Source organism: Ochotona curzoniae, unplaced genomic scaffold (assembly GCF_017591425.1).
Source record: "Ochotona curzoniae isolate NIBS_2020 unplaced genomic scaffold, NIBS_Ocur_1.0 contig_3332, whole genome shotgun sequence".
Taxonomy (NCBI): Eukaryota; Metazoa; Chordata; class Mammalia; order Lagomorpha; family Ochotonidae; genus Ochotona; species Ochotona curzoniae.
In genome coordinates, this window is record NW_024465816.1 from 5,685,443 (window position 1) to 5,829,228 (window position 143,786).

The 143,786-nt window shown below is 46.0% G+C and overlaps 1 protein-coding gene across 1 annotated transcript; it reads left to right on the forward strand.

The window, feature by feature from the left end:
* Nucleotides 1-23,013: 23,013 nt before the first annotated feature.
* On the forward strand, nt 23,014-104,808 carry USP12 (ubiquitin specific peptidase 12). The gene is made up of 9 exons (XM_040979860.1): nt 23,014-23,412; nt 69,000-69,080; nt 75,745-75,958; nt 85,655-85,884; nt 89,017-89,093; nt 89,215-89,298; nt 99,715-99,912; nt 103,491-103,569; nt 104,553-104,808. The coding sequence occupies exons 1-9, from the start codon at nt 23,365-23,367 to the stop codon at nt 104,652-104,654; spliced, it is 1,113 nt and encodes a 370-aa protein (XP_040835794.1). The 5' UTR covers nt 23,014-23,364; the 3' UTR covers nt 104,655-104,808.
* Nucleotides 104,809-143,786: the final 38,978 nt, after the last annotated feature.

Sequence of the window (143,786 nt, forward strand, 5' to 3'; positions counted from 1 at the left end):
TCAGGCCAGCTGCACAGTATGATTTTCTTCTTTCTGGGGAGGCATTGTGAAATTGAGATTGTACTTTTGCCCAAATTATTTTATCAGATTCTTTCATTTGGACTTTTCCTTTGTTTTAGATAGAGATTTTTAAATGTATATTATCAAACTCATCATCATTCCTTATGTGTTTATGTTAATTCTGCAAAGTAGCTACCTGGAAGTACATCTTTTCTTACTGATTTATATTCAAACTCATTATGACATAGAGGAATATGAGGTCTAATAAAATACAGTAATTTATCAACTTCACTTTAGTACCTGCAGATATTACACATGAGCTGTAAGTAAAGTTGAGTAATTAAATGATCTTTCTCACTTTCACTTTGGTAAACTAACAGATGAACTTTGAAAATAAACATCATCTCATTTAGTCTAAAACCCTTTGGAAAATTCAATACTCAATATGCTCAAAAAATGCTATGATGGATAGCTCATGAAAATGGCTCTTAAAGAAAAGGAAAATGATACTGCAACAAGGTGGAGGAATCCACCATGGGGGGAGGGTATAAGGAGGGGGTGGGGGAATCCCAGAGTCTATGAAACTGTGTCACATAATGCAACATAATTAAAAGAAAAAGAAAATGGCTCTTACTTGTACTCCTTGCTCTGTAGTTATTCTCTTTTTTTTTTTTGAAAAAAAAAAAGAAATTTTGATTTTTAACATTAGTTACAAGGTGGAGAGAGGCTGTGGGCCTCTGATTAGGGCTGAGGTAGGGAGGAAGGTGGGTGGGACAAATGAGTTTTTCAGTTTTTTTTTCCTCTTGTATCCAAAGGGAGGGAAGGGTTGGGGGGGGGGTCACTTCTTGCTCTCCAGAGGACAAGGGTCAGTCCTTGAACGACGCCTTAAAGACCCCAATGTGGGGAAGAGTAAAAACAGAAATGTTGAAAGATTTCGTAAAAGAAATACTCAACATACTTGATAGCTAGAAGCTGTGATCTGAAGCACGGGTCTGCAGATATGTTTGGGGAGAGGAAGTCCCTGCTCCAGCTCTTCCTGCACCTCACATCCCTACATCCCACACCCCGACATCTCCACACACCGACACCCACAGACCCAGACACCCCCACAGACCCACAGCCCTACACTCCTACACCCCCACAGCCCGACCCTGTTCTCTAACCCTCCGCCCGGGGGACTGCGCAGCCTCTGTAGTTATTCTTATCCAAGAGAAAATGATTTCCCAATTTCATTTTTTCCTTTTTTTTTTTTTAATTGGAAAGGCAGATTTACTGAGAGAAGAAGAGACAGAGAGAAAGATTTTCCATCCCCTGGTCTACTCCCCAAGTGGCCTTAATGGCTGGAACTGAGCTGATCCAATCCGAAGCCAGGAGCCAGGATTCAGGAGCTTCTTCTAGGTCTCCCACATGGGTGCTGGGTCCCAATGCTTTGGGCCATCTTCTATTGCTTTTCCAGGCTACAAGCAAGGAGCCTGATGGGAAGTGGAGCAGGATATGAACTGGTACCCATATGGGATTCCAAGTGCTTCTAGTGGGGAGGATTAGCCAACTGAACCGTTGCATTGAACTCTTAATTTAATTTCAAACATTGATACTGTAGACTAGGCTAATAAAATATCCTATCACACGGTTTTATGTCCTGTAGGATTCCTAAATACCAATGTACCCACCTTTTTAATCAAATCTTATAGATGAACATATAACTTAGAACCTAGTACAAATTCTATGTATTATAATTGTGAACCCCTATTTTTTTTAAAAGTTTTATTTTTATTATTTTTTTATTGGAAAGGCAGATATACAGAGAGGAGAGACAGAGGGGAAGATCTTCCGTCTGATGATTCACTCCCAAGTGAGCGCAACGGCCGATGCTAAAGGCGAGGACCTTAACCACTGCGCCACCGCGCCGGGCCCTATGAACCCCTATTGCAAATTAGTCTCTGAGTCGATCTTTTCCCTCTATAATAATAACACAAATAACACCAGTTGCAGGATATGACAGAACTAGTTTTCACAAGAAAATGGATTATCCAATATATTAATGATTTCATTAGAAACTGAATATAGAAGCAATACTCTTTTTTGGTATATATTTTGAAGTACTGTAATAAGAAATGGTTATGCATAAAAGCGATTTAAAAAGAGATAGACATTTGGGTGCAATGCCTGGCTCTGGAGCCTGACTCCTGCTCCCAGCTACACAGAACATAGGCGACAACACTACTGGCTTAAGGAATCAGTCTCCTGCATTTGGGAAGTGGACCAGTGAATAGGAGCACGCTCTTCCTTTCTCTGCCATTCAAATAAAAATAAATAATAATAAATAAATAAGACAGCTATTTTGGTCATAAAATGTAAAAATACGCAACTCTCAGGCAAAGGCAGGGCATATGAGGAAAGGAAAGCAAACTGTGTATGTGCAGAAAGAGTTAAGACAAGAGTCCTAGGAACTCATGGCAGTAATAAAAGCCCTAGGACAATGATAGAAACAAAACTAAGATTGCAGGCCTCTAATTCACAAAAGACAGGAAGTGTACATGGTTAGTAAACAGAAGGAAGCTTACTCCCACTACAAAGAAATGTAAAGGAAAGGCTGAGAGGTTTCAAGTGTCTTACATTACCAAGTAATTTAAAACAATGCTGTTGAGTGGAAGAGATGGGAGTGAATACTTCCTCCTTCTGGATCTGGGGGAAGCATTTGATTTGTCATCATGAAGCATGACACTAACTGTACATGTCTTACAGACATGCCTAATCACATTGAAAAACTTGCTATTCCTGTGTTCTCTTTCATTTACCATTTCTACAATAATACACGGTGTTGGCAAATGCAACAAGACAGATCCACTCTATAGCAAGAGTGGAAGTTTATTTCTTTCTCTGGAAATAAATGTAGTAATATGTATCAAATATTTTATAAATATTATTTCAATTTCTATACAACTGACTTAAGAAAGTAAATCAATACATGGTCAAAGATTTATTTACAAAGATGCTCATCAGGGGCTGGCCCAATAGCTTAGCAAACTAATCCTCCATCTGCAAACATTAGTTCTAGTTCCAGCTGCTACACTTCCGTTCCAATGCCCTGCCTGTGGCCTGGGAAAGCAGCAGAGTATGGCTCAAGTTCATGGGCCCCTGCCCCCAGGTGGGAGACCTGGAAGAGGCTTCTAGCTTCTGCCTGTGTCCTCCCCAACCATCGCAGGCACATATTTGAGGAGTGAGCCAGTGGATGAAGGATCCCTCTCTGTCTCTCCTCATCCTGTCTTTGTAACTCTGCTTTCAAATAAATACATCTTTTTAAAAATTAAAGCTATAAATAAACTAGTATAAGATCAGTATTAGGAGAATGGTTAAAACAATCATGGTCAAACCCACAAGAGAAGAGAGGTTTAATGTCATGGGAAAGTGTTTTGAATGAATGAGGAATCAGGTGAAGAAGCGGTGTGGTCCAAGAAAGAGCCTTCAGAACCAAGGCTGTGAGGTGTGTGGATCTGAGATGATGGGGCTCAGGTGTTCTGGGGGGGAAGCTGGAGCCCCTGAGAGGTGAGAAGACTCAGATTATTATCACAGAGCCAGAAAAGGGTGGGTGGGGGCTTAGAATAAAAGAGGAAAAATGAGAGAGAGAGAATCATCAGTGAGGAGAGTGGCCAACACCACACCAACATGACACAGAAAATAAAATGTCCTGTGTACATAGATTCCCCCAGCTGGGACCCACTGGGAGAGCCAGCCTTCTGCAGCCTAACCTTTTCCTACATGCAGAGAACAGAAGTGAGAAAAGACACAGCTGCTTCACCCAGTTGTCCACAGGAATTTTGTCTGTGTGGCAGGTTGTGGATGATTCTGCTTTTCTTCTTTATTTTTCTTTAAGATTGCATTTAATTTGAAAGATAGAGTTATAGAAAGAAGGGTAGAGATGTTCCATCCACCAGTGCTTCCAACCCCATAAATAACTGCAACAGCCAGCTTGGTGCCAGGACAAAGCCAGGACTCAAGTAGTCCATCTTGGTCTCCCATGTGAGTCGCAGGAACCCAAGCACTTGGGCCAGCTTTCTCTGTTTTCCAGGTACATTAGCAGCAAGCTGGACCAGAAGTGGAACAGCTGGGATTCAAACTGGTGCTCCAGCATGGGATGTTGGCATTGCAGTTAGTGGCTTGACTGTGCCACTGTGCCAGCACCTGTTTTCAAATATTTGTATTGTGATTCTGAGGTATCCTAAATTCAATTAAAGGCCACAGAATGGAAGAAAAGGGAAGGGCTCAACCCACAAAGGACCGGAAAGAGATGCTGTTCCACCATCCCCTCTGAAGACAAGCCATCCAGACGGCATTGCCTCCTGCAGCAGAACTAACCCAGAAGCAGTACACGCTGCTCTTGATGCACCGTCCTCCTGCATGCCCACTTCACATTGTCCTTGCTCCTCTGAAGCACACAGCCAGTGCAGGTGCGACAGAAGTACTCATGGTTTCTTCTTCTCACAGGTTTGTTATAAAACGCCCTGTTTTATTTAAATTCAGTAGCTGTTTTTCCCAGAGCTATCTGCCACATGATTGATGGCTAAGGGAATTTGTCCCAGGGCTAGACCTTTATGTTGGTGACTTCTGTAACAGCTCAGTGAGGCCCTTTCACTAAAGAAATCTCACGTTCCCCAAGTTTTTGTTTTAATAAATGAGTCAGAAATCTTTTTTTAAGGATTTCTGACTTGAAAAAAAAATCAGCTTCTCAATTCCTATGGCAAGTTCAGAAGTATAACATAAAGGAGCAAGGTAACCAGCAGAATGGAAAGATTTCAAGCTAGATCATTTCACTCTGCAGGGCACTTCATTGCTCCCTAAGTGCCCTCTGCCTCCAGGGCTCCTCAGGGCATTGCCACCACCTGTACTGACTCCCACATATATATGCTTTTTAAAATAGTTGCTCTTACTACACTCACTCACTCATTCCTGCATCCATTCAAGCACTATTCTCCCTATTCTCCTGAGATACCGAGGGTAGGACAAAGATGAAATAATTTGCTCTGCGTGGCTGGAACACAAATCCCTTTTGTAGTTGGTGTTCCAGGAACAGTGCCAATGAGTAGAAGCAGGCGTCTTGGAAGAGCAGGAGAATATTTCTGCCTTCAGAGACCAGGGATAACTCAACAGAGGAGATGGCATCTGAATTTCTCCCTTAAGTAAAGGGAATCCCAGCATGCGGAGAGGAGAAGAGGCCCTTGTTTTCCGAGGACAGGCACGATGGCTTCTTGCTCACTACTGGTTCCCTCACTACTAGGTAGTTCCCTGTACCTCGTAGATGCTTCTGTAATTGTTTATCTAATGACCATTTAGTGGGTCAGGTGGAGAGAGGAGATAAACAAATCCTCAGAGACTGAGAAAACTAGAATTCTTCCAACAAAAGCTATTTGTCTGCTATAGGAGAAGCCACCTGAAGAGGAATATTGAAAATTCACACTAGGAAGTTATGCTGAGTCAAGGTTGGGCTGAACTAAGGAGCACTCCGCTAGCAGATAATCATGATAATGAAATAGAAATAATAATGGGGAATGGTTTTTCAGAATGAATAGAGTGGATCTAAGGTGAAGCAGCACATTATTCATCTATTAAAGGAAAAGAAGGTGGGAGCTGCTAGGGATGTGAGACCGTGGAGGGAGATTGCTCATTTTCATGCAACGATATTATTTGTTATTATCTCCTAGAGAAGCAAGGAAAGATATACAGAGTGTGATGTTTGGAGGTTGTCAGGAAGAGGAAAGCATGGAACAAAGATGGCCATGTGTTGATGGGTGTAGAATCTGTGGGGTGGCAGGGTACATGTTCCATAGAAGTGGTGTATACAATTGGCACAAAATCCATGCATGGGACTCGTGGTTAACATGCCCACCTCTCAACTCGCAGTGTCCGGACTTGATTCACACTTCTGATTTCAGTTTGCCAGTGCAAGCCTTGGGAGGCGCAGGCAATGTTCAAATCATTTGGATCCCTGACATTCATGCAGGAGACCCAGATTGAGTTCTTGGTTCTGAGCTTTGGGCTGGTGCTACTGGAGCTATTGTTGGTATTTAGGAAGTACACCTACAAATGGGAGTGTCCCCTTGCCATGTCTGCCCCAAGTGACAACAAAAAAATTCCTTATATTTCACTGTTTGTAATTCTTTGTGGGAATGGACATTTGGCCTGGTGGTTAGTATGGTAATGTCTCACATTAAGTGCCTGGGTTTGAGCCCACCTCTGGCTCCTCGCTCCAGACTCCATGCTAAGGCAGACACAGGAAAGCAGTGGTGATAGCCCAAGTAAATGGGTTTCTGCCATACATGTCAAAGAGCTGAACAGAGTTTCTGGGTCCTGATTCCAGGCTCTGCTCTGCCCCACCAACTCTCATCCTGCCCAAATTGACCATTTTAAATGTTTGAGGAGAGAACCAGAGGATGGGAATAGTTTGTCCATTTTTTCCCCTCACATACAGAATAATAATAAAAAAAAAACGTAAAAATGTGTTTGTGAAAAGACTGGATGATGGATAAAGTTCATCTTACTATTATTTGTAAATTTACCATAATACAAAAGGAAGAGAGAGAGAGGACCAAAGAAATGTGCTTGCAGTAGCAGGTGTGTGATGTAAATTGCTATGGTGGCATGGAACAAAAGCAGGCAGATTAAGAGTGACATCTCTCAGGTTAAACCAGGTAACAAGACGTTAGCATTGAGCAGGCTTCTGTCTCATTGGAACATTAAGGCAGCTTCACAGAAAAAATAATGAGCTTCTCTGATACAAGCTTTAATATAAGAGAGCACAAAAGAACTCATTCCAATCCCCTCCCCACCCCCGTCTAGTACCCATTTTCTCCAACCAAGTTCATTGTCAGCACAAGCAAAGTTTTCACTTGGTATTCTCATCCATAAACTTGCTATTCCACCATTTCTTAAAAGAAAAAGAAAGTGGTGAGAAGAAGAGATTTTCTTTGATGTGCTTTTGATGGTAAGGTTGAGGTGTCCTCAGCACTTAATACACCTAGGAGGGGAGAGGTTTAGGTGTTAGGTGTTTGGAAGTATTTGGACATTGGTGTCTTTGTGTGTTTTGCTTCCATGGACTAGATGGGAGTCTGTTCACCTGTCTACCAACTTTAGGGATTGTTTGTTTTGATTGTTAGAAATCTGTCTGGGTATGTTTTCTTACAGATTTGATATATGATGGCAAGATATCATTCATGGTAGAGTAATGCAAAAGGTAGGTCAAGGAAAGTTTCTATGTTAACATAGAGAAATAGGAAGAATAAGCTTCAACGTAATGTGCACATGGGGAAGTGATCTGTCCACAGTTTTACAATAATATTGCATATTTTGTTCTGATGATGTTTTACAAGCCGTCATAGAGATAAGCCTGTGGGATTGAAAGAACCCATTAGAGCAGGCCACTGTGCCTGAAGATGCACTGGTCCCAGCCTGCCTCCATTGGGTAGAGTTTGCCTAACTATCCATTCCTTGCTTCTTCCCTTCTAACAGAAAGCTGGTTTTGACTGGGTGAACCCATATCCCTCACACAGCCTCATATCCTAAGGCAGCTCACCCCTGGCCCCAGCTCCAGGAAGGAAGCAGCTTAGTCAAAAGAATTCCCATACCTGTACTACTCTCACCAGTGATGTGTGCAGGAATTAACTTCTGTCTGCTTGCCCTTGGCAGGTCAGCTCCATGAGAATGTGATTGTTGAACTATCTGGCCCAAAAATCCAGAAAGGTGCCTGTTCTCATTTAATAAATACTGTGCATTCTTTGTTGTCTCTTCTCTTCAGGAATGTCAGTTGAGCGATTGCTACAGGTTGGAGACTCTTCTGGTTACTGGCGATGCAAATGTATGTAAGGTTCAGTAAGTCTAGCAGGGAAGACAGACATGTAAACAGCTACCCAACAGTACATCCTGGTAAACAGTGGTATGAAGTTATGTATAAAAGGCTGAGGGGAGGGCCCGGCGCGGTGGCGCAAGTGGTTAAGTCCTCGCCTTGCACGCCCGGGATCCCATATGGGCGCCGGTTCTAATCCCGGCAGCCCCACTTCCCTTCCAGCTCCCTGCCTGTGGCCCGGGAAAGCAGTCGAGGACGGCCCAAAGCTTTGGGACCCTGCACCCGCGTGGGAGACCCGGAAGAGGCTCCTGGCTTCGGACCGGCATAGTATCGGCCCGTTGCGGCTCACTTGGGGAGTGAATCATCCGACGGAAGATCTTCCTCTCTGTCTCTCCTCTCTGTATATCCGCCTTTCCAATAAAAAATAATAAAAATAAATCTTTAAAAAAAAAAAAGGCTGAGGGGAAATGGGTGCTGGGTGGGAAGGGATAACAGGTTTCCTACAGGATCTGGGGAAGGCTTCCCAGAAGTCTGACACTGGAGCAGATCTCAGAAATGGAGCGGATGTTTATCCCAAGGGCAAATATAACGCTCTTGTGACTTGTTGCCTGAAGTAGTGCATTTCAAAGATTGGAAGGGCGCTGTTAATGAACAATACTGGACAGTAGGTATAAGCAAAGGTTGTTCTGGGCAAATGAATCCATGCTTTCACTCTTGGAAGAAGGAACACTGGGCAAAGGCAGGAGACATGAAGCGCTTGGGAAAGGCAAACCCTTGAGGGCACTGGAGTGAGGAGTGCAGCACGGCCATGGTTGGGGTGGGCTGGAGTGCGAGGAAGCTCTTCTAGCAGGCCAAGAACTTCAACTTGGGAAAGGAAGTCCATGAAGTTTTCTCAGCACGGGAGCAACACTATCATATTTACATTTATGGACTTCTGTTTGTAGGCATGCAGAGAAAGGATTTTAAAGGCCTAGACAAGACACAAGGCCTGGGTCATAGGAAAAGGACAGTTCCCTTGTCCAAACAGTATTTGAGAAAAGGCCCCCTGTCCAAACATTGAATTATTGGAGATGTTTCATAATATTGAAGATAGGTGGTAAGAAGGAAATGCATGCACTGGTTACTTCTGACATGGAATTGACTGGGCTTCAAGAAAGGCTGGATTGGGTTTGCCTACCACTGATGCATACCCATATAGGAGACCTGGATGAAGCTCCTGGCTTTGGTCTGGCCTGAGCCTATGCCAGCTCCTGTTATTTGGTGAGTGAACTTCGGATGAAAACTCCTCTCTGTCTCAAACCCCCTTAGTAACTCCTTCAAGTAAAACAAATAAATCTTAACAAATTGTGCCTGTTACACTACCTCTGCTGTTGCTTGGGGTTTGTTTGAAACAAGAAAAAGAAAGACAAAAGGAAAGATAGTAGAACCTAGGAGGGGAAAGAAATGGATGACGCTGACATGTCCAGCTCGGTTGACTTGGGACTGGCATCTCCATTGGTGGTGATAAGTAAAGAATGATGTCACTGCTTGGCTGACTCTGAGAGTTGACAGCAAGCAGATGCGGGAAGCTGAGTCTTGCAAGAGCCAGGAAGCCAATACAAAAACCAAGTCACCAAATCCAAGAAATCATCACAAATGGAAACTCAGGGATCAAAGTGCCTCGTAGGGATTAGGCAAGCCCATGGATGAGAAATATGGAAGCAGAGAGGCAGGAGAGTCAAGTGTCAAAGCCTGGTTTTGTGCTAACTCACAAGCACATATCCTCTATTTACATCCGCTGCACCTGCTAGCCAAAATTCAGAATGCAGTAGGGGTCCTAGGCTGGTACAGGGCCCCTACATTCATTATGACCTGGCCAATACTGTGGAGAAGTAAATTGTGGGAGCAGGAGAGGTGGGGTTGCAAGTAAGTTAAGATAATGGATGTGATTCCTGGGTACCCAGAGCAGGAAAGAACTCAGTATAAATTACTAAGGGACATTCGGTTTTGTTTATAAGCCCCTTTCTTTGAAATGTTTGTTATCCTCATGATTATAATGTTATTGTGGTAAAATACAGATAACATAATATGTTGGCACTCCAAAAGTTTTCAGAAAAGTAAAATTAAAAATACATTTAATATAAAAAGTTTTAAAATTATTTTTCTTTTGTTAAAAGTGTATTTATTTATTTGAAAGGCAGAGTTGAAGAAAGGCAGGGTTGCACAAAGGCAGGGAGAGAGAGAAGAAACAGATCTTTCACACCCCAGTTACCTGCAAAGGCCAAAGCTGGGCCAGGCCTAAGCCAGGCTAAAATCAGAAACTCCATCCTGGTCTCCCAAATGGGTGGCAAGAGCCCAAGCACTCGGATCATCTTCCACTGCAGGAAACTGGATTGGAAGAGGAGCAGCCAGGACTTGAACTACTGTGCATGTGGGTCGCCAGAGCTACAGGTGGCACATTCGCTCACTATACATTGGCCCCTGTTTTTTTTCCACGGCATGTGTTTTCTTTGAACCTTTTAAAGACTCTTCATAGCCTTTTTATGCTGGTTTAGTTCATTTAGTGTAATGCTCTCCTGTTCAATGTTGTTACATGTTTCACTTCCTTTTAAGATTAGATTACATCCTATTGTATGGACATACAATGTTTTGTTTACTCATCCATCATTTATCAACATTTGTCTCGTTGATGGACACTTTGCTTCCTTCTTTCTGGCTACTGTGAAAATGCTGCTATGCAAATGGGTGTGTGAATGTCTATTCAATTTCCTATATTGAATTCTTTGGGGTTTTCACACATGCACAGAAGTGGATTATCAGTTATATGATGACCTTATGATTAACTTTTTGAAGAACCTCTGTTAGGTTTTCCTTGATGTTTGCATCATTTTACGTAATATGAACCCTACAGAGGGATCGTATTGCTCTACATCCTTACCAACATTTATTAACTTCTTATTGTAGTCATCCTAGTAGGTTCTTGGGAGTTTTTATTAGAGCAAATCTGTTTTCCTTGCATGGACTAAATTCTTCGATGAAAGAAAGTTGAATTTCAGGACTGAAGCCAGAGGACCTGATTCAGAACTTTCTATCCTGTTCTGTGAGGTTCTGTCTAAACTGACATTCCTGTAAAGCTGTGGGGACAAAGACCAGCAAAGAAATGAGTGTGGGAGTTTTCACTGATGAGTCTTAAATCACATTTCTACACATTATATTTGGAAAGTCTTTAGGGTTTGGATACTAGCAATAGTAAGTGGGAGACCCAAGAACAGGCCTCCAAAAAGGCATTCTATTTAGCCCATCTTTTATCATTTTTTCACAGTATAGAATAGAAATGGCATGAATGGGGCCTGGTGTGGTAGCCTAGTGGCTAAATCTTTGTACCGGAATCCCATATGGGTGCCGGTTCGAATCCTGGTTGCTCTTCTTTCTATCTAGCTCAGTACCTGTGGCCGGGGAGAGCAGTTGAGGATGGCCCAAAGCCTTGGGTCCTGTCACCCACGTGGGAGACATGGAAGAAACTCCTGACTCCTGGCTTTGGATCAGCTCAGCTCCGTCCGTTGCAGCCACTTGGGGAGTGAACCAGCATACTGATCTTTCTCTCTGTGTCTCTTCCTCTCTGTATATCTGCCTTTCCAATAAATAAATAAATAAATCTTTTTTTTTTTTTTAAGAAATGGCATGAATGAACCTGTGAGAGGTGCCAACAAATTTCCAGAGGAGCTGGAATGCTTGTAATGTGATGTATAGCTTAGTAAGCGAAGACCAAGTCCCACAGTCCTTCTAGGAAAGGATCTCAACCAGCTTGTGAAAGAGGGAATGGAAAGATAAGTTTGCTTTGGTGCAAGCATATGCTGAAGTCTTTGTACAGTATTTTCATAATGCATGTTATCCATGAGGCTTTTGAAAACTGGCTGGTACATCATTTGGTCCTAAATAGATTGATGATAACTATATCAATATAAAAAGAGAATAAGAAACCATCAGCCTTATAATCTTTTAAACTTTTTTGTTGGAAAATCAGATTTACACAGAGAGGGAGAGACAAAGATTCTCCATCCGAAAGGCTCACTCACCCAGTGGCTGCAACAGCTAGAGCTGAGCCGATTCAAAGCCAGGAACCAGAAGCCTCCTCTGCGTATCCCACACAGGTGCATGGTCCTAAGGCTTTGGATCGTCCTCTACTGCTCTCCTAGGGCACAGGCAGGGTTATGGATGGGAAGTGGAGCAACTGTGATACAAACCGCCGCCCATGAGAGATCCTGGCGCATGCAAGGAAGGTGAGGACTTTAGCCACTAGGCTGTTGTGCTGGGCCTCAGAGTTATAATCTTTAAAACACATTCTTTCTCATTCGAAACAATACATTTTCAATGTGATGCTAAACAATAAGGTTATACACAAGCAGGAACAGGAAAGCTTCTATAACTCCACTCCTCAGAGATAATCCTCAGCAGCAGGCAGGTTTGTAACCCTGCACATTTTGGGTATGGACTATAGCAATAGCTTACATGTTGCCTTGAGTCTTGCTGATTCTTTTTATTTAAAAGTTAAAATTTATTTATTTACTTGAGAGGCAGGGAGATAGAGGGCAGGAAGAGATAGAGAGAATCTTCCATTTGCTGATTCAGTCCCTAAATGCTCCAAATGGCCAGGCCAGGCCAATGCTGGGAGCCAGAAGGTCAACCTGGGCCTCCAAGGTAGGAGGCAGGAACTCAACTCCTGGAACGATCAGCATCTCTTCTCTCCTGAAAAGCTGGAGTTAGGAGCCAGAGCCTGGAGTCACTCAGACCCGCCCCTGCTGCTGCGTTTCCAATGAACAACAACAGGTGCTGGACACTTGGCTCGGCCAAGACGTGCATACTTCTCTCAATCTTCAGCACTGTCCGCAGTGATCCGATGCACCAACACTTCCTTAGCCATCTGCTGTGATTAGTGCTTCTAGGGAGCTTGCTTGAATACATAAACGTCATGCTTTACGTGGTAGGCTTCAGTTGGCTTAGCAGTGTGGTTTAAGAAATGATCTGGGAAAATTTCATCAGAGATGTCTTCTGCGCTTTGGTGTTTTCACCACACCCTAGCAGGCGCTGCTGGTTGATGAGTAAACTGACACACTGCAGGAGTGTGGGGCTGGTCCCCCCATTTAGCGCCACAATGCTGCTATTAAACTGCCTGTCCCTTTCCTCTGGAGACTCTGATCATAGATTCTGTTCTTACACAGTCATTTCCAGTATACAGTTCAAGGGCCTGGAGTACATTTACACCGCCACTGCCATCTCCACAATATGTTCTTTTTTTTTTTTAAGATTTATTTTTATTATTTTTTATTGGAAAGGCGGATATACAGAGAGGAGAGACAGAGAGGAAGATCTTCCGTCCGATGATTCACTCCCCAAGTGAGCGCAACGGGCCGATGCTATGCCGACCCGAAGCCAGGAGCCTCTTCCGGGTCTCCCATGTGGGTGCAGGGTCTCAAAGCTTTGGGCCATCCTGGACTGCTTTCCCGGGCCACAGGCAGGGAGCTGGAAGGGAAGCGGGGCTGCCAGAATTAGAACCGGCACCCATATGGGATCCCGGGCGTGCAAGGTGAGGACCCCAACCACTGCGCCACGCCCGGGCCCCACAATATGTTCTATTATGCCAAACTGAAACTCTGTTCCCTGAAGAGACTAAACCCCACTCCCTTCTCCTTTGGCTGCTGGCAACCACCACACTGCTTCATGTTTCCATGAATGTGCTGACCAACAGACCTCACAGAGTGGAAGTGTTGTTTGTAACTGGCATGTTTCATTCAGCATGATGTCCATAGCTTATGTCAAGATGTCCTCTTCTGGAAGCATTCAAAACAAACATTCTGTTGTTTGGATAGACTACATTTTGTTCATATACTTATCAGCCAGTGGGCATTTGGGTCATTTCTAAATGCTATTGAGTATTAGTTTTTGAGCTCAGGAATCCACTGGTTCAATCCCTGCAGTGGCCACAGAGGTCAGGGACGGTCAAGGCTGAAGCTGGTAGTCCAGAGTTTCACTTGATTCTCCCACACAGGGGGCAGGGCCTCAAGTACTTGCGCTGCTTTCTCGAGAGCATTGGTAGGGAGCTGGATTGCAAGTGGAGCAGCCACAATTCTGACATGGCATACTGCTGTTACAGGCTGTAGCTTAGCTCGTTACACCACAGCACCAGCCCAAGACATTTTAATAACTGAAATCCTCTAGTATGTCAGGTATCAATCATAAGTAGTACCATTTGGCTTTCCCGTGTCCTTGATTTTGCTATTTCCCGCTCACAGGGATGGTCGACATCAGAATCCTTAAAATGGAAAAATCCTTGCTGTTTCTCCTAGCAGTAAGAGAAGAGATGCATTTCTGAACTTGAGTCTTGGAGACATGGGTGTGTATTTTCCTGTTGCCTCCTATTACCTGGAAGACCTATTTGAAAATTTTTTGGTATAATCTGTCAATTGCATTTGCTCAAACTTTATGCCAAAAATCAGATATGTCTGCTTCTATAGGTATTATTATAAAAAAGAATTATTTCCAGAGGTTGGTGTCATGGCATATCAGGCTAAGCTTCTGCCTGCAGTACCAGCAGCCCCTATGGGTGCTGGTTCAAGTCTTGGCTGTTCCACTTTCTGTCTAGCTCCCTGCTTGTGGCCCGGGAATGCAGTGCAGAATGGCCAAAGTTCTTGGGACCCTGCAACCACTTACAAGACCTGGAAGAAGCTCATGGCTCCTGGCTTCAGACTGATTTAGCTCTGGCCATTGTAGCAATTTGGGGAATGAGCCAGCAGATGGGTGCTCTCTGTCTGTCATTCTCTCTGTAAATCTGGCTTTCGAATAAAGATAAATAAATCTTTAAGAAACGATTTTCATACATACCACACCTAGTAGAATTGTCAGGAAGGAATTAACAAAGGCTAAAGCAAATTCACCTCTTATGAAATCCCAGAAAGGTTAGTAAGAGAGAAGTGCTTAAGACAAGGGTTCTTCTTTTGTTGGGGAAAAGTCTCAAGAGTTCTTATGGGTAACTGATCATGTGACCACACAAACATGTGATGGGGCTGATGATCACACATCTCTTTTTTTGCTTGGATTTCAGCAACAAATTTCTTCTTTCCTTATTTATTTATTTATATTGGAAAGGCCGATTTAGGAGAAACAGAAAGATCTTCCAGCCACTGGTTCACTCCCCAATAGACTACAATGGCCAGAGTTGAGCCGATCTGAAGCCAGAACTTCTTCCACGCTTCCCACGCGGGTGCAGGGTCCCAAGGCTTTGGGCCATCCTCATCTGCTTTCCCAAGCTACAGGCAGGGAGCTGGGCGAAAAGTGGAGCAGTTGGGATTCAAACTAGCACCCATATGAGATTCCAGTGAGTACAAGGGAAGGATTTAGCCACTGAGTCATTGTGCTGGGTTCAAACAGCAACACATTTCTGAGTTTACTTCCCTTCTCTGCTTTCCACTTCCTCTACAACTTGTATGTCGTGATAGTGAAGGAAAAAGCAACCTGTGTCTAGCCCTCTCACAGCAAGCAGAACAAGTCGAGGCGTGGATACTGCTGCCAGGGCCTGAGCTACCAGAGGCCAGGATGAAAGCCCCGAGAGCGCCTGAGGAGTGCCAGCGTCCAGGAGCTTGGGCAGATAGGAATCAGATTAAAATCAGGATGTAAACGAGGTTTAAACTAAAACAATGCCACTTTTTTGTTTGTTTTCTTTTTTTTTAGAGACTAACTTATTTAAAGTGCAGAATTCTGGGGTGGGGCGGGGAGATAGATCTTCCATCTGCTGGTTCATTCTTCAAATGACAGCAAGGCCCGGGGCTGGGCCACTCTTCAGGCAGGAGCCTAGAATCCCCCCACCCAGATCTCCCATGAACTATTTAAAACAAAGAAATAAATGTGTGTGGGGGAAAAAAAAAGGTATTCCCAGTAATTTAACAATATTGTCACATATAGATCTTCTAAGATTTGAAAATAATTCAATTACAGTTTTATAGTGCTTTCACGTGGTTTAAAACTCATAAAAAAAGGATAAACTAAAATTTTCACCCCCCTTATCCCCTAAGTCACCAACTTCTGCTTCCTTACCTCACAAAAACCACCACTCCCGTGTTCTTGTGTATCCGGCAGGAGGTTCATGATGCTAAATTTACCCTGGAATTTTTGTTTTTGTTTGACATTATGATGTTCGGTTATTTTAATAGCCTTTTTAAAAAGAAGAAGTGGAATCCTTACCCATTTCCCCCAACGGGGGCTGCTGCCTGAATGTTTCTGGAAATCCCCGAGGTGCCAACGAGGCCTTGGGGTGCCTAGACACAAATCTGAATGTGAACGGGACAGTAAGATCACAAGCTGGAACAGACTTTTTACAACATAGACGTACGGCTAGCATCTGTCGAGCCATCCAGAACCAGCACTCACAAAAATCTCCCGATAAGTTGGCGGGCGGCAGAGAGGGCAGGAGGCAGGAAGCCCCTGCTCCTTCACAAAGAGGAATGCCCAGGGCACAGCCGAGGCCCTAGGGCCTTCTGGAGTCCCGTGGCTGCTGTGCTTTCTTCTTTCTTGTTCTTTTTCTTTAGGAACTGGTCTGCCAGTGTGGAGGACAGGAGGGCTGCAACCTGAGAGTGTGAGGCAGGTCAGCCCTGTGTGAATGCTGGGGGAACCTTCCATTGCACTGATTCTGCTACAGAAGATGTGGGAAACTCTGCTGTGCATCACAAGCATTTCATTTTATTTAAAGCTTTCAAAAATTTATTTGAAAGAATGACATAAGAGAGATACAGGTCCCGTCTTCTGGTTCTCTCCCCCTGGCTCCCTGACACCCTCCTCCCGCCAAACAGCCACACAGCCGTGGGTGCAGCAGGCCAAAGCCGGGAGCGCAGAACTCCACCTAGGGTACCCACATGAGTGGCAGAGGCCCTAACTGCCTGGACCATCTTCTGCTGCTTTCCCAGGTGTATTAGCTGGAAGCTGGATTGGAAGTAGAGCAGTCAGGTCTTGAACCTGTGCTCTGATATGGGATGCTGAAGTGGCAGGTGATAGCTGCATCCCCAGTACCGTGATAACGGCCCAGAATTAGAGCACCAGAAGTCATCCAGATGTCATGCCAGCTTTTCCTTGAGGAGGTGACACATGAGTTCAGGTCAGAGCTAAAAGCCTACAATGCTAAGAAGGGCAAATGCTCCAGGCCGAAGAAACAGCCAGCGCAGAGAATCAGAGGTGCCACGGACATCATTGGTATTGGAGGAACAAGATAGAGGAATATAGTGGATGAAGGGAGAGGGATGTGGTGAAGCTGGGAAGATGCAGGAAAGACATAAAAGGGAGAGGGAGGGAAAGAGATGCAGGACAAGGAGGAAGAAGAGAAGCAAGAATAAAGAGGAGATTAAAGAGAGAAGGAGAAATGTGGTAGCATTCAAATGTGTGTGTGTGTGTGTGTGTATTTGAGAGGTGGGAGACAAGAATGCTTACTGCAGGTGGACTGGGTCATTCCAAAGCTGAGAGTTGGGAATTCGTCCAAGTGCAACACACGGGTTGCAGTGACCCACTACTTGAACCATCACTGCTGCCTCCCAATGCCTGCACTGATGAAAAGCTGCAGTGAGGAGCAGAGCTGGGACTTGCACTCAGACACTCTGACAGGGGACGTGGGGATTTCTTTGGAAAGATTTATTTATTTATTACTGGAAAGGCAGATATACAAAGAAAAAGAGAGGCAGAGAGAAAGATTTTCTGTCCTCTGGTTTACTCCCCAAGTGGCCTCAATGGCTGGAGCTGAGCTGATTCGAACCAGGAGCCAGGAGCCAGGAGCCAGAAGCTTCTTCCAGGTCTGCCACACAAGTGCAGGTTCCCAAGGCTTTGGACCATCCCGGACTGCTTTCCCAGGCCACAAGCAAGGAACTGGATGGGAAGTGGAGCAGCTGGGACATGAACCAGCGTCCATATGGGATCCCAGCACATGCAAAGCAAGAATTTAGCCATTAGGCTATTGCATGGAGCCCGGGACTTGGGGATTTCAACCCCTAGGCTGAACAATGCTCATCTTTGCTAGGATTTTTGGTGGCATAAACCATCACTGACTTATCTGAGTTCTTGGTTGGAACTTGTCTAAATTCATGTTGCTTGTGTACACGCTTCTCCAAGTAGAGGCAAAACTATGTGAAGAAAGGCTCTTGCTCCTTAGGTGTCTACTGTACACCCGCACAAATCAGAAATAGATATCACTAAATACCTGGAGTCCAAGTGTACATGGTCAAGCAATGGAATGACCAAAACAGATCGTGTTGGATTCCCAGAAGTCAACATATTCTCCACGTTATGGCTGACTGTGTGTGTTTGAAGAAAAGAATGACTGATGAAAGCATTTGACAAAGGATTCACGTCTCAAGCTAAGCTCAGCCATTTTTTAACTCATTCTGAACAGCTGAAATGATTGCATTATTGTCCCCAGCATCTTGTCCCCTCTAGTCCCAGCTGCTCACTGGGGGAGCTGAGCACACACAAAAAAAGATTCTGGTTTATATCTGCCTCTCTTAGGAGATCAGGTTTTCTTCCCAGTGATAAGCCAGCCTACTGACTTGATGTCTCCTTGAAATTTTCTGCTTAGTTTTAGTTTCAGTGCATTTCAAGACTTGGGTTCCAAGTCGACATAATGAAGACTAAGGAACAGGTTTAAAAATTCTATTTGTTTCTTATCATTTTATTGGAAAAGTAGAGAGTCATAGAGATACCGAGATAGACTGAGTTCATTCATTGATGGTTCACTTCCCCAAATGCCTGTAATGGCAGGGGCTAAGTCAGACCAAAAGCCAGGAGCATCGTGGCAACAATCCAAAAACTTGAGCTGTCAGCTGTTGCTTCTGGAGTGCACAATAGCCAGAAGCTTGAATCAGAAACAGAGGCGGGACTTGAACCCAGTGCTCTGATAGAGAACGCGGGCATCCCATGAGTCTTCACTGCTGTCCAAATGTCCACTCCAGGGAACAGAAGTAAGATAAGCAAATTCTACCACCTACGATGGTACACGATGGGAGAGATCATAGAGGCTGTAACTTTGGTTGGGTCACCGTAGGCTGGACTGTCCTCTTGATGTTCCACTTTCATTTCCAGAAACTCCTTGTAACAGCTTCAGACACTGCCCACGTTCCTTTCAGTCTGGGCTCTAGTACAGTTTTCCATCTGCTAAGAGACTGAGCCTGCCCAGCACCCTACTCCCCCTCATCCTAATCTTGCAGATGGCAAAGCAGTCCTCAGCATGTCCCTGTTGCAGGCAGAGCTGTGCCCAGTGTCCTCAAGGCTGGTAGCACTTGCTTCTTTGTTCTCTCTGCTCATTTTCCAGAACAATCTTCTGTCTGCTGTAATGGATTGTGTCCTTTCTGAGGACAGAGATTTCCTCAAAAATCTTACGCATCAGGGGCTGGTCAACAAACATCTATTGGGATAAATATGAATTCACAATATTTTAATATCACCAAGCAGGTGCATGAAACTGTCAAGAGGGAAGATGGCAGGTGAGTGTTTATCTCAGCAATCAAGATGCTTCTTGGGAACTGGACCTTAGGCACAGTAGCTCAAGCTACTGAGCCCCCGCCATCCACATCAGAGACTTGCATGGACTTTAGACTCCTGGAGTGGCCTGGTCAGCCATGACTGTTGTGGGCATTTGAGACACGAACCAGTGAATGGAAAGATCTGTATCTCAAGCCATGTGAAAATGAATGAAGAAAAAACTGTAAAGAGGAAAAAGAAGTCAGGATAGGGAAGAAGACAGACCACAGATTTGGAAGTCCTAGTATGTGGGAATGCGTGGTCAGTCCATGTTGAACGCTGTGCTTTCTGCTGTGCAAAACACAGAATGATCTGCTTCCAAAGTCTCTGGAAGGGCTACGTGAGGAAATGCATCTGAAGTACCAATTAGGTGGCTGGCACTAGGGGAGGCTTATTAAACCTGAGAGGGCAAACTGGCAGTCCTCTTGAGCTTTGGTCCAACCTGTCGTTGAAGAGGTAAGCCTTGAATGCCCATTGGAAGCGTTCTACTTTGTGTGGAGTGCCAGGTAATCTCTTAAACAAATGTCCATGCTCTAGTTTGTAACATGATGATAGTATCTGTATTTTCCAGGTGAGGGAAATGAGATTAAAAAACATTTATTTATTTTGGACCAAAAATCCAGCATGCTTATCTCAATAGGCTGGCACCTTTCACCTTTCTTTTTTCTCTTCTCTTTTATTCTTTTCTTTTCTTTCTTTCTTCTCTTTCCTTCCTTCCCTTTTTCTTTCTCTCTCTCTCTCTCCCCCCTCCCCTCTCCTTTTGTAAATCTTGTGCTCCTTTCCAATAATGCAAAGGCAGATTTATGGAGAGAAGGAGAGACAGAGAGAAGTCTCTTTTATCCATTGATTTTCTTCCCAAACGGCCGCAACGGCTGGATCTGAGTTGATCTGAAGCCAGGAACCAGGAGCTCTTTCAGGGTTCCAAGGCTTTGCTTCCCCAGGCCATAAGCAGGAAGCAGGATCAGAAGTGGACCAACCAGGGCACAAACCAAAACCCATGTGGAATGCTGTTGCTTGCAGGTAGAGGATTTGTTTCTGGCAACATCTGCAGCTGAACTGATCCAGAGCCAGGAACTTTTCCTGGGTCTCCCACATAGGTGCAGGGTTCCCAATGAGGTAATTTTACACAAGCTGGCAGAGAGGCCAGAAATGTGGCAGAGGGTTAAGCTGCTGCCTGAAAAGCCGCATCTTCGGGTGACAATTTGACTTGCAGCTGCTGTGCTTCTAATCCAGCTTCCTGCTACGTGCCTGGGAAGATGGCCCAAGCATTTGGGTCCCTTACCACCCACGTGGGAGATCCAGATGGAATTTTCGACTCCTGGCTTTGGTCTGGCCTATCCTGGCTGTTGTGTTCATTTGGGAGGGGTGCACCAATAGACGGAAGACTTCTCTGTCTCTCCCTCTCTCTAACACTGTTTACTTACATATATACTTTTTTTTTTTTAAAGAGAAAAGCTGGTTCAGCACAGTGGGCAAAGCATGGTTTCTGAATTCAGTTCCAAATCCCGGTTTGATTACTTACTAGGTGTACAACTTTAGGAATGCTATCCACATCCCTCAGTTTCTTTGTCTAGAAAATGGGTATAATCACATCACCTGTTCCCCTGGGTTATTATGAAGGCTGGATAAAATGCCTATAAAACAGTCCTTGCTATCTGCCAACATGATGTCTCACCCCCATCTCCTTGTCCCCTCCTGGCCACTTCCTTTCCTTTTTACAAGCAAAGGGTCACTGTTTTTGATGAGCTGGCGTGAGCCCCTGCGCCTTCAGGGAGAGAAGGAATGCATGCTGTGAGATTTTCAGGAACTGGAGCGTGCAGGGCTGTATAAAGGCATGAAACCGTCCTGCAACACTGCGATGTTCAGATGGGTGGGTCTCAGCCCTAGCTTATTTTCTGGCTTAGTTCCCACAAGGTACCTGGGTCTCTGTCACAGCTCATGCATCCAGAAGGGCCAGTTGTACATGGATTCATCTTTTGCTAGGCACAAGATCTTTTGTAAAAACTGCAACAATTTCAGGTAAACACTATGTTCTAAGCCCTAAACTCTGGGTGCCAAGGCCATGTGTGGAGTTTTAGCTACATTTATTCCCCCTGTTAATCAATGTCAAAAACAGCCCTCCCCAACTCATCTGCGGGGAAGAGAATGGTGCCTAACACATAGAACCCCACTAAGTGCCCCACTGAGAGTGGGCAGACAAAGCACTGGGAGGCTCTGTACTGAAGTCCCATAATATTTCACCAGGAATTCAGGCATCCCCCCTGAGCTGTCCTGGGGGGCAGAGGCACTGGGACCACACCCAAGCAGGCCCTACAGGCTTAAGAGGGAACATACTGGTCTCTTGGCATCTGTCCTCAGCCTGATGGGTGCACAGACCTGAACGCACACAGGTGAAAAAAATTGCCTCGGGCGTTGGCTTGGCATGGAGGCACAGAGGGAGTGGTCCTGGCTTCTGCATTGGCAGGCAAGGCACTGGGAAGAACCAGGCGGGCTACCGAGGGACTACATCCCATTTGCATTAATTCCGCCCTCCCCCCTTCCCCCCCAGCAAGCTTGTAATGGAGTCACTATGGAAACAGTCTTCACAGAGCAGAAAATTTTTTTCCATCTGAATTTAGTCTTCTTTGCGTTGGTTTTTTGAATGCTTTGAACCTACACCTAATTTTGGAGCTCGGCCTAAATTCAGGCCCTTAGCCCCTCTGAAATAAGGGAGCCCCAGGAAGGCACCCCATAAGTAGTTCACACGCTGGTGGAAAAACACACACAGTCATCTGACCCCGTCCAGGCACCTCCTTAAAATGGGAGAAAAGAAAAGCGAGCTTCCAGACACCCGAGAGCTCGGTACAAGTATGAGTTTCCTTAAAGCAGAAAAAAGGAGTGTTCATCCCACCAACTCACACAGCCGGTGTCGGGGCCAGCTGGGCTTGCCCCTGGTCCTGTGACCTCAGCAACGCCGCTGCGATCCACCTGGCGACTCAGGGGGCCCACGACTAGAAACACACTCCAAATTTACAGCCAACAGGTGGGCAGGGAGAGAGGCGGGATTCGCTCTCTTCCCCGCCACCATTTACTTATCTTTCCCCTTTAACGCAGACTTAAACATACTCTATTGCCTCGTTTTCCCCCTTCTTTTTAGAATGCATTTAGTTGTTCTAAGCTTCGGTGCTACACTCGGGTAGATCACCCGTATCAGGCAAAAGGAAACCAACCTAGAGCTTGGGCCGTAACCCTGGGAAAGCTTCGCCGTGGCTTTCCTCCCTTCTGCACCCAGAACGTTCCGTCCTCCTCTCCAGAGTGGCGGGGTGGAGGCAGCCGACCCCTCTCCGGTGCTCCCCAGGGAGCGTCGGGTCACTCCCCTCCTGGATTCACCCCAGTGACCGCGTCCCGCCCCGCCTCGCCTCCGCCCAGCGCGGCTCCCGCACTTCGGGCTTCTGCGGCGCGCAGGCTCCAAGGAGCGCGCGGGGGGCGGGCAGCAGGCGCGCCCGCCCTCGGTTCCGCCCCCTCGGCCGCGCGCGCGCGCGTGGGGTGGGGCTGTGGGCCCGAGGCCTCCGGGCGCGCGCTGCTGGAGCGCCGGGGCCGCGCGTGGGGGGAAGCGCCGGAGCGGGCGGGAGCGGGCGGGGCGGCGCCGCCGGGCCGCGCAGCTGCCGGGCATTAGGGCCTCGGCGGAGCCCGCTGCCCGGGCGAGCGCGCTGGGCGGGGTGTGCGGCGGGAGGCTCGGCGGGCAGGCGCGGGCCCGGAGGCAGCGGCTGCGCCCTGCGCCGGGGCGGAGCCGGGGGCGGGCGGGCGGCCGGCAGGCGGGGGCTGGGGCCCGAGGCCGGGAGTGCCTGAGCGCCGGCGGCGACGACGGCTCCGGGCGGCCCGGCGAGGCTCGGTGCGTGGGTCCGCGGCGGCTCGGGGTCCGCCCGCGCGGGCTGCGGTGCGAGCGGGCGGCCCGGCTTCCCTTCTCCCCCGCCCGCCGCCGCCGCCGCCGCTGTGATTGGGTGGAAGATGGCGCTGGGCGGATGGAAATCCTAATGACAGTCTCCAAATTCGCCTCCATCTGTACCATGGTAGGTGCGGCGGGAGGGCGGCGCAGGGGGCCCGGGACCCCCGCCTCAGGCCGGCGGGCGGGCGGCCCTTGCCCCTCCGGCCCTCGTCGTGCCGCCCGCGGGGCCTGGCGCGGGGTTGGCGGCCCGGGCGGGGGCGGTTGGCTCAGCGCGCGGCTGATCCGCGGCCCCCACGGCCGGGGAGGGGAGGCGCCCGCGGCGAGGGTCAGGGTTGGGGCGGTGCGGGGGGCACGCTGGCGAGGGCGCTGGACGGAGCTGGGAGGCGAACCCCGGCCTTGGCGAGCCCTGCCTTGGTCTCTCCCGGCCGAGCTCCACCGGCCTGTGGGGGCGCGTGGGGTGGGCGCGAGCGGGGGGCGGTGGGCGAGGGGTGCCAGGGGGCAGGGCCGCGCGGGGCAGCGGCGTCTGCATTTCCGTCTGGCCGGACGCGGAACGGACAGGGCGTCCGCAGCGGGGGCGGGGGGTCTGCGGGCAGGAAGGAAGGGTCTCGGCCGGCCGGGATGGGCAGGTTGGCGGCTGCCGGGGAGAGGACGGAAGTCAAGTGCAGGTTTCCTCGTGGCTCCTCGGGGGGCCAGGCCGGGTGTGTGCGACCCCGTGCCACGGGGAGCCGTGTGTGTGGAAACTTGCAGTAAGTGGCTGTCGAGAGCCTCTCCATTTTCTACTCGGAGAGGAACGCCGTTTCCAACATGTGTCCAGGTGGCAGTCTTGTCCCCGGGCATCCACGTTCATCGGAGGAAAGCCGCTTTGCTGTCATTTGTTTACTTTAATACCCCAGGCACATCTGGACGTGGCTTTGCGGTGTTGTGTCTGTTGCAGGGACCGACTGGCCAGGGCGCTGAGGCTTGTTTTTCTTAAGGGATTTTTTTTTTTTTTAAGGCTTTAAGGGGGTGGGGGTAAGAAGTGCTAATGCTGAAAATCTCCACCGAAGCAGAGAGAGTGGATACATTTAAAACGTGGGGTGTTTTTGTGCTTGGCCCTAAGGACCGCATTTTCCCACGTGATGGGGCAACTTCCTTTCATTCGCTCCTTAGGAGCTAATATGCAGGGATCATGATTTATGAGTCATCACCGAAAAGAAAAAGTTGCTCTTTCCGACGTGAGCTCGGACGTGACTGGTCCTGAAGAGTCGTGAAAGCTTGTGTTTCTGAGCTCACTAGCGCCTTTTTCGTGCGTAAAGAGATTCTTCAAGCAGCATTGTGCCTAATCTCTCTCGGAAGGATGGTCGGTGTGATTGCCAAAGATGTTCTAGAGGCAGCTTTCTCTACTGCCTGTTGAGGAACCGGCTGGAGGGTGGGGGGGGAAATGGCCGAAATCAGGTGGGCTTAAACATCTACCAGGTGAAAGAGTCCTGTGGAAGAATGAGTCATTGAAGAATCCCTTTCCCCAAATGGGCGTGTGTTTTCTTGCTCAAGATTTACAAGTCAGGGACTCTGTTAAAACCATTTCCGAGGTTTGTTGTGGACTGACCGTGTTTAGACAGACCAGTTCCTATCCCGGTGATTTCAAAGTGAATGCGATCATTAGCCCTACCGCGATTTGCCCTAACTGCCAAGCGACACACCTTGTGGAGCCAGAGTTCATTGCCAAAGTCTAGGGTTTCTTAGCGTTCGTTCCGTGCCGAGGGTTGCCAGTACTGCAGATGTAGTTTCTGCTTTCATGGTTGCATTCTCCTGATTGAGGGAGACGGCACCCTGGGGAGGAACAGTTGTTGCGTGGACCTGCTGAACTCCCGCCAGAGGAAAGGAGGCGCAGGTGTGGAAGGTCATGCGCGGCCCAAGCGGGATTCTGGTGGCAAGCGTGATGGACCGGCAGGCTTCTCCCAGCGCTTCCGCCCCAGTGCATTAATTGCATATTGGTGTGTTCATGGTTGGCAGGATGTCCTGCCTGCCCAAGGGAGGTGGTTCCATAGGTACTATTAAAATTGGGTGTGTCGGGGTTCAGATTTGAATACATTCTGATGGCTTCCCAAATAGTGCTAAATATCTCATAATAGTTTCTATTTATGCTTTCAATACGATTGCCAAGCCCTCTTGTAAGAATGACAGGGTTGAACATTCGAAACGGCCTCATTCTTTACCTCTCAGGCCAGGCTTGGAGTGCCCTGGCCTGCCCTTGTCCGGAGAGTTCCTGCCTGTCACTTGGGTAACCTTCCCTGAGTGAGCCTGCTCCTCTCCCACGCTGCCCACGCCCCCGTGCTTCGTCATAGAATTTCACAGTGAGTTTTTGTAATCTCAGCTTAGACCATGCTTACTGTGTTTCCCAGTTTTCCTTATCTCCTGCTTGGTTGTCAGGGCTTTGAGGAGGAGCACTGTCGTTTGTTTCTGTAGCGTGACCAGCTCCTGAGCACACGAACTTCTGTGTATAGTAAGTTTCTCAAAGTCATAGGAATGTATTCAGAAGTGGGTTTGGTTAAGCCGCGGTAAGCCAGTGTGTGTGCAGTGGCTTAGAGCAGAAAAGCTGGCCTTCGAGGGGAGGCGAGTTCTCAGAGAGGCAGCAGCTAGGAAAGCTCTTAGGATGAGTTGAAACTGTATTCTCCAAATCCCGAAGTCTGTGTAATTCTCGCATTTGTCAGAATGTGGCACCCAGGAAAGTCTTCAAGGTCGTGATCGGGTTGGGTTGAGTGGGTGTGTTAGAAGCCAGTGTCAGGTAGGTCTTCGTAGATCAGGGTTGTTTTTCTGATTTGTGAAAATTAATATAAGCCGGTTTTTCTTAAGTTAGTGTTACAGACTGACCCCAATGAGTTGATTGCATTTAGATTGATTGCCTCGAATGGATTTCTGATGGCCTCTCTGGAAAGGCTTCTTTTTGTTTGTCCTTGAAATAACAACATTTTCTGTATTGCATGGTGTTGGTTTTGCCTCTAAAGTGATTTGAAACTTCTGGGCCTGTCTCAAAGTAACTGCCGAATACCCCATATTGTGTTTAGTAATGGTGAGGCAGTGGGAAGGGGCAGAAGTCTCCCTGGGCGGGCTGTGGTTTGGAGCTGCTCAGGTGGAGGTTGGTGGCTGGTCCAGCTGATTGCAGGGAGCAGGTGCCACCTACTCTAAGGTCTGACTGTGGTGTCACTGTGCCGCCAGAAAATCTGGAAACTGTACAAGCTCTAAGATAGCCGAAAGATCGGTATTCACCTCTCAATGCGTATTTACTTCTATTAAAAAAAGAGGAAAGATAAAGGAGCTTATTCCATAGAGACAGGTTTGAATTGTTCCCTCCTACCCCAATAACTATCCCCCCAAATGAGTAAATGACTAAATGGGGGTGGGGGTGTATGGGGCCAGAGCTGCTGCTTGGGACACCTGCTGCTTGTTTCCACTTCCCATCCAGCTCCCCGCTGATGCGCATCCTGGGAAGCTGCAGGTGGCGGTTGCCGCTGCGTGTGGGGGATGCTTGGAGACGCTAAGCCACCCCTGGGAAGTGAATTAGTGGTTGGAAGGCCTCTCTCTGTGTCACCCTGCCTTTCAAATAAATGCATCAAATCTTTAAAAAAAAAAAAGTTTTAAGATCAGTTGAATTTCAAGATAAACCTACAGAGTTTGATTCTATAAACAAGATTGCTAGTAAGGCACATACCAACTAGGTCAATGACAAGTCATGCGTTTCATGATTTGTTTTTTAAAAAATATTTACTTAACTTGCAAGACAGAGACAGAGAACACTTGTGTTTCCTGGTTGATTCCCCTAATGTCCACAGCAGCTGGGCCTGGGCCGTGCGGAAGCCCAGAAGCTGGAACTCTGTCGGGGTCTTGCACTCCGGCCACCTTCTGTTGCTTTCCCAGGTGCATTCGCGAGGAGCTGGTTTGGAAACATTAACTGTTGGGACTGAAGGCAGTGCTGCAGTGTGAGACACGTGTGCCGAAGGTGGCAGCTAAACTTGCTATGCCCCGGTGCTGGCCCCACAACTTAGTGACTCTTAGAGGGTAGTTTATAGGAGATAATTTATTCTGTTTTATTGTTTGGCATTTATTTACCCAGGTAGAGGTAAAACTATTGGAATCTGAAACATAATGATTAAAAGCTACAAGATTAAAAAAAACATTTTTATTTGAAAAGCAGATTGACAAAGAGATGAGGCATTTTTAAAAAAAGATTTATTCTTTTTTATTGGAAAGGTAGATAAGATCTTACAGAGAGGAGAGACAGAAAAAAAAATCTTCTGTCCCTGATCACTCACCGAAATTACCTCAACAACCAGAGCTGAGCTGATCTGAAGCCAGGAGTCTCTCCTGCGAGTGGAGGGTTCCAAGGCTTTGGGCCATCCTCTACTGCTTTCCCAGGCCATCAGCAGGGAGATGGATGGGAAGTGAAGCAGCTGGGACTTGAACCAGCGTCCATATGGGGTTGTTGGTGCTTGCAAGGGGAGGATTACCCTGTTGAGTCACTGTGCTGGCCTGAAAAATTTATCATTGAAAATCACATTCAGTTATGGGGAAGTGTGTGTACCTGTTATGGTTCTGTTTTCTATGGACGATTTTGCTTATCTTCTGGTGGCAATCTCTTTCCACTCTGGCTAATCTTTTTATAGTTGATCCTGCCACCATCCATGGGACTTATTTCAGCCACATTTTATCACAAACATTGTCTTACTTGATTTTAGCTTTTGGGGTGAGTTCCCGGAGATTGCATCCGTCTCCTCTTTTGTAGCCGAGTTCCTTTCCTCCTGCCTTGAAGTCATGTTTGTTCTAGTGCACTTGGGATTTTACTGTCTCAGGAAGCATTTGTGAATGTTGTACAGGTCCTTTGCAGAAACCTTCATTTTTAAGATTTAAATAAATTTTTAGTAATTTTAATTTCTTACAGTAGCCTCATTCTAGGAACTCATAATAATGTTTTATGAAGTATCAACCAGAATAGTGTAATAAAAAGACAGTTGGGCCAAAAATTGAATTCTGGTGCATATTATAACATTTGGGAATGTATATGTAGGGAAAACCTCTTAAAAACCTTCAGATTTGATTTCTCCTCTGTTGAAGTAGAATGAGAGGTGTTGAACTAGACGTCATTAGTAAATCACGCTACGCTGTGTTTCCTTGCAAAGCTGAAATTGGATATTCTCTGCTCCTTTGAGATTTTGTGAATGGTTATTGATGTCATTGTCCTCATTTTGGGAGCTCCAATGTTTTAGATAATATAAAGAACATGGAATTAGATTTGATTCAATTATGTCTAGTTGGCTTGTTTCTTTTTATAAAATGATGGAATGGAGAATTGCAATCTGAACCTGTTTTTCTAATTTGGAAAGCATTTGCTGGAGGTTAACGGTAGCACGCCACCTCTCGCAGCCGCACCCTCATGGCTAGTCAAGTTCTTGTTGCCTTTCTCTTTGCCACTAGCAGTAGAAATAACTCGGTTCCGGTTTGTAAGATTCTGTGCTGATTTACCTCTCGGAGTGTGAATGAACTTGCAGTTCACAGGACTCCCGTGCTAATGACTCCGTCTGGTGGCTGCTCCTCTGAAGTGAGTTGTTTTTCTCCCCTTTGAAACCGGCGGCGTTCACTGCTGACCCGTTAGTTCAGTAAGTAGTGACCAGAATTGGAATGTGTTTTGTGATACACAGTTACGCCAGTTCATGTCATCCTAGAAGCACTAGTGTAGAAACTGACATGTAGGACATGTTGGCATGTCACCTCTCCTGGTCTGGCTTCCTGCTCATGCAGACCCTGGGGGTGGCAGTGGCTGGGACTTCTCTAACTGGGCTCCTGTCATCCATATTGTAGACTTGGATTGGATTCTTGGCTCCCCGCTGTCTCTGGCATTTGGAGAAATAAGCCATGAATGGGAGCTTGTTTTCTCTTACATAAATGTAAAACGAAAAACCCACATTAGTTTATTAGTGGTGCATGCTTCTGAGAAAGCATACTTTATTTTTAAATTAAGTTGATTGAGGGCCCGTGCAGTGGTATAGTAGGCTAAACTTCCACCTGTGGCTCTGGCATTCCATGTGGGTGCTGGTTTGCTTCCTGGCTGCTCTGCTTCCATCCAGCTTTCTGCTAATGTGCCTGGGAAAGTAGTGGAAGATGGTCCAAACCCTTGGACCCTTGCACCTATGTGGGAGACTTGGAGGAGGTAACAGGCTCTTGGCTTGGGACCGACCCAACTATGGCCTTTGTGGCCATTTGGGGAGTGAACCAGCGGATGGAACATCTCTCTCTCTGTTCTCTTCTCTCTCTGTAAAACTGCCTTTGAAATAAAATCTTGATCTTTATTAAAAAATTAATTAGGCCAGTGAATTTTTTCTTTTGGAATAGTCTGAAAAAGATTCTGTTCATTTTGTCTGGGAACAAGAATAGCTGATTTAACTTGTAACATTCTCAGATATGTTTTAGAGGTTTAGACAAATTGGGATTACTGTTTCAGGGGGAAAGCACACCAGCTTTTTGTCACTAGGACAAGTTACACTGAAGGTAACTTCAGGCCTCATCCCTTTCGCATTTTCTTGTTTGCTGAGACCAGTTCTATAGTTGATTCCTGAATGTCCCCTTTGCTGCAGTAATCTCTGCTTGCCTGACAGTGCACTTATCCCTGCTCCTACTCCAGTGTGCTGGAAGGGGATCGTGTAAACATATCCCCCAGTGATTTTTTTAAAGACCTATTTATTTTTATTGGAAGGGTGTATTTATAGAGAGAAGGAGAGACAGAGATCTTTGATCTGCTGCTTCAGTGGCAGCTGAGCCAGACCGGAGCCAGGAGCTTCTTCTGGGTCTCCCACATAGGTGTAGGGTTCCAAGGATTTGGGCCATTCTCTCTTGCCCTTCCAGGCTGTAAGTAAGCAGCTGGATGGGAAACAGAGTAGCCAGGACGCAAACCCGGCGCCCACGTGGGATGCTGATGCCTGCAGGTAGAGGATTAGCCTGTTGAGCCACTGTGATTCTTCTTCTCCCTCCTCCCTTCATACTCTTAAGAAAATGAATGAGTTAGTTTGAGGGAGAAAGGGAGGGGGGAAGAGAGAGAGAGAGCAAGAGAGCAAGAGAGAGAAGGAGGGAGGGAGGGAGGGAGGAGCTCTCGTTTGCTGGTTCGGTCTCCAAATGGCTGTAATGCTTGGAGTTGGGCTGGGTCTGGCTGGCCTGAGGCCAGGAGCCTGGGACTCAGTCTAGATCTTTCTCCTTGGTGACTGGGACCCAGCTACTTGAACCAGCACCACTGCCTCCCATGGTCTGTTTTAGGACAAAGCCAGAGTCAGGAGTGAGAGCTGGGCGTGGAGTCCAGGTTCTCCAGTCTGAGATGTGGCTTGGTTGAACATCTTCCCATCCACACTACTTGGAAGTGTTAGAAGAAATGTGTACGTGCATAACATCAGAACTTATAGGTTGTTGGGTCACAAAGTTTCCGGAGAGCTTGTATTGGTCAGAATACACACATATACGTGTGTGTATTTATATAGAATTGGATCATTTAATGTCGCATGCTCAGAACTTGTGTTAGACGGATATGAGTATGTCATTTTATTTAATTTGTGTTGGAGGAAAGGCCATGAGTCTTCGCTTTCACACGTGTGCTGAAAAAGATCCAAGTGGTGGTGTGGATGGAGTATGGAACGCAGAACCCGCGGACGTGGGGTGCTCACCGGTGTGCGCTTTTCTGCCAGAAAGATGTTTGTTTCTAGAAAGTGTGTCCTGTCTAGAGTGATGTGTAAGCCTTGTGTCCAAAGCCACCTGCCAGTCATTTACTTCCAGCTTAAAACAAGATGTGGGTGTTTGTTCTAGCGAGAACTGACAGCCGTTCTTGAAGGGGCAGCGAGCAGCCTGTCCCTGCTTGTGCAGCCGCTCTCAGTAGAGGTGGACTGTTGCTGTTGGTAATGGGACATTTTTCATGCCAGGATAAGACAGTGTTTTTTTTTTTTTTTAAGTACGCGTATTTTTCTTTAAGTGAAGAATGACTTTTTTTTCTTGGAAACTAAGTGCTTCCAGGAGCTACAGTGTGTATGTGGGGACTGAGCATACAGAGGTGACTGATAGGCTCTGGTCTTAAGGAGCTGCCCCATTGGTGTGTCCTCAAAGGGTGGCAGTTGTGCTGATCAGAGACCCTGCCATTGCGTCTGGGTGAGAACAGCCTTTCTTGTGTAACCTTGGGGCCCATACAGATACTGTCTGCAGAGCTTTCGAAGAGTTGATGAAAAATGTGTGTTCCAAAAATATTTGGAGCCAGTGCAGTGTCATAGCTGAGTAATGCTTTGCCTGCAGTGCCAGCGTTCCTTATGGCTGATTCATGTACCGGATGCTCCACTTTTGACCCAGCTCCCTGCTTATGGCCTGGGTGAGCAGAAGATGGCTCAAGTGCTTGAATTCCTGTAACCATGGAAGAATCCCCTGGCTCCTGGCTTTGGACTGGCTTATCTCCTGTCGTTGCAGCGTTCTGAGGAGTGAACCAGTAGATGAAGGGTTTTTGTCTCCTCCTTTTCTCTTTCAAATAAAAATAAAAACAATTTTTAAGAAAACAAAAATCATGGATTCAGAATTTCTTTTTGCTGTAGGATTGTCTTTTAATTCCATTTGTCCGTGAATTTGGTGGCATTCTCTCAAACCTTTTGTGTGTGGCCTGATGGCAGCAGGCCGGGGAGCAACTCTGTGCTGTTCAGGACACGTACCACCGAGGAGTGCTAGAGGATGTTTTTGAATTGTTAGGGTAAGTATGGGAAACAGATTTGAAAGAACAAGCTGTCATTTCTGAAAGAGAAGAAGGCATCTGGAAAAAGCTGCACAGGGCAGACTGGAACTTTGCAAAATGAGCAGTCATTTATTGTATAGTCAGGAAGGGAGGGGGACCCGCCTGTGCTGTTCCTCAGTGATGTGGCATGGAAAGGGTCTGTGAGAGAGAAGGCTGGAGAGTGGGAGGAGTGCGTGGGTACAAGTACCCAGGGAGTCCACCACAGATTGATTCATCCAAATAGTCATTAAGCCCCAAAAAATGTAAAAGCAGAGGGAAATATTGGGCATATAAAAAGCAATGCAATTGATAAAAAATATCTTGGTAAATCACATTGATAATTTAAAGTTTATGTATTAATTTATAATATATTAATTATACACACACACATATATATAATTTGAATGACAGATTTATAAAGAAAAGAAGAGTGAGAGAAAGAGAGTTTCCGTCTGCTGGTTCACTCTCAAATGTTGCAATTACCGGAGCTGAGCTGATCCAAAGCCAGGAGCCAGGAGCTTCTACCAGGTCTCCCATGTGGGTACAGGGTCCCAAGGCTTTGGGCCATCCTCTGCTGCTTTCCCAGGACACAAGCAGGGAGCTGGATGGGAAGTGGAGCTGCCTGGTTATAAATCAGCATTTAGAATGCTGGTGCTGCAGGCAGAAGATTAGCCTGCTGAGCTGCTGTGCTGGCCCGTACTTGTATTTTTTCTTTTTTGAGTGGTGAGATAGTAAGATGGGTGAGATAGAAGGGTTATTCAGTGGGTAGTTGATACTTGTCAAGGGCCTCATTCTTGATTAGGAGCCAACAGAACAACCACTGTTCAAAAATTTAAAATTATAGACATGTTACAAATAACAAAGGTGCACGTTCACATGAGAATGAATTTTCTGACTTTCGAACAAGCAGAAATTTAAACCTTATTATTCAGAGTTAAACCTTATTATTCAGAATCTGAGGACAGGGAAACAGGCAAGACAGGATGCCAAGAAGAAGTGGCAGCCAGGAGAGCAGGATGAGGTAGGAGACAGATCAGAGAGGTAGACTCCTCTTCCCAGTGAAGGAGCTGATTGGGCTGAGAGCAAAGCACTGCTGAGCAGGAAGCCTTCCTAGGATTAAGTGGAAGGATGAGGCTGTTAGCAGGAGCACCGTGCTGTCACCACACTGCTTCATTGCTGTCTGAACTATTTTGCAAATATTCAGAATTTCTTAGTTCTTTGCCTATTTTAGAAAACATAGTAGTCTTTTCTCAGCCCGTCACCTGGAAAGCCCATTCTGAGTTAGGGTAGTTCGCCTTAGCCTGACTGGCAAAATGGGAAGCAGGCATCTACTGGGGAGGGAGTGCAGCTTTCTTGACAGCGGTAGGATGCCTTCAAACCAGGGTGTTGCAGAGTTCAGCTGTGTGTGTGTGTGTGTATTCTACACTGTTGTCCTTTTTGCCAAGATGACAAACACAGAGAGGCACACCTGACTTTTCTCCAAGCTGTTTAGAAAACCTGAAGTTGTTCCTTAGGTCCCTTACATGCCCATCTGCAAGGTATCAAGGGAATGCCGTGCTGTTGGAAAAGGAATGCCCGTAGGTGTGCGGGCCAGCAGGCTTTTGGCATTGCTGCGAACAACAAGTTAAGGGCAAGAGTTTCACCAAGAGAATGAATATGCGAATTGAGCCTGGACAGCTTCCTGAAACGTGTGAAGGAAAATAATCAGGACTGGAAGGAAGCTGAAGGGGAAGGCCCCTGGGCTCAGGCAGAACGCTGCCAGCCCCACCCAGGGCAACCTGCACTGTCAGAGCCAGTGGCGAGTAGGCAGCTGGAGCTATCAAAACCATTCCCCAGGAAGCCATGGCTTAGTAAGTGTAAAACAACAGAAAGGCCTCTGGGCTGTTAAGGCAACAGTGAACTAGAATAGTAATTTCCCGGTAGATCTGACAGGACGACCCAAGTGAGAGTCTCCTATGCTACGAATGCATGTTAAAACCCATGCCGTCCTTACTGGTGCGATCTCAGGGCTTCGCAAGGAAAGTGTGATCTGTTCAGGTGTCCGGGGCTACGGGGATCCACAGTAAGGCTCCCAGGTTACCTTTGACAAATTGGGGTGCTTTCAGAGTCTGAAAATGTTTTAATGATTCGTGTTCTAGGAGGCACTGGTCATTGATATGCAAACTTTCCATGACCTTTCTCAAGAGAAGATCTGCCCCCTCCCCCCTCCACTGTGTTGGAAATTTATGGCTCACTGAGTTGTTGCTTTTAAAATTGTTTTAATAAGGCACGTGGGATCATTGACATACAGTTCTTTGCCAAGTTGTGCTGTGAGGAAGTGGTTAGCTGCTCCTGGCAGCTGCTACCTACTGGCAAACTCTGTTACTCTGAGTGCTGGGTTACTCTGTGTGCTGGGTTACTCTGTGTGCTGGTAACATTATTTCTGAAGGTCTAAAAATATAGTGGATACACTGTGTCAGTGTCCACAGTAGTGGTCTAATTTAGGGTTTTCAGGGATCTCTCAACAGAGAGCTTCTGCTGCTTAGAATCAGAAAGAACCTATCCAGGTACGTGTGAAGTTAGTAGTGACGTTGAGAGGCAGAGAAATAGTGAAAAATAAAAACCTTCTCTTCTCCGGAATGGAAAATGTGTTTCCATCTGACGAGTCCACCGATGCACCGCTGGATTGCTTTGCCTATGACTTTTTCTCGGAAGGGGTAGCCCTTACCCCCTTTTGTGGGAAGGAGACTGTGACCAGTTGACTTGCTGCAAAGCAGTGTGTTTAACCCCGAGCAGTTACTCCCACTGGTTGTCTAGATGCTTTCCTCCAGTTTTTCTTTGTCATTGTGGCAGGGTGGCTCTTTCCTTTTTTTTTTTTTTTTTTTAAGATTTATTTATTTTTTATTGAAAAGGCAGATCAGGTTGAGAGAAGACAGATCTTCCATCTGCTGATTCACTCCCCAAATGGCTGCAAGAGCTGAAGCTGAGCTGATGCAGAGCCAGGAACTTCTTCCCGGTCTCCCACACGAGTGCAGGGTCCCGATGCCTTGGGCCGTCCTCGACTGCTTTCCCAGGCCACGAGCAGGGAGCTGGATGGGAAGTGGAGTAGCTGAGACATGAGCTGGCACCCATATGGGTTGCTGGCGCTTGGAAGTATTTTGTTAGCTGGTTGAACCCTTGCAGCCAGCCTTGCTTTTTGAGAACTCTCACCCACACAGGGTGATGGAGTAGTGTGTTGATGTTGAGTGTGTGGAGAAGGACCCCGGGTTCCGAAGGCTTCAGCTTCGAGGCCTTCCTGGAGGACCGAAGCTTTGGTTCTACGGGCTTGTAGGGAACCAGAGTCAAGTGTGTTCACTGCTTGTTATTTGGCAGCCTTGAGTGTGTAGTGCCAATGATGGCCTCATGATGATGTCGTCAGGACTTTTATGTAAAGGTGAGCAAGCTTTGGAGCAATTTGTGGACATTAAAGATGGAACGCTTGATACAGTTGCCCAATAATACCAAAAACAATTGTGCCATGATTTTGCTGTATGAGTTTATTAGATTATTTTTTCTTGGCTTTTTCTTTTTTGGCAAGTTTTTCTTTTAAAAGAGCCGTCAACTTTGCTGATTTGTTAGTTAGCTTCCTTTGTTTTTATCCTATTTGTCTAATAGAAGGAAGCTTCCCTCTCCTCCACCAAGTACCCAGTTAAGGGGAATCAGTGGTTTGACTTGAGGGCGTTTCCAAATGAAAGCAGAAGGGAATCCTCTATAAAAATGTGCCCTTCACCTGACAGCAGTGCTTGTTGCTTGCCTGTTTAACTAAAAAGATGCTGCTTAAATCGGTCCCCTTTTTTGTTCCCTGTGTTGTTGGTTTTGCCATGATCTCCCCAACCTTATTAAGGTGTAGTTGACAAATACAGTTGCCAGTATGTAAGGTCTTTTTTGCTCAGGTCCTGCTGTTTCCTGACGTCCCAGCATTCCACAGCCCCTAAGGTTCCTTCCCTTCCTTGTGTCTGGGTGGACTGCCTTGCCCCTCTCCCCCTCGTCCCTGTCACAGCCACCTGTGTGGTGACTGACTGCAGCTCAAGCTCAGAGCCTGGTTGTGTGGTGATGTTCTGGCATGTTATGTCTGTGATAAGACTTAGCGGACTGGTAAGACTGAATGTGACTTTTGTAATTTTTAGCTTTCCCAAGGATTATAGATAGGGATCTAACAAATATTGGGCAGATTGATAGCACACCTGTCAACCATAAAGTTGCAGCAGGATTAGGTGGCCAATTTAGAGTGGATTATTTTAAAAAGTTGGGCTATTTTTTGATTGACAGCGAAGTTAACAAGGTCTTCTCCAGGTTAATGGCCATTTAGAGAGAAGGGTGGGCTGTACAGGTGTGTCCTGCTTGAGAAATGACATTTATTGGTTTATTAAGATTTATTTTTCATTGGAAAGGCAGATTTACAGACAGATCTTTCATTCACTGACTCATTCCTCAAATGACCTCAATGGCTGGAGCTGAGCTGATCCAAAGATAGGAGCCAGGAGCTACTTCCAGGCCTCCCACGTGGGTGCAAGGTTCCCAAGGCTTTGGGCTTTCCTGGACTGCTTTCCCAGGCCACAAGCAGCCAGTTGGATGGGAAGTGGAGCAGCTGGGACACAAACCTGTGTGATACAAGATCCCAGTGCTTGCAAGGTGAGCATTTTGCCACTGAGCCATCACGCCAGGTCCAAGAAAAGACGGTAAATGAGAAAACACTCCTGAAACCTGATATTATGTGCCTGCTATACAGGCAATGGGGTGAGGTAAAAGTTAGTTTCTGTCTCATTTTCTGGAATAATCTATGTGTGATATCAGCTAAAATATAATGACATAATTTTTAGAAGTAAAATGATGAACATGCTTTAGTAATTTAATATTTAATAAATTGAACTTCCAAAAATAGGAATTTAAAAGTGGGTTGGTTTCTCAGGCTTGACTGAGTGTATTATTAATAGTGTGATACTTGATTACCTTGGAAATGATAGTTTCTTTTACTTCTGCATTTTAAAACTTAAAATAAATGACGTATATAGAATTATGTGGTTTGAAAACAATCTTCCTACAAAGTGGAGGGCCAACTCTTTCAGCAGAGATGTTAGTCGGAGTTAGGGTGTGTGTGTATGTTTGCAATGCCAGCATTTGCTTTGTGTGTTTTTAATTTATTGAAGGGTCTGCCTTGTACTGGCTCCCTGCCCTAATGCCCACTGCATTTGGGGTCAGGCCAAGCAGAAGCTGAGAGCCTAGAGTTAATCCAGACCTCTGCTGTGGTGCCAGGGACCCAAGTACTTGAACTGCACCTGCTGCCTTGCAGGGTGCACAGCATAGAATGGGAAGCAGAGTCTGGCCTGGAAACCGGGGCTCGGATTCGGGATGCAGTGTCTTAAACTGTCAGCACCCGCTCAAGTAAAATCACTTCCAGGTTTATTTGCAACTTGCTCCTTTCACCTCATACATAAGTGGGCATTTTTTTATATATGTTGTAGTTATGTTGTTTCATTCTAGTTCAGTGTTCTGTGTATTTATTCTGCTTGGTTTTATGTATGTACTGACATTTGTTTTCATTAACAGTTGTGTTAGTTTCTTAGGATTACTCTAATGAGTAACTCAGCGCTGGAGGCAAGGAGTCCTGAGTGAAGGGGAGGTGAGGGAGACTCCCTAGGCCTCGCTGCTGGCTTCCAGTGCTTTGCTGGCTGCCACTGGCAAGTTTCTATTCTTTCATTTTCACATGAATTTTCCCTGTATTATCATCTTTACTGGAAAGTCACATTTACAGACTGAAGGAGAGACAGAAAGATCTTCCATCTGCTGGTTCACTCTCCAAGTGACCGAAATGGCAGGAGCTGAGCTAATCCAAACCCAGGAGCTCGGAGCATCTTCTGGGTTTCTGCTATGGGTGCAGGGTCCCAAGGCTTTGGGCTGTCCTCGACTGCTTTCCCAGGCCACAGGCAGGGAGCTGTCGGGATGGGAAGCAGGGCCGCCGGGATTAGAACCGGCGCCCATATGGGATCCAGTGCATGCAAGGCAAGGACTTTAACTACTACGCTATTGCGCCGGGACCCCCTTTTTTGAGGGGTGGGAAGGCAGTGGTGGAAATGTAGGTGACCAGTCTGGGCTATTGTGTCCTGTTCTGCAATGTCAGGTGGACACTGTGAGCTTGGTGCCTGCATTTTGCACTGCCCCCGCAGCTCATCTTCTCATGGATTTTTTTATCAGCTGCTGACTAATAATTGCCCACATTCAATGTGTTACTAGGGTCTGAAATAGAATTTAAATTGTTTTTGTAAGTTTTTTCTTATAAGGAATATTTTTAAACATTTAAAGTAAATGTAGACTCGTTCTTTGTTATATTTGAGGTTGTATGTTGTTTCTTATAGTTTTAGAATATTTTAATGATCTTATGCCCTAGATAACAGGCTAAATCATAAACATAAAGGTGAACTTTTTCCATATTTAAGTTTGTGATTTGCAGGTAGATGAGCACAAGGGAGTCTAATGAAAGTTGTTGCATCTGAATTATATCTGAATTATAATTAATATCTTAATTCTTCACTACTTTTAGACAAAGCAGTTCTGTCATGTATTTTGTTTTGAGATAATTGCTTTTGTATTTTTAAGAAATATTTATTTCTTTTCATCAGCTCAAAAGGTAAAGAGAGAAAGAGAGAGAGCAATCGTGGGAGTGTGAGCCCGTGGTAGATATTAATGTGCCATCTGTTGGTGCTGGGTCAGAGGGAAGCCAGTAGGCAATAGCTCCATTTGGGTGTCCAGAGTGGGTGGGAGGACCCCACATACTTGTTGCCTCTCTGGTGCATTCGCTGGAACCTGGATGGGAAGCGGAGTAGCCTGAAGCTGAAGATGAAGCGCTTGGCCGTGAGATGCAGGCATTCCACGCAGTGGTTAAGCTGCGGTGGCACAAAGCCCACCCCCGCGAATAGCAACGCGAAACAGTTATTTCAGATCCTTAAGCATATGAGTGCTTGCGTGAATTAAGCTGCTACCAGAGTTTATGGATACTAGGCTACATTATTTTTGTTTGTAGCGCTTAAAAAAAAACTGCATCAGTTTCCAGGTGAGGCTGTAACAGATGGTCAGGGTTTGGACAGCACAGCTTTGTTGTATGTTTCTGGAGGCCAGGAGTCCAGAGTGGGGCTTCAGGAGGAGCAGGATGTTGCCATGCTCTGTCCCATTTGGAGGCCCCAGTGCAGAGTCTGGGTCATGTTCCTGTGGCCAGAGGTGGCCTGCATGGTTTGGCTCCTGACCCTTCCTGTGACTGTAGCCAGCAGTGTCTGCTTGTCCTCACATCGTGCTTGTCCCATGGACTCTGCCTCCTGCTTCCCTGGCGAGCACCCTGATTCCACAGTGCCCACCTGGGCAGTCCAGACGGTCTTGCCCACCATGGTCATTCTGTTGTCTTGGATCCTCCTGCAGCTTCCATTCCCCCTTGTCAAGTAGCATGCTTTCCAGTTCTGGGTTTAAGATGTGGACATTTGAGGTGGCTGTTTCCCTGCGCCTACAGTGTGTGCGTATTTTTAAACCTGCTTATATTAGATGTGGAAAATCAATTCCTGAAGGGAATAATGACCTTTGGGCTGTGTTGAGTGCTGGAAGTGGAGTGGATTTTTGGAAAAAGGGAGGTAGTGGAAAAAGGGCTGGAGTGGATTTTTAACATACCATTTGCAGCAAGTGATGTAAAGATGTGGCTGTTACTTGTTTGGGTTATTGGAATAACCAAATAGACTTTTTTTTAAAATAAAAAATTGATTTATTTCTTTGAACGAGAAAGGAAGAGGGAGAAAGACAGAAAGAAAGATCTCGTATCTGCTGGCTTACTGTCCAGATGGCTGCAAGGGCCAGTGCTGGCGAGGCCCTAGCCGGGAGCTGGGCGCTTCTTGCAGGTCTTCCATCTGGATGGCAGTGGCCCAAACACTCGGCCATCATCTGCTTTTCCCAAGTGCCAGCGGGGAATTGGATCGGAGGTGGAACAGCCAGGACATGAACCAGTACTCATCAGCGCCAGGACCAAAATGGATTTTATTTTTAAAGTTACTTGTTTTACTTGAGAAAGAGAGAAAGAGAGAGAATCTTCCATCTTCCCTCTGCAAGGAGCTAGATTGGAAACAGAGCAGCTGGGTTTTGAACCAGTGCCCGGATGGGATGCCAGTGCTACAGGCAGAGGATTAACCCGATATGCCATCTTTTATGTTTGTAATATTCAGATGGTATTTGGGTTTCATTGAAGGATAATGTTCGAGGCTTAGGCACTTTAAGACAGACTGTGCCTCCCTAGGACAGGACAGGCAAGAGCTCCTGAGAGTTTCCTGTGGGTGGGAGATGGGTTCTTTTTCTTTTTTCTTTTTCTTCATATTTTAAAATATTGTTTACATAGTTGAGAGGGGTGGATGCCCAGGTGGACCTCCAATTAGGGAGGGGAAGGTGGAGGTGTGGAGGAAGGTGGGTGGTATAAGCATTTCAGTTCTTTGGTTTTTATTCTCTTGATCTGCTGGGGGTGGGGAGAGAATGGCTCTTTGTTGTCACAGTATATTAGCATCTGGGGATGAGAGATAGTCATTTGATGACATCTTAGAGACCCCTGTCGGGAAGAGTGTTCCAAGGGTGTTACTTCAGTGGTTTTGATGGTTCTGAAATGTCATCGGCTTTGTTGCATCAGGGTTGAGAAAATTTTTCCAAGGTCTGTTGGCTGACCCGGGCCACCTCAGTGTGCGCCCTCAGACCCACACATTTGCTGCAAGGAGAGTTGTCCAAACTTCTGCTTTCCATCCTATGAGGCAGCTGGCATTATTTGCTGGCCCAGATGAGCTGGCTGTCATGTCCCCCGAGTGGCTTTGGGCATGCTGTTCACTGCACAGACATCAGTAACTGAGGAGGCCCGATCTCCGTCACAGGCACTCCAAGGTCAGACCACTTATCTTGTGATTTTCCCTGTGGCCGCTGTTTGAGTCCAGCAGTCTAGTCGGAGTTCCCCTAAGAAACCTCAGCTGGGGTGATGTCAGAATTGACTTTTGTGTGCACCAGCTACTACAGGGTCAGGTTCAGTCGTTACCTGCACTAGTTAACGCATATCCTGGAGCATTGAGCTGGTCAGTTCTGCCCCAACCCTGTCTCATGAGAGCTGACAGATGCTGTGGCCTAACACAGCCCAGCTTGCCATGGGCCTGGTTTTGATGTACACTACCAGATACATGGCCTACTTGGGATGACACCCAACCTCCACCAGGTCCACCCCCTTATCTGTCCTGCATCGCATCTGGTTCTCATGCTTATCCATGGATGTTGCTTTGCTCAGCCTAATCCTGTCCCCAGACCTGGCCCACATGCATGCTGACAGGCACTGCTGCCTTGGCCAACCTGGCCTGCCCCCAGCACTGATTCTCATGCTCACCAGTGGGAGCTTCAGCTTAGCAAGGGAGTACCCATGGTTTCTCTACCAGGCCCAGATGCAGCCCTGGCTCTTGCATCTGCCAGGAGGTACTGCTGTCCAGCCTGACAAGGCTTTCACCCAGTTTCAGCACTTGCCAGTGGGTGCTGTGTCCTAGCCCAGCTTGCCTGCACCCATTCTGTCTGTTGGGTGGGTAAGGCGTCCAATCCAGCCACCCTGATGGAATTCTGGGTTCCTGGTTGACTGTTGGCAGCCATTTGGGAAGTGACCCAGTGGATAGAGCATCTCTTCTCTCTGTGTTTTCCTTTCTCTTTTTCACTGCCTTAAAGCAAGAGTCATGGTTAGATTCAGTCTTTTTAAATGTCTAACCTGAGACTATATTATTATAGTGAAGTATTACAGATATTTGTAAGAAAATCTCCAGTTTCTTAAACTGAAATGATGATAGGAAATCCTTCTTTGCATGGTGAATTGTGCGCCTTTGGATTGTGCATTTATGCTACATTTAAGATTGTGCAATGCTGCCCTTTAAGGTGGTGGCTGCATGGGGTCATTTGGCAGTTTCCTAGGGCTTCCCTCAGGGTACCATAAGCTAGAGTGGCTTAGAACAGCCAGAGTGTATTATTTGAGCATTCTGGATGCAGGAGATCAGGGTTCAAGGTGTTGGCAGGAAGGCACTGGAGAGTCGTGTGCCCCAGGCCCCTCCCCAGCTCTGAGTGCCTTAGGCCTTCCTTGGCTGGTCAGTGACCACTTGGCTGGTTAGTGACCATGGCTCGCTGTGGCTCTTCACTCAGCTTCCTGTGGATGGGCTTGTGCACACATTTCTCTCTTTGCGAGAGGACCCCAGAGGCAGTAGCCTAGGACCTACTCTGGTGATCTCATTGTACATTGATGATCTTTGTACTGGGGCGAGGTGCTGAAAACTGGCATTTTTTTTCAATATATCTTTTAATTGTTGTGGGGAATCCAGTGAAACAGGTCAGCCTGTAACAGATGGGTTGAAAGAATATTGTCATCTGTGTTCTTTCAGGAGCAAGGTAGGGAATTATTTTTTTCCCAAGGGGAATAGCAGTTGGTTTATTTTATTTAGTTATTTTTAAAGGTTTAATTTCTTTATTTGAAAAGTAGTTACAGAGAGAGAGGGAGGCAGAGACGCAGAATCTTTCACCTGTTGGTTTACTCCCCAAATGCCTGTGACGGCCAGGGCTGGGAACTCCACCTGGGTCTCCCTACGTGGGCGGCTGGGGCCCAAGTACTTGGACTGTGTTTGGCTGTTTTCTTTCCCTGGCATGTTAGCAGGGAGCTGGATTGGAAGTGAAGCTACATGGATGACAATTGACACCTATATGATGTGCCAACATTGCAGGTAGCAACTTAATGTGCTGTGCCGTAACACTGGCCCTGCAACTACCTTATTTGGAAATCTTTTCAAGTAGCTCAAGTATTTCTAAACCCATGGTGGGTGAGAGATTATACTTACCTTGGTATTAGTATTACAATAACTGGCATTTTTTAAGAAGTGAATGTAATTAATTACTTGATTATCTCTTATAACTGTTCATTCTCCCCACCTGCTGTGTGCAGCCTTTTAGCCTGTACGCTATGTTATTCTAGTTATATGAATATATTTTTAAAATTATTGGAGAGGTGGGGGAGAGAGAAAGATGGCACTGCCATTTGCTATTGCACTGCCCAAATACCTGCAGTAGCCAGGGCTGGGCTGGGGACAAAACGGGGAGCTGGGAACTCAATCCAGACCTCCCTTGTGGGTGGCAACACCCAGCATTTTGAGCCATCATCTGCTGTCACCCAGGGGCCTCACTAGCTTAGAGGCAGGTGGCAAACAGGTGCTTCGTTATGGTCTATCATAATTGCCAGGATAAATACCCTCCTCTACATGAGTACATTGAAAGGAATTTTATGATTTTACTGATGATTAAATATTTACAATGGATAGAAATATGTAAAAAATTGAAAGTCACCCAAATCCCATGTAGGTTCCAAAGTTGAAACTATTTGATTTCTTCTGACATAGCAGGCATGATTTTGGAACAGAATTTGAAACATGAAGCCTTTTAACACTCTCCTGTGGGTAGAGTTAACAAAATACTACTGCTTTCAGATTCAGACATTACCTCTTTGTAAACAAGATGCATTTATTTTCACCTTTCTATTGATAAGACATTATTGTTACAAGATTTCGTTGTTAAAAGGGATAGCCCTTTGCTGGTGACAAGTAAGTGTTGTAGGGAAGTGAAATCTGAGATCAGGGTGTGTTGCAGTGATGAGCAGGTTCTGAGAGACTCCTGCCATGTAGTAATTTAAATTGAAGATATGTGGGAGCTGGTTGTCATTATTAACTTGCCTTTACTTTTGAAAAGTTACCCATCTGGAATAACAGGTGTTGGAAGAAAATGCTTATGCAGGAGACCTTCACTTACAGATTGGTTCCCAAAGATTGTTTATTAGTTACTTAGAGCTTATTTATTTTTTAAAGATTTATTTTTATTATTTTTTATTGGAAAGGCGGATATACAGAGAGGAGAGACAGAGAGGAAGATCTTCCGTCCGATGATTCACTCCCCAAGTGAGCGCAACGGGCCGATACTATGCCGATCCGAAGCCAGGAGCCTCTTCCGGGTCTCCCACGCGGGTGCAGGTTCCCAAAGCTTTGGGCCATCCTCGACTGCTTTCCCAGGCCACAGGCAGGGAGCTGGAAGGGAAGCGGGGCTGCCGGGATTAGAACCGGCGCCCATATGGGATCCCGGGCGTGCAAGGCGAGGACCTTTAACCACTGCGCCATCGCGCCGGGCCCGAGCTTATTTATTTTTAAAAATGGATTTATTTATTTTTATTAGAAAGAGTTACAGAGAGGAGAAACAAAGTCAGGGAGAGATCTTCCAAATGCTGATTTACTCCTGTGGGAGCTGGATGACAGTTGCGGCTGAGCCAGTACGGAGCCAGGAGCCTCTCCTGGCCTCCTGTGCAGGTGCAGGGTCCCAAGGATTTGGGCCATCCTTGACTGCTTTCCCAGGCCAGCAGCAGGGAGATGGAAGGGAAGTGGAGCAGCCGGGATACAAACCAGCACCCATATGGGATCCTGGGGCATGCAAAGTGAGGACTTTGGCCACTAGGCTACCGTGTCGGGCCCTTGCTTAATTATTTGAAAGGCAAAATGTCATAAATTTTAAGTCTTGGCTCTGCTGGACTGTCTGCAGCGGTTGGGTTAGACTGCATCCATGAACCTGTAACTCTGTCCAAGTTTCCCCCCTGAGTGGCTGGGAACCAAGTACTTGAACCATCTGTCTCCCTGCTGCCTCCCAAGGTGTGCATTAGCAGGAAGCATTGCAAGTAGCCAGAGTGGAACAAGGCACTGTGAGATATGGGATTCTACGTCCCAGGTGATGGCTTGGTCTGCGGGACAAGCTTAGCCAAGTGGACACGGGGATATTTAGCATGAGTTTTAAAAAAGATTTATTATAATTGGGAAGTCAGATATACAGAAAGGAGGAGCGACAGAGAGGAAGATCTTCTATCTGTTGATTCATTCGCCAAATGGCTGCAATGGCTGGAGCTGAACCAATCTGACTCCAGGAGCCAGGAGCATCTTCTGGGTCTCCCACATGGGTGCAGGATCCCAAGGCTTTGGGCTGTCTTTGACTGCTTTACCAGCTGGATGGGAAGAGGGATTGCCAGGATTAGAACCAGTGCCTATATGAGATCCTAGTGTGTGTGAGGCAAGGACTTTAGCTGTTAGGCTGCCGTGCCGGGCCCTAGAATCATTGGTAGTATAGTTCAAATTATGGGAAAAAGTTGATTCTCAGGGTTCCCTGTTGCCATGGAGAGAAGATTGTGTCCTGGAATTTCATTGTGTTTGCTGCCTGCCTTTCTCCAAGGAGGAAAGTCTCTGAGACATGCTCGTAGCTCATATTTCTGAGTTGTTTGTGAGAGACCTAGCCCTTGGCTGGGGAGGTGAGAGGTGTGCCTCTGTCCTTGGGCTCAACACTTGGGTTCAGTTCCCTTCGTTACAGCTGTAGGCAAATCACCCTACCTCTTTTGAGTTCATGTCATCTATAAAACGAGCCAAAAACAGCATATGGCAGCAGTGACTCGTGTTCTAGTCCTGTACATGCGTTCATGCAGTTTATTCCCACAACAGCTGTATGAGGTTGGAACTGTTATCTTTTCTGGACAAGAAAACCGATACGCAAATATTGAAGGACTTTCCCTGAGGTCGTATGGGTTTAAGCTGGTGGAGCTAGTGTTTGAATCCCTGGGGTCTGGATCCAGAGCCTGTGTAATTCAGCTGCTTGTCCAGCAGTGCGGCCGTGAGAGCTTGTTGGGGGGAGTAGGTCAGACAGTGTCAGGTGTCTCCGCTTCAGTTGAGGCTGGTTCTCGTCTCCTCTGTAAGGTATCTGCCAGGACCCCTTACCGCCTGCCCGGGATCGCCAAGTAGGAATTCCCTGTGTCAGGAACATAACTTGAATGACACCCTGCTTTTCTTGATTTGACTGTTCACCATGTCTTACTGAAGGCGAGAAATCCCCAGTCAACATTTAGGGCAGTTTTGGTGTGACTGGAAAGGAGAAGGGCGGAGTCGGGGCGCCTGGGCAGGCCGTGACGTCACCCCGTGACGTTGATCTCCCGTCTGGGGCATGAGGTCCTTTCCTGGGTGCTTTTGAGTTGGGCTGGCTCATCTCTTCCTCAGCTGGGGCCTGGTGACAAGATACAGGGCATTTGATGAGGGGACTGGTGGCCAAGGAGTGGGTGAGAGGTGGCCCTAGCCGCTTCACCCGCATCCCCCCAGGGAGCTGTGGATGAACAGCTGCCGCTCCATCTGGGGGATTTGTTCCAGCAGGGACCTGCGGTGGTCAGGGCGGTTTCTGTGATTTCACTGGGTCTTGCAGCCTGGCCGTTTTCTCACTCTCTTACTGGTTCTGTGTTTGTTAGCAGGCGTTCCTCTGTGGGGTCCCTTTGTGGTTAACTCGGGTTGAACCATGCTTGCTTTCCCCCACACAGCAGAGGTGATGCCCGAGTCCTCAGGTTCTGTTCGGGAGAGAAGGAGGTGTCGTGACACTTCTCCCCTAAGTGTGAATCAGTCTTTCTCACTTCTTGTTCTTGCTCCCTTTTTGAGAGTCATGATAAACCAGTGGCCACTGGTTATCTTTTTTTTCTTTCTTTTGATGCAAAAGTTACTCAAGATTTTGCCAGTGAAAGTCCCTCTAAGCTGGAAACTTTGTTTTTTATGATAATTTTGAATTCACAAAAAAAGTTGCAATAATAGAAGAAATTCCAAGAATATCATTTATTCATACCTGTTTGCATTTTGTTAAATTGCTGGTATATGTGCACGTACACACATGATTTTACCTGGAGCATTTTAGAATAAGTTGGGGAAATGTACCACTCTAATCCTAAATTCTTAAGCACATATTTTCCAAGAACAAGGATATTCTATTTTATAAGCAAAGAACTTAAAAATCAATTGTGGTGTAGTGGGTTAATCCACTGCTGGTGGGGTACCCACATAGCATAAGGGAGTTACTTGATTCAAGTCCTAGGTACTCTGTTTCCAATTCAACGTCTTGCTAATGCCATACTCTGGGATGTGGCAGATGCTGGCCCAGGTTCTTGCCTCCCAGGTGGGAGGCCCAGATGGAGATCCTGGCTGTTGGTTCTAGCCTGGTCCAACCTCTGCTATTGGGAACATCAGTGAAATAAATTAATGGATAGAACTTTGTTCCTCTGCTCTACTCCTCTTTCTCCTGTCCCCTCTCTGCTTCTCCTCTCCCCTCCCCTCCCCTCCCCTCCCCTCCCCTCCTCTCCCCTCCCCTCCCCTCCCCTCTCCTCCTCCCTCCTCCCCTCCCCTCCTCTCCTCTCCTCTCCTCCTCCTCCCCTCCCCTCCCCTCCCCTCCCCTCCCCTCCCCTCCCCTCCCCTCCTCTCCCCTCCTCTCTGCTCCTCCCCTCCTCTCTGCTCCTTTTCTGTTCTCTGCTCCTCCCCTCTGCTCTGCTCCTTCCCATCCCCTCTGCCACTCCCATCTCTAATTTATGTTTCTTCTTTGACATGAACAGATCTTTTTCAGACTTACTTATTTGTGTGAAGGTAGAAATATATATAGAGAGAATAGGAGGCAGAGAAAGAGGGGGAGAGAATCTCTTCTCCATCTGCTTCACTCCCCAGATGATTGCAGTGTTCAGGGCTGGACCAGCCTGGAGCAGGAGTCTGGAACTTCATCCAGGTGTCCCATCCAGGTGGGTGGAAGGAGCACAAGGCCTCGAGCCATCTTTGGCTGCTTTTGACAGGCGATGTAACAATGGGGGACTAGTGCCCAGTAGGGATGCTTGTGTCTCCGGTGGCAGTTGAGCATGCAATGCCAGTTCCCAACAATCCTAAAGAAAAAAAAAAAGGAGTATAAACCATAGTCCACTTTCATTCATTTATGTTTTAAAGATTTCTTTATTTGTATTGGAAAGGCAGATCACATTTACGGAGAGGAGAAACAAAGATATTCTACCTGTTAGTTCATTCCCCATATGGCCACAACGGCCAGAGCTGAGTCGGTCTAGGGCCCAGGAGCCAAGGACCTGGAGTTTCCCGTGTAGGTGCGTGGCCCAAGGCTTTGTGTACACCGTGTTTGTATTCCATAAATAGGGAGCTGGATGAGAAGTGGGGCAGTCAGGACACCAACTAGTGTCCAAATGAGATGCTGGCACTTGAACGTGGAGGATTAGCTAAATGAGCTATCATACCAGCCCTTACAGTCCACTTATAAATTTACTCAGTTGTCCTTAAGCAGGGAAAGATTATCATGTAGCATTTGCTTTATTGATTTATCGATTGATTGATTTATTGGGCATCTTTCAGTGTGGTTACTCCTCAGACTTTTTGAATTTTATTGACTTTGGCATTATTGAGGAGTATTGTAAGCCAATTATTTTGCATATGGTTCCACAGGTTTTTTTTTTAACTTTTATTTTTAAATTTGAGAGGCAGAAAACATTTTTTATTATTTGAAAGAGAGAGCTTATGCCAACACTTCTGGAGAAGCCTGCCACAGCCAGGGCTGGGTGAGGCTGTAAGCCAGGAGCCATGAACTCCGTCTGGTTGTCCCGTGGAGGTGGCGCAGCCAAGGCCTAGGGTCGCTATCTGCTACTGTAGGCATCAGGACTGGAACCGGAGGTGGGACTTGAACCCAGGCCCTCCTAAGTGGCGTCTTCACTGCTGCACCAAATGCTTGCCCGCAGTTTGGGCCTGGTTCATGTTTCCTTAAGATTGAAGGCAGTTTTTTTTTTTTTTTTCCCTGTAAACTATGTTCAAAATTTATTTGAGAGACAGGATGAGACAGAGCATGATCTCCCATCGTCTCCTGGTTCACACACCTAGTGCCTGCAAACCACAAATAGGGCTGAGGCTGGAGCTTAAACTCAATCCAGGTCTCCCTGGGGTGGCAGGGGTGGCAGGGAGCTGTGCTCATCGCCTCCCAGGCCCTGCATTAGTACGAAGCCAGGCTGAGAAGCTGGACCTGGGGGTTGAACCCAGGCACTCCAGTGTGGGATGTGGGCGTCTTTACTGATGGCAGTCCAACCGTTAGGTCAAATAAGAGCCCTGCGTCTTGTGCTTTTTAGCAGGAACTATTTTCCATAGTGGAGATGCCCTGTTTTGGATTATCACTAATGCACCACTCCTCGTTATATTTAACTTACTGGTTTAGATCTGTCGCTCCTCTGGCGTTCTGGTGCAGGAAGAGGCTTGCCTTCCTGCTGCTTACTTATTCATGTACTTGTTTATAGCAGCACAGACAGTTACTAAATAGGCTGTGATCCGTGTTTATTAATTCCGGTGCCCACATTGTCCCTGACCTGGCCAGAAGAGCTCAGGCTGGCTCCCCTGCTGCTTTTCTTTTTGTCCTTCTTTTGGCACTTCTTTGCTTCTGAACACAGCGTTTCTAGATTGATCTTGTACTTTGCTTTTCACCGCCTTAAAGACTAAAATGCCTGCAGATCTTTTAGTGGAGAATGATGTTTAGAAACAGTAATTAGGGTTGTCGGGATATTCATTGCTACCTGGGATGTTATGGTTCTTAGGTTCTTTTTTTGAGTAACAAAGGTGGAACCTGTTTTGTTTTCTGTAAAGATAAGTCATAGCTTAAGAAAGGATTGTCTTTAGCATAGCAGTTCACACAATACACCACCTAAAAAATTGCTTTGAAAATAAGTATGTGAATCAGTCTAGGCAAGTACATGTTAACACTTGTCTGTTATTTCCCATCTACAGGAAGGTATTTAGGCTGGGACTTTCATGAAGCAAAATGCTATAGGAAAGCTTTGTTTTTCCAAAGAAATTTCAAATATCAGTTTATAAAAATGGTTATCTTATGAACAGTCTTAGACAGTGTGTTGCAGAAGCTGTAGGACACTTGCCATTGCAGGAATATCCGGTGTATGCATTACAGAGACTCATCTCCTTTTCAAATGGATAAATATTTTCTTCAACCTCAAGAAATGATGCCCAACAATAGGGCAGGCAGAATGCAAAACATGGCTCGGGTAGGACTCTCAAACTGAATATAGGAGAGAAAAGTTTCTAAGTAAATGAACGAATGTAATATTTTCCTATGCATGACAATTTATTATCACACACTTCGTAGCTTAAGCTGGTTCATACTTATCACACAGCAGTGTCTGAGGGGAGCAGTGTGCACTGTGAGGCTGTACCCAGCATGGTGGCTAGTGGTCAGCCGCAGTGTCCTTGGCCTTAGATCCACCTTCTGACTCCTGTGGATGAGGGCAGAAGGCTTTCCTGTGCTGGTGAAAGCCTTTCTAGCTGCTGGGACGAGTTACTTGGCATGTGGCTTCTCCATAGACTCTGTCCTTGCTGACAGAATGCATTTCCACCGCCAGGCAGCAGCCATGTGGGAGTCCTGTGTCATGTGACATCATCACAGAAGTGACTTTCTGTCACTTGCTATTGGTGAGAAGCCAACCTGGGACCCCACCCACATTCCAGGGCAGGAACTTAGTATAGGAACTGGTGTATACAGGATGTGGTTGAGGGTTGGGTTGCTTAGGCCACTGATGTGCATGAAGACTGGGCCTGTGGCGGGCTGGGTTGGACTAGGCTGGACTGGGCCTGGCGAGGCCACAGCACTCATCAGTTGATGTGAGAGATGGGGCTGGGGACAGAACTTATCAGCTATATACACTGGTATGTGCGTTGACTGGTACAGGTAGGTAACAGACCAAAGCTGATCATGCCCTGGTTGGTACAACGGTTAGATTTAACATTACCCCAGGCGACATTTCTTGGGGGACTCACTGGACTCATAATCTAGCCGCAGGGAAGATAAATGGCAAGACTTTAGAATGCATGAGCAGAGACTGGGTCTTCTCAGTTGCTCATGCCTGTGAAGTGGACAGCATGTTTAGATGTACATGGGGAATATAACAGCTAGCTGATTTAGGCCAGCAGATGTTAATAAGTACATCGTCAGAATGGAAAGCAAAACAGATTGGACTGCTCTCCTGGCCAAGCTTTGCAACATGTTCCTAGGTTTGTGGGTGCACTAAGGTGGACTTTGTTAACCAATAGACCTTGGAAGATGTTCTCAGCTCTAGTGCAACAAAGCTGACATCTCAGAGCTATCAAAACCACTAAAGTAATACCTTTGGAACATCTTCCCCACCTTGGGGTCTCTAAGGTGTCATCAAATGACTGTCTCCCATCCCTGGATACTGATGCAGTTGGACAGCAAGGAATTTCCCCTTCCCTCCCCCTGCCCCTTGTGGACACAGGAGAAAAAAAAGGAGACATTTGTTTCACCCACTTTGCTCCATGCCTCAGCCCTCTTCACTGTAGTGGGAGATCCACATGAGCATGCATGCTTCTCAACCATGTATACAATATTAAAAATGAAAAAAAAAAGTGGCCAATGTAGGGCCCAGGCCACATCCCAGAGCAGCAACTTAATATAGTAAGGGGAGGGTGCAGGAGGTGGATGGGGCACTTGAGCTTTTGCCCAGGAAGTCCCTGACTGAGGCACTGCCTTATGCTAAGGGCATGTTTCTCTGCTTATTTTGCCCTGGAAGAGATGGAGCAGTCTGCGCTAATGAAGTGATTGTGCTGCTGATAAAGTTAAAAAGAGAAAAATAGGTATATTCCATCCCTAGTTCACTTCCCAAATGGCCACTGGCCTCAGCTGGGCTGGTTTGAAGCCAAGAACTTCTCCAGGTCTCCCACGTGGGTGCAAAGGCCCATGCACTTGGGCCATGTTCCACTGTTTTCCTAAGTATGTTAGTAGGGAGCTGGGTCAGAAGTGGAATACCAAAGACTCGAATCAGTGCCCATATGGGATGCCAATGTTGCCAGTGGATTAACCAGCTATGCCAAGGCACTGCTCCCCGCCTCCCCTGTTAAGATTTACTTACTTGAAATGCAGAGTTAGATAAAGAGATCTTGGATTTGGTGGTTCACTTCCCAAGTGCCTGAAATGGCTAGGGCTGGGCCAGGCCAAATCCAGGAGCCAAACCTCATCTATGTGGGAATACCACATCTCCTGCTGCTTTCCTAGACATGTTAGCAGGGAGCTGGGTCAGAAGTGGAGTAGCTGGAACTCGAACTGGTGACCATATGGGATGCTGGCGTCTCAGGCAGCCACCTGATGCACTGTGTTACAGTTCAGGCCCTTGATTTAGCTTTTGATATGTTTGCTCTAAATTCTCTTTTGTCAGCCTACATTGCTGTTGAAGGATGCTCAAGCATCCAGTTTAGGTTTTATCCTGCTGGATATTCAGAACTTAATTTGGAAGTTACATTTAATTGTGTACTTAGAAGAGGCTGTGTTTACTAATTTAGTTGGAATTGACTCTATAGCCTAACCTGGGATGAGTTACTTACCTACTTTGATCTTACTGTTGAAGAATATTTTTGGCTTATTAAACTACTTGAAGTTTTTTTTTTTTTTTTTTAAGGCCTCATGTGTTCTGTCTAAGACTTGGACTGGAGGAGTCTGGGCAGTTTGGGGAGGAGATTGTGCCTTGTTTCAGTAATCCTCCTCTCCTGGTCTCAGCAGTGTGGCAGAGAGCTGGAGTCTGTGGTTTCAAAGAATAGTTTGATCTCAGTGCAGGACTCAGTTTAGAATCTTAAAGCCACGGGACACTCGATTCCTCTTCGTAGTTGCTTTTTCCATAAAGGATCTGTATTGAGGAAACATGCTTGGGTGCATTAGTCAGCGGTTTGCCTAGGCCTGCCATGTTTAGAGTGAGTGGAAAAAGGCGCTGGGCTGTGTGAGTCGCAGGTGGATGAGTCCTGTTTAGATGAAGTTCCTGTGTGTTTTGGGGTGGTCGTTTTGATTATTTGGGGGAAATGAGGAAAAGTATCTTTCTGTCTTGCCACCTGCTCTGTGCTCCATCCTTTCTGCAGCTCGCTTCTGGCAGTAAATGTTACGGGTAATACTTGATCACAAGACACTTCAAACTGTTCTTGGCAAAATACAATTGAAAGGCAAGTTTATTTTGCTGCAATATATATTTTTTTAATCTATAGATTTTTGAGAATTCTATGCATGTTCTATGAACTCTTTTTTAAGCTTTTTTTTTTTTTGCACCAAAATAAGTCTTTTAATTCCATTTCCACTTTTTGAACTACACTTGTACCTGTAATTAGAATAGCAGATTTTTAATGATTTATACATCTCACAAACCTTGAATACTTAAGTGTATGGACATATAAATGTTAGGAACTTAAATGGAATACTTAAAGTTACTCATTGGTTTTATCAGTTTTGTTACATAGAAATTTGAGATCAAATGTAAAATTATAAATGTTTTCATTTTCTGATACAGTTTTTTTTTTAAAGATTTATTTATTATTTTTTTATTGGAGAGAGAGAGGAGAGGAGAGACAGAGAGGAAGGTCTTCCGTCCGATGATTCACTCCCCAAGTGAGCGCAATGGCCGATGCTATGCTGATCCAAAGCCAGGAGCCTCTTCCAGGTCTCCCGCGCCGGTGTAGGGTCCCAAAGCTTTGGGCCGTCCTCAACTGCTTTCCCGGGCCACAGGCAGGGAGCTGGATGGGAAGCAGGGCTTCCGGGATTAGAACTGGCGCCCACATGGCGAGGACCTTAACCACTTGCGTCACCGCGCCGGGCCCCTGATACAGTTTTGTTCAAACCCTTCATAGGTAGCTTCATGCTCTATGTTTTGTTATTTATCTTTTTTTTCCTGACATCTTGGGATTTGTCAGAGCTTTTTTACTTTCACTTACATGTGTATCTGTATAGTCTTTTTAAATTTGTCAGTGGGGGCTGTGATTTGAGATAGTATTTTTATTTATGTAATATTGCCAGTTTGTTTCTTTTTTTTTTTTTTTTTAATTGGAAAGTCAGATTTACAGAGAGAAGGAGAGACAGGGAGAATGAACTTCTGTCTGCTGGGTTACTCCTCAAGTGGTCACAATGGTCCAAGCTGAGCCGAACTGAAGCCAGGAGCCAGCAGCTTGTTCTGGCTCTCCCACACAGATGTAAGGTCCCAAGGCTTTGGGCCGTCCGCAGCTGCTTTCCCAGACTACAGGTAGGGAGCTGGATGGGAAGTACACAGCTGGGACATGAACCTGTGTCCGTATGGGATCCTGGTGTGCTCAGTGTGAGGATTTGGTCACTGAGCCATCACACCAAGCCCGTGAAAGTGTATGTATTATAATATCTTCTCATACTGTAAGTTTATATCTACAGGCATAATTAAGAGGAATGTTCCAGTTTGGTACTTCTTCAAAGGCATCTAGAACTGTCTATTTGAGGCCACATTCGGCCCTTGAGACTTCCTTGGATAACATTTTTTGCTCCAAGTGACATCCCTGGGAGGGTGTTTTTGTTTTAGTGGCAGGCGCCAGGGGACTTGAAGAGAGCAGTTTGGAGGAAAGCTCCCTGTTACACAGGCAGGCTGCGCAGTGCGCGCTCTCCATCACCTTTAGTGGACTCTGTTCTAATTGATGACCAATCCTCCCTTTCTTCCCTCTGTGTTTTCTTTTTAAAATAGAACATGATGAGCATAGATGGCAAGCCAGAGTGATAGAGAAATTGTAGCAGTTGTACTTCTTTTAGTCAGAGCACTGTACAGGGTGTCCGAATTCTGTGCTGTGAGTCCTTAATGAGAGAGAGAGAGAGAGACCTTCTTGGTTCTTTTCCTTTGCAGGATAATGACGCATCACATTCTCAATGCCTGATTCATAGTCTTCTTTTACAAATTAGAATAAAGTTTGAAAAATGTTTCTTCATCACTGTTGCATAAGCTTCTCTTACATTTCTCTATGTAGTAGCTTGGAATTGTTTGTGACTGGCCCTCACGTTCTGGGAGGCACACACGGCTTTGCCAGGACTGTGCCTGTTAGAAACCCTTACTTTATAAGCAGGACACTCTAACGGAATGTGAGGCCAGTCGGTCTAAGCGCACGCATATCTACAGAAAAACTTTACTAAATGGTAGAGGACTGTCCTGTGAGCATGCTGGGGCGGTGTTTGCACTGCTGATCCAAGTGCAGTTGGGCGAGACGGTGCCTCATGATTTTGAAGGATTGTTAAAAGGGCTGACTAGCCAGAGGCAGGATTGGAAAGACAGAAGCACGTAGAAGTTACAGTGGGGACAGAGAATAACCAAGCATGGTATTGAGCAAAAAGGTCTTGTGGACCAGCCAACTTTGAGGAGCCTTTTCACGCGTGTCGGAGTTGCTGGCAGGTTGCGCTTTAAACTGCAGGGGAAAGCTGGAGCCCTGGTCTTGCTGAAAACATTCCATCTTTTGTCTGGGGCAGGGCTTGCAACCTGAGGTCTTTGAGGACAAAGCGAGCCTGCGTAGGTGCTATGCTACTCTTGAGGCCCCACCACCTGTGCTTCATAAATGGGGCCAACTGCATGGTGCTCGCTGGAGGATAGCGGAGAGCATGGCACACATAAGTGTCTGCCTTGGGCGTAGTAGGTTAATTAGTTTTTTGATAATCACCCACACAATTTTTTGACACCTGTCACAAATATTTTCCTAAAATCAGAAGTTACACAGCTTGGCCTCTGTCTCTCTCACTACTGGACACGTGAAGCTTCTTAGCCGGCATTAAGTAAGTGCCTTCCTTGCAGGAGCCAAAGCATGGAGGATCTTGCTAAAATTACAGGAGCAAATCAAAGTCTTCTAACCCTGGGTGAATTAAGGAATCGAGTGGGGGTGGGAACCGGCAAGGGAAGTGTGCCCTTTTCCTCTGCTGTGGCTGGCGGGGATGGAGTGGGAGGTGGAGGCTGAGATACTGAGCTGGAAGCCCCTGAGCAGCACAGCGGCCACGAAAGATGAGGAGGTGCTTTTTAGGAGGTAACGTGTGTGTGCCAGTTTCTCATCTTAAAAACTCTGGAAATTTAGAGCTGTTGGCTGAGGTGTAAGATCTGTTACTTCAAAGTTACAACAAGCACCATTAGAAAACCAAACTGCTAGCAGGGCTTGTCTCTGGGGAAAAGAACCTTGGGAGAGGGAAAGGAACTTTGATTTGCAAACTCCCTCATCTCTCTGCAGGTGGGCTTACCTTAGCCAATGTGAGTTTGCAGTATTTATTAAGAAAAAGTCAGTTTTTCTGCGAAGTGCATCAGGCACCTGCTGCTCGTTCTGGCATCTGTCCTTAGGAGCCAACTGCGGACTGTGCATAGGTTAGAGATTGGGATCTTTTCTGCCTACACAATGCCTTTCAAAACAAAGTCACTTGAACACAGTACTTTCTTCTGGAATTTTCCATTGCAGTACTCACATTGGCAAAGTGGTCTCTTAGAAAGCATGTAAATGACTAATGTTCCCAGCAGGACCTCTACACTGTGCCTTAGAGAAGCTTCGTGTTCACTCCGGTGAAGGAGGCGGAAGAGCTGCTTCCCCTGTTGTCAAGTGTGACTGCCCGAGGGGCTCACCCCGGGGGTGCATGGTTTGATGGGCTCACCCTGGGGTGCATGGCGTGTGACACAGTGGCTTCTGGCTGCTGCCCTGCACTGCCCCGCTGTGCTTTCTGGGGTAGCTGTGTGGCCTCTCAGCCCTTCCCGGTGTCCGACAGCTGAGCTGTCTCTCCGTATTGTGTTCCAGGTGTGTTTATAATAGGTAAGTCAGGGTGTATGTGAAAGAGTGATTTTTACTGCAGTCTGCATAAATCTAGGAAAGATAGTGCTATCACTGCTGTCATGCAGCCGGGCAGTGCTTGCTGCTGACCGTGTGGAGCCCAGCTCGCTGAAGCCTCACGGCTGCCATGGTGGCCTGCACCCTTGCTTTGCATGGTTTGGACTTCCTGAGCCAGGCAGTATCACTTGAATGATGTTGCCTTCAAGGATTAATTTATTTTCTGGGTTGCGATGCTGCTGCTGCACCTGGCCTGATCTGAATTTTGCAGATACAGGTCTTTCTCAGGAAATCTGGGATCTGAACAAATACCTTGCTAGTCAGCAACCCAGCGTTGGTGGCAAAGTGAGCATGCTCAGATCCTGCCTTGGAAACCCAGTGTTACTCCCTAGGTCATGGTAAAATGTATGTCAGGTAAAAATTGCCGTTTAGCTTATTTTTAAGTGTATGACTCAGCCAGAGACATTCAGAACCGTGTGTAGCCATCGGCACTGAGTATTTCTGAAGTGTTTTCCTCCTCACAAACAGAACCCCCCAGCTGACTGCTGCTGGCCCTTCTCTCCCCACCCCGCCCCCAGGAAATCCCAGGAGCCTGTCACTTCTTTACTACCACCCCTGGTGGGGACCTCCCCGTGCTTCCCTGTCCAGATTTTCTCTGGTTCTTTGCCTGTATTTAAGACGGTTGACCTACATCTCTCACTAGTAATTCCAGTGTCTGTAATTCCTCAGGGAGAGCTGCTGTCCAAATCCTTTTGCCTGCAAATGGGCCACCTCCTCCCGTTTCTTTTTTGTTGGTCTGAGAACTGTGTGGTGTGCGCGGTCACCCTGGAAATCACCTCTTCTCAGCGATTGCTCTTGGGGGTTGCAGTCTGTGTAATGGCTTCCCAGACTAATTTTGTAAAGTCACTAGTCCTTGTGTGTGCTTGCCCGAGGCTTCTGTTGCTTTGTCTTTCTCAGCTTGTGACCTGCTAGAGATCCATAGAAAAAGAAAATCAAGGAGAAGCTAGCACAGCCCAAAGGGGAAGGAAACAGACTGGTATCTGTGCTGTTTCCCCAAGCTCCTGCCTGACTGAGCCAAATGCACAACCCCAAATTGTAGAAGGCACCTGCTCCAGCCTCAGGCCACTATGCTGGCTGCCTGGAACACACTGTGCCCCTCAGCTCTGCATCAGCCTGACCTTGAATGTCTGCTTAGGTTCTGGATAGCAGAACAGGTGATTCTGGTAGGGCTTTCAGCTTATGGTGTTGGTGGAGGAACTGGTTCTGAGTGAGGTGTCTGGGCCATTTTCCGTGATGTTGCTCAGTGCCCCCTGTTCGGCACGAGACCACACTTGGTGCCAGAGCAGCCAGTTTCCAGGTCTCCCCACCATCTGTCACAAACAGGGGTGCTTTTTGTTGCTGTTTGCCCAAGAAACTGAGCAGCCTGTGTGATGAAGTCCACCCTTGACAAAGCTCAGGTGTCCCTTTAGAGGACGCGGCTACTCTGGGATTTTGATAGTGTGGTTGCTAATGATAGCCTTCCTGTTTGCAGTAGAACATACTTGAAGGTTGTTTTCAGCCTTTTGCTACACTGTAGCTGGAACCCTGTGGGGAGGCAGCCACATTTTGTAGGTCAAGTCTTTGCTTTGGTGTAACTTACTATTCCTGTTGATTCAGTGATACAGAGAGAGCCAGAAATAACTGTTCGTGTGTGTTGGGGTCAGAATTAAGAACTGTGAAACAGTCTGTCACAGTGCTGGTACACAGTTTTATTTGAACAGGGAATATTTTGAGTATTTGCCGAAATAGTATCTAGATTTGATGATTTAATTTTTTTTAATGAGGGTGAGTGAGTTTCTACCTGGAATCCAGAGCAAGAACTCTGTTGCTTTCACCTAGATAAGTTGGTAATTTACATTGTCAGTTTTTGTTTCATTTCAGCTTATTTGTATTTATATAGTTGTTTTCTTCCCAGGAGTCAGGAGAAGGTATTCACAAATATTTGATTACGGTATAGCATAAGAGTTGGTAAAAATAGGTTTTTTAATTATTTATTATTTGATGATATAGTTCCATGGTTTTGGGATTTCCCTGCCCCCTCCTCAAAAATCCTCCCCCCGATTGATTCCCCCTGTATTAATACAGTAGTATAGCTTTTCATAAACAATCACAAATCTGTCATTGTAGACATTGACAATGGCAGCGAGTCTAGCATCCCATTGTCAAGATATTGTCAACAGATTTTAAAGCAGAACAGCATTGAACCTGGATTTTTATGTGGAGGCATTAGTCATTTCACACCTGGGGTGCCACGGTTTTCACAGAGCTGAAACATTCTTTGAGATAGAGGACAGGCGCTATGGCGAGTATGGTTAGAGAAGCTTGAAATGATAGGAGGCCTTCACTGCGGCCTGCAGGGCAGGTGAACTGTGGCAGTCAAGGCATTTTGGCGGTGCTCTAAAAAATGAATCTTGTTTTTTTCCTTAGGTAAGAAATCAGTACAGGAGGTTCAGCCACAGTGGGTTTTAAATGTTTGGGTATCTGTGGGAGCACTTTATGAATTCTGTGAGAACAGTTTCTTGGTATTGATAGAAGATGAAGATTTGTCAAATTTCGCCAGGCACACACAGTTTGTTCAGGGCGTCATTATGCTAATGTTAGCGTACTTAAGACTTTTCTTTTTGGTGTGTGAAAGCTGGATGGGTGACTTTTCCTGAGCCCATTCCTGCTTTTTCCTTTTCTGACAGAGCCTTACGGATCAGCAACATTTGTTTTTGTTGGAAAGCGCCCAGTAAGTACCTAATCAGTGTTCTTATATTTTCATTTGTTGACTGAATGAAGAAAATCCAAGGTGAATCTGCATTGTCTTTAGTTTCTATCACAGTCCCTAACACATTTAACTATAAGTTATGTAACTCAACTGTTTGTTGATAATACTGAATTAATTCAAAGCTGTCTTTTTAAACATTTATTGTTATTGCAAAGGCAGATTCACAGATAGAAATAGAGACAAAGATCTTCTCTCCCCAAATGACTGCAGTGGCTGGAGCTGAGCTGATGCGAGATCCCAAGGCTTTGGGCCATCCTCCGCTGCTTTCCCAGGCCAGAAACAGGGCGCTGGATAGGAAGTAGGTAGCTGGGACATGAACTGGTGCCCATATTGGATGTTGGGACTTACAGGTAGAGGATTAACCATTTGAGTCATTACACTGGCCCCAGAAACTATCTTGCAGTATGTCAGGAAAGGTGGGTTCTTAGTGTGTACTTGATCTTTTTGTAGGTTAAAATTTTTCTGGCCAATTATAGCAGTGAATCAGATATATAACTTGTGGCTTAGCTTTCGTTTCTCACATGTTGTATTTGTGTATATAGTACTGTTAAAGAATATTACACAGTTGGAATCTCAAGTAAATTTGAAGTTGCAGTCACCTTGCCACTGTTTAGCCACACAACTGGATTTTTCTGAACTGTGGCCGCGTTCCTTGTGTGCTCCTTTGGTGGCAGTTGAAAGAGAAATCTATTTTTAATTTCTTCCAGGAAGAATTTTGTTTTTGCAAGCCCTGGGAACTTGCCAGGGGTGTTTCCTGTTGGTGAAGAGTTCTCAGGGGGGACATGGTGGGCAGCAGGAGGGTGGGATGTGGTCACAGGCAGGGCATAACCCCCCCGGGAGAGCATTACACGTGAGTTCTCCTTCTGACCTTGAGCAACAGACATCTCGTAACTGGCTGACCCATTAGTTTTCCCGAGGGAGAAAGTGGCAGGTGTGATGTACTGAAAATCCCGCGCTGTGGCTCCAGGCATGCGGCTAGGTCGAAAGCAGGTGTTCAGGTCCTGAACTCTGAGACCATTCTTAGCATGGTGTGGCCATGGTTTGTTTTGTCATAGTATTTTTGTTGCCTTTGAGACAGTTTCAAGGCACCTGGCTTTTTCTGGAACAGGTGTGAGGGTTAAGTGTTTGCTTTGCTTTTTCACTCTTACTTAGATGGGGCTTGTTTCTCACACCTCCTTTTATATTTCGGATTCGTCTTTTTCTGTTCACACTTGCTCTCTTGTGTTTACACTGTCGTATTCTCACCGGTAGGCTGTTTCCTGTGCCTCTGAATTGCTCTTAGCTTGCCAAGGTCACTTGCTTCTCACCTCCGGGAAGCCTTTCCTGCCTCATTTGGCAAATTCTCCTTCATGTGCTGACCTGATCTAACCTTGGTCGATATTAAACTCGGGATGAGAAATGCAGGATTCCAAGGTACGATTTGAAAACATGAAACCAGGGCAGATGTGATGTATTAAGCGAAAAGCTGCGTGGGAAATTGGCTTTAACTGTCTGATGTAACATAGGAAGTGTAATGGCAAGCACATTTGCCAGGTACATACTCCTTCTTTTACATTTTCACCATTTTTTTGTGTCTTGCTAAAGTGCATTCCATTGTCTGTTTTTTTCCCTCTGCTTTCCTCCCCGTCCCTATTTCCCCTTGGTCTGTGTGGGATAGACAGGCATTCAGAGTTCTCATCTGCTCTGATGCAGCCCACTCTGTCTGCCTGGGCCACTGCTGGTCCATACTAAAGCCGGTAGGGAGGAACTGAATGCAAGTCTCCCACGTGGGTTGCAGGAACCCAATCGCTGGAGCCATCACCTGCTGGCTCCCCAGAGGGTACATCAGCAGGAGCTGAATCAGGAGCTGGAACTGGGCACAGAGCCCCTGTGCTCCAATGGGAGACCGTGACCGAGCCACTGGGCCAGACTTCAAGGTTAATTATGTGAGGTCATTCTGAAAGTAATTCGTTCATTTTTTGAGAACATTTCTCGTTACCAATTTCCTTTTGCATGATTGATGTCTTTGTCGTAGTGACAGAATGAAGGGCAGTGAGTTGTGTGTTTATAATGGTTAACTACTTCAATTATTTAACTGGAACACAGCCTATTCCTTGATCATTTGCTTTGTTCCTATTTGAAGATGGTATGTTTGGTTTGCTAGTAATAGTTGATATATTATTTTATATTCTCGAAGTTATCACTTTGGTGAGAACTTTGGGTAACTAAGGGTTATTTTGATTTAGTATTCTCCCACTTGGAGGATAATTTCATGGTATGAAAATGATAGGATGTCATTTTTTTTTTTAGAATTCATGTGACTATTTCCAATACTGTATCCCAGTGGTGAGGAATCCTTTTTTTTTTTCTTTTTTCCCTGACAGTTGCCATGTGGATTCTAATAGCATTATTTATCAGGCTTGTGATAACATCAATTTAAATGTTAGCCTGTGGGGCTGGTGTTGCAGTGCAGTGCATTAGGCGACTGCATCCAATATGAGCACTGGTTTGAGTCCTAGCTGTCCTTACTTCTGATCCAGCTTCCTATCAATGCATCTGTTAAAGCAGTGAAACAGGTTGCTTGGGCCCCTGTCACCCGCATAGGGGAGCTGGATGGAGTTCCAGTCTCCTGGCTTCTGCCCATTGAGACTACTTGGGGAATGAACCAGCTGGTGGAAGATCTCTGTCTCTTCCCCTCTCTGTGTAATGGTTTCTTTTAAATCAAAACAAATAAATAAACATTTATTTTAAAGAGTTCCAGGGAGAAGGAGAGATAGAGATTTTCTCTTAGCTGATTCATTTCCCAAATGGTTTCAGTGGCCCGTACTCCTGGCTGCTAGGAAACCAGCAGACAGGAGCCTGCTGTGTGTCTCCCAAGTGAGTATAGGAACCCGAAGACTTGGGCCATCCTGCTGCTTTCACAGCCGATAAACAGGGAGTTGGACTGGAAGAGGAGCGGTCAGGACACCAACCAGTGGCCAAATGGCATGTTGGCATTGCAGGTAGAGGCTTAGCCTGTTATGCCCTGGTGCCATCTCCAGATTTACTGAATTTTGAGCTTGTGGTTGTTTTGACTGAGCTAGACCAAATAAATTTTGCAAGTCTTGTTCCCCACCCTGGCTGTACTTCTAGCCTCTCTAAGAAATAATGATGTAATTAAGAGCATGCACTCATCTGTCAGCTGGTTCTCTTCCCAAGTTTCTGCAGTGGGAAAGGAGAACTTGGTGAGTTTCCCTTGTGGGTGGTGAGGACCCAGCTGCTCGAGTCACAGTGTGTTAGCAGGAGACAGGGCTTGGACCTGGCAGCCGGACAGTGTGACGTGGGGTGGGGCATCCTAGCCAGCCGCTTTGTATCTGATAGTTCTCATGGTTGGTTTTTCTGTGAGTCTGACTCTGTTGTATGTCCTGCTCCTAGGCTTTCTTCTTCGTGTGTGTGTGTGTGTGTGTGTGTGTGTGTGTGTGTGTGTGTGTGTGAGAGAGAGAGAGAGAGATTTTTAGCTGTAAAATCAACGTCTCTTTTTCAGGATTACATTTGCAGAGTGAATTCTGCCTGTGTTTGCGGGGGTTAGGGGGAGGGGGCAGAAGGCCTTGTCAGGTTAGGATCTCTTTAATTCAGTTCTATGTCCTGAGTTTTCTTATGAGATCATAAGAAAATAGGTTCTTAGGTTGTGTGAATTTGGGTCACACACTTCATGAGAACCAGCTGGAGCTGATGAGATTTTGGGAGGGGTCAATTCCCTTTTCCTCTGGTCCTCTCAATGCCAAGGACGAGGCAGACAGGTTTTCCATGCTTTGCCTTTGGTCCAGGGCCATTTTTGGTCCCCTCTTCCACTGGTGGTGCAGCGGGGGCTTCGGGGCCCTCTCTGGGGCCCCTGTGTTGTAGCACCATCTCTCCAGCACCGTTCTGCTTGGTCATCAGAAGGGAAGGGAAAGGTCACCAGGACCGGAAGGTTCCCCCAGTGTGGACCCTGCCTTTGGTGTTTCTCTCTTGGGGTTCCCTCATGCTGTGTTTTAAGTCACCCCCCCCCAACCAGATTCCTTATTTTTCCACTGTTTTCAGTTAATTTTTTTTCTAATTTAGATTTCATCTAGGGTTTAATTGCCTTTATCAGGAGGACCCTCAGTATTTTAACTGTTCTTTAGGATGAATTCTGTAGTAATATGTTCTAATTCTAAAACAATCTTCTGCCAAGCTTTCAAACATGAGTGCAGCACAGAGACAAATGCCTTTTTCCTGCGCAAGTGTTGTACAGTAAGAGAAGACTAAACAAGCAGATTCCGTCCCTGGGAAAACTGGCAGCAGAGATCGTTGGTTTTGGATGCTCCCTCCCCCGTTGCCCCCATTCCGTCCATCTGTCCCAGTTAGGAATCACCAATTTCCCAAGTTGCTGTTAGCTTGGGTAGGGGTTGTATTTTGAAGGGGATGGATGGGAAACTGTTCAGAGCCGTTACTGTTGAGTGCTTCAGACATAATTTATTTGGGGGCTTGATGATCGTTAATTGACTGCTAGAGTTTGTCAGTCTTCTGTGATCCTCAAGGAATGTTATCAATATGGAAACTTTTCCATAGATGTACAGCAATATTTTGACTTGGCAGTTTTTGCCAGTTAAATTTACATTTGGAGTAGGAAATAATTTTTTTAAAAAAAGATTGATTTGAAAGGCAGGGGGTAGAGCAAGTGTGCGAGAGAAACAAAGAGAAATCTTAGATCTGTTGATTCACTCCCCAAATGACCCTAGTGGCCAGGGTGAAGCCAGGAGCCTGAACCTCCGTTTTGGTCTCCCACATGGGTGCAGGGGCCCTAGCACTTTGAACTGTCTACTGCTTTCCCAGCTGCATTAGCAGGGAGCTGAATAGAACTTGGAACAGCCAGTACTTCAACCAGTACTTCAACCAGCACTTACATGGGATGCTGGCATCTCAGGAGGTAGTTTATTCTACTGTTCCATAATGCCCCTGGAAACTATTTTTAAAAACTATACATCAGAAACCAGATTGTTTTAGATATACACTTTTGCCTTTTCAGTTAGCATTAGATTGGTTGTCCACAAAAAGCTTGGAACCTGTGCAGTGGGAAGGCCTCTTCTGCATCTGCCCAGCACAGTGGGGTCGTGTTTGCTGTACTGTGCCAGAGTCCAGACCCACTCTTTTTGTTTCTTTGTGTTTCTCATAGCATCTATAACTATAGCTCCTCAAGCCGTTGGGTTGTGTGGCTTAGAAGCCTTTGGTTGGCTGAAATAGAAAAATTGATCATTGTGGTTGGAAAGTTAAATGACTTTAGAAATTACTTGATGTAAATATTTCACTAATCGTTTTTTTTTAATTTACTTATTTATATTGGAAAATCAGATATGTAGAGAGGAGGAGAGACAGAGGAAGATCTTCCATCTGCTGACTCACTCCCCAAGTGACCACAACGATCAGAGCTAAGCCAAACTGGAGCCAGGAGCCAGGAGCTTCCTCTGGGTCTTCCACAAGGGTGCACAGTCCCAAGTCTTTGGGCCGTCCTCAACTGCTTTCCCAGGCCACAGGCAGGGAGCTGGATGGGAAGCGGCAGGGCTGCTGAGACATGAACCGCCACCAATATGGGGTCCCGACGCAGGCAAGTCAAGAACTTTAGCTGCTAAGCTACCGTGCCAGGCCTACATTTCACTAATAGTTTTAACTGAGAATCTTAATTCATGTATCGGCTTGCTTGAAAAGGGCTGGCATTGTGGTGCAGTGGGTTAACTTGTCCTTTGCATCGCCACAGCCTCTGTCAGAGTGCCTAGTTTGATTCCCAACTGTTCTTCCCATCCAGCTCCCTGCTGACATGCCTGGGAAGGCAGCAGATGATGGCTCCAATACTTGGGTCCTTACCACTTAGGTGGGGGACAGGGGTAGAGTTCCTGGCTCCTGGCTTTGACCTTGTTGTAGCCAACTGGGGAGTGAACCAGCAGATGGAAGATGTCTGTCTCTGTTTCCCTCTCTGCCTTTTCAAGTAAATCTTTAAAAACCAAGATAGAAAGGAAAGTCAATAAACTTGGAGATTTTAAAAAAGATTTATTTCTTTTAATTGGAAAGACACATTTATGGAGAGGAGAGACAGAGAAAGCTCTTCCATCCCCTGGCTTAGTCCCCAAATGATTGCAATGGCCAGAGCTGAGTTGAGCTGATGTCAGGAGCCAGGAGCTAGGAACTTCTGGATCTCCCACATGAGTGCAGGATCCCAAGGACTTGGGCCATCTCCTGCTGATCTCCCAGGTCGCAAGCAGGGAGCTGGATGGGAAGTGGAGCAGGCAGGATACAAATCAGTACCTATATGGGATGCTGGTGCTTGCAGGTGGAGGCTTAGCCTGTTGAGCCACTGTACTGGCCCCAGAAATTTTTAAAAGATTTATTTTATATGTTTGAAAGAGAAAGTTATGGGTGCAAGGGTGGGAAATAGTGACAGTAAGGGAGAGAATCTTGCAGTCATTTGTTCACTCCCTGAGTAGCCTCAATGACTGGGACTGGGTGAGGCCAGAGTCAGGAACCTAGAGCTCCGTCCTCATCTCCCACTTCGGAGGCAATGACCAAGCATTTGAATCACCTTGCACAGCTTTTGCAGGTGCCTTATCAGGGAATGGAAGAAGAAGCAGAACCATGGAGACTCGAATCTATGAGATGCTGGTATCCTGGCTGTGGCTCAGCTCACTGTACCACAGTGCTGGTACCAGAAACGGGTTTTGAACATCACAGGATTCTGAACTTTGCAAATTAGATTCTTACACTGATAAAGTTGACTAATGGATGGTCTCCAGTGATCTGTCACTTTTGACTGATTCCCCCTTCCAGTTGCCGTGGGTGTTGAGTTTTCTTTGTGATTAAGAAGAGAACCAATGTTTGTGGGACACCTGGCTAGGTGTCAGGCAGCACACTTAACCTTGGAGAAGTGAAAATTTCATTCTCTGTGTCACCCTATAAAGAGGTACTGGCCATTTCCTTTTATAGTTAGGAAGTGGACGCATAGGAAGGCTAATACTTGACCTGCAGCTAAAACTACAGTGAAGTCAAGGCAGTATGGAGAGGATTTTCTGAATAGGCACAGGAGGAGTAGATGGTATGTGTGGAGGCAAGTAGGACATGGATTGAGGAGGGTTAGAGAACAGGGTGTGTGGCATGTGGTTGGTTTCGGATGCCAAGTACCTTCCCAAGATGTGTGAGCTGGTGTTTGTTCTATGTGGAGTGAGGTTGGTTTCCAGTGCTGCTATCTGACTCCATTCCTCCTTTCTTCTCCCTCCCACTTACAGCCCTTTTTCCTTCTTTTCTTTCTTTTCTTTCTGTAAAGAGGTTATCCTTGTGGGTGCTGGCTTGTGTTGTGTCCTAGCCATTCCATTTCCGATCCAGCTCCCTGCTTGTGACCTGGGAAAGCAGCAGAAGATAACCCACATTCTTGGAACCTGCACTCAAGTGGGAGATGCAGAAGTAGCTCCTGGCTCGGATTGACTCAGCTCTGGCTGTTGCAGCAACTTGGTGATGAACCAGAAGGTGGAGGATCTTTTCTCTGTCTCTCATTTTCACTGTAAATCTGCCTTTCCAATAAAAAAACATTTTTAAAGATTTATCTTATTTTTATTGGAAAGGCGGATATACAGAGAGGAAGATCTTCCATCCGATGATTCACTCCCTAAGTGAGTGCAATGGCCGATGCTATGCCGATCCGAAGCCAGGAGCCTCTTCCGGGTCTCCCGTGCGGGTGCAGGTTCCCAAAGCTTTGGGCCGTCCTCGACTGCTTTCCCGGGCCACAGGCAGGGAGCTGGATGGGAAGCGGGGCCGCCGGGATAAGAACTGGCACCCATATGGGATCCCGGGCGTGCAAGGCGAGGACCTTAACCACTGCACCATCGCGCCGGGCCCTAAAAAAACATTTTTAAAAATTTTAAAGGATTGTACTAGCATAAACAGATGTTAGGTTGAAATTTTTGAATTTATGTATTGGAAAGGCAGATTTGTAGGGAGAAAGAGAGACGAAGATCTTTTTTCTGTTGATTCACTCCCCAAGTAGCCGCAAAGGACAGGATCTGAAGCCAGGGGCCAGAAGCTTCTTACAGGTCTCTCATATGGGCGCAGGGTCCCAAGGCTTTGGGCTTTGCTCTGATGCTTTTTCTGGCCTCAAGCAGGGAGCAGGATGGGAAGTAGAACAGTCAGGATACCAACCGGTGCCCATATGGGAGCCCAGTGCCTGCAAGGTGAAGGTTTAGTCACTGAGATATCATGCCAGGCTCCAGGTTGATGCTTTATAACGGATGGTGAACATCCAGATTTATTGCTCACTTTCAGCATAAGGACGGAATTTTGTGACTGTGTGCTTGGACTGGCAGCATTGTGTAGGGCTCAACACTCCTATCAGTTTCAGTGAATTTTGAAGTTTCTTGTATGGTTGCTTTTAGTGGTATCATAAACTATTGATTGAAACTCAAATTTAGAAATAAATTATACCTGTTAAGTCATGATTGTATAATGATGTAAAGCTAAATGGAATTCCTGATTCAGACAAGATGAAGCCAGGATTTTGTACTTTCAAGGGGTAGCCACCTGGAGGGTGGTGGGGAAACCTCCTTATATGGTGAACCTTGACCACCAGCTCAGCCGGTGCCTGAGGGAGCACGGGCTCTCTGTCAGTCTTGATCTGGCAGGAAGTTGATTTTCCTGGTCCAGGAATTAGGCTCAACAAGGAACCCACAGGTGTGGAGTTCTCAGCTTTGGTGTGGAGTTAGCTGTATGCTCAATGTAGTGGGGAAGTATATGATCTTCCATGTGGCTGTTGAAAGTGCCATTTGGTTGTGTGTGGGGGGGGGGGTTTGAGTGCTGTGGCATATGTTACATTTATCTGGTAGAATATTGTCTTGGGAATCTTCAGAGTCCACCTGTTGCATATGGCTTGCTGGGTTTCAGAGCCCACAAGGTGGTGCCTGTGTCGTGTGCTCAGCCGTGTCTGGGCCCCACGGTGGCTTTGACTTAGAGCTGCTTGGATTCCTGAGGCTAGGACACACTGATTGCTCAAGGGCTTTGATTTTTTTTCCCTCTTGTTCTCTGTCCCCTGTCCCATGGCCCTGGTCCAACAACCACTTGTGTGCCTTATATCCATCCTCGTGCTGTTTTTTTATGTATTGTTTGGCACCAGTTTTCCTTGTGTTCATTTTCCACATCTCCATGTGTCAGTCTAGTTCCTGCAGCCCGACTTCCATATAACGTGCTGTTACTGCCACGCTGTGCCATCTGCACTGCTGCCAGCCTGCGGGTGCCAGTGACAGCTTCAGGAAATGCTCTGCCAGCTGTGGCTCTGTGCCTCAGTGTTGCAAGGCTAGGGGCCATGAGCACATTTAGTGTCAGTGTTGGCTCCTGTGAGGCTGTTCCCAGATGACACGTAGAAGCCAAGTTTGAGCGGGGTTTTCAGTCATCCTTAGAAAACGGGAGCACAGTACTGATGCCTTGCCTGATCCTGGTTTCGGTGTCCCAGGAAAGCTCCAGAATGCCATTGGAGTTAGGTGCTTGGAAGCCTTTTCTCTCTTCAGTGCTGTTGGGTAGTGTGTGTAGATGGTCTTCCATCATGCCCGTGTGACTGGCGATGCAACGAAAGGATTGCAAATGCTAAGAGTAATTTTCACTTTTGTTTGTTTTAGGGCGCCAATGCCTCGGCATTAGAGAAAGAGATTGGCCCAGAACAGTTTCCCGTCAACGAGCACTATTTTGGATTAGTCAATGTAAGTATTCACTGATGCTTAGCCCTGGGAGTCATGTTGGAAGCAGTTTGAAAAATGATGCATAGACTTCGTAATATATGGCAGGAATGTTGCTTTGTTTGTATCAAAAACAGTTTTTACTGGGAGGGAAGCAGAGTTGCCTGAGGTCATAGAATAGTTTCTGACTTGACAGCCTCATTTTTCCTGTTTCTACAAAAAATGTCTTACATTGAAAATTTCCTGTATAGCCCAGATCAGATGATCTTTGATCCTTTGAAAATGATTTAATTAGAATTAAATGTGAATATCACCATGTAAGTGCCTTCATACACCTACAGGGCATTTGTTGCTTTACTTCTGGCATTCTACCAGTCTTACACATGGAAACATGCAAATGCAAAGAAAATGTGCTGGGGCTCGCGTTGTGGCACAGTTGAGTTAAGCCACCACCTGTGATAATGGCAGCCTGTCTGGGTGCCAATTGGAGCCTCGGTTCTTCTACTCCTGATTCAGCTCTTTGCTCATGCGTTTGAGAAAACTGTTGAGGATGGCCCAATTCTTTAGACTCCTCTATCCATGCAGGAGACTGGGATAAAGCTCCCTTCTCTTTTTTTTTTTTCTTAATTTTTATTGGAAAGGCGGATATACAGAGAGGAGAGACAGAGAGGAAGATCTTCCGTCCGATGATTCACTCCCCAAGTGAGTGCAACAGCCGATGCTATGCCAATCCTAAGCCAGGAGCCTCTTCTGGGTCTCCCACGCGCGTGCAGGGTCCCAAAGCTTTGGGCTGTCCTCGACTGCTCTCCTGGGTCACAGGCAGGGAGCTGGATGGGAAGCGGGGCTGCTGGGATTAGAACCGGCGCCCATATGGGATCCTGGGCATGCAAGGCGAGGACCTTAACCACTTGCACCATCGTGCCGGGCCCAAAGCTCCCTTCTCTTGACTGTTGGGGCCATTTGGGGAGTGAAGCAGTGGCTATAACATGTCTCTCTGACTCTGCCTTTCTTAAAAATCCTTAAATAAAGCAAAGCAAAACAAACAAAAATAGCAAAGGAAAATTAAGTTCCAGTTCTTCTAGAGGTAATTCTGATCAGCATACATTATTAAAATGTGGGATATTCTTGAGAATTTCTATTTGAAATCATTTTCTCTTGGAAGAATGATGTCACAAATAATAGCATTTGGAGAATCAAGATGGCAGAATAGGGTAAGAACATGTTTAACAGATGTAGAATCATTAGCTGGGTGAAGCAGAGGGCACATTCCAGAAAATAGGAGAGGACATGCCAGCGTAGAGAGCTCCCTGGAGATGGCCATAGGAGAGCAGTGAAGACAACCGTGCACTGTTACAATGACCAGATACCCCTGCGGCAGTCAGCAAGTGGTGAACTGAGCTCCAGCAGTAGCCAGGTAGGGAGGGGAGTTCACTGGGAACTCAGGAGGTGACCCCAGACAAGGAACTGCCTGTCCTGCTGATTTGGTTCAACCAGGAGCAGAGAAAGACAGCAGATCCCAAATAGCCGTGTGGGAACAGGGTGAATCTCACAGCCCAGACACTCACCAGAGTTGCATTTGTCATTTTGTATAGGAAAGGCAAAGGCTGTGGGACGGGACTGCACTTTCACTGAACTTGGAGGGACTCATTTCTGGCTCAATGCATTGTACCGATGTGACAAACTATAGCTTCTACCCAAAATAGGTCTGGGTAGCCACCAGAGCTACAGCCAGCAGATCCAGAACTCCACCAGTGGCACATCAGCTGCCATTTTGTACAGTGTGGTAAAGGTTTGTAAGACTGGAGGGACAATAGTCAGCTGTGCATGTGCTGAGCTAGGAGCAAACTCATTTCTAGCTCAGTGTGTTGTACTGGTCCTACAGGGAAAATAAAAATGACTTTGGCATCTTACAGGTCAAAATAGATCGAGGTTGCCCTCAGACTTAATGCCAGCAGGTTCCATCAAGATCAGCACCACCAACAACCTAGTTATTTAGGACACGTGGTATCTCCCTAATCCTGGAACCTGTTCCAACCAGAAGTAGGAGAAAGGCTGTAAAGACAATGGTGCAGCTTCAGCACAGTATCACAGGAGGTGGAGACTGGTTGGTGAGCCAGGACTATGGTGTAATTCGAACACAAGAACCCAGACCTGGAATTCGCTGGAGGGAGTGGCACAAGTGACAGCAAACAAAGAGCCATGTACCAACCACAATAAGTAAAACTGACCTGTAGACCTGTGGTTGACACAGCTTAGAAACCTGCCCCAAGGAGAAGAATTTGCTAAGTAGAAGTACAATGACCAAGAATGAAAGAAGAGAGGCACAATGAATATTACTGAAGACTCCCCTGCAAAGGAGTAAAATCCTATGCCAACCTCTGAGTTAATTGAGGAATACATTGAGTAAATGGGGGATACAGAATTGAGAAAACTCATTATAAAGTTACTTATCAACAAAGAGAAGCACATGCAGGAATTCAAGGAATTCAAGGAATATGTCACACAGAAAATAGTGACATTGAATCAAACTCAAGCTGAATTATTGGAAATAAAGGACACAATGGAGGAAATTAAAAATCCCGTGGGAAGTCTCAATAATAGCATGAATGAGGCAGAAGAAAAAATCTCAGAACTGGAAGATATTTCTTGTCACCATGGAACCAATCATAGAGCTGGGAGCAGAGCTGGGTCAAGCTAAAAAAGGTGTTCAAGAATTAAGAGACATTATTAAAAGGTCAAATGTAAGAGTTATGGGAGTTCCAGAAGGTATAGAAAGAAAAGCTGGGTTTGAAAATGTATTTAATGAGATAATAAAAAAGTTTTCTAATTTGGAGAAAGAAGGGGCACAGAACTCCCAATAGAGTTAACCAAAAGCTATCTTCACGATTACACATGATAATCAGGCTTTCTTCAGTTGAAAATAAGAAAAAGATCCTTAAATGTGCATGTGAAAAAAATCAAATGCAGAGGAATGGCAATCAGACTCATGTGACCTCTCACAGGAAACTCTACAGTCCAGAAGAGAATGGAGTGACATTCTAGATTCTAAAAGGAAAAAAAAAAAAAATTGTTGGCCCAAGATAACATACCCTGCAAGGCTTTCCTTTATCTTTGAAAATGAAAGGTACATAGCACATTCTTCAAGAAAAGTGTCCCAAGTTCTGACTCTTATCTTCACGTGGCAGAACCAGAATGTCTTGGTCCTTAGATTCTCTGGACTGTAGCACATAATACTACTAGAATTTTTTATGCGACGCTTGCCCTGGACGACTAGTCAAATCCTAGTGACACTGTAGGCTCTGCTGCAGGTGTGTTTGGAATCACTGCCACCAGTATAGCATCGCAATGTCCTTGCTTAGCCTTTCCTGGAAATCCCATAGGGCTCGCTCTTAACTGTGCCCTGGCCTGTTCTTTGAATGCGAGAAGTCCCAAGTGCCTGCCAGAGGCCTGCCTGTCTCCAACTCGTGCCTGTAGAGGTCGTGAGTCTGTTCTTTGTGAACGTTTAGGAGGTCTGTTAGAAGATGAGTAAGGGAAGGGGACTCATGGGGCAGGGGGAGCCATGGGCAGTGTCGGGGCTTCCACACTTGTTTTAATGTCTGGGGATGACAGACGTATTCAGATACTTAGGAAATTGACTGTAGCTAGACTTTTAAACTGTTTTTCCCTAGAATGATTGGCTGTGCCTAGATTCAGTGTTTCCTTTTAGTTAAACTGGGTAGATCATGTGTTTGCTCTGAACTTAACATGTGTGTGATCCTATAGTTTACTTGAGGTTCAACAGCCGTCTGCTACAAACCAGAAATCAGTCATCAGTAAAACAGTGCTCACTTGCCTAGTGAGACATTGACCAGTGCTCTGCCAGGGTTTGCATAGTCTGCCGTGTACCTACCACACGTGTACCGCACACCAACATGCTCTGCCCCTTACTTGTTTCTTTTAACTGCCCTGGAGAGAGGAATCTTAGTCTTATGCCATTTTGACCATACGTATTTATTTTTTTGTCTTCATCTGACATTTTTTAAAAAGTGACTGTCTTATCACACCCAATAACATTGATAAGTTTCCCAGTATTGTCCTATGTTTAAATGCCAGTTATCTCAAAGGTTGCTTTTTATACAGCTTGAGCATCTGTAATTCAAAGGTTTGAACTCTGAAATGCTTCAAAACCTAAATTGAATGCTAACATGATACCACACCTGGGAAATTCCATGTTCTTAAGTTGTGCTTCACGCACAGAAGAATCAAATAGATTGAAAGAAGAAGAAATTTAAACAATTGCCCAAAGTTTCTGTCTTGTGTGAAAGGTACATATGAAATAAATGAATTTTGTGTTTAGATTTGGGTCTCATCCCCAAGATATCTTACCAGATATATGCAGATATTCCAAGATACAAAAAAGATCTGAATTCTGTAATACTTACAGCTCCAAGTGCTTCGAGTAAGGAATCTTCAACCTGTAGTTATGTTCAGATCAAGATTCAAGTAAATCCCTGGCAGTATGCTTGTAATCTGATTGGGTGTCTCTGGAACTTTCCCGATCTGTTTTCTTTATTCTGTGAGACCAGACCTTCATTGGTCCTAGAAGCAATCCTACATTTTACATTTGGCGTCACCCTTGTGGTCTTGTTTCGCTTATTCTTTCACGTTTGAATACCCTGTAAATCAGCAGTTAAGTCTTGGAGACCGATGGGAGGTCAGCGGCTTTGTGTTTTCAGGCCCTGGTGCTTCATGGCAGCTGGGATGGGTCACAAGACCTGAAACACTGGCTTGTTTACTCTCCGGGAGGAATGTGTGGGGGCTTAAAGTTGATCCCTTTGTTTGAAGCTCCCTGTCTACCTCTAACCCAGTTCTTTTAGTCTGTGTTGATAATCGTTGCATCATGTAGTACTTACAGACATTTCTTCTGATTTTATTAACAGGAATTATCGTATAAGCAAGAACTTCCTTGATGATTTAGTGCCCTTGAAATGTGGTTTCTTACCAAAAACAATAAGATATTGCTATTTTCTTGTTATATTTTAGTTTACATCCTCCAGTGGAGAACAATGAGACTTTTTTTGTTTAACGTCATTTTAATCATGAATTTTTAATAGCCAGGTTTTCATCTATTACAGTGTTTCTTTTGAATCGAAATTGAATCTTACAAGTTCACAAAAAGACATTCCAGGATAATTTTTGCATATTGTACATTTCTTGGTCCAGATTTTTGATCAGCCATGCCTCTAAGGTATATTGGTTGGATACTTTTGATGGGGAAAAGATGTGTAGTGACCACAATTTGGATACAGGCTTGAGGGGAGTGGACCCCAGTGTTGCCATACCTTTTCAGTGGACAGAGCTTGAAAGCAGATTCACACATGTGCACCCGTAGAGACACAAATGCACACACTCCTAAGAGGTATGAAAAGGTGGGAGCTTATATTGATATTTCTAGAGAAAGTTTACAGATCTTTTGCTTTCCTGGATTTTGATACAATATTTTTTTTCTGTTAAACTGTTTTATTTCTAATGATATTGCTGTAATTCCTTGCTTGCTTTGTCTAAAATGGCTGCTGAGTGACAGTAGGTTTCTTTATCATTCTTTTAATCTTTACATTGTGCCTCCCTGGGCATGCATAAAGTCAAAGTTCTCTATGCTGGAGAATCCACCTGAAGTCATTCTTTTCTCTGTTTAATTTGTAGAAAAACATACAAGTTTTAAATTTTATATTGGTTTTCAGTTTTAGGAATTTTAATGTATTTTTCTTTTTGAATTGATTTTTTTTTTTTTTAAGCCCTACAACAAAAGCTTTTTGAAGCATTTTGCAGTCATTCACGGGTATTTCATTTCCTGGGACTGGGGGAGAGAGATATCTGTCTTCTGTCTGCTGATTGACTTCCCAAATGGCTGCGGTGACTGCAGTTAGGCAAGAGCCAAGAGCTTCTTCTGGGTGTCCTATGTGGGTTCCGGGATCCAAACGCTTGGACCATCCTCTGTTGCTTTCCTAGGTGCATTATCAGGAAGCTGGATCAGAACTGGAATAGCCGGGACTAGAACTGGCACCCATATGGGATTCTGGCAAACCAGGTGGCAGCGTTTCTTACTATGCCACTGCACCGACTTCAAATAAAGTTGCACTGATAAATCAGGCTCAGTAAGAGCTTAACTAAAATAATGAGTCTAGATCCTTTGCTCTAGCATGTAACATTACCAGTGATCTTTTTGTTGTTGTTATTTGCTTAATGTTTTTGTTTTGTGGGTTTTTTTGGGGGGAGGGGTACTCTAAGAACCTGGTAGAAAACCTCATTTTTGTGTATTTTTACTGGAATTTTGAAGTTATATTTCCAAATGCTTAGCAGATGTGCAGTATTGTAGTTAACAGTGGAAATATAAAAAGAGAAAATTACCAGAATTTTAAGCATTTCTCTTTGTTTAGTTCCTTAAGCTAGTTCCATAAAGAGCATGCTTCTTGCATGTATTCTCCTTTAGTTTTAATCTGAAACTGATGCCCAGCGTGTCAGTATAGTGTTAAAATGGCTGATTTGTAAACTAATTATATCTCTGATATCTGATATCTGATATCTTTTAATTGAAATGGATCTGAGATTGCTTGGCTGCTCTTTCTGTCCTCCCTATTACACTCAGCAATTCATCATGAAAATAGAGTGCTCCAAGTTTAACAGAATTTTTGTTGTTGTTTTGTTCCAGTTTGGGAATACCTGCTACTGCAATTCAGTTCTTCAAGCACTTTATTTCTGTCGTCCGTTCCGGGAGAAGGTCCTAGCCTACAAGAGTCAGCCTCGGAAGAAGGAGAGCCTGCTCACGTGCTTAGCAGACCTCTTCCACAGCATCGCGACCCAGAAGAAGAAGGTTGGAGTCATCCCTCCCAAGAAGTTCATAACAAGATTACGAAAGGAAAATGGTAATTCTTCCGCTGCTCTGCGTGTCGCCTAAGTCGTAGCTGGTTGGCTGGTTGGCTGTGGCATGCTGTCATTGACGTCTGACAGCACCACCTGTATGCCTAATAACGTGTGGGCCATTGAAGAAGTCCAAGGTGACCTTCATGTCTTCAAGGAGGTACTAGTTGAGTGGAGGTGATTGACTCACCGTAATGAATATGAGGTGTGATTAAGATATAAATTGTTTATGCAAAGGTAGAACTTCTCTGGCAGAAATTGCCATCAGCATCTCTCTCTCCTCCTCTCCCCCCACCCCAGTCTCCTCCTCATCTCCCCTCTCCCCTCCTCTCCACCCCAATTCTCTTTTCCCTCTTCCTTTTCTTCTCCTTTTCCCTTCCAGTTTGGCTTTTACTATCAAGACTACAGCTTTTTGACATGGTTATGTATCTGTTGCTTTCACATTGCTTAACTAGAACTTTAGTAAGAAATAACTTTAAATAGAAAACATTTTAGTCCGCATGAAGAGAATATGAGATAACTTGTTAGATGTCACACCCTGGAGAAAGGAAAGGGCAAGAACACATACCTTTTGGTTTAGGGTAGACAAGTTTTAATCCTCTCCTTTCCCTTTTTAAAAATAGTTACTGAGTAAGCCCCACGTCCATTTTCGCCTTAGGAATGCTTTCCATTCAAAATCCCAGCAAGTTGGAAGAAGGATAGGCATTCCCATCTCCATGTGCAGGAGATGACTGAAGGCCCTCCAGAGTTTGGAAGTGGCAGAGCTGATCTTCTGCAGGCTCCCATGTTCTTCCTGGGATGGGATGTCGCCTCACATTTCCAGAGGACAGCTAACTTCCATGTAGAATTCATTGTAGGAATAAGGTTGAGTGGCATTTTTAGTTTGATTTGTTACCTGTCAAAAAAAAGTCACAGTTGTTAATAGAGCATACTACTATGTAATTGTTCCCTGGAATTACGTGGTGCTGTCTGTGATGATGTGACTTGCAGTGGTTGAGTCAGTGCCAGGGACAGCCACGTCCGTACTGGGGAGTCTGGTTTGAGCCCCGGCTCCTCTGCTTCTTCTAATCCAGCTCTCCACTTGTGCACGCTCTGGGAGGCTCAGGTCCTTGGGCCTCTGCCATGTGTGTGGGAGGTGTGGATGCAGTTGTGGGCTCATTTCTTCATCGTGGTTCAGCCTGGTTGTTGTGGGTGTTTGGAGATTGAACCAGCAGATGGATGTCTCTTATAGGTACAATGAAAATTAACCAACACTGAAAATAAGGCAAGTCAAATATAAATTATTAGAATGTGGATTGAATGTACAACCCTTCCGTTTGTGTGAGGCTTTCAAGGTTTAGTTCTTGTGGAAAGTTATGTGAAACTAGAACATGCCATCTTTTCCTAGGGACTTTGTTAGTAATTTAGAAATGTGTTTTTGTTGCTGTTTAAGATTTATTTATTTTTTACTGGAAAGGCAGGTAATATTTGTTGAGAGAAGGAGATGCAGAGAGAAAGATCTTCTATCCACTGGTTCACTCCCTAAATGGCCACAGTGGGTGGAGCTGGGCCATTCTGAAGCCAGGAGCCAGGAGTTTTTTCCAGGTTTCCCATGTGGGTGCAGGGTTCCAAGGCTTTGGGCCATCATCCTCTGCTGCTTCCACTCCATAAGCAGAAAGCTGGATGGGGAGTGGAGCAGCCAGGACATGAACCAGTATGCATATGTAATCCTGGCACTTTTAACGGGGGTTGGGGGGCGGTTGAGCTATTGAGCCATTGTGCCAGGCCGTTTAGAAATATCTTGACACCAGAAGTATGCAACTCATGGAGTGTACATTTTATTTTTGTTTTCCTTTGAAAGTATAATTTTGTTGGTTACTGTTCCTTCTGCATGGGCTTTTGAACTCTGTTAAGATTTTAAGTTGGTTGATTCATTCTGAAGACAGAGTTTGAGTTGCTGTGTTTGTATGCCTGTAGTCAAATACCAGTGGCTTTATATATTTGCTTGTCAAATTGGGAATATTGTAAAATAGTGTCTTTTGTCTGTAGGTAATTTGGTAACATGGTATACTTCCTAAATACCTCCTGAAATGAGACTGGTTCCAAGATGAATATTACAATAGTCCGCGCCCCTCCTCTTACAAGTCTGTTTCATTTTTCTAAATCATGGAAATAATTCTAATAAAGTTATTCTTATCATTTAATTTATTGTTATTTTGTAAAATATGAGTTGAAACAAGGTTTTGCTTTTGATTTCCCTCTGAGAATTATGTAGACAAGCATACAAATCCAAGGTGATGTAATGATTTATCCATTGCATTTCTTTCACTCTAAGATTTTGTTTAAATTTCTGGGAAATGTTACCCATATCAATATTTCCAGTAACTTTCCATTTTTTTCCCCCTGCATCCCCTTCTTCTCTACTATCTTAAGAGCATCATTATTGATTTAAATTGTTAAGTCTTTCTGGCATCTCTTAGAATTTTGATTACTGTTCACTAATGAGTTTTTGTTTTGAGGATCGAACTCGTTGCCTGATTGTAGCGTAAGAGGACCCTGGGGAGGTGCTCCTCCAAGCGGTGTGAAGCCCCTGGCCTCACAGGTGCTCACTTTGATAACAAGGTAGATACAGGCTGCTTGAGTGGGTACTGTTTTTTTTTTTTTTTTGAGTGGATACTTTTAAGGGTTTTCTGGCAAGTACTGGTACTGTCTAGGCATCAGAGACAAGGATATACGCCTTCAGGGACCCGACAGACTTGTGAGAAAGATAGTCAGCAGCAGTGTTATATGGTGCCTCATGCTGGCAAGACAAAGAAGTGGGGAAGAAGACAGAGGAGTGGCTAGTGTAGATTCAGGTGATTGAGGACGGTCTCTGGTAAGGTTAGATTGGAGGTTTGAAACAAGACCTAAGCCACTTGGAGGACTGAGGCAGAAATGTTAAAAGGAAAAAAAAAAAACTGTGGTTGGGCTGAGTGCTTGAAGTCAGGTGAAAATAAAGAGCCTAGAGCTTGGGTTTTGTCTTGGAAACATGGAAAGTCATGTAAGGGTTCTGGGCAGGCCAGCGCTCCACAGTGCTTCAGAAAAGCCCTGAGCAGGTGGGGAGTGGGTGGGTTGGGTATACAGTGTGTGAATAGAGGCAAAGAGACCAGGAAGACCAAGCTGCATCAGTGTTCAGCTAAAAAGTAAAGTCCTCTGTTTAGAATGACTTATTTCTTTTAAAATTTTAATTGTATAAATTTTATTTTTGATAATTTTTACATATTTGATTAGTGTGTGAAGGGTCAAGGGTTAGCAGAAAGTGGGTAAGACTATTATTTTCACATTCTCTTCTTTCCTGTATCTGGGGGAAGGGAGCAGATAAGGGGAGAAGCCACACCCAGACTTCTTAGAAGCTCTGTTCTCGTTTTGGAAGAAATAAAACATGGGTTAATGGTCTGATTATGTTAGCATTGGCTCTCAGCAGATAGCTTCAGATCACATAAGGTGGGCTGGAGGGAGGAGTGTATCAACTGACACCTGTGGCTGTGCACTCCCACCCGCTGAATCTTAGCAATATACTCTGCCCAGATTGTTTGGGCAAAATCTGCATTTCACATGTGATCTTGGCTGTTTCTGCCCCTGTGGTTCATCCCGCCATTGACTCATTGCGAATGTGTTGTAAGAGCCAGGGATGTCGCCGTGAATGAGAGAGCCCTTCCTCTCAAGGAACTTGTGAGCACATAGCAGTTTCAGATGCCATGGAGAGGTTTCAAAAAAGATTTCTCCAATGAAGAGGCATTTGTTCACAAATTGTAACTATGAAATAGATTTGAGTAAATAATTTCCCATTTTTATCTCAGTCTTTTTCTTCAAAGAACATAAAAGGTATTGAGTGTAATGAAAATTATAGCTATTTCTGGAGTTAAAAACATAACCTATTTTTAAGAAGTGATTTCATTTTTTTTTGGCTTTAATGTCACAGCTCTCTCAAGACTAAAATACTTCATAATCATACATTTATTTCATAATAAAATTGTCTCTCCCACTGGACAGTCAGTTCCATGACAGAGAACCCATTTGTTGTTGCACACCATGGTATCTCCAATACACAATCCAGGTCCTGGCACGTAGATACTGAACTAAATGTTTATTGACAGTGAGTGAATGAATGAATGAAGTTGTATAATTTACCAAAGCTAGTAGGCAGGTCACCTTTTCTGCTTCACACTCAACAGAGAAGAAACTGGGATGTAATATAGTTCAAAGGAATTTTCCCAAGGTCATTCCATCAATGTTTTGATGTAAATTTATGTGGTAGTGGTTGTCAGCACAGAATAACGTACCCAGCAAAACTTTCTTTGTCTCTGAAAATGAAGTAGAATTCTTCCACAGTAAAGAAAAGCTCAAAGAATATGCCTCTTCCAAACCTGCCCTACAAATGGTGTTAAAGATGTTCTATTGACAGAGAAAATGGCACCTAGGAAAACCAAAGGCAAATGTGAACAACGGCCCAGTAAAATAACAACAGAAGACTAAATCAATGAGCAACCCATTGCTAAAATGTCAGGACCAAATTACCACCTATTCATATTAACCCTGAATGTAAAAGGCTTAAACGCATCAATCAGATATCCTAGATTAGTAAACTGGATTAAAAAGAAACCCATCGAGCTGTTGCCTACAGGACACACATCTCACCAACAAAGATGAGCAGAAACTGTATCTCATGGGTTTTGATATTTTTGTTTTTCTTTTCATTTCTTCTAAACAGTTTTCTCATTAGATTCTTCACTGACTCATAGGTCATACAGTAGTGTCATTTTCTTCAAGAAGGTTCTTGATTTTCTTTTCTGCAGTAACACATTAGTCATTCAGTAGCATGTTATTTAACTTCATGGTGTTGTAAATTTCTATTTTTCTTCCTGTTGTTGATTTTGTTTTGTGGCTTTTCGTTTAAGGGGATGCGCAGTAACTGTGTCATGGAGACTGTCATATCCAGATGTGAGGATACAATGTAGTATGCATCTCTACTTCCAGATCAAAGATGGACTCCCAATGAAGCTGTTAACTCTATGTTGATAATCAGATGCTGGACAGTCTGCCTGCAATGATGGACATATGATTGTTTATGAAGAACTATGCTATTTTAATAATAGAGGGGAAATCGGTGAGGGGGTGAGGGGTATGGAGAAGTAGGGTCAGGGAAATCCCAGAACCTATGGAACTATATCATAGAATGTTAATAAAAGGAAAAAAATGAAAAACAAATAAATAAAAGTACTTTGGATGGTTTTCAGCATTGCAAGATTCCGGCACAGTGGGTATGCAGTAACTAAAGAAAATGGACTGTATTTTTAACATTTTAGCCAAACTTTGAAGATGGTTTTCTCATTCACTGTGCATCTCATTTTCACAGCATGCGACCAGTTGAAATACTTCTGTAAATACAAAGCCATTGTTCTGGCTTAAAGGGATAACTGAAATAAGATGTTGTAAATCTTTAAAGACATTTACACTTTCGTTGTTGTTTTATGTAGATCGTTTTTAAAAAAAGGCTGCATGCTAATTTTTTTTTTTTTAATGGAGAAAAATTACAGCACTCTGAATTGCAGCCTGAGCAGCCTGGCCTCAGTGCCTCGGTAGTGCTGGGAGATCTTTTTAGCTATCACCCGTTATCCTTCACTGTAGACTTGGATTTTTGTCGTTCCTGCTGATGTGACACTTGATCCACATGCACTTCCTATCTCTGGTGTTTTGGTGCTGGGCCTCCTTAAGATCCCTATTGTGGGTTTGTGAGCTGGGATTGAGGGAGAGATGAAGACACTGGCTTTTAAGGGTTTCAGATTCACTCAGGTAAGCTACCTGCACCCTGAACCAGGTCAGTGATGAAGTCGGGCCACTGGGAAAGAATCTGGGCTGAGTCTTAACGTACGTGTGTGTGTGTGTGTGTGTGTGTGTGTGTGTGTGTGTGCAAATGCCTGAGGCTGGTGAGCCAGGAGTTTATTTGGAAGATCAACAAGGAAGCACCAGGACTGAAGAGCATTTCAAGTTTGGGGAAGAAGTTAAGAGAATGAGGGGTAGAGGACTCCAGATTGCGACTGCATCCTAAAGGTGGATGCCTGAGGCTGGCTATGAGGCCTGTAAGGCGTGCTTTGGCCCGGCCTCAGAGGCAGAAGGGGCTGCCGGAACCATGCGCGCTCAGTGTTTGTGCTTATTGCTGTGAATTCTGTTCCTCTGAGTCAATGACACGTCCTGGACAAGAGGCAGTGGACACCATTGGCAAAGTTAAAAGAGAAGTACTTGTTAGTTCACAGCAATCCCACACAGTGATTCCAGGAACTTGGCTTTAGTTCTTGGACGTAACAGGGAATTTGTAAGGCTAGTGGGATCCAACAGGAGAATGTGGTTCCTGTTGCAATCTTAGTGATGTCGTATGTGGTTTGAGAACCAAATTTGTGGAATGGATTTGAATAAGTAAAAACCAATAGTGAGCCTGGATGATTTCGTGTAGATTTTACCACCTGGTAAGAGATGACAGGGAAAATGTTTCAGTAGAAAAAATGAGAGTGTGTAACCAGACTGAATGCTTGCAGTGTGGAGCTGAAGCAAAGGAGGCTCTGGGGCAGGTGGAGGTGGTGAGGGACAAAAGGGGAGCTGGTGTGAACTGAATTGATCATAGCGGAAATGGGGAGGAACTGGGAAGTGGTTTCTGAAAGGCATTAGGGCTTGGGAGATAATTGAGCATGAAGGATGTATATAGCAGTGATAAGCACCGGCAAGTGGGTGTTTCGTATGGAAACCTCTCTTATATGTTGCACCTAGCACATGATCCGTGCATACATTTTGCACAGCCGAGCATTGCCTCATCCAAAAATCCAAAATCCAGATTGCCCCCAAATCAGAAACTTCTTGAAAGAGGAAGAGTCCCCATGTGACCTCTGGTCACGATCAGTGTATGCAGGTACACTAAAATGGCTTATACATTCCCTCAAGCCATGTGTGCAAAGTGTATACGAAGCGTGAGTGGATTTCATATTTGGATTTGTGTCCTGCCACCAGGATTTTTCATATGTATTTGCAAAACAAATATCTGAAGCACTTCTAGTGCCAGGCGTTTCAAATATTCTAGTTTCTCAAATCCAGTGGCTCTTTGGGTTCTCTACCTTAGAAGCAGCTTGACCCTACCAAATCTTCTCCTGTATGCTTAAGTCCCTTACGAAGACATCTGAATATGGGGTCTTTGGGTTAGTTGTTTCTTACAAATGGAACCCACTACACATGTCTGAACATGCTGCCAACATCCTTATTTCTTTTCTTCATATCCTGAGATAATTGTTTAACTGCTGTCCCATGTTTCCTGGAAAAAAAAAAAGGTATAATTTTAAAAAATCCATTCTGTTGACCAAGGAGATTGTTTTCTGACTTTGGCTGTTGTCAGTGGCCATCTCCGTGCCTGTTGCTGTGCAGACACGGGCATTTGCCTGGCATTGGTGTCTAGGAGAGCCAGCCTGTGTGCAGCGGTGGGTCCTGGTTGCCCATGTTGTGTGCGCTGCTGACTCGTACTCCCAAGAGCAACGGTCAGTTCTGCAGTCGAGTCCCCACTGGGCGCTTAGACAAAGTGATGGGCAGGACTGATATTATTGCTCCAGCTTTTGTTTCTCAGTCACTTGTCATGTAAGATTTCAGCATGGGTATTTCTGCGTTGAAGTGCTTGTTATTTCCTTTAGCCAATCTTCATTTGGTTTTCCTTTCCTAGTTTTATAAAGGAATTTGATGAATATGCTGAATTTTCAGCCTTCATTTCCTGCGGGTATTAATATGCAAATGTATTGTGGTTTATCACTGTCTTCCTTTAGCTGGTCTTTCCCATATGTGGAAGTGTTGACCCTGCAGCTGCATGGGAGTGCTGCAAGAGGCTGCTGGTGTGGACTGGCTCAGCTCTGGCTGGTGCAGTCACTTGGGGAGTGAACCAGCGTGTGGAAGATCTTTATCTCTGTCTCTCATTCTCTATGAATCTGACTTCCCGATAAAAATAAATAAATCTTTAACAAAAAAAAATAATGATTTGTAATGCATGAACACAGTTTTATGTGGTCATATCTGTAGCTCTATTAAAAATATATACTTTAATTCCTTTTATCTTAAACCTTCCCTAAACATTTGTCTGAATTTGTATACAATTTTTTTTAAGTTTTTATTTAATTGGAAAGGAAGATTTACAGAGAAAAAGATCTTCTGTCCACGGTTTGCTCCTCAAATGGCCACTGTGGCTGGAGCTGGGCTGATCAGAAGCCAGGAACTGGGCCCAATGTGATAGTCTAGCAGCTAAAGTCCTAGCCTCTCATGCACTGGGACGCTGTATGGAGGCTGGTTTTAATCCCAGTGGACCCACTTCCCATGTAGCTCCCTGCTTGTGGCTTGGGAAAGCAGTCGAGGACAGCCCAATGCCTTAGGACCCTGAACCCGCAAGGGAGACCCGGAAGAGGCTCTGGTTTCCTGTCATTGTATCGGCGTAGCTGTGTCTGTTATGGCCACTTGGGAAGTGAATCAGTGGATGGAGGATCCTCCTCTTTGTCTCTCCTCATCTTTGATTTTCCAAAAAAGAAATCTTTTTTTTTAAAAAAAGGAAGAGGCCAAGAATTTCTTTCAAGTCTGCAGCATGGTTGCAAAGTCCCAAGGCTTTGGGCCATACTCTACTGCTTTTCCTGGTCACAAGCAGGAAGCTGAATGGGAAGTGGAGCTGATCAGACCCAAACCAGCACCTGTATGGAATCCCGCTGCTTGCAGGGGGAGGATTAACAAAGTGAGCCCTTGTGCTGGGTCCTGTACATAATCTTTTAAAAATGTAAACTGTGGTCTTTCTGTTTTGATTGAATGGGCATTGGTGATCTAAAAATGAAATTAGTCCTAAGTTGACAGCTTTTCTTAGTGTATTCTGTGGAGCATTCCCCGGCTCATATTGAGTTGATAAGCTCACGTGGGGCCTCACTTGAGTGCCTTCTGGAGCCTGGCTGCCAGATTTGACTCCTGTCTCTGCCGTCTCCTGGCAGTGTGCCTTTCCCTGACTCTGATCCCATTTCTTCATGCAGTAGAGGTAATAGCAGTATCAGAGTGTTGTTGGGAGGCTCAGATGCCATGCAGCCTCCGAGGTCCTTACTGTTTTGTTGTGGGGTTGTGTGACGACAAGCACTGGGTAAACGGCTTGGTGTAAGCACACTGGGGTTCTATTGTATGTATTTATTGTGTGATTGAGGGAACATTTCATGGAGAAGTAGAGTCTCACTTTCGGAGGGGCTTTAGAGATTGTCTGAATTAAGTTGACCTCTCGATTTGAAAGAACTCCAGCTGCCGAGTCTGAGTCTGTTCGTGCTGTGGTTCTGAAGCAGTTGCTTTTGCCTTGGCAGGTGCGTGTTGATATTTGTGGGAGAACAGATTAGATGAGTGATGGAACAGAGCTGCCTCATCTGAGGAGCTGTTACGTCAGTGTGTGACGGCAGGTTTGGCTTACTCTTCCCTCAGGGATTAACTAATAATTTTGTAAAGATATTCATTCAGCTTAACTTGATTTTTCCCCAAATGTAATTGCAAGTTTCAGATGCAAAAGTGAGTATGCTTCTTGTTCATTATCAGTAATTCTTAACATTGATACTTTTGGTTCTGGTAAAATACTAAATAGACCTTAGAATATTTTTAAAATGGAGTCATTCTAAAATAATTCTCTGTTACTGTGTTTTTGTTTTTAGAGCTTTTTGACAACTACATGCAACAAGATGCCCATGAATTCTTAAATTACCTGCTAAATACAATTGCTGACATTTTACAAGAAGAGAGAAAGCAGGAAAAACAAAATGGTCGCTTACCTAATGGTAATATTGACAGTGAAAATAACAACAGCACACCAGACCCGACGTGGGTTCATGAGATTTTTCAGGGAACATTAACTAACGAAACCAGATGTCTTACTTGTGAAACTGTAAGTATGTCAGACAGTTTTGTCTGGAAAGCATGCACTCCATTGTATTAAAAGTTGTGCTTTGAGGATGAGTGTGTGGGTGATGAACATTTGACAGTCCTTAGATATAGAAGGAATGTTAAAGATGGGCTGCTCAGTGGATGTGTAATTTTCTGTTACGCTGCTGATGGACAGAATTTCTGGGGTGATCAAATGGTAATTACTTGTAGTTTAAAGCAGTTTAATTTTCAGCTAAGAAGGCCATAGACTGTGCTGTGGAAGTGATGTCTTAGTTTAAGCGTGCAGAACACTTGCAGGTCAGGGAGGTGCGGCTGTGTGTCTCTGAGAAATGTACTGTTAAATGATTGCATTGTGCAAACAGAGTTCTCTTCTGATAAACCTGGATGGCTAGTCACTTGACATGGCCAAGGGTATGGCTAGGAGAACACAGCACACACTCTTTTATAGTAAGCATTTTTATAAAATAGAAGTGATACACTTAAAAAAAAAAAAGAGAGAGTAGAATAAGAAACAGTAACTCAGTATCCGGTTAATACTGACTGATTTTGCAGTTCTGTGTGCTCCATGAACTGTGCTGCACTTTATCTGTGAAGGTGTTTCCACTGGCATCACCACATGAGTAATGTTGTGGATGATAGGAACGTTCCGGCTCCAGTGCAGTCTCCTGGGACCACTGTCTTACATGTGGTCCATTGTTGAACAAAACACCGTTACATGGTGCATGACGAAGTTATTTTTCCTTTTCCTCCAGTTCCACTCAGGTTCCATTTGCAGCCTTGGTGGAGACTGCCAAGGGCTGTCGCAGGTGGTTGTGGCCTGGGGATTGAAAGAGTGGAAAGGGAGCGTTTTTTTTTTTTTTTATTAATGTGCTTTGTAAGAGGTAGCTACTGATCCTTCTGCCTGGATTATATGATCTTCTCTTATCATCTGCAATAATATGTAAGATGGCTTCCCCAGAACTGAGAGTATGAATTGGGGATGCATCCTCAGAATCTTCAATTGTCAGTGTGCCGCTACAGTGCGTAGAGATGGTGATGGTCCCCATTCTGTTATCACACCTGGGTGCAACCCTGACTTTTTCAGGGTGAATACATATTTCTGTTTTCAGTAATGTATAGATGTCTAAGTACCAACTGGGCCACACAGAGGACAGGGAGAGGGTGGTAGAGGATGAATAAGTCACAAGTCTGATTTTCAGGGTGTTTGCAAACAGGTGGAGCCTGGCCTGGCCAGCAAGTAGTCAGGCAGTGCCAGTGCAGCATGTGAAGGTGTGGGTGAGGACAGGATGCCGGGCAAGCCAGAAGTCAGGCCTGCTCCAGGGGGCGTGGGAGCACTCAGGTAGGCCAGGACTGTGTTTCCTGGAAGGGCTGGCTCTCGTACCACCTAGTGGTGCTCTTTTCTGCCCTGTGAGGGTTCCTTCTCCATCTTGTTCCTTATCTTCGCTTTTTCTGTATATTCTTAAATGTGGGTGGGTGTGTCTTTCGGTGTAGATTTCTCTCCCTTGCATGGGGGAATGAGGTTCACATTCCATTTTCTTACCACTGTGCAGAAGGAAGTCCCATGCTCATGTCTCCAGCCCCACATTGTGCCTGAGGTTTGGCCTGGCACCTGCTAACCCAGCCACGGCATCAGGACTTGAGTCGAGCAGCAACCAGACACATTCACAAGCTGCTTTTCCTAGTGAAGTTGCGTCCCACTAGACACGTCGGCATCAGCACAACTGCATATGTGACAAAGTAGCTGCTGTCCACGTGATTCACTGCCTCTGAGTCAGTGCTTTTCGGTTATCATGAAAGTGAGCATTTCAAATGTAGCCGCAATGTCTGAGAACTTTGCTTAAAAGAAGAAATGCTTACTTATTTGAAATGGCAGAGTGACAAAGATCTTCCATCTGTTGTTCCCTGCCTGAGTGACTGCATGGGCCAGGAACTCCGTCCGAGTCACACCCACGTGGCATAGCAAGGACTCAGGTTTGAGCCATCACCACTGCTTCCCCAGGTGCATGAACTGGAGCCCAGGCTCAGAAGCTGGGGCTAAACCTGTGCTCTGGTAATGAGATACTGATGTCCCAAACAGTGGTAGACTCATTCCCGATGCCACAGTGCTTGCCCTGAACACTTCATTTGGAGAAATCTAACGACAGTCCTAGAAGCAGCAGTTTCATCTTTACTCCTGTTTTCTCTGACACAGAAGCTCTTGGCTGCTCTGACTGCGGGCCATCTCTGCCATGCTTTGCTGCAAACCTGGCCATGCGTTTTTGTCCATACAGCCTGGGCTCTCTCCTCTCTTGGATCTGGCTTGTTTTTCTTTTCACTGGCTGTTCAAGGCCCAGGCAGTCGTGTGGAATTACTGTGCCTTTTTACGGTTCCGTGGAATGACCTGTCATGTGGCAGTTAGAGCATAAGGTTAGCTTAATGGAGAAATGAAGCAGAAGCAGAATCTCACTCAGAACTTGTATAAGCAGTAAAAACATGTGCCATACCCGCCCGCGTTCCCGCATACCTGTGTGCGTGTGTACTGTATAGACCGCATTATACCCTGTGACAGTGCAGCACTAGAACAGGAACACCACGGAGCACCTGAGCGGGGGGTCCAGCTCCTGCTGTGTGGAAGGAAGCAGGCTCTTGGTGGGAACAATAAGGAACGTTTGCTTCTCAACTTGTCTCCCCTATTCCTTGTGTGAAACAAGATGACTTACCCATAAATGAAAGTGGGCTTAACTGGTATGTTTGGGGGAAGAGCTAGATTATGACCTCTAGCAGTCACACCAGCATCGCGTCTTTTGCTGGGTGTCCTCAGTCAGCCTTGCTGTGTTTTTCAGAAGCAGTGTGTCTGACATAGGTGATTTTGTACAGTAAAGTAGCACTGAGATTTTTACAAAGAAATGCAATAGCACGGCACGCTTGCTCTGTCAGGGAGCATCCCTCCATGTGTGCCTGGGTGTTCTCCCTCTGCGCAGGCTGGGGTTATTTCCTCAGTAACCTTTTGGGTCATCCAAGTCAAGTACATTTTTCTTTTGAAATTGTGGGGAAAATTATTTGCACTGGAATGGAAAGCAATTCATTCTGCCAGCGTGGAGCCATTGTTTTCTGATATTTGAAAAAAATCAAAGATAATTCCCTGTTTTTACAGATAAGCAGCAAAGATGAAGATTTTTTAGATCTTTCTGTTGACGTGGAACAAAACACATCAATTACTCACTGCCTAAGGTGTGTGTATATACAGCTACTTCTTTGTGGAATTTTAAGGTTATTGTGGTTTAGAGTATTTTAAAATGAACTCATGAATTTTGGGCATAGTCAGGATAACTTTATTTTGGATTTTGCACAGGGGTTTTAGCAACACGGAAACCCTATGCAGTGAATATAAATATTACTGTGAAGAGTGTCGCAGCAAGCAGGAAGCACACAAACGGTAAGCTAGTAGTTTTTAAAATTACTCTTTTTATTTTAGTGATCCTTTGTTAGTAGATGTTGATGGTGGACTTTTCTAATTGAAAGGGCTCTATGAAAATTCACACTCAGTAACTATTCATGATTAACTATTGTAACTGGGGCCAGCATTGTGGTGTACTAGGTTAAACCACCACCTATGGTGCTGGCATCTCAGGCTGGAGTGCTAGTTTGAGTTCTATCTGTTCTGCTTCCAATCCAGGTCCCTGCTAAGCCTGGGGAAGCAGAAGGTGGCTCAAGTCCTTGGGCCCATGCCACCACGTGGGAGACACAAATGGAATTCCCAGCTTCTGGCTTTAGCCTCGCCCAGCTCTGGATGTTAGGATCATTTGGGAATTGAACCAGTGCATGGGTGTTTCTCTGTTTCCCCTCACTTCTCTCCCTTTTCTCTGCTTAACTCTGCCTTTCAAGTAAAAAACAAAACAAACGAACAAACAAAACAACAAAAGCTACTCCAGTAATATTCTACTTGATGTCTTTGTTACAAAAGCTGTGTCCCCATTGCGCGTCTGGTGATCATGTAATAAACCAGTACCGATCTTGCTGCTTCCTGGTTCCATGGGCTTTTCACTTGGAGAGGAGTAGAAAGTGCTTCGTTCCTGCTTTTCCTACAAAGGACATCGTGAAGGCCCAGGTTTTGTGTGAGACATTGGGATCATCATCACTGTTATTTCATGTTTTATTTTGAAACCGTCTCAACTGGAGTTTTTTTTTTTTAATTAGTTTTCATTTTATTTGAAAGACAGCTTCAATTTATAGGTTCGCTCCCTCTGCCTGTGACAGCTAGGGCAGGGTCAGGCAAAAGGCGGGGGCCTGGAACTCCATCAGCGTCTCTCACGTGAGTATTAGGGACCCAAGCCCTGGAGTCATCACTCGGCCTGTTGGGGTGCATGTTAGCAGGAAGCAGAGCTGGGAGCTGCTACCTGGCACCCTGATGAGCAATGAGCAATATGGACGTTTCATACAGCACCTCAGATGCTGTGTGAGCTGCCCCCTACACTGCAAGAATCCTTTCCAGACTATTGGAAAACAAAACACTGACCCCGAGTCCCCATGACCTTTGGATTTTTCAGTGGATGTTTTGTACCTTTGTGCTGTTGCTGTCTTAGGTGTATTCTGATGTCACCAGATGTCTCAGCGATTTCCTTACAGAACAATAATCTAGTCCAGAATTACACACTGCATTTCGTAATTCCTATCTCTCTAGTTTTCTCCCATTTTGAGCTGTTCCAGTCTTTTCCTAACTTCGGTAATTTTGCCTCTCTTGAAAGTCACAGGTTTTGTAGAATATCCCTTATTTGGCATTGTCTCATGTTCTTATGATAGGATTCGATTAGAGTCGGGTTGTTTATCTTGGATAGGGATCATACAGAAGTGATGTTCTGTTTTTCTCGTTATATCCCTAAGTGGCATGTGACTTTGATTGGGCCCATGCATTAGGACATCTTCCAGAGCAGCCCTGGAATTGGTGATTTCCCACAGGGACTCAGCTTAGCAAATAGTTGTAATCACCACTAAGATTTATTGCAGGGACGAAACCAAGTACAGTCAGCGATGAGGAAAGCTTCACAATGTCACTGAATTCCTCCAGCACTAAACTGACCACACCGGGGTTTTTACGGGAGGCGGGTCGTGTAAGAGCTCTGTGCCCTAGCATGCACCCACGTTCTGTACTCCTAGAAAGAAAGCAAGTGTTCAGTACAAACCTTGGTGCTTGTTCAGGTAAGCTAGGCACAGTGGACCCCCAGCCATCCTTACTGCTGAGGAACGGACACCCCCATCCAAGGTTCCAGATGCCTAGTGAAGCACTCTGGCCTCCAGCAGCCTTTTCTAAGGGTTTTCTGTGCATAAAGTACTGGTGCTGTTATTGTTGAACACTTGGTTAATCTTAGGTCTCCCAGAGTTCCCTATGTTGAGCAATGATTTTCCTCACTTTAATTTAGAATTATTTTATTTGCTGATATTTTGTGTGAAGGTATTTTGAGATTGTAAGTATACCATTCATTGAACTTTTTCTTGTTCTGTAAGATTAAGTCAGTGTTAACTTAAGGACTCATATTCAGTGGGTTGCCGTCTATTACCATTGTAGCTTTTCATGATCAGAATTGGCCCCAGGTAAGCCATTAGGAGTCCCTCAAGTTCATAGCCATGTGTGATGTATCCAGTCATCATTTTTAAATTTGTGGCACCAGACATTCTAGGCTCATTTTGTACTTTCCTTGCAGTGACCATGACACATAGATATGTAAATAAACACGCACAGACATCTGTTTGTATTTCTCTATCTGTCCAGCGAAAATCATGAGTTCACAGTGGCAGTACTTAGGATTCATTTTGCTGTCTCACCTTTAATGTTGTAATTTTTTTCTCTGACAGTACATATAGGCTCTTTTCTTACTTCGTTAGTGCACCTGCAGGTGTCAGTCCTACTCCCTCTGCCTTCCTCCCTCTTCATCCTCACTCACTTGGGCTTCTCCCTCCCTTGCCTGTAGATGCATCTGTCTGCTGTGTTTCCATCTTGTGTTTGAACTAAAGTATCCATAAAGGGAAGTGGAAGAGCTGAGGTTTATAAATTACTGTATTTTTGTTTTGGTTTCAACCACATACACATCTGTTAGGAAAGAAGCTTTTTTGGTAATGGACACACAGAGTCCAAACAGATTACTCACTGTTCCCTTCCGTCAGTGCAAGGACGATGGAGCAGCCTGGCTGAGTGTGGTCAGAGGCAGTAGGGCTGGATGTAGTGGGCTCATCCTGAAAGATGCCGTGCAGAGTACCTAATATGGTTGTTTAGGGAAGAGAGCGAGGGACAGAGGAGCCGACTGCGTGGCTGCACCAGGGGACCCAGTGGTGACCACAAACTGCCCTTCATGCACGATCAGGGTTACACATTTGTGAGCTTTTAGGATGAAACGTATTGTTTAATACTGGCTTTTCTGTTTTTTTAACAGAGAAATATAAATGTTCTTTGTAAATGAGCTGGAAGTTTTGAATATGAGAATACTTCAGAAAGTGCATGGAAAATTAAGCTTAGGGAATTATGGGAGTTTTCCTGCACATGTGCTGGTTTTTCATTCTGCATATTTCCATGAACTTCTTGTATGAATGTGTATATTTCAGTTAAGTCCTATGAGAGCATTGCTCGTATTTTGTGTATAGCCAAGATTTTATGTTTTACATATATGTATTTGCATATAATTCCTGAGGTGATATGAAGTGTTTAATAAGGAAAATATACTTTTTCATAATTTTTTAAAGACTTGTCTATTTTTATGGCAAAGTCAGATATTATACAGAGAGGAAGATCTTCCATCTGTTGATTCACTCCCCAAGTGACTGTAATGGCCAGAGCTGAGCCACTCTGAAGCCAGGAGTCAGGAGCTTCCTCCAGGTCTCCCACGTGGGTGCAGGGTCCCAAGACTTTGGGCAGGGAGCTGGCTGGGAAGTGGAGCTGCCGAGATTAGAACCGGTGCCCATTTGGAATCCTAGCACATCCAAGGAGAGGACTTTAGTCATTAGGTCATCACGCCAGGCCCTCCATCATCCTTTTTTTTTTTTTTTAATTTATTTTTATTGGAAAGTCAGATATAAAGAGAGGAGGAGCGACAGAGAGGAAGATCTTTCGTCCAATGATTCTCTCCCTAAGCAGCTGCAGCGGCTGGAGCTGAGCCGATCCAAAGCCAGGAGCCCGGAACCTCTTCTGGGTCTCCCACATGGGTGCAGGGTCCCAAGGCTTTGGACCGTCCTCAACTGTTTTTCAAGGCCACAAGCACAGAGCTGGATGGGAAGCAGGGCTGCTGGAACTAGAACCGATGCCCATATGGGATCCTGGTGTGTGCAGGGTGAGGACTTTAGCCACTAGGCTACTGTGCTGGGCTCTCCATCATTCTTAAGAAGTACCTGATAGTATTGTCGATGTGTGGTGTATTTGCCAGGCTTCCAAATCCAATAATTTGGACTTTGTCACAGCTCCTAGATAGTGTTTTGATGGACGCTTTTATATGTGTAATAGTGTGCCTCCATTTTAGATATTGTTTATGGGATTTTTTGTAGCATACATTTAATGTAACTTCTAAACAGTTATCTACACTTTTGATAACTTGCCTTTGGAATACTAGACAGGTCTTCTAATCTTATGGGGTTTCTTTTTTTTTCTTAGGCCCCTACCGCCTCTAAAATTTCATAGTGACTAGTTTCAGAAGTTTGTCTTGAAAATACAGCTCATTGTTGTGCCTATAGAAACAAATACCAGGTTTCAATCTGGAAAGCTTTGGGTGTTACACAAACCACATGACCATCTCAATGGATGCAGAGAAAGCGTCTTCTGCTAATAAAAACCTTTGAGTAAACCAGAAGTAGCAGGACATTCCCTCAGCGTGATAAAATCCACCTATGAAAAGCCTGCAGCTGGCTTCATATTCCGTGTGAAAAACTGACAGGAGCATGTGTGTCAAATCTTCCTGCTTGTATTTAATATATTATTGGAAATACTAACCAGAGTAATTAGGTAAGAACATGAAGTTATAAGCACTCGAACTGAACAGGAAGAAGCAAATTTGTCTTTCTTCACAGATGGCATGATCTTATAGTTAGAAATTCCTATAGATGTTACCCAAGAGGAAGAAACACTGTAGCACTAACTGTTGGAACCAGCCTCGTGACACAAATTACGACGGTCATGTATGATACCAGCATCCGATAGCAGTTGCTTGTATGTTCAGTCCACTGAGGAACGTTTGAGGCGGCTTCCACAGCTCAGCTGTTGTGAATAATGCTGCAGTGAATATACAGGCACAAATACCTCTTCAACGTCCTGTATTTAATTCCTCGGCACATACACCAAGAAGGAGGAATGCTAGATCACTTAATGATTTTATTAGTAATTTTTCAGGGAACCCACATTGGTTTCCATAGCAACTCGACCATGTACCGTTTCACATTCCTTCCAGCACTTGTCGTTGGGGTTTTGCTCATTTCTTTTCCTGGAGAGTGGACACACACACACACACACACACACACACACACACACACACACACACACACGAAGCAGTTCACTGTTTTACATTCAGCCTTTCCAGTAGTTTGCTCACACGTCGATGCCTTGTACAGGCAGGCCTGCCGAGTTGTGTCCACTGGAGTTCAGGGAGGATAGAACTTGGTGCAGGGGGATGTGCCAGCCTCCGGGAGGGTTAAGACTGCAGGTGGAAGCAGAGTGAGGCCTGGGAGAGCTGTGATGAGTGTGTGCCGACGGCCGTCTCTGAAGTCTGTTGACTGGAGCTGAGTTTCCTGCCTTCATCTCCTCCTCCCTGTCGCTTCTCTTGACTCTCCTTCGTTCTGCATGCTCCTGAGCCCACTCCAGGGCCCAGTCCCATCTTCAGGTATTGAAGGAGTCCCATGCAGTGCTAAATGACTCAGTGTCATGTCACATGGCTACATGTTCCAGTGGGAGGAGCTGCCCTACATGGAGTGATTCCGAACCTGCTGGTACCTGCCGTCAACGCCTTGCCTTTTACTCCAGTTTCAGAACTGGATCCATATCTTACTCCCACGGAGCCGGTTCCTGCCAGTGGTAACTGTGGTGTTGTGGCAGCCATAGGAGCTTGCCAATAGTCAGCACTTGCAGCCACCCATGCACACACACCCTAAGTGTTCTGACCGAGTGGCATTTCTGGTTAGTTAAGCCCTTTCTTCTGTTGACCCGTTGACAGCTTCCTGCTCCTTGGCCTGCTCCTCAGAGACTGCTTGGCACCACCTTCTTTGGGCCCCATGAGTAGCTGTCACCTGTCTTTCACTTGCAGCACATGGTGGAGGTGAGGGACTGCTGTCTAAATGGTCTCCCTTTGCTTACATCTCTCTGAAGCGTCTAGTGTCCTCCTTGCAGCTGGCTCCCACGGTAATGTGCCTTATGAATGTCAGTTTAAAGGAGTATGAAATTCAGTCCTTAGAGAGTTGTATGTCTGTCCCTTTGCCACGTGTCTGTTCTAACAGGATGTTAGGAGCAGGTTGTTCAGTGCTTGTGACTGGGGTGTTAGGTTCAGCTGTGGCCAAGCTTGCAAATCAGTGCCCAGACTTTATCTATGGACCTCCTTGCATGGCCTGCAGTTTCTGGCAGTTCTTTGGGGAAAAGGACAGACACCACTTTGGTTCTGTCATGGTGGCATCCTTTGTGACTGCTGAGTGGCTGGTGCTCCTGGTAGGGGCGGTGCCACCAGAGGTGGTGTTCCTTCTGCCCCAGTGTGCTCTGCAGTATTTAAGTTCAGATACCAATACCTGCCGGCTCCATGTAGGACTCCGCTGTGGCCACTGGAGAAAGACGTTTCTGGGAGTTTCTTAAGAGCCACTGCAGTCCTTGCCTAGTGACTCACAAGTGCTGAGGGGGGTATAAAAGACCAGCTGCCTTTCCATGGTTGAGATAAAGCTGAGCTGAAATTCATAGTTCAAGTTTTCTGAGTCTGCTGAAGGTCAGCTCTCCTACACTCTAGCTGTTCTCGATTTTTAAAAAATAGTTTACTTGAAGACAAATTGTTATTTGTTAAAATAATGATAGTGTGACCAGGAGCTCCCTAATGTAACCTCTCTTCAAGGAAGGCCAACGTTTTTGTATCCTTTGGTATATTGATATCATTGATATTTTGGACAAAAACTTCTTTTTTCATTCTTCTGCAAAATCTACATAAGAAATCTCACTTACATGTATATCCTAGCAGATTGCTCTTTTCCTGAATGATTTCAGTATGAGGACAACTTTGGAAGCAAGACTCTCATCAACTTTAAAATATGGCTTTACATCAACTTGTGTCTTGATAAGCTTGTATTCATCCCCATCGGCGCTTGGGTTTTGTGGTGGGCCAATGATTTGCCTCCGAAAACTCTGCTTTGTGTGTTGTCTAATCAAATGTACTTTATACGCTACCATTTAAATCTTTGCTCTCTGGGCACACACACACACACACACACACACACACACGGCTGCTCCTGAGGCTGACCTCTGCTCATGCTTAATTTCTAAAAGTACAGTTTTCCTAATTCTGAGACCAACTTTATTCTCTCTGTTCTTCTAAACCATAACAGTTACACTGATGCTTTTTGACTAGTGCCAGAAGTTTGTCTTCTGCACCTGCATTTTCAGTGAGAATTTTCAAAATATACTTTGCTATTCTGTAAAAATTTCATGTTAGTAATTCTGCATGGGCTTAGTTGAAAATCTGGTGTTCATGGGCCCGGCACGATGGCTCAGTGGTTAAGGGCCTCGCTTTGCACGCCCGGGATCCCATATGTGCGCCGGTTCTATCCCGGCAGCCCCGCTTCCCTTCCAGCTCCCTGCCTGTGACCCAGGAAAACAGTCGAGGACAGCCCAAAGCTTTGGGACCCTGCACCTGCGTGGGAGACCCGGAAGAGGCTCCTGGCTTCGGATAGGCATAGCATCGGCCCCTTGCGCTCACTTGGGGAGTGAATTATCGGACGAAAGATCTTCCTCTCTGTCTACCCGCCTTTCCAATAAAAATAAAATAAATCTTTAAAAAAAAAAAGAAAATCTGGTGTTCAGTAAAGTTGAATTATTAAATATATAAATAATAGCTTTATTCTTAGAAAATTTATTTATTTGAGAGGGTGAGACAAAGAAAGAGATCTTTAATTCGCTGTTTGATTCCTCGAACGTTCTTAACAGCTAGATGTGGCCTTTGCTGAAGCCAGGGGCCTGGAACTCCATCGAGGTCTCCCATGTTGGACGGCAGAGGCCCAGACCCTTGGCCTGTCTTCCACTGCTTTCCCAGACCACTACCTGGGATCTGGGTACCAGCTTAACCCATTGCATCATTGTGCTGGCCCGACTGCCTTTTTTTTTTTTTTTTAATTATTTATCAGGTGGGCAGATGTACAGAGAGAAGGAAAGAAAGATCTTCCATTTGCTGGTTTACTCCCTAAATGGCCACAACAGCTGCAGCTGGGCTGATTCAAAGCCAGGAGCCAGGATTTTCTTCTCAGTGTCCCATGCAGGTGCAGGATTCTAAGGCTTTGAGCCATCCTCTACTGCTCTCCCAGGCCCCAAGCAGGTAAATGGATGGGAAGTGGAGCAGCTGGGACGTGAGACGCCCATATGGGATCCTGGTGCTTGCAGGTGGAGGATTAGCCAATTGAGCTATCATGCAGGCCCCTTGACTTTTTTAACATGAGAATTTCACAATGCCCCGTAGAAACTTTCATCAGCATTATTTGAAGTTTTCATAGTTTTTTCATCTTTGTATTTGTGATTCATCTCAACATTTTTCTGTTGTTGGATAGTTAGGATTTTTTAAGCAGTGTAATATAGCTTTAGAAGTAAATTTTCTCAAAAATGCTGTCTCTGAGATGGTGCATTTAACGTGGATTTGTAGAAATGGGATTACTGAGGCAAAGGCACAGTGGTTCTTCACTCACGTTGCTGAATTGCTCTCCAGAAATGGCTCTATGCCTTCCTCTGGTTCCTCTTTCTCATAGGCCAGGCTAACTGCACTGTGAACATTTCCGCAGGAGTAAGCTGCCCACCGCATCTCCAATCTATGGACTGCAGGCTTTGCATCAGGATGCAAAGTGACTTTCGTTTTCACTTTATTAGTGGCAGTATCTTAGTACACCTTATTGTTGTATTCAGGGAAGTGTTTTTGTTTCACTAAAACCATGTGAAAATCAGTTCTGCTGCCTGTGGTAGATACCTTCCATGTGCCAGGTATTACTGCAGGTTGGTGGAGCAGCAAAAACAAAGGGGTCACTGCCTGCTAGACTTCAGCGTATAGAAGAGCCATGGTCACGTGGTCACCTCGGCACTGTCCTGTGGCAGAAGCTCAGCACCCTGCAAGGAGCCTATCAAGTGCTGGCTGAGGGCTTAGGAGGGTGGTGCATTTGCACTGAGCCGTAAGGGAAGGTGAGACTTTGTTTTAGGAGGAATAAAAGTTCAGGGGCACTCCCGGGGGCGGCGGCACTTCTGGGTAATATGCAGGGGAGCCTGTGCCCCACAGGGAAATCCATAACTCCGTAACTTCCAGCTCATTCCATCCTCTTTCTAGGATATATATAGCCAGGGTTAGTTCTTTCTTTGGGGGAGAGGAGAAGGTATCATTATCATTATTTCCCTGTCAGATTTTAACCACTGAACAGGTATCAGTTGGGAGTCTACCTGCTAGGACAGAGTAGCCGCCCCCAGGCTGTTATTTCTTCTCTCTGATGAACATCCTTAATTGAGTGGCCTTTAATGATCTTGTTTCAGTTTCCTGTTGTCTGCATTACATAGGTTGATATATAGGTTTATAGAAAAGTGGATTTCAGTCTACACTCACATCTACAGGCATTAGCAATTTCATGGAACCCATTGTTTCCTCTGCCACCACTTAACCTCCCATGCATTTAACCTTGGCAGGAAGGATCTGTGTGAGAAAAGTTAAGATTTTTAATGAAGAACTAATACCTTTTTCTGAGAATACTGAATGCTGTGTCACACTGAGTGATGGGTTTGGTTGGTCTAATGATATTCACAATGTTGATTTTACCCATGTAAAAATTACTTGGAAGGGTAGACTGCCCGCCCCCCTGTGGTTACCGGGTTGCTTGATCAGGTGTGTCAGTGATTTATGGCACTGCTTGGGATGCCTGCATGTCACAGTAGAGTGACTAGGTCCCAGGCCTGGGTCCAACTTCCTCCTTCTGTAAGCTCCCCAGGAGGCAGCAGGTGATGGTTCAAGTTGTTGGGACTCTTACCCAAGGCAGATCCAATTTGAATTCCTGGCTTCCAGTTTCTGCCTAGGCTAGCTCTGTCTGTCGCTGGCATTTGGAAAGTAAACCATTGGTTTGGAAGAGCTCTTTCTCTTTATCTCTGCCTTTCAAATAGTAATTCTTTTAAAAAGTTGACTTTTAAAACATTGAAAGATGCCATTTGGGTGCCCACAACCCACTTCAGAATTACCCGAGTTCAGGTCCCAGCTTCACTCCTGATTCCGGCATCCTGCTAATGTGCGTGTCCTAAGGTAACACTTGGGTGTCTGACACCGACATTGAAGACGCCGACTGAGTTCTCGGCTCCTGGCTCTGGGCTGGCCCAGCCTCGGCTATTGGGAACGTGGGGAGAGCCAGTGGATGAGTCCATTCCTATGTATTCTGTCTGTCGTCCGCTCACCTGCTGTCCCTCTTCTCCCTTCTTCTCTCCTTCCTCCCTTTCTACCTCCCTCCTTCTCAAACAAAAGTAATAATTGGTGGAAATATGTAAAAGTAAACAGTGTTGGGTTATTAAAAGTGGTGATTATGAGATATATTTCCTAAAATGTGGTATTTCTTTTTTAGAACACAGTGTAGAGATGTGCCGTGCCTCTGGTGACTTTTTTTGGTCTTTTTTTTTTTTTTTTCGTAGGATGAAAGTTAAAAAACTGCCCATGATTTTAGCCCTACACCTAAAGAGATTTAAGTATATGGATCAACTTCATCGATACACCAAACTTTCTTATCGGGTAGTTTTTCCTTTAGAACTTCGTCTGTTCAACACGTCGGGCGATGCAACCAATCCTGACAGGATGTACGACCTTGTCGCTGTTGTGGTTCACTGTGGCAGGTACGTGTGACCTTGGGACCTGCTGTGGTTCCTGGGTTCACGGGGCCAGTGCACACGCCAGGGGTGTTTACTGATGATTCACATGGCAAACTTTTAGGAAAGAAAGCTTTTCATTCCTGATTTTTCACTTTATATCATTGCTTCCTTCAAGTGTTACATATTAAAGTATGACTGCCTCGATTTGTACTTACCTTGTTTAAATGTGACTCTGAGTACTAGATTCGAGTTTCTAGAACTTTCAGGTCTGCTGCTTTTCCTTTCCTTTGTGTGTGGGGGAGGGGATAGTGGGAAAAAATGATGCTTAGATGGATTTTATGATTTTATGCCCAATCAGTCATTTCTGAAATTAGCTTCATGTATTTGTTACTGATTATTATGAGCACGTTTAGACCAACGCTTCAGGGATCAGCTTTCTGACTCAGCTGCTGTGTCTGTTTCCCGTTGACCCGGTGTAACGTGCTATCTCCTCCTCACCCTCCTCACACGCTCTGCGTGGCTTCTCTGCATGAACACCTGTGTTGATCTTAATGGAGAAAGTAACTCAGAACATTCTCAAATTGTTGCCGTGTTGGGCAGTGTGACTTCATGTGTCATTTCCTGGGCAAGCATCAGCTTAAAATAATCATATAATGTTAAGTATTTTACTGTATTGTTGGCATTGAGTGGGAGATGTGAATCCCTTTACCGTACTACTCCTCGACAGCAGTACCACTGTGACCTCACCGCCTAGGGCTGCCTCTGCCTTCACACACAGGCTTGGTGCGGCTTGCTCACCCTCAGTCCCTGCTTTGTATGTGTTGGTCAGTTTTTATGTGTTTTCCTTATAAGAGCAAGTGTCATTTAAATAGCAAATCAGTTGTTCTTAAGACAGTATTTTAAAATATTTTCCCATTTTTAAATTGTATCAGATTTATTTGCAGATATGTTTCATATGCCGCGAGAACATGCTTGTTCTGCATCCCAAAGCCTGGCAAATAGGAAATTTATAGCAACATGTTTGCTGAGTCTAAGTGTTACCCTGTAAGCCTGTGTCAGACCTTCTGCTCCATAGTGAAGCACCTGCCCTACATCCTCTGCTATGGTACTAGATGTCCTCTGCAGGCCCCAGCGAACTGCCCCCCATGTGCACCGGGGCGTACCGTCTGCTGCACCTTCTTCAACAACGGAGGAGGCAGAGTTCTGACACGCACAGATCCTACAATTTTCCCCGTGGTTGGAGTTCTGAGTCCAGGGTCTTTTTGAGGAGTGTCCCCAAAAAACCTCACCAGAGGTGACCCCAGAACTAACTCTTGTGTGTGCCAACCAGTATGGGGTCTGGCTCAGTCCCGTCCTTCACATCAGCCTGCACACACACACACTGGTGGTTGCAGTTGTTGGGTCAGTTCTGTTTCCAGCCCCATCTCTTACGCAAATCAACAGATGCGGCAGCCCAGCCCAACTGCCCACCACATATCCGGCCCTCATATACACCACTGGGAACTGTGGCATGGTCAGAGTGGCCCCCAGTCACCCCCAGCAGGCCTGCCCCCAGCCATGGTTCCTGCGCCTGACCGTATGTACAGCAGACTGGTCCAGTGTGTCCTCCCCACAAAGTAAGCCCCCAGTCACTTCACACAGCAGTATGCACACGTTTGGGAGTGGACTCACTGGAGCATGTTTAGGGTTCAGAAGGTGAGTCGGCTTCCTTAGATGGCCACAGCCTGTCATCTCTCTTTGCATTACTTTATCAAGTTCACTTCTGTCTACTGTGTTTCTGTCTGGCCCTTTGCCACAGGATAGAGCTGCTCCATTTGTTTCGTCTTGCCCCCTCCCAGGTCTCAGCCCTCTCTCTCTACCTTCCTTCTCGCCATGCTTTGCTCTATTCCTCATACTTCCTGTGACTTCTCTTCCCTTCCTACCCTCTTCTCTTCAAGAAGACCCTTTAGCTCAGCCCTTCAAACCTTGAGAGAATGGACTTACTAACCCAGTAATGATGCCTTGTTAACAACAGAGGTGTCACTGCCCTCTGAAGTGAAAAAGTCCTCTTGTGTCACTCTAAGATGTTCATCTCACCTGTAGGATCGGATCAGAAAACTATGAGCCATTTTAGAAAGGGGCTTTATTCTGATATCTGGTACCTGCCTTTATTTGTTTGTTTTTTTTTTTTTAGTTTATTTTTATTGCAAAGTCAGATGTACAGAGAGGAGGAGAGACATAAAGATCTTCCGTCCAGTGATTCACTCCCCAAGTGACCACAATGGCTGGTGCTGTGCCAGTCCGAAGCCAGGATCCAGGACTTTCCTCCAGGTCTCCCACGTGGGTGCAGGGTCCCATGGCTCTGGACTGTCCTCGACTGCTTTCCAAGGCCACAGGCAGGGGGCTGGATGGGAAGCGGGGCTGTCGGGATTAGAACCGGTGCCCATTTGGGATCCCGGCATGTTCAAGGCAAGGACTTTAGCTGCTAGGCCACTGTCCTGGGCCCAGTACCTGTCTTTAAAATAGCACTTATCATAAAGAATTATTTGTGTTGGAAGTTATTTCATATTTTGTCCTATTATGGAATCAACAAAAATATATACATTAGCTTTTATTATCACATTCAAAGTGGCAGAGGTTCAATATCTTTGCTGTATCCTTGTGTAAACAACTCTTAGAGAAAAAACAGCCCTTAGTTATTCATGTATGTCCAGAGCTTTCAGTCGAGGTTTGTGATGGTGAGAGAGACTGAGGGAGGGTGAAAGCCAAGCCTGGTTCCAGACCAGTGTGTTCACGCGCTGTGCTGTTTTCAAGCATCACATTGCACAAGCTTTCCTGGGGCGGGGGAGGAGGGCCTGGGGACAACACTTTGTAAGGGAGGCAGGCTGAGAAATAGTTCAGTGTACATTATTTCGTAATTTTGTTCAGTGTCTTCTCCTGTGAAACTCCTCTTTCTTAACACACTAGAAAAATGCACTTTAATTTTTCACAGAAGCAAATTTGAAAAATCTCAAAAAATAATTTGAATGCTAATAAAAAAGACTACCGAATTTTGATAGCCTAGCTCCGTATAGGTAAAGCATTGTGGGGTGGGTGCCATGGCTCCGTTGGCTAATCCTCCACCTTATAGCACGACATCCCATATGGGCACTGGTTCATGTCCTGGCTGCTCCACTTCCCAGCCAGTCCCTGCTTGTGGCCTGGGAAAGCAGTTGAGGGTGTTTCTAAGCCTTGGGACCCTGCACTTGTGTGGGAGACCCGGAAGAAGATCCCGGCTCCTGGATGGGTTCGGTTCTGACCAAGGCAAGCATTTGGAGAATGACCAGCAGATGGAAGATCTTTTCTATGTCTCTCCTCTCTGTAAATTGGCCTTTGCAATAAAGATAAATCTTTAAGTCAAACATTGGTTGTATCTCTCAAAGTAGTGTGCTAATTATTTCATTTTAAACTTGACTGCTATTTCGGATTAGTGCAGCTTTATTTTGAAGGGAAGAAGAGATTAGAAGCATTTCATCTTTCATTTTCTCTATAGCATTTAATAGTTCGTGCGTGAGCATGAAAAATAGCATTAGGAAACCATGTGTGTTGTTAACTCGTCTTTATCTTGTTCTGCTTTGTTTTAGTGGTCCCAATCGAGGCCATTATATTGCAATAGTCAAGAGTCATGATTTCTGGTTGTTGTTCGATGACGACATTGTAGAAGTAAGTAGTTACTTTCTTTCTGTTTCTGTAATTGCGTTAGTTTTCTCAAAGTTTCTCATTTATATCTAGCTTATTGATGAATGTTAGGCAGATGCCCAGGTCTGTGGATTGTAGTCTTAATTCCTAGTTTTTTTTAAGTTTCTTGAGGTCAGGGCCTCCCGTTGGCCAAAGTAACTTTTGTACATCTGAAATGAACAACAGAAAACTTTCGACAATAGAGCTAGTTTTCTTTTTTCTTTTCGTTTTTTGAATGTATTAGTTTAAAAACCCACAAGTGAGCTTGTAACACACAATGGATAAAGTGGCCAAATGTTATTTTTGCATGTATGAACACCTGCCCTTCCTGTCCACCCCCATCCCCACTGCTGAGCGGCACCCAGGTCAGTGGCTGGGACGCCTCCATTCCTGCTCTAGGCTCTCATTCCTCCCCTGGCCTGTACCCCCAGCTCTTCTGCCCTCTTTTCCCATCCACCTCCCGAGAGCCCTGGGCTGTCATCACTGTAATTATTTTTGCCTATCCTTGAACATAAACAAGCTCATCAAATGTGACATTTTTTTTTCATTCGTTAGCATATTTATGAAGTTCATTCTAATTGCTTGCAGTACATCTTTTTTATTGCTTGATGACATTTGCTATATGGCTATGCCAAGTTAGAATTTTGCATCTGTGCCAATTGTTGATTATTATAAATAAAATTACCTCAATCGCCCTTTGACACAGCTTGGACGTTTGAAAATGGCCAAAAGGCCGACAGGTGGCAGTTTCCCATAGTTGAGCCTATCCTGGGAGTGGAATTGCTTAGCTTTGGAAGGTGCTGCTGAGCACTGTGCAGGTCTGTACCACTGCACGCGGCCCAGGCCTGTGCGAGAGCGCTCCTCACGCCCAACGTCACCGATCCTGACTCTTGTCCCTCTTTTCCATGTAAGCTGTCCTGCTTGTCGAGAGCTCACTGATGGACTAATGTGTATCTTTTGCCTCCCAGAAAATAGATGCACAAGCTATTGAAGAATTCTACGGGTTGACATCAGATATTTCCAAGAACTCTGAGTCTGGTTACATCCTTTTCTACCAGTCCCGGGACTGAGGGAAGCCGTGACGAAGAGACACTTCTGCCTCATTTCTTCTCTGGTTGTGTCGGAAAGGATCAAGCACTGATTTTTCAAGAAAAGAGAAATGCAGGAAGCTCAGGGGGCAGTAGCACACTTTGCACACGAATAAAGCAAAGACTGGATTCACAAGCCCTTCCTATCATGGTAGTTGATTTCTTTGCTCAGGTATCATGCTGTCCGTGCAGTTCATCCGACCAGGAAGTGAAATCAGAGATACCAGCTCCTCTCGTAAAACAGCCTTCCAGTTATCGACGCGCATTTTCTCTTTGTTAATTGCATCAGTAATGGTTTGGCGTCCTTGGGGGTGCGGCAGAAAGAATGGGGATCCGTGCTGGGTTGTGTGTTAGTTGAAGGAAGTGACGTGGAGCACACTGCATAGATTGGCCTGTGTCTTTTCAAACCTGAACCGGAAGTACTTTTGGGCCCAACACTTGCAGTTGCCTTCCTGGTGTACAAGCCTAACAGATACTAGAATCCAGTGTCAGGAAGACAAATATGTTTTGCTTCTCTGAAGAAGCTTATAATAATATACAGTATATGTATATGTAGGGAACAATTGGTCAAAAGTGGCTTTTTGTTTCCCCAAGGGGAAAGACTGGCTTTGTAATTATAATTTTTCCTTATTTATTTTACTTAAAACTGGTAGAGTCTAAGTATTGTACGAAGTGCCCATGATTCTGTCAGTAAATCTGAGCATAATTTTATTAGTTTTTGTCAGTTTAAGTAATCCTTTGTTTGTTTCTGTTTCTAAGCTGAATATTACATTGTATCTGAAACCTGTACAGTGAGAGGCAGTAAATATTATTTTCCAGGAGGAACTGATATCTCTGGCTAACTATTTTTTTTTAATATTATAGTTTATGTGTCAGTTATTTTATTCAGCTTTAATTTCAGTAAAATTAAAAAAAAAAAAACACAATTCCCTATAGTTGTTGGAATGACCCAAGAAACCCCAGTGCAGTGGTGGTACACTGATCATTAGCATCCTGAAATATTTTAATGTTTCAGGCTGAGACCTTGCTTGGAAAATTCATGCCATGACAGCTAGGTTATTTTCTAATGTAATTTTTTTTTTTTTTACCCTGGAAAGGAGGGATGCTTTCATTTGTCATAACCCTCGGAGTGTGGATAACCAGCTAAAAGATCACATGTTAATGAAATTCATCAGTAAAACCTCTCCTCCCCTCCCTGACCCGCGACTCTGCCTTCATGAAATCTTACTGGAAATGTGTTCAGAAATGAAAATTGGTGTTAAGACTTCATTCTACTGGGGGTTTTAAAAAAGTAATCTATGTGGTGTAACATGTATGTAAACTGTTGGCAATTGACATTTTTCCATGCATCAGTAAGTTGTCTGACAGTAGCTGAATGTAACTTGCAGAAAATAATTGAAAACGATTCAACATAATAGCAATCAGGCCTTGGATATTCTTATCAAACTCTTTTTGAGCAGTACTTTTTTTAAAATTCTGTAATTTTCTAATGTTATTTTACTAAAACTGTTGACTATGGAAAAAACAATGAAAAAGAATGTTTTTTGTGCTGCTATTATTAACACTTATTATCTGTATCTTTTAGCTCAGGAAATGACTTCACCTATTCGTTCTGTAAACAAATCTTTAACAGGGTCACTTAGCTAATTGGGCTGCTTAAGCAGATGTGCTGGGAGAAAATCATAGTATTTAGTTACTTTGACAGGTTGCTTTTTAAGATGCAATTTCTAAAGCCTCACCCTGGCTGGAGTTGTTTTATACAAATTATGTATAACTTGCCTGATCTGCCAGCGTCACACAGAGAGTCACAACCAAGAGCGTAGGGACGGGACAGTGAGAGCAGCAGGGGTCGTGGAGGGGACACATTGAGGGCCTCGTCCAGCTTTGCCTCTGCAACTTTCTGTGCAGTTGACAGAGTGGAGTGGAGTCCGTGGTGATTGCAGCCGGGCCACAGCACACATGGGAAAGATAGATGAAGTCATTTGCACAGAGACACAGCGCCGAAATGCCATGCTGCGTTTGTATTTGCATTTTTTTGCATTAAGAAGAAATATGCAGTAAAAGCCAAGTGAAATTTCCTACTAACGCAAGTTCTTGCTTTCATACCACGTTCCATGGTAGTCCACGTCCTTTGTTCACATCCACACTGTAGCTGGTAGTCTGACCCAAGGGGAGAGGCCACGGGCTGACGGTGCTTCATACCCCGGGTCCAAGTACACCATTTTGAAGCTCATCAGAAACTCGTTATACTTCTAACATGTGTAGGGTTAGGATCGGGGCAAACAGTACAGGCACGGTGAGGGAGGAGGGCTGATCCCGCGTGATCAGTGTGAGGGCAGGTGGCGGCTCGGTTGCTCTGTAGCCTTGTATGTGTCTGTGGGGATGATGACCGGCCCCTGTTGATGTACTGGAATGAGAATTCCCATAAGTCATCAAAACAAAAAGTGAATAAATCAAGTTCTGCTTATAAGCCACAGGGCATGGGTCTCGGAAGCCTGGCTTTGAGAGGATGACCCAAGACTAGAAGCAGGAGGCTGCGGCCACCATGCTGAGGGAGGTGTGCCCCACGGGGCCTGTGGTTCTCACCATCAGTACAGGGTTTGTTTTCCTTTCGTTGCCGTGGTAGCAGTAGGAAGACCTCATTTTCCATAACATACTACTCTCTTCCTCCAAGATTCTCTCCTGAGGTGTCGGGCTAGGAGCTGGGAGGCCGAGACTCTCGGGTCCTGGCTCTGCAGTGAATGGAACCGTGTGACCTTGGGCAAGTCACCTAACCTCTCTGTGCTTCAGTCTCCCTGTCCTGTGCAACGGGAGTAATACCTACCTCACAGGGTTGTTGTGGGGATTCATTACAGATAATGTCTAAAGCATTTAAGGTTCTTGAAGAAGGCGCTATATAAATACAAAATAATATCTATTAAAGTCGGTTTATTTGTGCTCGTGGGTTTTTAAGTGTGATCTTTGCTCATCCCTCTAAGCCAGATTTGCAAAGTAGAAATATCCACTTTGGGGAAATTATGTGCCTTTCTTTGCTCCGTTTGTCGAGAGGCACGTATGGAAAGGAGCGTGCCTATGTGGAAAGAGCCTCACTTGCATTTGTCTTAACATAATATCGTGTCCTTTGAAAATTGTGCATTTTGATTTTGAAATTTAGAATCTTACAGAGTAAGACACTTCGAGGTGGCTGTTTCCCTGCCCTTCCGGGGTAATCGCTGCTCCTGTACAGACTGCTTCGTGTGTGTGAGGTCGACATGCGCAGGAGGCGGCGGGGCTGCTGAGTGCCATGAGGTGCCAGCCTCCGTTGATGCTCCCGGCGGATGACTTGTCTTCAGCCCTGAGCTCTGGGTTCTGCTGTGGAGAGATGCTGTCTTTCTCTGGAGCCCTGCTGAGCAAGCACCCTTGCATAGAGTTCTCAGAACAGCCCTGGAGCAGGTGCACGCACTGTCCCCGGCAAGCCACGGTGGGGCTTTGTCAGCTTGTGTGCCACACACTTGTTCCTGATCTTGGAGTTGAGGAAACCTAGCGTACCCTTACCCTGTCCCTGCAGCCCTGTGGCCACCTCTGGCTGTACCTGTGAACACGAGGGGTTTTCCTGCTGCCTGTCAGTCAGACATGCGATCTTCACTATTGCTCTGCTCCACAGAGCAGCTGGAAGAGCCAGAAGAGCCAGAAGAGCCACAGTGGCAGCCTGTGCTTGGCACTTTGCTTTCTTTAGCCCCAGTCCTTGCCACGTGTGTGGCAGAGATAGTGTGTCAGCAGTCACGTCGTCGCCCTGGAGGCCCTCGGTGTGGGGATGCGAGGCAGGGTTCAAGTAGGTACAACTGCAGTGCCCAGGCAGCTTAGCCTTGGCTTCCATTATACAAAGACTTCCTACCATTGTCAGTGTCCAGTTAAGTGACATGAAAGATGTCCTCAATGTTTATGCCTTTCACCAGTGTACTTTTTTTTTTTTTTCGGAATTTATTTGTTCACTTGAAGGCAGAGTGGCAGAGAGAGAAGCAGGAGCTTACTCCATTTATGGCCGTAACAGCTGAGGCTGTGCCAGACCAAAGCCACTAGTCGGAAGCTTCTGGTTTCCCAGGTGGACAAAGAACCCAAGCACCCAGGCCATGCTCCGCTGCTTCACAGGCGTATTGGCAGGAAGTTAGGTGGGAAGGGGAGCAGCTGTACCTGCTGTGATCAGCACTGAGCCTGCGCATTTTCAGAACTCTTAGTCGTCACAAACAGAACTCTGTGCCCATAAAGCAGTCACTGCCCTTTCTGTCCACTCCCCAAGCCCCTGTCACCTGTGTTCTGCTTTCCAGCTCTGTGTTGGGCTACTGTCATATCGGTAGACCTGTGCAATATCTGTCCTCTTGTGTCTGCCGCCTTTGGCTGTTGTCATGTTGTTCATCCATACTGCATGCAACATAGGTCCAAATCCCCTTCCTTTTTAAGGCAGAGTAATATTCCATCATGCCTATAGAGCACATTTGATGCTTCCAGTCATCCACATCTATGATCTAGGTTTGTCCCTCTTCTTGGCAGTTCTGATTATTACTGTCAGGAACATTGATGTGTAGGTATCTGTGTGAGCTCCTGGTTTTTAATGCTTGTGGGAGTGCATCTAGGAAACTGCTGGATCACAACTTTTGAGGAAAAGCCGTATATTTGTACCAGCAAGGCGCCAGCATTACAGCTTCTCCCTGCCTCAATAGTTAATGTTATAACAAAATGTTTGTTTTAAAGATTTATTTTTATTCAGTTTTATAGAAAAGAGATACATAGAGATCTTCCATCCAGGTTCTGATGTGATAGCCTAGCTGCTAAATCTTCCCATTACGTACACTGAGATCCCATATGGGTGCCGGTTCATATCCTGGCTGCTCCACTTCCCATCCAGCTCCCTGCTTGTGCCCTGGGAAAGCAATGGAGGATGGCCCATGTAGGTGCAGGGGCTCAAGGCCTGGAGCCGTCCTCCGCTGTTTCCCAGGGCACAAGCGGGGAGCTGGATGGGAAGTGGATTAGCTGGGACATGAGCCAGTGCCCATATGGGATGCTGCACTTGGAGGTGGAGGATTAGTTGAGCCATCACACCAGCCCCCCCAAAATAGGAGAGAGACAATCTTCCATCTGCTGAAGCACTTACTAAGATGCCATAACAGCCAGAGTTGAGCCAGCCCGAACCCAGCAGACGGAGCTTCCGTAGGCTCTGGGATTTCCCATCCCTCACGTTCCCTACCTCCCCTGCATTGATCTCCCCTCTAGTATTACAATGGGTGATTCTACATGCATAGTCGTAACTCCATCACACTATCGTCATTTTAGCCATATTAAAGCTTCCATGTCATGAACACTGGATGTCTTTCCTTGTATTTAGGTATTTAAGTCCTTTCAGCAGTGTTTTACAGTTTTAAGTTACATTAATCCCTACATTAATTTTCCTCTTGTCCTCCCATCTCTCATGATCAGAACAGCTGGGTGTTTTTCATCAAGAAAGGGTGTTAGAACCTGTAGAACGCTTCTCCTGTATCAACTGGTTACCTTTCCCCCTTCTTTGATATGTGGTATGCTGTAGTGACTTCCATCTTGATCATTCTGGCACTCCAAGAGTAAATCCCATTTGGTTATGGGATGTAATCCTTTGAGTATGCTGCTGAATTCCGTTGTGCTAGTATTTTATTGGCAATTTTCCTATCAATATTGATCAGGGATATTGTTTGGTGAGCTTCTTGTAGTGTGCTTGCATCAGGGTGAGGCCTGCTTCAGACAATGAGTTAGGAGGCGTTTCATCAGCTGTTTGGCAGAGTTGGAAAACATCAAAGATTTTTATCATCAGGATTCACACGCTCGCTTACCAGACGTCCTAAGTGAAGCTGAAGGCATAGACTTGCCTTTGAGTTTTATCATCTGAGAGGAAATCAAACTGGTGGGACAGTTGATAATGAACACAGACGGAAGTGTGGAATAGTTAGCAACGGGTGTTGTCTGCAGAGACGAAATGGCTAGACCCCAGGGACTGGTGATATTATGAATGATGGGCATTTAAGAATATTGATTTATGGCACTGTTCAATAATTTTTAAGCCTATTTCAAGTTATTTTTCCTCTTTTTTTCTAAAGGAAAGTTTTAAGGAATTCTCACACAGGCAGCCACTCTGGAGCCCTAATCCCTGAGAAAACTTGCTACTTTAAATACATTTATTATACTTCACTCTAGTAACTGGTTCTCTCTATTTTCCAAGGACTGCCATGCTTGCACAGGCTGCGGCCTATGATTGCAGGCATCCCGTGTGGGTGCCAGTTCATGTCCTGGCTGCTCCGCTTGGGACACAGCTCTTCTTGCTGGGCTGGGGAAAGCAGTGACGGATAGCCCAAGTGCTTAGGCCACTGCACCTGCAGGAGAGTCCTGGGTGATGTTCCTGCCTTTGTCCTGGCTCAGCCTTGACTGCTGCAGTGGTCAGGGAGTTATCCGCAGATGGAACGCAGGGGTGTGTGTGTTTTTCCTCTCTCTGTAGCTCTGATTTTAAAATCTTTTTTTTAAAAAAATTGTTCCCCTGCTGTCACTGGTTGCTGTCTAGTTAAATTGTGTTGGAAAACTTAAAAGATCCTGCCATCTGCTTGTTTTCATTAAACAAAACTGTCCGAAGGTCAAGACTACAGTCTCGCTATACTGAATTGATAAGCCACCACTAAACCTAGGTAATTGGCAGAATGTTCCAATTCCTGTATCCATCCCCAAAGATGCCAGTTCTTTGAAATGAAGAATAGGGGACTCCCTGCGTTAGAACTCATCTGCAGCTCTCCATCCGTTTATGTGAGGTTCCTGCTAGTCTCAAGTTGTTTGAAGTGGAGAATGTGCCCCTCCCCCCAAAAAAGCATTTAAGACCTGTTAAGGGAAACTAGTTGGGGGAGGGTGGGATAGCCTTTGTCTTCACACACAGCATCTGAAGGGTGCCATTCAGTTGAATTGCAGCTTCCTGGGAATGGACAGAGAGGAACTGGAAGGGCATTCTTATGGATGATCTGGCGATGGGATCTTTCCTGCTAAGAAATGAAGAGTCAGGGCCCGGCAGGATGGCCTAGTGGCTAAATCAATGCGTTACAAGTGCTGGGATACCTTATGGGCACCAATTCAAATCTCTGCTGCTCCGCTTCCCTTCCAGATCCCTGCTTGTGGTCTAGGAAAGCAGTGGAGGATGGCCCAAAGCCTAAGAACCTGCACCCATGTGGGAAACCTGGAAGAAGCTCTTGACCCTCGCTTTTAGATCAGCTCAGCTCTGGCCCTTGTGGCCACTTGGGGAGTGAATCAATGGAAGATCTTTTTATCTTTGTCTCTGCTTCTATCTGTAAATCTACCTTTCCAATAAAAATAAATAAATCTTGAGAGAGAAGGAGAAGCGAAGTGTCTAAAGCAGTGACATCAGACCAGCTGGAAAGTTGTGTCAGATAACCTGCAGCTGCTTCTCAGTTGAGTCTCGTAGGACTTGGTAGTCATCCAAGTCCCTGTAAAGTACGGAGCTGGTTGCTGGGCTCTTGCCTTCCTCTGCTGTGTGTCATGCTTGGCTCTACATTATGCCACCCTTTGTTTTTTAAAATAGTTGGACACAGAGTGAAGACTTAGCCATCAGTTGCTATCCCTCAAAATGTGTTTCTTTATGAATGCAATTTATGGGTACTATGGTGTCTAGATTTTTTTACATTGTGTATATAATGCTTTGACTACATGTTTATTGATTTCATCTGGTTTGAAATTACATTTAAATTGCCTTTCTGAGTGCAGAGTTACAAATGGAACCATGGTCTATCCCAAAGTGAACAGGAAAAGGGAAGCCTAAACTTTTCTTACAAGATATTCCTGGGAGCTGTGTTCCAGTGTAGCAAGTAAAACCATCATCTGCAATGCCAGATCCAGAATGGGCACTGATTTGAATCCTGGGTGCTTCATTTCCAATCCAGCTCCCTGCTACTATGCCTGGGAACAGGGCAGAGGATGGCCCAAGTGCTTGGGCTCCTGTCATCCGTGTGGGAGACCTGGATGAAGCACTTGGCTTTAGTCTGGCCCAGCCCCAGTCATCCAGTCATTGTGGCCATCTAGGGAGTGAAACAAGTGTAGGATCTCTTTGTCTGCTCTACCCACATTTTAATTCTGACTTTCAAATAAATAATCTTTTTTTAAGACATGCCTGGACGTGGGGTGGAACAGGATTTGGAAAGGGCTGGAGTAGGGGTGGTGACATTCAGGGGATAGGACTTGGCAGCAGGCACACTGGGGATGAGGGAGGGACCGAAGAGGTGCTCGGGCTTGTCTAGCTTGTTCAGGCAGAGCAGTGGAGGAGGCTTTTGCAGAAAATCCTGGAAGAGGGTCTGGCTTCTTGGTGAGTTCATGAATATTCCAAGGTGTGAGTGTCCCCACAGTCTGTTTACATACATTTGTTTTTAGTAAATAGTATTAAATATAATGCACATATGAATAATTGAAATTCACAGGCTATGCCACAAGGATAAAATTTTGACGTTAGAACTTGACGTGAGAGGAATGAAACTGGCTATATGTCTCTCTTTCTCTCCAGAAGTCAGCCTTTCCAATAAAAAAAAAAAAGATAAACTTTTAAGAAAAAGCAATAACAAAACACTCACTTTTAAAAGATGTATTCTGTTATTGTAAAAGCAGATATACAGAGAGGAGAGAAAAAGATCTGTGCCCTGGTTCACTCCCCAAGTAGCCACAATTACCAGAGCTGAGCTGATCTGAAGCCAGGAACCAGGAGCTTCTTTTGGGTCTTCCATGTGGGTGCAGGGTCCCAAGGCTTTGGGCCATTATCCACTGCTTGCCCAGACCACAAGCAGGGAGCTGGAAGAGATATAGAACAGCTGGGAACACGAGCCGGCACCCATATGGGATCCCGACGGTTACAAGGTGATGATTTAGCCACTAGGCCATCATGCTGAATCTAACCACTCATTTCTGGTATGTTTATTTTCATTTATTTGAAAGGTGGGACAAAATGGAAGGGGAAAGAACTGGTTCACTCCTGGAATGTACAGGAAGTCCTGGCTGGGCTAGGCCAGGCCATCCCCGTTTCTGTACGAAGGTAACAGGTACCTAACTGCTTGAGAAATCACCTGTTTCCTCCCAGGGTGTGTATTAGAAAGAAGCTGGATGGGAAACACAAGTGGAACTCAATCCCAGTCACCTCAATATGGAACGCAGTGTCCTAACTAGCAGCTTAACCTGCTGCATACACCGAATGGCCACCTGAAGAGGTCATCTTTTTAAAAAGGCAAGATAAAAGGTGAGTGAAATGTGCACTGGGTTCAGAGGAAAGCAGTGTAAGACGTAGCCCAGTGAGGCTGAGCGGGGGCTTCAGTGTCCCCCACCTTGTCCTCGTGCCCTGTGACATGGAGAGTGTTGTGAGGTCTGCCTGGTCCATGGTGTTAGATCAGTAAGACGCAAGTGTTCAGTAAATACTAAAAGCTGTCTGTTCTCCAAGTGCATGTTTCTTGAGTGTCTCCTGCACACCAGCCACCAAGAACGCAATGCTGCACAAGGTTCAGGGCAGCCAAATGAACCAAACAGATGGCTCAGTACTGAACTGCAACGATCCCGTGTTGAGAGCCATGATGGGAACATGTATAAAATGTGGCAACTCAAGAGGAAGAGCAGCTAAGTCAGACAAGCAGGGCAGGGAGATCCCACGGTGGGGCAGCGGCAGCATAGGGAGATCCGCGAGGGAGATGGTGCTGTGGGCCTCAGCAGCGTTCTGTGTTAGGAGAAGCATGGGCTTAGTATGACAACAGCGAAGACAATGCCAAGGAAGGATTCTGATCCCACAGGGCTTGACATTCCCAGCTCAGGAGTTAAGAGTTTTCCTCCAAAGGGCACAGGCAGCTTTTAAAGGATTTTACAGTAGACGCGTGGTTTCTCAGAGTGACTTGGGGGGGGGGTTCATTTCAGTGTGTTGTAGAAGGTGAGCTGGCAAGGAGAACCTGTTGAGAGAGAAGCACCGTTGAGAAGGTTGTCGTAGAGGAGAGACAGGATTAGAGGCGGGAGGCAAGGGAATGGAAGGGGCGGGGTTGGACCAGGAGATACAGAGATGGGCTTCCAGGGGCTTAGTGGAAGCCTGCAGGAGGGAGCCCTCCTCCCTCACATGCTGATCGTTGGGGTTCTGTTCTAGGCCATTAGCTCTCACAGGCTTTTCTGGGGCAACCTCACTAGCAGGAGAGGAGAGAGACAAACATTTCCTCTGCTGGTTCACTCTAAGCAGCTACAATGTCTGGGACTGGGTCATGTTGAAGCCAGGAACCTAACTCTCTAGTATGGATGTAGGGGCCCAAGCACTTGGGCCACCTTCTGTTGCCTTCCCAGGCAATTTAAAAGGAAGCTGGATCAGAAGTGGAGCAGCTGGGACTTGCACAGGTATCCACATGGGATAGAGGTGCTGTCACCCACTATGCCAGGTCACTGGTCCCCTGAGCAGTATCTTCAGTACCAGAGATTCACGTAAATGCTCTAGGGTTTTAACTTTAGAAGAGTATGAGCTGATTCATACGTGCCCGAGCAGCTCATAATAAAAGTGAGCTCACAGATGGTTCTGGTGGGGACTTGTTAACGGCACATTTACTTAATGGACTTCAGAGGAAGAATTTGCCTTGGGGAAAGATGGTCAGTTTTAAGCTTGTGAAGCTCAAGGTCCCTATGATGTAACCCAAAGGAGATGTCCAATGGGCAGTGAGGTATTTAGAGCAAGAACTAGGGGGGAGGGCGTGAACTGGGATGCAGGGCAGGGGTTACAGTTAGGATCACCTGGGCAAACGTGTATCAGGTGCCCCTGGTGCCGTCCTGGGCAGCACCAGAGAGGAGGTCCAAGCAGACAGACCCTGAAGAGCCCAGGAAGGCAGGGAGCCAGAGGAGTCTACAGTGGCAGGGGCTGTGTTTGTCAATGGGGTTCAGTGAGGGGGTGGAAGCCAAGTCAGAGATGCAAGGCACCGAGGGACTGACTTTCCAGAAGCTAGTTGCCAAGGGAGTGGAGCGGCAGGGAAGTCAGTGAACTGAGTGGTTTCACTGTGGGATCTGGTGTATCATTTCTATTTCATAATCACTGGTTATGTTGGAAATGTCTTCTCATTAGAGAGAATTTACAATATGCAGTGAGATACACAGAAGGGGAAAAAAAAACAACACACTAGTAGCTTCTACAACCAGGGGCCAGTCTGTATTAATAGTTTGGTCAATTTCCTGCTGGAGTGTGTTTGCCCGTCCATCAGGAGCCGTTGGAATGTCCCAAGCTATCCGGTCTGCCAGTACAAGCACCATGTCTTGGAGGATACAAAGTGGAAATGGCTCAAAACTATAGGTGGAAAACCTGGGCAGGTGCCAGCAACCCTCCCTCCTTCTTGGGGTTCTTGGGAACTGGAGGAGGTGTTGAGTTGTACTTAGATTTCCTAAATTTGCTGCTTTAAAAAAATTATTTGAAAAATAACACCTTTACAGAAGGTCTCAGCCACCGTTATCGGTCCTAGGAGTTGCATAGTCCTTAGGCCCATGCTCGTGCACACATATGTTCTTCCTTCCCATCCTGTGATTCCCTGTGGACCCTCCTGTCCTTCACACTTGGGCTACAGGGTCCCTGAGTGCAGGGAACATGGCATGGACACAGCTTTTTCTCTGATAGGTGACAGATTGCTCATGGGAAGTAGGTGAAATACATACATATTCACATCCCTGTGCCATTTGAATTCATCTTAACGACTGTGTAACTTTCTGTGCACCAGGTGCTTATGGAGTTGGTTTGGGTTGCTCTACATACTTTTAGTGTTTCATGGGACATCTAAACTGCATCTCAAACTTCTGAATACACACCAGTTTTCCACAGGATATTCTGCATGCTAAGCTATTTTACTATATATATATATATTTTTTTTTTTTTACTATATTTTTTACATTTTAAGACCAGGTCACAGCCTGTTACTGATATCAGGAGCCTTAGCCTAGACAACTCAAATGTTGAAAGTGACCCAGCAGCTGCAGTCAGGTTTGTCTGAAAGGTGGTACAGCCTGTTGGTGAGACAGTGCCACCTGTGGTCTCCCCATCTGGGCCAACTTTGGCTTTCTCACAGAATGGTGGCTGGGATCCAACAGAAAACATCTCCAGACAGCAAGACAGTAGGCATTTTTTGTTTGTTTGTTTTTAAAAGATTTATTAATTTTTGTTTGAAGGGAAGATTCTACAGAGAGGAGACACAGAAAAGGTCTTCCATCCACTGGCCCACTTCTTAAATGACCACAATGGCCAGAGATGAACTGATCTGAAGTTGGGCACCAGGAGCTTCTCCCATGTCTCCAATGTGAGTATAGGATCCCAAGGACATGGGCCATCCTCTGTTGCTTTCCCAGGCCTTAAGCAGAGAGCTGTATTGGAAGCAGAACACCCAGGACATGAATAGCTGTCTGCAAAGGATGCTGGCACCATAGGGTGGAGGATTGGCTTCTTTCACTTCAGCTCCTTCCTAAAGGCTGTGGACATGCCATTTGGACATAAACAGCCTTGGCTCTCATTCCCTGGGTGAGACTTGGAGGCATGCGGGGCTCGGTGGCTTGCTAGTGCGGCTGAGCTCTTTACAATGAAGTATTGCTAGGATGTGGCTGGGGAGTATCCCAGTTCAGAGAGTGGGTTCTGCACTGCACGCTGCTATGGTTTGAACAAGAGTTGGGCCTTGGGCTCCTGCAGGCCTTTAAAGTTAATAAGCAATGGTACTAAGAGGGTGGGAACAATCCAGTTTCAGTGTTTACGAGGTAGGGCCACCAGGGGGCATGTCCTTGGAAGGTAGCCCTCACAAGAAGCATTGTTGTTGTAAATGCCTGATTTGAGCCCAGCCTCTGTCTCGCCACATGATCCTTCCTCTGCCTGCACTCTGTTCAAAACCTTCACTGTACCGTTTGGGCTTTGAACCTCCAAAGCTGTGAACTAAATCAACCTCTTGGCCAATAAAGTTAGTTTGCCCCCGTTGTCTCCCTGGAGTGATGCTCAGCTGACCAACACAGCGACCCTCATTGTTAGGCTTTTGGGTGTTAGAGCATACTGCTTCCTCTGCCCTTACGTCTGCTGATGAACATGCTATGCATCCTTTGAGGTGTCTCCCATGACAGGCACTTCATGAAACCTTCACTGATCTGTGAGCTAGATGGGATTACCACTTCTTCGCCTCCGAGGACCTGCCATGTTTGTACCTGTGCACCGGGGCAAGCCTGCACACTGAATCTCATTTTCATGAGGATTGGCAAGGGGTAGGGCATGTTCGAGTTCTATCCCAGGTGGCATGTGGCACAGTGCTCTGCAGACTAAGTGGATATTTACTGAAAACGTGCATTGGCTCTTGAGGGCCTCAACCCCAGAATTTCTACAGGGCATGGAACTGGAAAAACATTGGAGCCCAGCAATCCAGACTGACAGAGGTCCTCGTTTGGGATACACCTAAGTGGGACAGCAAAAATAGGAGGCTTGCAGTTAGAACTGGTTTCAAAAAGGGTTCTGGACTCAGACCCCCACTCCCAGACCAATGCCTTTGACGTACATATTTTCCGCCTGCGTGTCTCTCCTCCGTAAAGTATAACTCATCAATGTAAGGCAACATCGCAAAGTGAATGCCAGAGCCAAGACCTTGCAACACAGAGACCCGAAAGGCCTCTCCACAGAGCGTCTCCACGCCAGCCTCTATTCTGACAGCTTTGCAGGAAGTCACAGGTCTTGAGCCAACAAGGTAATGACCCATCTCCCTGTGGATCCAGATGGGTCAGAGTCTTCCTTGGGCACTTCGGAAGAAACACGCTAGCTCCAGTCCTTGACCAATCAAAGGAAGAGGGCTGTACAGGAACTGATTCTACACAGCTCACCCCTCACCCCCCCCCCACTTGATCAGATTCACTGCCTTAATCTCCAGGGACTAGGCAATAGCTGCCTGACTCTTTGCTCTGTGCATTATAAATGAAACACTTTCTCCAACCACTGCAGGGTCAGTAATTGGCAGTACCTCCTGCTGCATGTAGAGTGAACAGACCCAGTTTGGGGGAATTTATAACTATTCCTGCAACAGTTTTGCAACAGTTCCTTCACTTGTTAGCTCTGTACTCTTCTAAAGCCTGCTTTCCTCCATTGGGAATTTTGAGTGGAGTATATTGAATGCAATTCATGTAATAAAAAAATCCCTCTTAGGGCTCGCATTATGGCACAATGGATTAAGGTTTTTGCCTGCAGCCATGGCATCCCCTATGGACATTGCTTTGAGTTCTGGCTGCTCCACTTCCAATCCAGTTCCCTGGTAATGCACCTGGGAAAGCAGTGGAAGATGACACAAGTGCTTGGGCCCCTGCATAGGAGAGACCCTAGAATTCCTCTGGCTTTGGCCTGACTCAACTCCAGCCATTGAAGCCATTTGTGGAATAAATCATTAGATGGAAGATCTTGATCTCTCTTTCTGTCTCTCTCTCATTCTGTAACTGCTTTTCAAATAAAGAGATGAATCTTTTTTAAAAAAAGCTCGTGCCAAGTGCTGGGATCATACCATGTCCTTCCCCCAATCTCACCCATTTACTCAGCAAATACTTAGGAACTCCCCGTGAAGCCTGAAGCACAGTTCTTTCTATTACAAGGTTCTGTTTCAAGCAGTTATTTCAAGGTTCAGGAGTTTTGAGACACAGAAGGCATCATTACCCAGTAATGCCAGGGAAAGTGCCAGAGTGAGTCACCCATGTGTTCTCACAAGGACCCTTGCTGCCCTTGAATGTTGGATGATATCACCTCACAGCATTGTGTTAGTGGTTGACCTTGGCTGCTGAATGCCAGCACTTCCGTTTACAAAAGGATATTAGCTTCACAAGCGATGGGTGACTTAATCAGAGCTCTGCACAAGGTGGTGTTTGGATAACTCCATGGAACTCTGGTTTCCCAGCAGTCATTATTGAATCACGAGTGGATGTGACTGGCCCTCTGTTGGCTTATGATAGTCGCACCATTCGGTCTGGGTCTGTGAGGATAGAGGGCTGGAGGTTCTCTCTCTGAAGCATTTTGTAGGGTTGTATTATGGAATCTTAGTGTCTCAACCTTCTGTGAATTAGAAGGCCTCTTCTTGCTTCGGTGTTTTATGCACCTAACTCAGCTTTTCATTGCATTCGGGCACTGCCATTAATCTCCACAAACAGGGTCAGATTGAGTTTAATAGGGGAAGTTATTGTTTCCTTAAGGATTAAAAAAAGCAGAGGGAATGGCTTATTACATAATCAATACCATTGACCCCTTGATTAAAAACACAAACGCAATTTAGCTCAAAATTATCTTCCAGTTTGCTGCTCTGTGACATTGGATTACAGTGATAAACGATAATAAATAAGGTGGACCTTATTGGACGCAGGCCGATAGGCTGGCATGGAGTCTCTGGAGGAGCCATCTGTCCAGCCCAGCCTGCCCTCCCGTGGATGAAATATTACGAAATGGTACTCCTAATCTCCACATTTAATCACAGGGCTGAAGGGCAGCATGGCTTAGTGGGAAAGCTTGGACTTGCAGACCTCAAATGTTGGATTTAGTTCTGACTTTTCTACTTAGTCAGCCATGCAGATTATGGTTGAGTTGCTTAACATGTCTGAGTCTTCTTCTTACTGAAATGGTAAAATGCAAATAAAATGAGGATGGTGATAACCTTTTTAGGTTTTCAGACACTCGAAATAGTATGGGGCCTGGCACGGTAGCCTAGGAGCTAAAGTCCTTATCTTGCTTGTTTCGAGATCCCATATGGGCACTGATTCACATCCCAGCTGCTCTACTTCCCATCCAGCCCCTACTTATGGCCTGGGAAATCAGTTAAGGACGGCCCAAGGCCTTGGGACCCTGCATCCTCATGGGAGACCCAGAAGATGCTCCTGACTCCTGGCTTCAGATTGCCTTAGCTCTGGCCATTGCAGCCACTTAGAAAGTGAACCAGTGGATTCAGGATGGAAGGTCTTTCTGTCTTTCCTTCTCTCTGTAAATCTGACTTTCACATGAGAAATAAATAAATCTTTAAATGAGGAGTCTTCAGAAAGTTCATAAAAATGCATGCAAAAGCTATGCATGAATTTCCATTTTCCCATGAGCTTTTTGAAGAACCCTTGAATGGCAAATACTTGTTGTAATATAGATCAAGAAGAGAATTCTTTTCAGTTACAGAGCTGAAGGGTTTCTCCATCTTGGAAAGAGCCAATGGCCTTAATGTCTCTCTGCTCATTAGAATCTTCTGGAAAGACTTTTTTTTTTTAAAGCCACTGTTTTGGCCTCTCCTCTGTACTCCCTGACCTTCAGTGAGCTGGGGTGAGGCCGAGTGTCCACATTCTCTTGAACAGAGGGTGTCAGTTACAAGCCAGGGCCTGGAAACTCTGCACTGAGCCCCCTCTGGCTGTGACTGCTGGCAGTGCTTACCACCTGGAGGCTTCAAAGGCCTGAGGTCTCACCGTCAGAGCCCTCCAGGTAACTGACACCTGCGGAGAGTGAATGTTACCTTTCTGCTTGACACTGAAGATCATCACTGTCATCCACATCCAGTGTATTTGGGCCGCCCTTGACAGCATTTTCTCTGCAACTGCAAAGGAAGCCCAACCGTACAGAAGGCTGAGGACAGAGGAAGCAGATGTTGCATTGTGCATTGCCTGGCCTATGACTTGATGCCCAGAGATGGTGTGAGCCCTCAGGCAGGCCTGATGCCTGCAAGTTTCCATGGGGTCCTTCCTCACCTCTGATGGGTTTGTGTGAACCCTCCCAGGGATTTATGCAAGTGCTACCCTTTCCATGTGCTTCCAGCTCTCTCCATCTTTCCCCCTTTCAGATCAGCATGGTGTGTCTTCCACAGCTTCATTCTAATCAAGCCATGTCTGCTAGGCCTGAAAACCCTTTTCCTCTTAAAGGAATTGAATCTCTTTCCTTGGTTTTGTGTCTCTGATTTCTGTGGGCCACTATTATTGGATCATTTACAAACGGATGCCACAGTGGGCATTGGCAAGTCATTCTGTCAAGGTGACTCCTGCATCCAACAAAATGACCTGCCACCTTCACCAGGGTCTGACAAAAGACACACATCATAAATGTGCCTGCATGGGTGATGCAGTGGTTAAGGCACTGCTTGAGAAACCCACATCAGGCTGCCTGGATTGGAGACCCAGCACCGCTTCCAATTCCAGCTTCCTGCTAATGTGTGCCCTGGGAGGCAGCAGGTGATGGTTCAAGTGCTCAAGTTTGTGCTACCTACTTGGGGAACCTGGATTGAGGGGGCCAGAACTGAAGCCCAGGTACTCTAATACTGGAGTGGCTTTTCTTTTCTAGACTAAATACTGGTTCCTAATCATAGCTTTTAATTCCATTTTCCACAAAGTTCCTGAAGTTCCCTAAATTTTACCTCAGTTCCTTCTTGTGCAAGAAATCTGTTTGCGCAAGGGAGGCAGATGGAAGTCTTGCCTGGCTTCTGTTTGGATCTTTGTGGCATCCAGCTAGCCTCATTTGGCGTTTTCCATTCTCTCCTTGTGCTGGTACCAGGAGCTGGGACCCTACAGAGTGATGGCTGCCCAGGGCACTGGAGACTAGGGTCTGGTCTGCCCTGCCCCCACATCTCCTAGGCTCCAGCCTGTAACAGGAGGAGGGGCCACAGGAGCCAGTTACGTCACCTACCTGGCGGGATTCCAGGTGACCAATGGGACACCTGAATGGACATTCCTTGCATAGTTGGGGCACAGACAGCCCCTTTGCCTCCCCACGTGTCTAGAGGGGTATAAAACTCCTCCACACGTATCTCAGACGCCCTTTTCGCTTCCCTCTTCCTTCCCCTCTGCGCGAAGGGGGCCCAGGAGCGGATTTTCCAATAAAGCTTCCATCTCAACTCTGAACAACTTGCCGATATTATTTCACCAAGCGGGCGGGCGGTCGGTGGCCATCATCTAACACAGAGGAAGTTTACTTTTCAGCTGATTGGCTGGAACAAGTTCACCCAGGTTCAGGGACCGTGAGTGTGTCTCCATCTTACCTGCACATCTTTGGTGTTTGTTTACAAACCAGTTTATACCTGCAGTACGTGTTATTATAATTATCTTAATTATACACTGTGTATACCAATTACATATTATGTAAGCCAATTTCACGAATGTAAAAAAAATGTCTGGCCTCTTAAAAACTCAGTTGAATGATTTGGAAAGACTCAGTGAATATGGGTTGATTTAAAAGTTGCATTAGGGAACTTGGGGCAAATAATAAAAATCTGGAAGGACTCCATTAGAACTGCTTTTCAGGAGTCTTTATGAGCTTATACGGCTTTAACGAAATGAAAATCTAGCATTGTGGATAAGACTTTCCCTGAGTGGACCTTTTACAGTAAAGGAGATAGCAAGGGTCCACAATGGGTTACCACACATGTATTTTAAGATAAAAGGCTTATTGCCAGCATGATGGCTCAATTGGCTAATGTTCCTCCTGCAAGTGCCAACAGCCCATGTGGGCACCGGTTCATGTCCCAACTACTCTACTTCCCACTCAGCTCCCTACTTGTAGTCTGGGAAAGCAATGGAGAATGGACTAAGTCCTTGGAACCTTGCACCTGCATGGGAGACCCAGAAGAAGCTCTTGTCTCCTGGTTTCAGATCAGCTCAGCTCTGGTTGCTTTGTCCATTTGGAAAGTGAACCAGCAGATGGAAGATCTTTCTTTGTGTCTCTCCTTCTCTCTGTAAATCTGCCATGCCAATAAAAATAAATAAATATTTTTTTAAAATGATAAAAGGCTTATATCCTAAAATATTTGTGATCATCATTCATTTAACACATTTATTAACACATTTAACACATTTAACATATTTATTCATTTAACACATTTAACACATTTATTCATTTAACACATTTAACACATTTAGCACCTGCTGGTGTCAGTACAGATCTCTATTTACTGGAGTTTCATTCCCCTCAAAACCTGATCATCATATGTTGAAAATACCCTAAGTGGAAAATGCTTTTAACACACTCAACTTATAGCAAATCCTTGCTAACAACAGCACACCGTGGGGTTTTGGACATTCTTCCTCTTGTGTCCACAGGGTTGACCAGGGGCTGCACCGGCTGCCACTGCCCTGAACTCAAGCATGGATGGAAGCAGACAGTGCTAGCTAGGAAAGAAGCATGCTCCATGCTCAAGGCATAATTTCAGCCAACTACAGATTCCTTTGGCAGCATCATGAAGGCAAACAGTCATGAACTGGAGATCATCTGTATTCTACGTTCTAGGGATACAGAAATGAGAGGGACCGTTGTTTGCATCCTAGGAAAGGAGCCTTCTGTAAACAGGTGTGGAGCCCATTGTGTGCTGCATACAGCACCGTGCACATCTATGGACTCTATAAGGTGGTAGGAAGAAGGAGGGGCTGTTAGAGCAAGATCGATTGTTTGATGAGACAACATCAGAGCAGAGGTGTGGGTTCAGAGAGGGAGCAGTGGAGCTGGGTCAAGGTCAGGGGAAGAGCTGTTGTGGCCCCCTGAGGCCCAGGTTCCATGTTTGCTGCATTCAAGGCACAGTGAGGGGGATGAGTTGTGGAGTCAAGGGCTGAGGTAGGTCAGAGAGAACAGGGTCAGGGGGTCCCGGTGAGGACTCCGAACGTGGTGGGACTCCTGGTGGTTTGCTAGAGGCTGGCTGGACCGGGTATGGTATGTATGTGTATGCATGTGTATGTGTGTGCATATATACATGTGTATATGTAGACATGCATGACATGTGTGTTGCATGCATGTGTATTTATATGTGTGTATGTATGTATTTACATTATGGCCTGAAGAGTTGACTACAGGAGCAGCAGTGGAAGCAAAAACTCACAAATGGGGCAGAAAAAAAGGAAAAACTCAGGGGGCAAAGCAGGAGGCCGGTCCACCTGCCAGCAGGGACAGATCTGTGTGGTGGCGAGCAGTACTGACACTCTGGAGAGCTCTGGGGATGCTACAAGGCTAGATGCTGCTCCGTGGAGAGGAGGGAGGCAGGTGCATGTGCAGGTGGTGGTCAGCAGGAGGGATCCAGGGATGTTGGAGATGGAGAAGAGGCAGGCTGCCACACTGACCCTGACCCGAACCCTAAACAGAAGTCAAAGTTCAAACCCTCTCACAGGGAGCTTGAGGGAAAAGACAGGACGGACCAGGTGGGTACCATCTATGGTGGGCAGGTAGAGTTCGTGGTGCTGGCCTCACAAGTGTATGACAGAGGAGGCCGACAGCTGTTAGCGCACAGCTGAGCTTGCATCTCCTCTGCAAAAGGTGGAGTGTCCTGGGATGAATTAGGGAGGAGACAGCTCATGTGTGTCTACAAAATGGCAAGGTTGGGCATGCTTTATTTCCATTCCTAGATGCCCTTTTCCTGACCAGAAAACCACAGGAGTCGCTGTTTTGATGTCCTCTGCCCCGCTGTTTGTCTGCTGAGGAAGGCGAGGAAGTCTGCCTTTCGTTGGTCTTGGGGCAGACCTGATGGTGGAGGGGAGGTGCTGCTCTCGTGGGAGGCCTTGCAGAGGAGCTGGCAGCTGCCGACTTTGCTCATGCCCATGTTCGGCTGTCACTGCCAGGGAATGCCTCGGCCCCACTCTGCAGGAAGATGAGCTCAGAGCTTGCATTTCTGAGGCTTTAGGTAGACTCTTGGAGATTTAAAAGCTTTTGGAAAACATCTTCTTGTGGGAGTCTATTTTAGGTAGAGGTGTTGACCATAGGTCGGGAGCACATGAGGTTCCTGGAAGCCTGGGAGCCCATCTCTGAGACCCCAGTGTTGATCGGGAAGTGTCTCAGCTCCGGGTCGCTTTTTGGGGTCAGATATTTCTGGCTGAGGAATGGAAGGAATGTGGTTTTGAGGGTTTTTGCCAGTGAAGATGTGGCTTTTATGCTAGCTTTACTTTTAGGAGAAGTATGCCTTTATTGCTTTGTTCCTGAGTTGGTTACATTTCGGGTTTCAGTGCTTAGTCAAAGAGGCTGAGTCTCCTGCCCTTGTCCAATTCTTCTGACCTTTCCTTGGCCTCAACCTTGACTGGGACTGCAGCAGCAGCAGCAGCAACCACAATGAAGGTGGATCAGTTTCACAAATAAAATCAGAAACCATTTGCAGCCATCGATGATAGAAGGTGGTGCTTGCATAGCCAGTCTGCAGACACACATGGCTCATGTTGGGGACCCCCTCCAGAAGGGGCGAATGCAACCTGGTATCCTGGGCAGACACGGTGATGTCACAGAGCACCATACTGGCCAGCTGCATGACCCTGACCTCCATGACATTCTCCCTAGTGGATATAAAGCCCACCTTCTCCAAGGTAGGAGGCAGGAGCTTCTCCCGAGCTGGGCTGTTTTCCAGGCCTGCCCACACCCTGCCCCCACCAAGCCTTCGCTAAGGGGAACACCTAATCTGCCACTTCTGCTTGGAGCCGACGTTGTCTGCCCCAGTGAAGCATTTTGTATCTTCATCCAGATGCTGGGTGAACTTAGGCCTGTGGTTGGGCTTCCAGGTTGCATCCCAGAGTGCTTCAGGGATGGCCCTGCAGGTTTATTTATTTAAGATTTATTCTTTTATTTTGAAAGAGAGAGGGAGAAAGGGAGAGATATCATCTGTCTGCTGGTTCATTTCCTAGTTGGCCACAAAGGCCAGGCCTGGGGCATGATCCAGTAGTTTCATCTGAACTGGTGTTCATGTGGGATGGCAGTGTCACAAGTGGTGGTTTTACCTGCTACGCCAGAACAACAGCCTAAAAGATGATGTGTCTCTTGTGGGGAGAGCTGCCTGTCCTGGCACTCTTGCATTCACCTGCCAGTACTGGGCTTTGGGAACAGATAGTGCCCAAGGACTAAGGAATCCAAATCTTTGATTTTTGCCTGAGCTCATCCTTCCCTGTCCTTCACGTCCCCAAGACAGAGAGGTTAAGGTCAATGCCTGTTTCTTACAGCAATGATGCCCAGTGTGGAGCCTAATACTAATGATGATGCAAGCGACTATTTCTCTGCTTTCTGATGGTGCAAAAGTGACGGCACTCTTGAAAATCTTGGAAGATTAAATTTGTATCTTCCCAGGCCTGGCTCTGTGGGTTCCCTTCTCTCTCAAATACGGGGCAGCAGCCGCAGTTTCCAATCAGCACCACAGTCATGAGGGGCACGGCTGGCACTCGACAGGGGGGTGCATGACTGAGCGGGAGGTGGGCTGGGTTAGGGGTTAGGTGACTTGATGCGTTCCCAGTCCTGATATTTCAGCTAATAGTGAGCATATCTGGAATACCCTGAGGAGCAGGTAGAGCATGGATTCTGTGAAGAATGCCTCCTCAGTGGACTGGAGGCGGATGTAGTGATGAAAGCTGAGCCCAAGTGCTTCCTCTGGTCCTTGCTTTAAGCTCCACTGTGGGTCCTTCATGAAAAATCAGTTGGAATAGGAGCCAAGAACCTCACCTCTGCCAGGAAGCGTGGTAGGTCTAGTGGGACTCTTGTGGGTGGAGGAGACTTCCCTTCCCTGTGGGAGGAAACTCCTTGGAAGGACCCTCCCTGCTCTCACCCCCTGACCTCCCAGCAGGTGGACACAGGTGAGTGAAGGGAGTGAAGGAGCTGAGCTTCATTGGACAGGACAGCAGCACTGAGCCTTGACTTGCTTCAATTCTGTATTTTTTTCAAATTGAATTGAGAGATAAAGAAAGAGGTGTCTGTGGGGTTGGTGGAACGGACAGATGGACAGAGAAAGAGAGCTCTCATATGCTGTTCACTCCCCCGCGAACCATGATTAGGAGTCCCAGAACTGGGTTGAGGCTGAAGCCAGGAGTCAGGAATTCAATCCAGGTCTCCCATGTTGGTGGCAGGAACTCAGTTACTTGAGCCATCCTTGTTACCTCCCAGGTTCACGTTGTCTAGAACCTGGAGTCAAGAGCAGAAGCCAGGAGTGGAGCCCAAACATCTTGCCCAAGGTCTTAACCATGAAGCCAACTGGACCTGAAAACCCTGCTGTTCTGGCTGCCTACAACTCAAACACACAAGCTGGCAAACAGGTGTGTGTGCCTTTTGTTAAGGAATCGTTACATGAATTCCTGGGGGATCCTGCTTAGCTTGGGAAGTCAGACAGAGGTCACATGCTGGCAACATGGTCACATGCTGACCAACCCTCTTTGGTCAAACCCAGAGACCCTGTCCCCCAGCCTGGGTGGTCAGTGTCTTTCTTGCCTTGTATCCTGATCACTGAACATGCATTCTTAGACTATGTACTTCACTGCTGATTGCATTTAACCTCCACAGGAATGGGAATCATTCTGTGTGGTTATCTCTTGTAGCTTTGCCTGGATGTTGCCTTTTGAGATTCACGCACAGCGTTCCGTGTAACTTGAGAGCACTGATATTCCTTGCAGTACAGGATTCTCTTGTAGGACTACAGCACAATGGCTTATGCATTTTGCTGCAGATGGAGACTGGCTGCTGTACAAGGCAGTTGGCAATGGACAATGCTGTGATGCATATTTTTCAAGGTGATTCACTGAGCTCAAATTTCTCTGAGTTTTCATAGCTATAATTTAAAATATAGCAACAAACTATTGGCTAAGGGCATGAGTTGGATCATCCAAATCTTCTCTGTTCCTGCTGGGGTTCCTTCCCCACCAAGGTTGTTGTTAAGCAAGAGAACTGTGTCAAAATCTCCCATTAAGGGACCCAGTGTGAAGTCTCAATGTCTAAATCCTCACCTTGTATCTGCTGGGATCTCATATGGGTACTGGTTCGTATCCCAGTTCATATCCAACTCCCTGCTTGCGGCCTGAGAAAGAAGTAGAGGACGGCCCAAAGCCTTGGGCCCCTGCACTGGCATGGGAGGTCTGAAGAGGCTTCGAATTGGCTCAGCTCCTGTCATTGCAGTCACTTGGGGAGTGATCCAGTGAACAGAAGCTCTTTCTGTATATCCTCTCTGTAAACCTGCCTTTCCAATAAAAATAAATAAATCTTTTTAAAAAATCTCTCAGTATAATCATGGCTTCGTCTATCATTTAAAAATGAGATTTGGAAGTTTTCTTCTCTACCGGCCCCAGAGGTTTAATGTACCACTCTCCATAATATACAGCAAGCAAAAAGTAGAAAGACCACAATTCTATAGGACTATTAACAAGGGCTAAAAGCAACAATCAAATCACAAGGTGTTGGTTTTATTCCCATACACTTTCTTCGTATTCTATAATAACTACTACATATCAAAGAAAACATGATATTTATCTTTTTGGGAACTGAGCTTGAAGTCTTTGACAGCCAGCATCTAGACCTAGGATAACCAGGAATTCTAGGATACGAGAGTTTGAGTGCCAAAGTGATTTTCTGATACTAACATATATGTTGGAACAATGACTCTAAGCTAAGAGGAGCAAGGGGACTGGAATCCTGATGGGGGAGGACATGGGTTGCCTTGACTCTGCACTGGCATTGACCTTGAATGTCAGGAATGTGCTTGGGCTTTGGAGACATTTTGCTGAAGTGTGATTTAAGGGTGTTCCAAGCCCAGAAGTTGGGTTTCTTTCTTTTTTTTTTTAAATAGTATTTATCCTTATTTTTATTTGAAAGATAGATTTATGGTGAGAGGAGGGACAGAGAGAACTCTTATCTACTGGCTGTTCCCCAAATGGCTGCAAAAACTGGAGCTGGGCTGGTCCAAAGCAGGAGCCTGGAACCTTCTCTGGGTCTCCCACATGTTTGCAGGGCTTGAGCACTTATGTCTTCTTCCACTGCTTTCCCAGGCCACTATCTGGGAGCTGGATGGTAAGTGGAATAGCTGGGATTTGAACCAGTGCCTGTAGGGGAAGCTGGCACAGCAGTTGGTGGTTTAACCTACTATGCCCCAGCTCTGGCCCCAGAATACAGTTTCTGTCTCTTGTCTTGTTTCTGTGCCATGCTGTGGTCATTGATGGTATTTGTAGGCACGTTCACTCTGAGGAACCATTCCTCCCTCTTTGGCCATCTTCTATTGATTCCTTTCTATCAGAATGTAACATATTGGGCCCGGCGCGATAGTGTAATGGTTAAGGTCCTCGCCTCGAACGTGCTGGGATCCCATATGGGCACCTGTTCTAATCCTGGCAGCTCCACTTCCCATCCGGTTCCTAGCTTGTGGCCTGGGAAAGCAGTCGAGGACGGCCCAAAGCCTTGGGACCCTGCACCCGCGTGGGAGACCCTGAAAGAACTTCCTGGCTCCTGCCTTCAGATCGGCACAGCACCGGCCGTTGCGGCCATTTGGGGAGTGAATCATCGGACGAAAGATCTTTTTGTTTCTCCTCCTCTCTGTACATCTGCCTTTCCAATAAAATAAATAAATCTTTAAGGAAAAAAAAAAAGAATGTAACATCCTTAACCATTCCACAAAAGGGACACAGAGACAACACCTCTCTTTCTTGAGCCCACTCCTCTCCTGCTCTTTCTTCTTTCCTCCACTCCCTACTAATCCTGTAGCAAGCACTTGCCTGAATTCTCTGTGTCCACTGCACACGCTGTCACACTCTGCCCTCTCCCTTCATCAGATCTCCAAGTCACGGTCATCTCACAGTGGGGCAGGCGTCCACCTCCGACCTTGTCTTTCCGCTTTGGAGCAAATTCACTGCAGACCACTCCGTTCTGGTGAAATTGTCTCTTCCTGACGCCCTCCATCCTGCCTTGGCTGCCCTTCTCTTCCCCTCAGTTTGCTTTGCTCACTCTACTCTTTTTGCCACCTGTGTCAGTGAATTTTCTGTGTTGACCTGCCTGGGCCATGGGGTGCCCAGTCACTCTGGTCAGCCTGGAAGGGATGAGATGGTTGGAGTGAGTGAGTGAGCGCAGTGAGGGAGGAGTGGCTCCCTGTGACGCTGGCAGAGCCGGATGTCACTTTACCCCTACTTTTGGACTCAGACCCGGACCAGAACTTGTGCCATCAACTTTTCTGCTTCTGAAGCAGTTGGACTCAGACTGGAACCACACCACGGCCTCCCCTTAATGCCCAGCTGGCTGTGACTTCTCAGTTTCCACCACTGGGGCCAACTCCTCATCACATAGACAGAAAGCTTCAAAAAGTTTGTGAAAAATGGAATTCAAAGGGAAGTTTATTTTGGAGCAAAATAATTTTAGATATCCATCCATATGTTGCAAAACCTATTAATGTATTTCATTTTCTGCACCAAAAAAGCATATCCTTTTTTTTTAAAAAAAAAGCATATCTTTTAATACACTTTTTTTTAAACTTATTTGAAAGATAGATAGAGATTTCCTTCTGTCTGCTGGTTTACTTCCCAGATGTCCACAACAGCTGGGGTTGGCTTAGACTGAAACCAGAACTAACTTCAGTCACATGCATGGCAGGGCCCCAACTATTGCCACCTTCTAGGGAGCACATTAGCAAGAAGCAGGAAGAGTGGAGCCTGCACTCATTCCCAGACACTCTGGTATGGGTTATGTAGGATCCTGGCATCCCAATCAACATCTTCTTCATTACACCAAACACCTACCTCCTAATGAAACATTCATATTCATTTTGCTAAGTATGGGGGCAGCCCATACTTGTTGTGTTACTAACAACTCGTAAGCATCGTATGTTGTCATTTTACCAGGGAGCCTAACACCCGCAAATGCACACCTTCTGTATTTGGTTCTCAATTTTCAAGTGTTGCATAACTACATTTGGAAAGAAAGGAGGAAGCACAGATGATCTTCCTAAGCCGTGGACACGATTGCGAAACCGTGTCTTCCCCCAAGCACCTCCATTCCCTTTCGCTGCTTCCCCTGTGTTGTTTTTCTCTCTCTTTCCTGCCTCTAAGTGGCAGTGAAGTGGTCTGGACACGGGAGAAGAGAACCGCCCTGCATGCCTCTTATTAACAACCAAGTGGCTGCTTAGCCCTTAGCTCTCAGCCATGCTCTCTGTCCTGAACTGATCCATTTGCTCACCTCCCAAGGCTGACACAAGACAACACCCTGTTTCAGGTGACGCGAGAGCAGTCTGCAGGGGCCTGTGCAAACAGGCTGGAGCAGGTGAGGGCAGGTGGGTCCAGGCCTGAGGGCTGCTGGCAGGGACAGCAGGAGATGGTGCTGACAGACACGCGTGAAACAGTAAGGAGCAGGAAAACAGGCTGTGAGAATTCATTGGCCAATTAAGCAGGACATTTCACCTCCTTCCTCAGATGATTTTCCCAGGGATTGGAGAACTAATTTTCCCTCTAGGGTCAAGTACTTCAAGTGGAACAAAATCAGGGTGTGAGGGGTTGGAGACGAGGTGCCTTCAGGATGGTGCCCTGCATTCTCCACAGTTTAGCAGAAGTTCCTGCGTTTGTACTAGGTAATCCTGCCAGCACTGGCATCCCATATGAGTGCCAGTTCGTGTCCCAGCTGTTCCACTTCCCATCCAGCTCCCGGCTTGTATCCTGGGAAAGAAGAGGGGAAAGGTCCAAGTCCTTGGACCCCCACACCCACATCAGAAGTTCATGGTTACTGGCTTCTGATTGGCTCAGCTCCAGCCATTGTAGCCATTTCGGGATTGAACCAGCAAAAGGAATCTCTCTCTCTCTCTGTGTCCTCTCTCTAAATCTGCCTTTCTAATAAAAATAAAATAAAAAATAAAGGAAGCTCAGGTTGTGGAGGACAATGTTCCTTTTCATCAAGCATAGGTGAAGCCTGAAGGACCAAGTGCCATCCACAGTCTTGAGTCTGGCTGGTGAATAATGGTGCCATCAATACCACCAGAGTAACCTGTATCCTTCGGGCCTGCATCAGGCTGAACGGCTCCCTTAATTCTGAGAACACCTCCAGGGATAGAAGTGAAAATTCCCATTGTGCAAAGTGGCCTTGTTGGCTGGAATTTCTCTGGAGTCCTTGGCCAGGTGGCCGTGTGTGCTCAGCTCTGCCTCGTTGGGAATAATTCCATGGTGGAGTGGAAAGCAGTTCCTTTTGAACTTGCAGTTGGTGGATTCCTGTTTTCACTTTTGTTTTTAAAGCCGTACAGAAGCAGAACTCTGGGATCTGCAGGACTTTCATGCATGTCCTTTGGGGTCAGGCCCTTGACGCGTAGGGCCATGCATCATCAAACCAGATCCTCTTTGTAGCAGAAGAAATTGGAGCCTTGAAGATTCTACCCAGCCCTCCTAGCTTGCCACGTGCCAGGGCTGCCATTGCTTCCTGGTGTTTCTGATGCCAAGGCTGATGGTCACTTCCTGGCTTCTTTTCCTGGCCTCTTGTGTGGTCTTTTTCTCTGGACTGTTCTTTGTTCTGCTCTCTAGAGAAAACACCAAGACATCACTTCTTAATGCACAGAAACCTCTAACCACTACTGGGTATTTTTGCCTTAGAGTTGTGTGAATTTTCTCAACCCTGGGTCTCCCATTTTTCAGAATTTTCTTCCTTAAATTAACAGGGTGGAGTCTCTGAGTATGATTTTTTCTTCTTTATACTGTGTTTGACTACATCTAATTTATGCTCCAAAGTTAATGATTTCCAGGCAAAGTTTACATCACTTGCACATGGTGAATACTTGGATGACATTTTCATAGGCACCAAAAATATTTTAAATTATAATGTTAGTGAATAACAGAATAATAACACCCCAGACACCCAAGTCAACAATAGGATTTCCAAGCTTCAAGAATGGCCTGGCATGGAGGGTAATGAGCTTGAGTTTTCAGCTGAAATAGGGTCATCCCAGATGGTAGCAGAAGCACAGGGTAGAGTGTCCCTGTCCACCAGCTTTGAAATCATGTGAACATTGATTGCTTCTTACACATTGGAAACACTCAAATCATTTTGCAAATTTTGCAAAGCAAGTAAGATTTTAGTAGTATGGTGTACGACACCATTTCAGTTTCGCACCAGCACAAAACATACCTATCCAGGACCCATTTGCTTAGGAGCACTTTCTGTGGGCCAGATTCTGTTGGAAATGTTGGGGGTTCATCCATGGCAGATAGTCCCTTCTCCTCCCCTCCCAGCCCCCAGCTAGAGTTTCATGATCTAATGGGGAGACTGACAGCAGGCAAACCTTGGGTCTGTGAGATGTCAGGGAAGGGACAAGATAAGATGGGGAAGTGGTGTCAGGTAGATCCTTAGGTGGGGTGATATCCTGGGTAGAGGGAATAGCAAACACTGGAGAAAGCCGCAGAGACCCTTGGGTTCCCAAAGGACTGGACCTATGCTGACACATGACTTGGATATTACATTGGATATTTAAATGCTTCTCAAAAGCCCTTCTATTAAATGCTTGGTCCCCAAAGTCTTATATTAATTGTACTGAGACGGTGGAAACCTTATGCCATTATGGCATCTGGAGGTAGAGCTTTTGAGAGTGATTATTTTTTTTAAAGATTTATTTTATTTATTTGAAAGGCAGAATTACAGAATGAGAGTGACACACACACACACACACACACACACACACACATCTTCTATCTTCTGGTTCATTCTCCAAATGGCCTCAGTTGCCAGGGCTTGCTCAAGCTGAAAAGCCTGGAATGCCATCCAGGTCTCCCACATGAGTGGCAGGGACCCAAGTGCTTGCAGCATCTTTACCAGGACATTAGCATGGAACTGAATCAGAAGTGCATAGCACTTGGACTGGTGATGATGTGGATGCCGGCACCTCAGGCTACAGCGTAGGGCCTCTGGGAATGATTCTGTGGGTTAGACCGTTAGAGAGGAGCCCCTTGGCTGAATCTCAGTGGTTTTGTAAGGACACGCTACCAGTCTCCATGTGGGTCCTAGGTCACCCTGGGATCCTGCAAGCAAGACTACCGCCACCAGAGGCCCAATTGCAGGAGGTGCTTGATTGTGGGCTATGGGCCCTTAGAACCATGAGCCGAAATGGACCTCTCCTTATAACATTATCTTCTCGCAGGTACTCCATTACAGGGGGTGAAAACCTGACCGAACAGTGGACTAAACTCCATGCTTACAGAATCAGATCTAAGTTCAATTACCTATTACTTGTGTGACTTTGGCAAATAGTTTAATTAACCTTTCCATGTCTATGTCTGTCGGTTGATTGGGGTAATGAGAATACTTGGGGTTGTAGGTAAGTAAAAAACACAATATCATAACATCCTTACCTCTAACTATAACGCATAGGTTGTGCCCTGGACTAGGTGGTCGTCACTGCTATAATCAGACACTGAATAATAATATTTCAGTCAGTAGTGGACCTGCCCACAGACAGTGGTCCCAGAAGATGGTACTAGCCAGTGACATTGGAACCATCACAGTTTGTGTAAGAACACCCGATGAAGTTCACAGACTCATGGGACTGGCTAATGACACACTGCTTATCATGTATCTCCGTTGTTAGGTGACACATGATTGCATGATTATTATCACCAGGAATAGCAAGCTGTAAGACAGCAACATTTGTGCTATTGCTATTGCCAATGTGTAGATCGCAAGCAGAGTGCAAGGGCTTGTTGCTGCCAGGGTGTCTGGGGTAATCTGAACATGCCCACACCCCTCCTGATGCATTCTGAGACCGAGGGCTAGACAATCCAGTTCAGAACAACAGCTGGGCATACACCCAGGACCCCATGTTGGGGGCTGCGATCCATGCTTGGCACAGGTGGGTGGGCCCTCTGCAGCTGGGGCTCTGACGGACAGGTGGGCTTCAGCTACCTGCTGCTGCTCTGGGAGGTGCAGCTTGGATGTTACACACAGAGACAGTTCCATCCTACATAGCAGCTCTGCCCAGAGGCTGCTGCTTCACCATCATGTGGATGCTGTTTGCAGAGCTGGCTAAGGGAATGTCCTTCTCACAGCTTCCAGATGTCCAAGCACCCCAGAACCCTGGTCCAGCCTCAGGGGACAGGCGGGATACAATGCAGAGAACTGATATTGGCAAGATGGGGACTTCGATTTTTCTAAATCTAAATTGAAGAACTCAGCCTATCTTAGCCCTGGTAGTAGTGTGTCAGTTACACTATAATTGCTTGTCAGTCACTGTTCCCATCTCGTCCATCAGCACAGGAGCTTTGTGAAGGCAGACACTATTGCATAGCGTCCTGGTGCCGAGCTCAGTCAATGCTCGAGAATCAAGCCGTGAAGGACTCAGATGCCATGGAAAGAATTCACAATAAAAGTTAACCCGAATGTGACCATGCACTTACTTTATTTTTTCAAAAAAACATTTATTTATTTTTATTGGAAATTCAGATTTCCAGACAGAAGGAGATACAGAGTGAAAGAGCTTCTGTTCACTAGATCATTCCCCAAGTGGCCGCAACGGCCAGGGCTGAGCTGATCCAAAGCCAGGAGCTTCTTCCAGGTCTCCCATGTGGGTACAGGGTCCCAGGGCTTTGAGTCATCCTTTACTGCTTTCCCGAGACACAAGCAGGGAGCTGGAAGGGAAGTGGAGCAGCCAGGATATGCACTGGTGCCCATATGAGATCCTGGCACATACAAGGTGAGGACTTTAGCCACCAGGCCACCATGCCAGGCCTACCATGCATTTATTTTGTACTTCACGATGCTCAGAACATCTGTGCTTTAAATGATCGCGTGACCTTCATCCCCAACCTTTGATTCAGGTGTTAGCACTTTTGTTGCCAATGAAGAAGTTGAAGACCAAGGAATTCAGCCTCATAACTGTAATTCATCATCGGTGGCAGGGAGGCATGGCTGGGGTCCCTTCCACCACAAGCATTCAGCCTGCACTCATTTATACACTCACATTGCTAAGCACCTTTTGGCAAAAGCACAAGCCCTTAAGCTCTTGAATTGCAACATATCTGGGTTCACAGTAAGACCTCATTCATTCCTAGCCGGGTGATTTTAGATGAATATATCACTCTCTGAGCCTTAACTGCTTTTCTTTTTTCCCCTCCTTCTTTTCTTTCTCCTTTTCTATTTTACTTTTATTATTATTATTATCATTATTGAGAGACAGAGAAATCGATTGGCAGTTAGGGTGCTTCCCTTGCTGGTTCATTCTGAATACTGAATGCCTGTGCTGGCTGGGGCTGCATCAGGCTAATGCTGGTGTCTGGGAACTCAGTCCAGGGTTCCCATCACTGCAGCCTCACGTGGTTTGTATAAGCTGTCAGCTGGAGCCAGGAGCCAGAACTGGGACTCAACCTAGCCACTCCCCAGGTGATGTGGGCATGTTACCTGTTGCCTTAACCCACCTTGCCCAATGCCTGCCCCTAAGCCTTAGTTTCTTTTGGATTGCTGAGTTTGGGAAATGGATTGAGTCTGTCCCATATGAAGGCCCACATGCTGGGGGCATGGCACCTAGCACAACATTGAGATGATGGAATATCGTTGAGGGAGGGTGCAGGGGGAAGCAGTTAAGTCACGAAGCGCTGTCCCTGAGAGGGATTCATGTCTTTCTGTGGCTCCGTGGTGAGTTCTCTGAGAACAGGTTGTTCCAAGAAAAGAGCAATTGTGGTCTCAGCCCCTCTGCTTGCCTTCCTGCCTCTCCTTGTGATCTCTGCACCTCCGCCCGCTGTGGTGATGCCACCTGCCAGCAGGCCCTTGCCAGAGCCAAGCACACGGAGCTGCCTCATGGACCCTCAGCTTCCAAGAATTTGAGTCGAACAAATCTCTTTTCCTTATCAAGTTCCCAGCTTTGTGTATGTTATTATAGCAACAGCAGAGGGACAGACTGCAGGGCCGTGAGAAGTAAGCTGCAGCTGTTGGCGTCTCAACTAGGGAGCTGCTCATCAAAGCACAGAAACACAGCAGCGAAGCATTGTAGCAAGTGAGGTCTGTACCATGTTGGAGTCCAGCTCCGCTTGGAAGGGTGTTAGAGGTGTTTCTGGGGGAATCCTAAGCCAGCTATCCTCAGGCAGACTCAGGAAAGTCCAAGAGGAAATGCTTTCTCAGGATGCATGTTCAATGCTATTCTAAAATCAATTTAAAATGCCATCCATGGTTTCCTCTCCATGAGTCCCTGGGGGTCAGAGGTTGGGCTGGTTGGCCTGCACTGAGCTCTCCAACATCTCGCCCCTGGTCCATCATCATTTCCGTGTACATCCATTTCTGTCCACAGGAAGTTGCCACTCCATGCTGACTCAGCTTTGCCTTGGCTCCCTGCTGCTGCTGCTGCCAGGCACTGCACTCTCTGGCTCTCTCTGATCAGGACCCTGTTCCGCTCTATTTTTTCTCTTTCTTTTTTAACCTTCACTATACTAGATGATCTTCATGCCAGCAAGCTTGCCTTGGACAGTCACAGACAGTCATTTTCCACTTAGCAGTCTGCCCTGGGTGCTTGCATCATCCCCACTGCCTTCAGGTCTGCACAGGTGTGGACAAGCATGCACTGAAGTGCATGGGTGTCTTGCCACTGCTTACCTGGGCAGCTTTTCTGTGGCGCATCCAGGTCTGGGGTGTCTGTAAGATAGTGAATGTGTCTGTTGCAAAAGTGCAAGGTGCATCTAGAAAATTCAGAGAAGGGGACAGACAGGCGGAAGTGGGATTTGAGGGGTTCTTGGGACATCTTGGGAAGGCAGAAGATCTCAAGTCAAGATCTATTGAAGCAAACGGTTCTGGTGTCCCCTACACAGGCAGGGGAGCCATGAAGAGGCCAGTGTAGGGGACAGCAGTTCTCTGGATGGAGGGAGATGGTCCTTCTCTGGCATGGTCTGTTCTGTGGTGTGTTTATCTCCTAATGTCATTCCCATTTCAGGGCAGAGCCACTCTTCAGGCTCTCTGTTTGCAAGGTCCACCTCTCTGTCAATTAAAGAGGAGACATCTCTGCAAAAGATCCGTGAAATCCTTTGTTTGGTCTGGCCCTGCCAAGACAATCACACACAGGCCAGACTTGAAATTCACTAAATCCACAGGAGGCTAAGTTCTAAGTGGGGGATTTTGTGTGGCCCTTGAATGATGCTATAAATACCCCAATGGCCTCTGGAGATAAAAGTTTCCCCCACTTGTGCCATAAATGGTCAGACGGTGAAGATTTCTCAACACTCAACTGGGATGCGTAGGGGAAAGCAGCCACAGAGGACGTGTGCATGCGCAGATGGTGCAACCATGGCTTAGGAAACAGGACCGACAAGGCAAGCCATGGCCAGGAGCTTGCTGTAAACTGCTCTCCGCCTGCTGGCTGCCCGACTCTCCGGTGGTGCGGCATAGCCTGCCCGCACCCCATCAGCACGATGACGTCACAGCAGTAGGAAGAAGACTACAATCCTACTGGGAGCATCACTCACTCCATAAGCCCTTTATAGAAGAGGTCTTCAAGAAAATTCATGGAAAATGAAATGAGAATTTTATTTTAGATTAAAAACTTTTACATTCATATAGAGCATTATAAATATTTATTCGTATTCATTTGAAAGGCAGGGACAGAGGTCTTGCATCTGCTGGCTCATTAGCCAAAGCCTGCAACAGCAGGGGCTGGCTGGGCTGAGGCCTGGAACTTAATGCAGGTTACCTGTGTAGGTGGCAGTACCCCTCCACTTCAACCATCCCCTACTGCCTCCCAGGAAGCACATTAGCAGGAAACTGGAGTATAAGCAGAGTCAAGTAGGGGAGACAGGCTTCCCAAAGGGGCATCTTAACTGTTGCACCAAATGCCTGCCATGAACTTGTGGAAGACGTTGGTCATGTCCCATTTTGTCTTCCCAGGGGTGACTGTGGATTATGAATCAGAACCCTGAGCGGTTCAGGGACCTGCCCAAGGCCACATGTGGAGGCCCGGAGGCTGAGGCAGTGCCCACACTGGCTCCTCCCCACCGACCTGTTCTGAATACTCTCAGCCACTTCTTAGGCGGTGGCACTGCGCAATGACTTCACTTTCCATGTCTTTGTTTCCTGCGGTGGGAGATGGAGATAGGACCCTCGCTGTCCCTGCCTTTCAGGGCAGCTATGAGGTTAAGGTGAGTTCAGATGGTGGTACCCCACAGGAAGTTGCCACTGTTGTTGCTAACAGCATTTTAGAACAGTGGAAAACGGAGAGCACATGGAACGAAATAAATCTTAGCAGCCGTTGGCCGCTACAGTTTACATCTTTATATATTTCTCCTTAGTCATTTTGAGGTGTCCATGCATTTTTTTTTCACTTGAACTGATTGATTTGAGAAACACAACAGACGGAGAATGACATATAAATCTGCTGATACGATGTCTCACTTTTCAAATGTCCATCAGGCCCAGGGCAGGACTGGGGCAGGAGCCAGGTGCAAGGAACGCGATCCGAGTCTCCCACATGGCTGGCAGGCACCTGTGCAGCCAAGCTGCTTCCCCGGTGCCCGCCAACAGGAAGCAGGAATTGGGAGTGGAGCCTGTTCTCGAACCCGGACATGCAGTTCAGACATCTTAACCGTCTTCTTAACTCCTGGGCCAAATGCCAGCCTCAAGTATCATTGATGGACACATTCAGTTCATACTTACAGACAGCTTACAACATTTATTACTTAATTGTCTGAACATCAGATGTTACTTTTAGCAAATTTTTTTAAGTTGCCATACAGAGAAAAGCCAGCTTTCCTATATCTCTACGTGTTTATTTATTCCTGTTGTGACTATAATAGGATGTTATGTCTGGAGCTCTGACTCAGTGTTGTCGCATGGGTTTCCCTGGTTAGGAAACCTCTTCAAAGTCTCCGTGGGTGGAGATGGGTGACCTGCTCTGCGGCCCCCCAGCCCCACCCCGCTCCCTGGCCTGCTTTCTTTCAGCGCAGCCTGGAGCTTTGGGCCACTACACAAAGGCCGGGGGCTTCAGAAATTCCTGGGTTTGGAGATCAGGGGTCTCAGAAGGTAGGTAACCACGGCGAGAAGACTCTACCGAGTCCTGGCCTGGCCCATCTTGACTTACGAGGTTTTCACCTGTTCAAGCCAGGTGCACTGCCGGCGGAGAGGAGTGGCCGGCGGGTTCTCTGCGCCTTGGGTCTGCAGTGCTCAGCTTGCAGGGAACTCAGGGCGTGCATGGGAGCCTGCTGAGACTCTGCAGCCCCTTTCCAAACTCGCAAATCCTCCACGCCCTGCTCCGTCCAGCTCTCTGGCGCCCCCAACCGGGCCTGCTAACTAGAGGGGCTGGCTGTGGAGGGAGTGTCCTGCAGCCCTTGCGCGGCACTGCAGCGGGTGTGGCTGGAATGGCCGCCCCGGGAGAAGCGAGGGGCGCAGGGTTCCCAGGACCAGTGCAGCTCACGGCTTCCAGTTGCGCCTCCGTACACACCAGCGCTTTCCTAAATGGGACGACGTGTCCTGTTGGGTGGCCCTTTATCCTGAGCCTCTTCGGTTTTGTTTTCACTTCCTGGCATTGTGGAAACAGTAACTTTAGAGCTGAACTCAACAACACTTTAGAAGAATCCCTAGCCCGAAAAAAAAAAAATGCAATCAAGATGCATTATACATGCATTCCATTGCTGTTAAGGTGATTTTTTAAAAAAGAGATTTTACTTATTTGAAAGGCAGAGACAGAACAGGGTCCTAGGCTGCAGTTCTGGACAAGTACAAGTGTAAAGACATAATGCGCAACACGGAGACTATGGCTACCAACACTTGGTTTGTGTCATGCACTGCACATTTGCAGAGAGAAAACTGTAGGTACGCTCTTCCCCACCAAAATTAACCATGTGATGGATATTTTCATTTGTTTTACTGTAACAATTTGTCTACGTATATGAAAATATCATGTTATATACCTTAAATCTGTAAGTGAAGGGATGGGCATTTGACACCGCAGTTAAACCAATGCTTGGAATGTCCTCATGGCATATCAGAATCCCAGCTTCTGCTCTTCCAGCTCCAGCTTCCTGCTAATGTGGGGCCTGGGAGACAGCAGGTCATGACGCAAGTCCCTGGGTCTCCACCGCTCACGTGGGAGCTCGGATTGGATGAGTTCCTGGGTCCTGGCCTCAGCCTGACCACGTCCTGGGAGCTGTGAGTGCTTAGTGAATGGACTCATGGTTGGAAGATCTCTTGTCTCTTTGCCTTTTTTTTTAAGATTTATTTTATTTTTATTGGAAAGGCGGATATACATAGAGGAGAGACAGAGAGGAAGATCTTCCGTCGATGATTCACTCCCCAAGTGAGCGCAAGGGTCGATGCTATGCTGATCCGAAGCCAGGAGCCTCTTCCGTGTCTCCCACGCGGGTGCAGGGTCCCAAAGCTTTGGGCCGTCCTCGACTGCTCCCCCGGGCCACAGGCAGGGAGCTGGATGGGAAGCGGGGCCGCCGGGATTAGAACCGGCACCCATATGGGATCCCGGGGCGTGCAAGGCGAGGACCTTAACCACTGCGCCACCGCGCCGGGCCCAGCCTTTCAAAATAAAATTTAATTTAATGATTTTTTAAACAATTAATTTATATAATAGGTAAATGGCCAAAAGATAAATGAACAAACTCAAGTGTAAGGCTGCTCAAGATACTGTGACTGCCTCGGAATGTCCTTTTCCCCACATGACGGGTCACACAGACCATGTGGCAAGACTATCAAACCTAATTAAGTCATGGTGTTGACAAACCATTTCCAAATACAGTTGTGACCTATGTCACATAAACCACCACATAAACAAAAGTCACTCAACACACACTACGGGCTCTGGAGGATAAATGGGCTGGGGTCACACATTAAACAGTATCAGGCACCTTTAAAATCAAGACGGGACCCTCACAAAAACAGTGGCACCCCAGGGCAGGCATTTGGCAGAGTGGTAAAGATGACCCCGTCAGAATACCTCGGCTCAACACCCAACTCCTAACTCCTGCTGCTGGGCACCCTGGGAGGCAGCAGTGATGGCTCCATTGTTGGGTCCCTGCCACTCACAAGGGGAGACCTGGCTTGTGTTCCTGGCTTTTGGCTTCATTCTGACCCAGTCCTGACCACTTTGGGCATTTGCGAAATGGACGCACAGAAGGGAACACCCTTGCTCTTGCATGCGCTCTCTCTCTCTCTCTCTCTGTCTCTGGTGAAATGGTCAAGAAATGTGAAAACACTATAGCAGACAGTCTACTTACCCTGGAAAAGGCTCTTGTGCGCTGTTAGAGTTGGGTCGGACAGGCTTGCAGCCTCTGTGCTTATTGTTACTGATAGAAGGAAAGTTGTATGGAAGCACACAGCAAGTTGTAACACTCCCGCAGGTGTCTGCAGCTCCGCCTCCGGTGCTGAGCACTGCCTGGAAGGGATCTTCGCAGCCTGCCACCCTGTGTTCGAGATGTAGGCCCTTTAAGGCACGTGTGGACGAAAAAATGCTGGTGTCTAATCCAACCTAAAAACTCCTTCAGTTGACACCTGTGTCACCCACCGCTTGAAATTCCTTTGTGATTTCTCATCTGTACTCATGACTTTGGAAACCATAGCAATGCTTAAAACCACTACGCCTGCTGCGGCTGGTACTAAGGGTCTGTGCTGCATACAGATCATGCTTTCCTTGGGACATGCTCCTTGGCATGCAGAGCCAGGAGGGATTAGCCATGTCGGGGATATTGAATGAGTGTCGTGTGAACGCCCAAGAGCTCCATCTTCTTGCCTGACGTAGGTGATGCACTGGCATAGCTATGTGAAATTGAAGTGTGATGTGTATATGCTGTATATTGTGTATTCCTACCCAGCTCATTTCAGTGGTGCAATTTAAGTGAACATGGGCTAAAACGGAATTCATGCTATACTCAAATTATTCCCGATTACAGCAACTGTTTTAAAACAAATCCATGCCCAGGCCACGGCATCCATTTTTGGAGTGAACCAGCAGTTAGAAAATCTCTCCTTCCCCTTTCTGTAACTCCGCCATTCAAATTAGTATTTTTTACAGTATATAAGGTAAATAAATAATATATTGCATATTAAGATATGAAGATGGTGCTGTTCACTGGAAAAGACAGAAAACAGCATCATGTAACAGTTCTGTTCTATTGCACTTTTTAGATTTATTTATTTTTGTTGAAATGGCAGAGTTACACAGAGAGGAGGAAATAAGAGAGAGAGAGAGGGAGGGAGAGAAAGAAGCAGAGAGAAAGAGATATCTTCTACCCACTGGTTCACTCCCCCAGTGGCTGCAATAGCTTGAGTTGGTCTGGTTCAAAGCTGGGAGCCAGGAGCTTCTTTTGGGTCTCTCACGTGGATGCAGGGTCCCAAGGATTGGAGCCACCCCCCGCTGCTGTCTCAGACCACAGACAGGGAAGTGGAGTAGCTGGGACCTGAACCGGAGCTCGATGCTGGCACTACAGGCACTGCAGTCAGGC

Bases quoted from the DNA above. Each gene is read 5' to 3' on its own strand.
- USP12 (XM_040979860.1), top strand. From the start codon at position 23,365: ATGGAAATCCTAATGACAGTCTCCAAATTCGCCTCCATCTGTACCATG. The intron at 89,094-89,214 runs GTGTGTGTATAT...GATTTTGCACAG, and splicing joins TCAATTACTCACTGCCTAAG to GGGTTTTAGCAACACGGAAA. The intron at 103,570-104,552 runs GTAAGTAGTTAC...TTTGCCTCCCAG, and splicing joins TCGATGACGACATTGTAGAA to AAAATAGATGCACAAGCTAT.